The 142,478-nt window shown below is 35.2% G+C and overlaps 13 protein-coding genes, 1 long non-coding RNA gene and 1 pseudogene across 20 annotated transcripts; 7 read left to right on the top strand and 8 right to left on the bottom strand.

Moving 5' to 3' along the window:
• Nucleotides 1–10,756: 10,756 nt before the first annotated feature.
• LOC126730416 (uncharacterized) lies at nucleotides 10,757–16,331 on the top strand. The gene is made up of 5 exons (XM_050434969.1): nucleotides 10,757–10,973; nucleotides 11,804–12,051; nucleotides 13,219–13,301; nucleotides 13,486–15,289; nucleotides 15,516–16,331. The coding sequence occupies exons 2-5, from the start codon at nucleotides 11,895–11,897 to the stop codon at nucleotides 16,199–16,201; spliced, it is 2,730 nt and encodes a 909-aa protein (XP_050290926.1). The 5' UTR covers nucleotides 10,757–10,973; nucleotides 11,804–11,894; the 3' UTR covers nucleotides 16,202–16,331.
• Nucleotides 16,332–16,480: 149 nt separating this feature from the next.
• Nucleotides 16,481–20,881, bottom strand: LOC126730484 (uncharacterized). Its single transcript, XR_007657762.1, has 3 exons — nucleotides 20,538–20,881; nucleotides 18,047–20,347; nucleotides 16,481–17,308 (listed from the first exon to the last, which is right to left on the bottom strand). It is a non-coding gene; the product is annotated as an uncharacterized LOC126730484 (long non-coding RNA).
• Nucleotides 20,882–23,027: 2,146 nt separating this feature from the next.
• Nucleotides 23,028–25,683, bottom strand: LOC126730432 (pentatricopeptide repeat-containing protein At2g33680). Its single transcript, XM_050434971.1, has 2 exons — nucleotides 25,577–25,683; nucleotides 23,028–25,431 (listed from the first exon to the last, which is right to left on the bottom strand). Exon 2 carries the CDS (start codon nucleotides 25,365–25,367, stop codon nucleotides 23,265–23,267), a length of 2,103 nt encoding a protein of 700 aa, XP_050290928.1. The 5' UTR covers nucleotides 25,368–25,431; nucleotides 25,577–25,683; the 3' UTR covers nucleotides 23,028–23,264.
• Nucleotides 25,684–25,712: 29 nt separating this feature from the next.
• LOC126730448 (probable GTP-binding protein OBGM, mitochondrial) lies at nucleotides 25,713–30,143 on the top strand. 3 transcript variants are annotated; one of them, XM_050434972.1, is made up of 6 exons: nucleotides 25,713–25,898; nucleotides 27,600–27,839; nucleotides 28,022–28,130; nucleotides 28,464–28,546; nucleotides 28,641–28,703; nucleotides 28,805–30,143. In XM_050434972.1, the coding sequence occupies exons 2-6, from the start codon at nucleotides 27,705–27,707 to the stop codon at nucleotides 29,978–29,980; spliced, it is 1,566 nt and encodes a 521-aa protein (XP_050290929.1). In that variant the 5' UTR covers nucleotides 25,713–25,898; nucleotides 27,600–27,704; the 3' UTR covers nucleotides 29,981–30,143. The 3 variants fall into 3 exon arrangements, with proteins under 3 accessions (XP_050290929.1, XP_050290930.1, XP_050290931.1); XM_050434973.1 differs by lacking the exon at nucleotides 25,713–25,898 and having other exon boundaries at nucleotides 25,944–27,839; XM_050434974.1 differs by lacking the exons at nucleotides 25,713–25,898; nucleotides 27,600–27,839 and having other exon boundaries at nucleotides 28,114–28,130; nucleotides 28,625–28,703.
• A 7,329-nt stretch (nucleotides 30,144–37,472) lies between these two features.
• LOC126730400 (metallothionein-like protein 2) lies at nucleotides 37,473–38,531 on the top strand. Its single transcript, XM_050434968.1, has 3 exons — nucleotides 37,473–37,634; nucleotides 37,853–37,927; nucleotides 38,290–38,531. The coding sequence occupies exons 1-3, from the start codon at nucleotides 37,570–37,572 to the stop codon at nucleotides 38,381–38,383; spliced, it is 234 nt and encodes a 77-aa protein (XP_050290925.1). The 5' UTR covers nucleotides 37,473–37,569; the 3' UTR covers nucleotides 38,384–38,531.
• Nucleotides 38,532–41,158: 2,627 nt separating this feature from the next.
• On the bottom strand, nucleotides 41,159–43,195 carry LOC126700802 (uncharacterized). The gene is made up of 4 exons (XM_050399009.1): nucleotides 42,886–43,195; nucleotides 42,371–42,765; nucleotides 41,270–42,033; nucleotides 41,159–41,222 (listed from the first exon to the last, which is right to left on the bottom strand). The coding sequence occupies exons 1-4, from the start codon at nucleotides 43,193–43,195 to the stop codon at nucleotides 41,159–41,161; spliced, it is 1,533 nt and encodes a 510-aa protein (XP_050254966.1).
• A 30,220-nt stretch (nucleotides 43,196–73,415) lies between these two features.
• Nucleotides 73,416–75,394, bottom strand: LOC126730384 (metallothionein-like protein 2). The gene is made up of 3 exons (XM_050434967.1): nucleotides 75,226–75,394; nucleotides 74,907–74,981; nucleotides 73,416–73,877 (listed from the first exon to the last, which is right to left on the bottom strand). Exons 1-3 carry the CDS (start codon nucleotides 75,288–75,290, stop codon nucleotides 73,784–73,786), a joined length of 234 nt encoding a protein of 77 aa, XP_050290924.1. The 5' UTR covers nucleotides 75,291–75,394; the 3' UTR covers nucleotides 73,416–73,783.
• A 3,676-nt stretch (nucleotides 75,395–79,070) lies between these two features.
• On the top strand, nucleotides 79,071–79,967 carry LOC126700644 (uncharacterized). The gene is made up of 3 exons (XM_050398878.1): nucleotides 79,071–79,278; nucleotides 79,346–79,488; nucleotides 79,566–79,967. Exons 2-3 carry the CDS (start codon nucleotides 79,360–79,362, stop codon nucleotides 79,965–79,967), a joined length of 531 nt encoding a protein of 176 aa, XP_050254835.1. The 5' UTR covers nucleotides 79,071–79,278; nucleotides 79,346–79,359.
• A 607-nt stretch (nucleotides 79,968–80,574) lies between these two features.
• Nucleotides 80,575–81,293, bottom strand: LOC126714031 (ATP-dependent RNA helicase DHH1-like). The gene is made up of 2 exons (XM_050414022.1): nucleotides 80,974–81,293; nucleotides 80,575–80,893 (listed from the first exon to the last, which is right to left on the bottom strand). The coding sequence occupies exons 1-2, from the start codon at nucleotides 81,193–81,195 to the stop codon at nucleotides 80,756–80,758; spliced, it is 360 nt and encodes a 119-aa protein (XP_050269979.1). The 5' UTR covers nucleotides 81,196–81,293; the 3' UTR covers nucleotides 80,575–80,755.
• Nucleotides 81,294–85,889: 4,596 nt separating this feature from the next.
• LOC126730328 (pentatricopeptide repeat-containing protein At1g07590, mitochondrial) lies at nucleotides 85,890–93,641 on the top strand. Of its 5 annotated transcripts, none has more exons than XM_050434963.1 (4): nucleotides 85,890–86,258; nucleotides 87,030–88,768; nucleotides 92,397–92,529; nucleotides 93,287–93,641. In XM_050434963.1, the coding sequence occupies exons 1-2, from the start codon at nucleotides 85,929–85,931 to the stop codon at nucleotides 88,278–88,280; spliced, it is 1,581 nt and encodes a 526-aa protein (XP_050290920.1). In that variant the 5' UTR covers nucleotides 85,890–85,928; the 3' UTR covers nucleotides 88,281–88,768; nucleotides 92,397–92,529; nucleotides 93,287–93,641. The 5 variants fall into 5 exon arrangements, with proteins under 5 accessions (XP_050290920.1, XP_050290921.1, XP_050290922.1 ...); XM_050434964.1 differs by lacking the exon at nucleotides 93,287–93,641 and adding an exon at nucleotides 92,891–93,249; XM_050434965.1 differs by lacking the exon at nucleotides 92,397–92,529.
• Nucleotides 93,642–94,728: 1,087 nt separating this feature from the next.
• On the bottom strand, nucleotides 94,729–96,855 carry LOC126730312 (outer envelope pore protein 16, chloroplastic). The gene is made up of 6 exons (XM_050434961.1): nucleotides 96,649–96,855; nucleotides 96,486–96,537; nucleotides 96,287–96,318; nucleotides 95,634–95,667; nucleotides 95,464–95,531; nucleotides 94,729–94,992 (listed from the first exon to the last, which is right to left on the bottom strand). The coding sequence occupies exons 1-6, from the start codon at nucleotides 96,760–96,762 to the stop codon at nucleotides 94,852–94,854; spliced, it is 441 nt and encodes a 146-aa protein (XP_050290918.1). The 5' UTR covers nucleotides 96,763–96,855; the 3' UTR covers nucleotides 94,729–94,851.
• A 7,263-nt stretch (nucleotides 96,856–104,118) lies between these two features.
• LOC126730296 (G-type lectin S-receptor-like serine/threonine-protein kinase LECRK3) lies at nucleotides 104,119–106,966 on the bottom strand. The gene is made up of 2 exons (XM_050434960.1): nucleotides 104,555–106,966; nucleotides 104,119–104,436 (listed from the first exon to the last, which is right to left on the bottom strand). Exon 1 carries the CDS (start codon nucleotides 106,962–106,964, stop codon nucleotides 104,565–104,567), a length of 2,400 nt encoding a protein of 799 aa, XP_050290917.1. The 5' UTR covers nucleotides 106,965–106,966; the 3' UTR covers nucleotides 104,119–104,436; nucleotides 104,555–104,564.
• A 10,330-nt stretch (nucleotides 106,967–117,296) lies between these two features.
• LOC126730280 (G-type lectin S-receptor-like serine/threonine-protein kinase LECRK1) lies at nucleotides 117,297–119,803 on the bottom strand. Its single transcript, XM_050434959.1, has one exon. It carries the CDS (start codon nucleotides 119,724–119,726, stop codon nucleotides 117,300–117,302), a length of 2,427 nt encoding a protein of 808 aa, XP_050290916.1. The 5' UTR covers nucleotides 119,727–119,803; the 3' UTR covers nucleotides 117,297–117,299.
• A 4,483-nt stretch (nucleotides 119,804–124,286) lies between these two features.
• Nucleotides 124,287–130,131, top strand: LOC126730264 (mitochondrial import inner membrane translocase subunit Tim9). Its single transcript, XM_050434957.1, has 2 exons — nucleotides 124,287–124,488; nucleotides 129,536–130,131. Exons 1-2 carry the CDS (start codon nucleotides 124,394–124,396, stop codon nucleotides 129,720–129,722), a joined length of 282 nt encoding a protein of 93 aa, XP_050290914.1. The 5' UTR covers nucleotides 124,287–124,393; the 3' UTR covers nucleotides 129,723–130,131.
• LOC126730248 (pentatricopeptide repeat-containing protein At4g11690-like) lies at nucleotides 124,510–128,668 on the top strand (annotated as a pseudogene).
• Nucleotides 130,132–142,478: the final 12,347 nt, after the last annotated feature.

Genomic DNA, 142,478 nt, shown 5'->3' with positions numbered 1-142,478 from the left:
AAGCTGGGATGCACGGACGCGGCTCCGGACCCAGCGCACCCGCGTCCGACGCGGCGGGACGCGGCGACGCGGGAGGGACGCCGCAGACCGCGCGTCCGTGCCGCGTCATGCCGCGTCGTGCCACGTGGATTTCCAGACTCGCGCCGACGCGGCTCAAATCGGCGCCGACTCTCGCCGATTCGGCTCCGACGCACGCCGATTCGCGCCGAACCGGACGGATTTGCGCCGATTCGGGCCAAATCGGATCGTATCGGCGTGTTTCGGCCGGAAAAAAGCAATCGGCCGGTAAGGAAAAAAAAAAAAAAAAAACTTCTGGACTGGACTGACCGGATCTTTGCTTCTTCATGTTCTACCGAGTTGTTCTCTGTTTTCTTTTTCTTTTTTTGAAGTGGTCTGTAACTTCTGTTTCTCTTTTTTTGGTAAGTACAAAAACTCTTTCTTTGGTTTTTTTTGCCTCTCTGATCAAACGTGAGAGCCACATCTTCCTTTCTTTTTTTTTTCTTTTTTTTCTTTTTTAATGGGAAGCTACACGTGACTCCGTGAGAGCCTCCTATTTTTTTGTTTTTTTTGTTTTACTTATTATTATCTATTTATTTTATTATTATTATTTCTATACTATTATTATTAATATTATTATTATTATAATATGAGTTTTCTATTATTATTATATAAAAAAGCATGCTTAGTAATATATTAAAAATATTTTTAATAATTTTTTAATCACCGAGTCCCGCCGCACCCGCACCCACCTTTTTCAAAAATTGCCGAGTCCCGCACCCGTACCCGCACCCGCACCCGAGTCTCGAAACGCACCCGTGCTTCATAGGTTATAAGTTCCTACAGTTGGAACATCAAAATGAACAATTGAGTTAGTCTGATATTGGGCTTTTGAAGCCACTTTGGTAGATGATTTGGAGCTTGAAAGTTTTGAGTAAGGTAAAAAAATTTAGTCTGGAGAGCGACAAAAAATTCTTTACCTAAGAAGACGAGGTCAAAAGAAAAATTATCACCAATGATGTATGTAAGGTCTGCCAGAATCATAAAGAGGATGTTGCCCATGCTTTCCATCCATGCTCGAAACTTGATAATTTTTGGCAAAGGTTCCCATTATGGAATTACAGCAGTTTAAGGCAAGCATCATCGTTCATTGACCTACTGGGATGTTTTTTTTTTTGCAGAAAATAAAGACCCGACCTTGTTCTCTATGATAGTTTGGGCATTGTGGAATCGGTGCAATAATCTTCAGCTTGGAAAAAATAGAGGGACCTTGGAGAAGATGTTTACCTAAGCAAAATAGAGATTGCAGGAGTTCTCCCTATTGAACACGACCTCGGCAACACCTGTGGTCAGACCACTTACACGTTGGAAGCCTCCATAAAGCTCTCAGTACAAGGTGAACTTCGATAGAGCTTTGTTTCAAGCAGAAATCATGGGTAGGTAATGGTCTTCTTCTCCAAAAGGATTCCTCTACCTTTCACGGCAATTGAAGTGGAAGCTTTGGCGGCTAGAAGGGCTCTGGAGTTGGCTAGAGAAATGGGCTTCGCACGAGTTATTTTGGAAGGTGACTCAGAGGTTCTGATCACAGCACTAAATACAAGCTCTTACTCTCTATCTCACTTTGGCCACGTAGCAAACAATATACAGTACCTTGCCTCTTTTTTTTTTTTTTTTTTAGTTTAATTATTCTCATGTATGTAGGCATTTTAATTCTGTAGCTTACTCGCTTGCGAAACGAGTAATTTCTATTCCTCATTTACAAGTCTAGATGGAAGATATACCACCAGATATATCTATTGTTTTACAGGCTGATTCTTATAGTCTCCGTTAAATTAAAATAAAATGTCTTTCTTCTAAAAAAAAAAAAAAGTGAAAAAATGATACTGTACTAATCACAGTTTATCATCTCAACATGCTGTGAAAAAAATATTTTGTAAAATTTATCATGTATGAACATTGTTGTTCTCTTTATCGAGAGAGATTAGATCCTACATTTCTAGTTAGTCAGTGACACAAGCAATTTCCTGGCAGAGAAACAACAAACTGAAGGTAATTTAGCTATGGGATTTGGCATAAGATGATTGGTGAAGTAAAAGTGCACATTGCTACATTTTTTTTTTTAGGGACAAGGCTTCTCTCTTAATTAATTTGGAGAAGAACCCTCTAAACTTATTCTGTATTTTTTTTTAATGTGAATTTTAAAAATCTAACCGTTAGATTACATGTTTTTTGTGTTCTTCACGTGCATGTCAAATTTCGTGCAAATTGGATGTTATTTACTATTCGATCAATAAACTTATTTTTTGTGAATAATTTTTAACCACAAAAATTTGAAATTTAAACATGTTATTGATAGCATAGTTATTGATTTTTTATCTTCTTGAAATTTTGCAATCATGAAGAACATAATAAAAACATACAATTTAACGGTTAGATTTTCAAAATTCACATTTAATAAAAAGATATGAAAAAATTTAAATAATTTCTATCCTAACTAATTTAGAAAGAAACACTTTTTTCTCCTCCCATAAGTGATAGACAGTTCTGCCCCTTCAAAGATGATCCCATAAGTGATAGACAGTTCTGCCCCTTCAAAGATGATGAGGATTGAGAAGTATGCTATAAATTCCATTGGAGAGGCAATGACGTCACTATTAATACATTCTTAATGAATTCCTCAAAAAAAAAAAAAAACGTACCTGGGCCTTGATTTGGTACGAACGGTGTGTAATTCTTGGAGTGTGGGCTACAACATCAATCATAGTGAATCTGGCAACTCTTGAAAGATTGTACGTCTATGGAGATGGCTAAGTCTTACTGATGATCGTATGCACAAAAATACTGTTGGTACTAGTTTGCACGTGAATGCCCCATGACAAACATTGCTGTGGGTTTTTGTGCGTACGTGTCAAGTACGTATATGCATGTGGCTGTACTTAATTCTCTAGTAGGTTTTTGTCCATGTCTCTGCTAGAATCCCCTCAAGATGCAATGGCTTATATATAGCATTCACATAGTCGGGATGAAATGGCATAGTAGCCAAATTTTGGATAATTAACTAAACCCAATAATCATCCCCATCAACTTATATATTAAACCGCAAAATATATACACAATTATTGTTAATAAGCAATTTTTTTTTATTACTATTTTCTTTACTCTTAGAGAGAGAGAGATTAGGACTTAGTTTTTTTTTTTTTTTTTTGGGAGAAGAATTAGGATTTAGTTTGGATAGCATTTTTCAGTGGATGTTGCACGTTTGCGTTTAATTTTTGTGGGTTTGCGTTTAATTTTTGTGGGTCCCGTGCACTGTTCACGGGACCTGCAAGTATGAAATTTAGCAAAATCAATTTTAAAATTGGATCACACGATACTATTCATATATTTAAAAATTATTTTGCTATAGTGTTTTCAGTTTTCATCAATAAGTGGTATCCAAACAGACTCTAAGTTAGGGAGAATAATAAAAAAGTAATAAAGAAATAATACTATAATGAAATGTAATGTAAAATAGATAATCTAATATAGGTTTTTTAAAAAGTGATTATGTAAAAAAAAAAAAAAATTAGGGAGAGATAATTAGGGAGAATAAAAAAAATTGATAAAGAAATAATACTTTAATGAAAGGTAATGTAAAATAGATAATCTAATGTGAGTTTTTTGAAAAATGATTATGTAAAATAGAAAGTTTTGGTTTTTATGTTAAAATAGACAAGAATTTTTGCACAAATTGGTGCAAATTCTCTTAAATCTCAAAAATACAATAAGTTTAGACTTTAGATTCACAAAATTTTTCACAAAAAAAAAAAAAAAAAAAATCAAATGATTTAGTTAGTTGTGAATGGTAGATAATAAAGTAATATTAGTAATAGGTCTAGATAAAAATCAATAAAAACCTACAAACTTAACTGTTAAGAAAAATATTGTAAAAATTGTTATCTTTGCAATATTACACTGCTAAGGTTAAATGATTGGTTTATATTTGTAACATTATTCATTACTTACCTAAATATTAAAACAGTATTAAGTAATATTTATTTAAATGTTGATGATGAATAAAATCGAAATTACTTATCTAATTATAAATTTTGAGATTTAATAACTCTGTGAAGTTATTTTAAAACTTTCTAAGAATCTCAATCCATTATTTTAGAACTCCTAAGAATCTCAATCTGTTATTAAAGAGATTGGAAAAGAATAATTAGTTTACCTCCTCCAAAAGAGAACGAAAGAAAATTTCCAATTAAACAATTATTTAGCAATATTTTGCAAAGAATTTACATTAAAAACAAGCACTGAATGGACCGGTAATCCTTGAGATTTTGCTAATCCTTTAAAATTTTCTCCAAAAAAAAAAAAAAAAAAAAAAAAAACACTAATCCTTGATCATATGTTGGTAGAAGTTCCTTCAAAATAATAATAAGGCAAAATGTCCATGGTAGGCATTTACAGAGCATTTTTTTTTAAACCCTTTTGCCTAATAATTGAGTTTTAATAATAGATTACTCAAACATTCAGACCCAATTGTGAAGACAGTTGTGCCAATTGCATAAACTTTCGTGTAAGAAAACTTCTTTTGGATAAAAAGGGCAAGTGATAATGTTAATAAAGATGGGAATATCCCATCCTTTTGTTGTTGTTGCTGTGTAGTAGTGTCATTTTTTATTTGATAAAAAGAGAAACTGAGTAAGAAAAATAGATAAAGAAAGAGAAAGAAAGAGGATGCTCTGCTTACCTGGTAATATAATTTCTGTTGCTTTCTCTATAAAATATTCCTCTTACAGCAACGACAATAATAAAACACTTTTTTATTGGATCAACTTGCATATGAATGACCCATCAAAAAAAAAAAAAAAAAAAAAACTTGCATATGAATGTTACAGCTGCTAATGCCATTGCCAAAAAAAGACAAAAATTTCTCCACCATCACCAGCCTTTCATTCTCTTCTCATTATTTGAGTGAGGCACACAAAAAGGTGTGTTTAAGGAGCAATGGATTATGGATCAGAGCATAACCTCATTATGATTGATATATATATAAATATATATATATATATATATAAATATATATATATATATATTTATTTATTTATCAAAAGCTTGGGTGCCTGACCCAACATTTTGGCCCATTTTTTAACCGAGCTTTGGATACAACATGACATATAAATAAATGGGCCAACAACGTAGGCATAGGTAACATTTAAGAGAAGACTTTTTACTATTCTCTGGAGCTCACAGGTGGATGTCAGAGTTTCACGTTTTAAGCACTGACCTTTTACGTTTCTGTGGGCCTCATAAATCCTATTCCACAAGTTTGAGGTTGGCCCAGACATTTTTGTCCAAGAAGAAAAGTAAAAGAATTTTAGCCCAGGATGGCCACTAGCGGGTGCACTTTTTGGTTGGTTCTCGTTGTTTAGAGTTTGTTTGAGATTCGCTTATTTTGTTAAAATTAAATTTTTTTTGCTAAAATTACTGTAGATAAAGGTAAAAATTTGTTGAAATAGTACAGTGGAACTTATAAATAGTATTAAAAAGTATAGTGAGACTTATTAATAGTAGGAAAAATAAGCTGAATAGTAAAATAAACTGACAAAAATAATTTTGCCAAACGCACACTAAATATCAAACATTGTTAGGATATCAAACATTGTTAGGATATCTGATGCTTAGTTATGTCTTATCCGGATTACATTCTGAACTAATATTGAAGTGTTATGGTTTTTAATGAAAATTTTTTTAAGGCTTAGTCCATGGAACAATATATAAATAATATTGCTTCAGATCAAGATTTGTTGTGTGGTTTAGAGTGATAAATGCTACAGTTTATATATTTTTCCTGCAAATAAGAAAATTATTACAACTTTATAGATGTAGGCAAATTTTCTAATCACGTAATTTTTTTGTGTGATGTGATTGCTCTTATGTGTATTATTTTCTGCCTCCCACAGATGTGAAAATTCGTGTAATTTCTAACAACCATGGTGTTAAAGTAGCCAATTGTCATTAATATATAGAAAAATCTAATTGTGTTTGTGTGTCCTTTTCGGTAGGTCCCCCAATAGGTAAAAATCAAACATGGTGTTAAAGTAACAGTTCTTCATTAAAAATATTAGAAAATCTAATTGTGTTTGTGTGAACTGCAGTAAAGGCAAAGACTAAAATTGCTGCTTTACAAACTATTCCATGGTTGACACGGTCAAGATAAATTTGGTCCATGGAATACTCTCGGTCCAACGTTGATTAAGACCAAATGCATGCATTGGAAAAGCTGAAAGCTCAGACTCAATTTTGAGGACATGGATGAATACAAAAGCAAAATGAACTCATCCAGTTGTTCAAGTCGAGTCAACAAACCGTCAATATCGCCATTGTCCAAATTCTAATTCAATTCTCAAGGCTCAATTTTGAAGTTTCAGGCATTTATACGAGTCAACTTTTGCATACACTCAAAACTCAAAAGGGATTTCAGCAAAAGAAAAAAAAAAAAACTCAAAAGGGATTGATCGTGAATCATAATGAAATTGACAGGGATTTCTAGAACACCAGCAAATGATATTACACAATCACTTCATCATACTAAATTGAGAACCTACATTAGTCGAGCAGATTATCTATTTGAATCGCCCACTAATTTTCAGATTTTTCATAACCCCTAATTGGATTAATTAAAATATGAATTCATCTAATTAAAATTTTCAATTTACTGCTGCAATAATGAAATATTCCAAAGCATTTGCTTCTAAAAAAATTTGGACTAATTGTGCCACGGTTGAGTGCTTTTGTCCAACCGCTACATAGACGCAATATAATCAAAGGTGGCCTTTGAGATCATTTGCTTTTGGTTTAATATGGTATCAATAGCAATAGCTATTTTTCCAATTTGTTAGTCCCAGATTATAAGCTCTCGTTGACCACAATGCATAGGAACCAGACTATCTACTGTTTTTAACCTTGTTTGCATAGGTTTGTGTACATATTTAAGTTTAATATTCCCAGGGCAGGTAGTCGGGAGTCAATCCCTTGTTTCTGTAGATAAGCTTGAAAGTTCATGGTGAACTATTCTCCCCCATTTACTACAAAAAGTATTGATATTTGTGATGAAACTTTCCCAATGGCTACAAAAAGTTTTCGGAAAAACAAGCTTTTTCGAAGGCAAGTCTCTTTTGTTGGAAATTACTCGTCAGATATTAAAACATTTGTTACGGCAAAAAGAGTATGTCGGAAATGCTTATAATTTTTGTCGAAAATATGATTTTGTTTTGGAGGAAGGTGTTCCTGCCACACTTTTTGTGATGAACTAAAAAAAATTTGTTGCTAATAAAGTATTATTTACGACGATTAAAGAAAAACCGTTGGAACTATTAACACTTGTGATGACTCTTGTCCGTTAGAAATAAATTTATTTATTTATTTTTATATGGTGATATTATTTATTACAAACATTCTTCTGTCGTAAATAAAAAAGAGGGTATTAGCGACAAATATACAACCATCGAAAATGGTCAAATTATTTGGAGGGAGAATTCCCGCCCTTGCTATTCACATTTGTGATGACATTTATCCATTGCAAGTATTTTAATTTTTTTTTCTAATTGAGATTTTAATAGTGATGAACATTTTGACCGTTACAAATAGTTATTTATTTTTAAGAAAAGAAGGTACTAGCGGTAGAATTGGATCTCTCGCAATAAATACAAAATTTTGTACATTAAATATACATAATTTTTAAATTCCATACATTCATGGAACACAATTTTTAAAAAAATGTAAACAATTTCTATACATTCAATGATTGTACATAAGTCTGTACATTCAATGTATAGATTTTAAAAAAAAAGTACACCATTTTGTACATTCAATGTACATAGTTTTTTAAAGAATGTACATAATTCTATATATTCATTGTACACTTTCAATCATGTATATTTAATCTACATAATTTTTCAAAAAATGTACACAATTCTGAATTATCAATGTAATTCTGTATATTCAATGTATACAATCTTTCAATTCTATATATTCATTGAATAAAATTTTTCAAAGAATGTAAAAAAAGTTTGTATATTCAATGTACACAATTTTGCAAAGAATGTTTAGAGTTTTGTACATTCAATGTACATCATTTTTCAATTTAGTACATAATCCTCTATATTTAATGTATACAATTCTTCAATTCTGTACATTTGATGTACACAAATTTTCAAATAATGTACATTATCTTGTATGTTCAACGTACAATATTTATCAATTATGTATATTCAACATATATATAATTTTTCAAAGAATGTACATAATTATGTACATCCAATGTACATAATTTTTTAAACAATATACACATTTTAATAAATATAATATACATAGTTTTCTGAAAAATGTATACAATTGTGTACATTTAGAAGGCGTTTGGATAGGAATTATAATTCCTGAGTTTGCTTTTTAAAAAAAAAAAAAAAAAAACCAGCGCCTCTTGCACTGTTCATGGGACATGAATAGTGCAATTAGGCAAATGCACAATGATTTCATTAATGAACAGTAACCGGAAAATATTTTTTTATTTTTTTCAGTTTTCAGTTTTTAGTTTTCAACAAAATAAGTGGTATCCAAACGCATCTGTAATATACCGATTTTTTTTTTTTTTAAATCTTAACAATTATGTACATTCAAGGTACACAATTTTTCAAAAAAATGTACCAATTCTATAGATTTAACATACACAAATTTTCAATTATGTACATATAATATAGTCAAATTTTCAAAGAATGTACATAATTATGTACATTCAATGTACAAGTTCTCAATTCTGTACATTCAATGTACACAAATTTTCAATTATGTATATTCAACATACACAATTTTTCAATTTTATTTAATATACACAGTCTTTCAAGGAATGTACATAATTCTGTATATTCAACGTACATAAAATTTCAATTATGTACATTAAATGTACACAATTTTGAAAAAATTGTATAAAATTTTGTATATTCAAAGTACACAATTTTTCAAAGAATGTGCATAATTTTGTTAATTTAATGTACACAATTCTTTAATTCTATACATTCAAGGGGCGTTTAGTTCACTTGATGTTACATTACACTTTAGTGTTAGATTCTTGTAATCTTTGATCCATGAAATCACATTAAAGCATTATAAGATTATGACGTTTGATTCATTAATTACATTCCATCATAATCAAAGAATGTAACATTCCTATATACTTGATTCATAAACATTCTTAGGAACAACTAAAATTGATTTAAAATTGTCTTAACATATGAAAATGCCAAAATTATCCTTGAACCACAAAATACCCTTGGAAGATCCAAAATGACCAAATTACTCCTAAAACGTCAAAAATATCCTAAAACCTTTAAAATTACCAAAATATCTCTGAAATCTCGAATATGACCAAATTACTCATAAAACATAAAATATACCCTAAAACCTTTAAAATTACCAAAATATCTCTGAAACCTCTAAAATGACAAAAAATATCTCTAAACCACCAAAATGACCAAAATACTTACAAAACCTCCAAAATGACCAAAATACCCCCCAAAATCTCTAAAATGACTAAACACCATCGAAATGACCGAAATACCCAAAAATTATAAAAATGACCAAGAACCTCTAAATAACAAAAAATACCCCAAAACTTTGAAATTGACTGAAAATACCCAAAACCTATACACACGCACAACTATTGGAAATGACAAATTTGGATCAAAGAAAGTGATACAGTCTTTAGGTATACCCAATTTGTCTTAAAACATTTTGAATGATGACAATTTGAAGGTGTTGTATGATTGATTCCCTAGCTAGTGTCTTTGCATGAAAACATTGTTAAATGACTGATTATCCCCAAAAAAAAACTTTTTTTTTTTTTGGATAAAATCTAAAAAAAAAACTTAAATTTTTAGAAAATTGTGAATTTAATCATTTAACAATATAATTCTAACGCCTTTCCTCATGTGTGGGGTTTAAATGAGAGGTAGAGTGGAGAGTGGAGAGTGGAGATAGAGATGAAATTTAGGACCTCCTGTTCTAATATCATGTTAAATTACAGATTTACCAAAAAGTTTAAAGAAATAGTGAATTTAATTATTTTACCATATAATTGTAACAGACATAATGCCGAAATGTATAGGTGTCTTGCAACTAAAAATTCTCCAACTAATGGACGGCTGGACGCCATAGGTTGATTTTTCATAAAAAAAAAAAAAAAAAATCTCCAACCAATATACTATTGTGAAAATGGAGCCGGTGAAAAATAATTCCAGTAGATCAAACCCATACTACCAATCACTATATAACTAATAATTTTAACATTCTAAGTTAAGAAATAAGTTTAGTAGATAACCAACAATTACCAAGAATTAAATGTTACATTTTAACTACTAATTTGAATCCAGCAGTGTCAAGTGTTAACAACTTGACATCAGCAGCCCAACTTTACTCTTAAATTTTCATATTATTTTTTTTTGGATAAGTTAAATTTTCATATTTTATGGTAGGTAATCTGCACTAAGCTAAGCTGAGCTTGACCTTATTTTATATTGCGTTTGGTCATCTAACGTGGCCCTTGCCTCACTTCAGAGACCTGGTATTTCATAGACTCGACTATTAAGCTTTGAGAGTTTAGACCAAACTCAGTCAGAAACAGTAATTTTGGACCAAGTTTGGCTGCTTGTGGCCACCAAAATAGCTTTGGCGTCTATTTCCTTTTCTGGCTCTTCTGTACTAACTACTATAGTTAACGACCTTCTTGGCTTCTTCTACTACATCTTATCGTGTACGACAAAACATAACAATATACCTACTAATCTCATATACCCCATTAGTTTACTTTACTAATCTTATTATTATCTATACCACTTATTATCTTATATATTGCTATCAGTCTCTTGCTTCACCTTCAAAGCCCGCCATATGACTCTGGAAACTTTTACATGACTCAAGAGGAGCAGCCAAAGAAGGTTACAAATATTTTGCTTTTTCTGTTACTTCTTTTTGTTCCTTGAATTCACGTAATAAATGAGTTGAAGTAGTTAGTTTCTGTTATGGCTATTTTCGTTGCCTCATAGATTTTAGGTTTTTGAAACATTTATTAGCAAGCTGTATTAATTTTTTCTGTTATGTGTTCTGCAAGTCTTTTTTATTTTTTCCTATAGTTCCCTGACTATTCAAGTTGGATTCAATTTCTTGAATTACTATTCGGGTTTGATGCTGTTTTTTTTTTTATAAGACTTCAAGGTTGCAGCCTTAATTGACATACATACTATGTTGATTAGTCTGCTTCTTTTTTTAGTCATCTTCTAGCTTTGGAGTTTATGTTAGACGTTTTTCATCTTCTAGTAGGCACACATGATTACGTTGCCTTTTGGTCAATCTCTTGTAGCTCCTACCAATTTGATTACTTCCAGGTGTCAATTTGTGTTTTATGGAATTTTCGATACAGATTATAAAATGAAAGAAAAATGAAAATTCAGAGGCTATAGCCTTTATAGACGATTGGACATAACTATTTTGGTCTTTGGTTTGGTGGAGCTGGAATTTCATATTTGAAAAAGTCGGAATATTTTTTGAAGTCCTGGATTTCCAACTCATTTACTTGGTTCTTGATCTTTCATGTTAATGAAGGATAAGGATTGAGAATCTTTTGAGGTATAATTTTTAGGTAATTAGTATTCTGTTTCATAGTTTCAAAACTCATGCCTCTGGCAATGAGATATTTAATAAGGTCCCAAGCTTTCAATATTGTTTAAAGACCTTTTTTTTTTTTTTTTTTTTTTTAATGTTATAACAGGTTTGTGCAAGATAGTTTCCCTAGTAGCTGAAACCAATTGTTGCTGAAGTGGGTTTCAGAACTGAAAGGACCACTTTCTTTTGTCTTGAACATGGGAAAGCACTTGGAGGACAACATCTCCGGATTTCAATTTGTGGAAAGTCATCCAAGCTGCATGTGGGGCATACTCCATATTCTTGACTACCACCGTTGGCACAATGTCAAAAAGATACTTCCACACAAAAAGCACCGAGGAAGGCAAACCAGAAGTGAGTAAATCTCAATTTTCTGCAGCAAGCATCTCTTCCACTCTATACCATGTTACTTTTTCCATCAATCTTAGCATCTCCACTAAAGAAACATGGAAGTTGCATAGTGGTGGTGTCTTTACCTACTTTTTACAAAAACTATCAAGAAATAAAGGATTACATGAACCAAATGGAATTTCTAAAATCACTAATAGAAGGTCTACAGGACCATCATAGGTACTATTTTGCATAGTTGTTTTAGCCAACTGATTGGTGCCGAAACCCCATATAAACTAATCTATATATCGATATGTACTTTGAATTAGATACTACATAGAAATATGGCCTTTTTATGAAAAAAGGTATTTGATATAGCTAATTGAGATTGGCTTACGCATAATTCTTGTTACAGCATGCGTTTGCAATCGTTTTTTGATGAACAGCATGTGTTTGCAATCTAGGTGGAGTTGAAGTGTGAGTCCATGATTTAAAATCTTGTTTATGGTTGAACAATTGAACTGTTTAGTATCTATAGTGAAATCAGAAATATGGTAGGTAAATTTTAATATATATAAAATTGAATGCAATAAACAAATATTATTACGAGGCATTAAAGCAGATGGTAGTAAATATGTTGGATTCTCAATGGAATGGATAGTGTGAACCTTGTACCACTGCTAGAGCTTTCTGGCTAGAAGGTTTTGGTTCTGGTACACAAGAAAAATATGTGAAGTATCTGCTGCCATAATTTACTTTGAAGTTGTTTTCAAGCCACCTATGTTTGGAAAACATTTTGCTTTTAGAGTAGTATAACGAATTGCATGTGCTCTATCTGTAGTACCTAGCTTGCTGCTAAAGCAATCCTTTCAGATCCCCTATTTAGCTATGGATTTTCTGGACTTATACATGCTTTCACCTAGATAATTGAAACCATGAGCCATAAACCACTTGATAATTAAATTCTATTCTGAAGAAGCTTGTTGAGGTTCTTCTTACCCCCAAAGACTCTGAAAAGTAGGATGGTAGCTACCATCAGTTTGGTTCAAGAGTGGCGTAAGTAGCCCTCGTTAGGAGTGGATTTTGTCTTTCACTTAGCAATTGTCCCCTTTATCATACATATAATTTTTGGTGTTTGAGTCCATTCCTGTTTTTTTTTCGCGCTTTAAAAGTTTTATTCATTGTTTGTAGGTAAAAAAAGTCCAAGAAAAATAATAAATACGCCCGATATTGAAGTACAGGGATTTGTAGCTTCTGAAGCAGAACCCTTCCCGGTAAGTTCACGCTGTCCATTAACTTACCATAGAATTTGACAGGTGCAAACTGTGATCTGAAATATTGTCAATGATGTGGTCATCAATGTTTTGAGGACTTGTTGATCTTTATTGTATATGCAAAATGTTTCTTTTGAATAAAATGAAACATAAACTGACAGTAACTGTGTGAAACATACATCAGATTGAGCAGCATGGTACAAAAATTAGCCCCACCACCAACAACAAAAGATCAGGGAAAGCTCCTATCAAAGAATTAATTGCTAAAGAGATGTCTAAGGATGATAACCGCAGATACAGGAATTTAAGCTTTGCTGCACGATCATGGTTGCGGCGAATTTTTCCGATCCATCACTTAGAGCCTTCAGACAATTCTCTTGATGAAATACACATTGATGGGAAAAATACAATTGGTCTCCTTCCACAGAGTGCTGACATTTCTGCTACCAGATTCCAGTATTCATCTCCTCCAAAGACCCCAGAGGAGCTAGTTACATGCAATAAAAAGTTCACAGAGCACAGTACCTTAAATGATGTTGACTACTTGGGGCATAAGCAGTCGGCTGTGAGGCATGCACATTTTCCTGAAAAATATGATGAAAGAATGCAAACCTCGGCAAACCAAAAGCTGATGGAATCTAATCAGCCCAGCAGAGACATTTCCAATAACCAGTTTAACGAGTATTTTGATGTTCTGGAGATACTCAAGGTTAACCAGGAATCATTTATCAAGATTCTACAAGAACCAAACATTGGTATGAAGCACTTGAGTCTGCAGACTTCCAATACCAAAGCAAGATTAACCAAGTCTGGATCATTTCCTGTAGCCAATCCATCATCAACAAAAAATATTAGGCCTAGTACACTCAAGCACAAGCAAAATGAAAGTAGGTATTTTCCAAGAGGAGAAAAATTTCTTGCTGCTTCTTTAGAATCACAGTCTGGTGCATCCAAGTCTCAGAAGGAATATCAATTGCAGTCAATACTGTTTATGGCTGACAATAATAGTGCAGTCAGTGCCATAAGACAAGAAACAGACCTTTCTTCTTTAGAATCATCACAGGGCTTAAGTAACCAAGGGTGGAATCAACGGGTTATTAATCGTTTCAAAGAAATTAAGCAGAAAATAATGCATGCACTTAAGGAGAATAGAAAAGAAAGTAACCACACATTTATGGAAGCACTCCTTGAAAGTGCTCCTTCTGGATGTCAGATTTCCAGTGATGGAAAACAAAGTTCAGAGATTTCCATGCACCAAGATGGTATAGACAACCCTAGAAGTTATGAGGCTAATGGTCCTGCTTTTGATCCCAGCAGGGGAAGACTAGACCACATGCGAAGAACATCCTCTCTGAATGAGTCTCTCAATAGATACACTGAGTTGTTTGAGCGTAGTTTTGGCAGAGAGGCCAAGTGGCATCACTCTAAGAGCCTAAAATTGACAAATGAAGTTAAGGTTCCATCAAGCGGGCATCCTCCAAAGTCATTCATAAGGGGGCTTTCTTTGCCTGATCTTGATTCTTTGTGTACCTTTCTAAATGAGGCATCTGGTAATGCTCAAACTTTAGTGATGCCAGGAAGGACTATTGCAGATTGCAGTACAATGGCTGAAAGTAAAAATCATAGTGAACCAAAGTCAGTCAGCACTTCACTTGAAGCACATACATCTAAACCATTACATGATGCCGCAGAGAGTAAATTTCTGAAAGATGTGGTTGGAGTAAGTGACAGCAGTTGGAATATCAAATCTTCGGCTGATTTAATTGCAGGGAAAAATTATGAGGGAATAAATGAGATTGATGATCCTAGCGAGTTAGCAACTGAGGAAAGCAGTCTTCACCAAGATCAGAAGATTGGTTTGACAATGAACCTCAGCAGCGAGCTTGCACATCCTTGTACAGAGCTGAGAGAACCGGGTCTAGTTTCGGATCTAAAAACTATCTTTCCAGATGATAAAAACAGCATTGCAGAGCCTCCAATGTATGAAGGTATTCATACATACCTCTTACCAATGCAATTTTTTGAGGCTTGCAAAACTTCTTGCTTAATATAATGGCATTCAAAATAAGACTATACTAATTATCAAAATCAAAATTAATATTTATATATGTCCCCCAACAACCAGTTTATAGTGCATTGTCTTTTCTCATTGAAATATAATTCATTTTTGATAATCAAATTTACTTTTACTGATTGTTCGGCTGGCTGTTGCAGGTCCAGGATTAAATCCTAGGAGCGCTCAAACAGATGAGACATATACTTCTGTTGACCAAAAAATCAGGCCCATCACAGATTCTTCACCAACCTTCTGCAGCTCAGTAAACCCTGAGGATACTGAAAATGCAAATAACAATGTTGACAATCACTTCCTACACATTGATTTGGATAAAATGGATGAGGCTGACTTCAACTATGTGAGAGACGTTCTTGAGCTGTCAGGCTTCATCAATAATGAGTGCCTTGGAGGATGGTACTCACTAGACCAGCCACTAGATCCTTCTTTGTTCAAGGAATTGGAGAATTGCTTACACCCTGAACTTGAAAGCTATGGAGAGAATGTTAGTGGCAATTGTGATCACCAGCTTCTATATGATTTAATAAATGACACACTTCTTGAGATCTATGAGAGATCATTCACCTACTTCCCAAGATCCTTCTCCTTTAATTGCCACATTCGTTCAATGCCTAAAGGGAACTACCTTCTAGAGGAGGTTTGGGCAAAAGTTAGTTCGCACTTGATCTTGAGGCCAGAGTTGGACCAGTCATTGGATGATGTTGTGGCTCGAGACATGGCAAAGGGTGATGGTTGGATGAACCTCCAATTTGATAATGAATGTGTGGCGCTTGAGCTAGAGGAATTCATTTTCGACGAACTCTTGGAAGAATTTATGTGCTCTTGAGATTGTTGAGGCAATAGCAAGGTCTTTAACTTAGCTGTGGCCTTACACACAATTTTGTTTGCAGTGCATTGTATATACCTAAATTTCTTCCATTAAACCAGTGTTAGTGAATGTGCTTGGTTTATTTTAAGACTTCATTCTATTAGGTGATGCTATAATTTAGTACATGTTATAAAATGTTAAAGGAGACTAACCTAATAGTGATGACTTTAAAGTGAAGTATATAACACTTCCCTTTTTTATGTTTCACTATGAAAAGCCTTAATGTTTAATGGGTGTATATTACAAAAATTTAGAATAACAAAAGCAATCTTTTTGTGTTGTAAATATGTCCCCATTAGAAATTGGGATGCCATCCTTCCATCACGAGTGTAAACAAAAAAGAAAGAAAATTAAATTGTGGCAAATTGGATGCAGCTGACAATCACAGATAAGATAATCCTGAATTGAAGCTAATGTGAAACAAATACAAGTATGCAGATAAAGCATGACAAGGTATAATGTTAAGACAAATAGTAAGGACTCTTGACTTGAGTCTGGATAGCATTTTGAGGAGAAAATTGCAAATCATTCAGAGGTCACTGTCACTTATGCTAGATCTGAAAATAATATAGCATTGATATCAAAAAAGAAATTCCAAGAGTTCTCATCTTCGCATATACATATGCCTAAATTTCTTTCATTCTTTTTTCCAATAACAAAGTTGAGCTAGTTTTCATTAGCTTAAACTTGAATTCAAGAGAAAAACTTTTAAGACATCTTATGTCAATTTGAAAACTCAGTGTCCATTAATAAATTGGCATTCCTATTATCCTAAAAGAGGATGATTACCATTCAAAACCTAGAATAATAAATTCAACTTATGCTAACAACATTTCTTATTTTAATTTAGTTAGTTGCTTCCCTATGTATCTCTTGCACAATCAGTCTCCATTGTGGCAATTTCTCTAAAATTAGGTTAGACTCAATTTTCAATGCTTTTAAACATAAGTGATAAGACAGTATAAATTTTGGTTTTAAAAAACTACAAATTGGGAGTGAGAACATACCTACTCAAGTCATGTATAGCAATTCCAACTCAGATAGCTTGAAGTAATGGCCCATATCCTAAATAATGAAGCAATCAAACAAATTTAATCAAACTTAGTGTCTATAGCTTATATTAAACAATGAGGTAAAACTTGGTTTTTAAAAGCTGTATATAAGATAAATGTGGGTTTTTAAAAATTTGTACTTTAAAAAGTGCATTGTTAAAAATGCCAGACCAAACTTGTTCTTATTATTGTTTGTTATCCAATAGCCAAAAGAATATCTATAAGTTGCTATATTGTGGAGAACATGAAGATTTTCATATCGCATACAGTAAGAGCAAAAATAGGTTATGAAAAAATGGCAAAAATAGTGGTTATTCAACAAACCTTATCTATATATGCAGCCGTAAGAGCATCACAAAGTCAAACTAATGCAATGTATATGTTTTGCAGCTCTTAAGAATCCTTTCCCAAACTTTATTAAAAATAAAAATAAAAATTTCCCTAATATATATATATATATATATATATTCAACTAATTGTAAAAGAATGAAAATTAGTTTAAAACTGATAAAGAAATATTGTAGTTTGCTTATGCTAATTGTATTAATAGTTGTCCTAGCAGGCCACTGTACAATAAAAGTTGACCAAAAAGAATCATACGATTAAAGCTTTACTAAGTATTATATGTCATAGCTCTTTGAAATGAAAATAACAGGAATTGAGTGTCTTCCATAGTCGGTTAGTGAACAAAAAGGTTCAACCTACCAAATTACGTGACCAAACCACAAAGATTTTGAATGTAAAAACTTACCACTCAAAGGTATCTGCCCATATACGACGCTTAGTACCCATAATTGAAGAAAGAACATTTGGTTAACACCATAATTTAAAGAGGACAACTGGACGAGCAAACTTTGCCAAAGATTGCACAAGTACTTCAGCATTTGTATCTGAACATAACAACTCAGCCAGAAAAAAGAAAAGAAAGAAATAAACTGGACATATCATATATAATCAAAAGCGTTGGATCATGCACAGAAGTGAATTCACTAACTTGGAAGAAATTTGAAAAGTACACACACCATGATATACATGTTGTACATTGCGAGAAGTATATATCAAGGGCAGAACAAGAGGAAATTACCATATACACATTATATCAATCATATGCAATAATATAGATCTTTGAGATTTTTTTTGCCACATTACAGCTAGATAATATCTTAAAGAAATAGTAGAGACAAAGAAAATCAAATTAACCATATAAAATATACACAAAACCATTTTTGATAAGATAACCTTTCAGGTTTTTAGTTTCAACCAAGCCAAAGTTACTATTGACATTAAGATCTCAAATTATATTTTTTTAAAAATAATTATTGACTTATTTTTTAGACTTTAAAAAGTATGACATTGCAAACATACATTTGAAACAAATTAGAACCTTCAAAAGCTTATGGCCATAGTTTTAAAAACTGAACTGTTCAAAGAACCGGAAAAGGGAGAGATTCAAGGTTTTTGAGGTTAGATTGGGATTCAACCATAGATCAAACCATGATGATGTCCTAATTAATTAATATACAAATAAAGATATTAAATTTGTAAAAATGAGCAAAGTTGACTATCTAAAGAAATTTAAACAAATTTCAAATGAATTTTCACAATTTTTACTCTAAAATAAGATAATTTTCAAAATGAAATTCATAAATAGCATATTCACTTGTAGTTTATCAATAAATGACACAACAATGGTAGTTGCCTCATTGGTCACAATGCGTGACAAAAATCTAATGGTGTTGGGGGGTCTGAATTTCGATACCCCCGCCTTCCAAAGTTTTACAAAAAAGCACGCCATTGAACCAGCCACATTGAGAATGGTTCAGTTGTTAGCCAGTTCGATCGGTGGAACCAGCCGCATTGAGAATGGTTCAGTTGTTAGCCAGTTCGACCGGTGGTTCATGTGATTCGCTGGCATTATTTAAAATGCATGGTTATCCAAATTAAAAAACTGGATTAACCTTTGGTTCACGGTTAACCCAGTTGGACCAGGCAATCTAGTCCAATTTTGGAAACCATACTTATTGCTCATAATCCATTAACTATATATACCTCAAATCTTTAGAGCACACACAATGGAGGCCAATTCCCTGAAGCTCAATTTGAACACTATCTAGGTACAATTTAGATCTATTCCAAATTTCACCATCCCTCCCAATACACATCCAAAGAAAAAGCATAGAATTATAATATCACCTCCAAGTTTCAATAAAGTAATTTTATATCCCTGAGTAAGATGGAACACATCCTAATTTATAGTAACAAACATGAATAAGAATGTAAAGACAAGCAAGGAAAAGGGTAAATAATACTTTCCGAATGATTGAATAAGCAAAAATACATGGCCCCAACCAAGCCATTCTTATGTAAACTAATCACAAATAGCACCCTAAAATAAAAATAAAAAATTCATATCCAAAGAAGGATTCAATTTTCATTAGATCATCCATGGTAATATATCCTAACCTACAAAATCTATAAAACTCATCTGGTTAACACCAACCACTTCATCCTCTTTTATAAAGGACAATGCAGCCACTGAATCCATATATAAGTAGCTAACTTACCTTTCCACAAATTATTTCAGAGAAAGGGTTTGACATTTTTTTGGAACCTGCATCAAATGAACAAGAGGAAAAAAAAAAAAAAAGGAGAAAGAAGATGACCAAATTATGAAGAAAAAAGCAAGTAGTGCCTTACGGCTTTTCATTACATAACAATAGTAATATGTATTTCCAAAACTACCTTCTTGTTAATATTTGTACAATAAATAGTTCTTGAGCGCATTTCACATTTATCTTCGGGCAAAAAAACATAATAACCATAAAAAGCCATGAAACATAAAAGAAATACAAAATCAGTAGTCCAGAAAAAATAAATTCATTCATCATTTATTTTTTTGATAGGTAAATTCATTTATCGTTCAAAGAGAGCTAAAACAATCCAACATTACTATGGTCCGTACCCTTGGCAAATACATTGGATCAACAATTTTGGATGGCTGCGCCCACCAAACAGATTAAACATAGCTTCTTAACCCTCTGCAAACTTATTCCTACCGATTTGAAAAAAAAAAAAAAAAAACCAATGTTTATGATTTAACAAAATTAGTCAATTATTATGTTGGAATAATTTATCTACTCACATAGTTGTCATATAAAATCAGTTTGTACTGGAAAAAATCATCAACATCCCACAATTCACCAAAATATAAAGAAAAGAAAAGAGACAAAGAACATTGATACCCATATTTGGCCACTTGGAAAGACATCTTCATCCACTTAGTCATCGTCTACATCACTATCATTGCCAACTTTTCAGTCAATTGATTCATTCTCATCATCTACAACTTGGAGATCAACTACATGAATCAAGAAGGGTTGTGTTCTAAGAGAAAAAATTAACTTGATGGAAGAAAAAAGGAGAGAATCCACTGGGGAAAGTAGACAAAATATGCTCTCAATCAAGAAAAAGAACGACAACAACATCAAGATCAGACTTATGCTCTCTCTCTATCCCCAAACTGTCTACAGAAGGAAGATTTTTTTACCTCACCAAAACATTGAGTTTTTGATAACTGACTCTTTCCCCCCCCCCTTCTTCGCTATCACTGAAATACAAGTGTTAATAATACTGATTTCAGGAATTTATAAATTCACCTATTTAAATTAACTAAAAATTTCCCTACATTGAACAAAATAAACTAACATTTAGATAATCTGAATAAACTATTATTATTTTTAGATAATCTCCAAAAAAAAAAAAATAATTTATATACGTCTAACAAAAGAAATATAATAGCAAGTACCAATACAATTGAGGGAAAAAAAAGAAGAAGAGAAAAACAAAAGAATTTCATGTAAACGATATCAATGTACAAGGTCAACTATCTATTTGAGAAAATGAAAACTTTGAAGTTTGAATCCAAACCATGAAGATCAATGCAACAAAAACCCACGAATCTAAAACAGAACCTGAAGCTTCAATAGAGCAACTTTAAGTCTTGATAAAATCAAAACAGACCCCCTAAAATCCAAGATTCAAAAATGAGAACTTCAAATTTGGACTATGAATATCAATGCAGCAAAAAGTGAAATCTCAAATAGAACACAAACTTTAAATCAAGTAGATTTATATCAAGGAAAAATAAAAAAAGACCCACCAAAATAAATTGTGAGAAAATCTGGGCATTTGAGCAACTGTGTTTAGAATCACCTAATAGAAAAGAAAGAAGGAAACAACTATGCTAACCTAAGCTTCTACTCACTTCACTCTTTATGGCCATAACCTAAGCTTTGTTATTAATTTCCTAATGATGGATTTGTATCTTTAATATCTATACAGATCGAAAGTAAAACCACATAACTTCAAAAGCTATCTATCTTGCTTCATAGAATTGCAAATTAATTCATCTCAAGGTTAGTTTTAAACTGAGTTTACCTTACTTGATTTTATCCTGTCAACACTTACCAACCTATAATAACTTCCTAATGGCAGATTCTTATATTGTCATATTGTACATCCCCCTCACTTGTAACTCATGTCAACACAAATTAACAGAGACATTGAATCTTCCATTTTCTTGCCAATGGCACCACCAACCAAGATCTCCTGAATCTGATTGACTCCTTTCACAACCAGAAAATGTAAAAAAATGGCAGATTCATTCACATTAATTGTTATGGGCATTCTTGCATATAACTGATCTCTAGATGCAGGAAATATGCCCGTGAATAATGATTCTCTATTAAGCTTCCCAACAAGCTAGTAGATCAAAGGTACAGCAGCAAATTTGATGAGCTAATTTCTATTAAATCAGAGCCTATCATTCCTTCTTCAGAATGATATGTAGAGTCCAGTGTTTCCCAAGAAACCATAGCTTTTGACTCCAGTGTCAATCATGTTATCTGGAACTCTTTTCCTAGAAAATGATACTTGTGTTTGAACTTTGAACACAAGTACACAGCATACTAACATATATATGTGGTTTGCTTGTGGAACTTTTTTCACCAAAATTGATGACAGCATCTTGTAGGGCTGGTTTTCTAGGTATATTATGTGCCATATTTCAGCATTTGATGCATTAGGATTTGGTATTTAATTGACCTGTTTGGAATGTCTAGGAAGCAAGGACACGGACATGGTATCAGTACGGATACAACACGGTGATATTGCAATTTTTTAAAAATTAGGATATGACACGGCAGAGATACACATATTAATTAATAATTAAATATATTTTAAAATATTGTTAAACATTTATCAATTTAAGAGTAATAATAGATGATAAAGTGAATTCATGACTAATAAATGATGTTTAGAATTTAGCATACAAACCAAGAATAAGATCCAAAAGAGTAAATAAAAGATAACTAGATAAGTGTTTCAAGATTGAAACTAAAAAGAAATAAAGATAAGTGTCCTAGCTGTGTCGTGCAATTTTTATTACTATTAATTAATAAAAAAAAAAAAAAAAAAAAAGGAAACAGCTAGGACACAAGTTTAGAAGTGTCCCAGATGTGTCCCCTGTCCAACACAGTTACACGGGCATTACACCACAAATGAAGTGTATGTGCTTCCTAGGGAGACATCAAGGTGCTTTAATTCACAATGCATTAAATTTAAAAATTCATGGAAAAAAACCTAAAAAATCATTAATCTATTCTCTCGAATGGTTTAGAAAAATCAAAAAGTTCATAACTAATGTAGAAAAATTAGTGCCATATATAAAGAACTTGCACAACTAACCCATTATAGGCAGACAATTATCCTTTGATATGAAATATTTTTAATATTCTATTTACATTTACAAGAAAAAAGAGAAAAAAAGATAACATTACCATTCGCATAATAAAGTTACATGATTTTCTAAAAGAAAAAAAGTGACAAATTTCAATGATATTTTTTTTAGTTTAATTGAGACAATTGTATTATAGGCAAACATCCCAAGTTAACTTTCTTGTTATCCAAATTCAATGTGTTAAAGAAGTTAATTCAAAAGTGGGTTCATAACCTTCATCCTCCGTTAGTTTGGCTAACATCCGTAGCTCTCCACGTATATCTCCAATATGTGGGTGCATCTGGTCTCCAACAACAAATACATGGGTCATATTCTTCAGATCAATCCAGCTACAACCAGGTTCTTTATTCACCCCTCGAAGTTTCATTATCTTCCTAACCCGTTCTACTTCTTCCCGCTTACCCAAAGCAGTATAGATACTCGACAACAAAACATAAGCAGATGATTCTTGTGAGCCTAACTCCATTAGCTTCTCTCCAGCATAGGCTCCTAATTTGTAATTATGATAGTTCTTACAAGCACCTAACAAGATCCGCCATAAACACATACCATGATTGATAGTTGCAGATTCAATAAATGCTTTGGCCTCATTGAGCTTTCCTGCACGGCTCAAGATATCAACCATGCAAGCATAATGTTCTAATCTTGGAACTATGCCAAATTTATCAAACATCATCTTGAAATAAACACTACCTTGCTCCACCAATCCCATGTGGCTACAAGCAGAGAGGATATTCACAAATGTCACATCATCGGGCTTTGTGTTCTCCAATTGCATCTCCTCAAACAGCTTTAAAGCTTCATGACCACGCCCATTTTGAGAAAGGCCTGATATCACTACATTCCACAACACTACATCCCTCGTAGGCATCCTCCTAAACACAACATCCACATCTTCCAGACTCCCACACTTTGCGTACATAGTAGAAAGAGCACTTCCAATTGGAATTTCAAGACTAAATCCATACTTAATGATACGGGCATGAATTTGCCTGCCTTGCTCCAAAGCTGCAAGGCTTGAACATGCTTTCAGGACACTAGCCATGGTAAGCTCATTGGGCATAATCCCCTCCATTTGCATTCTACAATACAAACTCAACGCACTTTCATTATTTCCATTTTGTACATATCCATTAATCATAGAAGTCCATAGAACAATATCAGGTTCTCTTAAATAATCAAATCCTTTTCGAGCATCAGCAACGCTACCACATTTGGCGTACATGTCAACCAAAGCTGTCATCATATATATTTGGGATTCATATCCCATCTTTAAGGAATAGCCATGCACTAGCTTTCCTTCTGTAATAGCACCAATGTCACTACAAGCATTGATGACCCCAACAAAAGTAAACTCACTAGGCTTAATCCCAGAAAAATGCATATGCGAAAACAATTTCAAAGCCTTATGAGAATCCCCACTTTGTGCATAACCCGTAATCATCGCTGACCATGTTATAGAATCCTTACCACCGGACTGCTCAAACGTTCTAAGTGCATCATCTACACTCCCACATTTTGCATACATTGTAACAAGAGCGTTTTCAACAGAAACAAATGATAACAACCCATTTTTACATACATGACAATGGATTTGCTTACCATGATTCACAAATTCAGGACTTGCCAATGCGCTAAGCACACTAGTCAAAGCAAACTCATTCTCATCCTCCTCTTCGCGACGCATGAATTCAAAAACCTCCAAAGCATCCCCGGCCATTCGTTGCATTGCATACCCAGAAATCATAGTCGCCCAAGAAACTGAATTTCTCTCCGGCATTTTGTCAAACACCTTACGAGCATCCAATACAAGACCCACTTTACAATACATATTAAGCAGCGAGCTCCCAACGAAAACATCATAAAAACTCGCGGTTTTGATAGCAAGCGCATGAGCTTGCTGGCCTCCAAAAACGTGGAATACATTGGAAGCGGCAGTGAAAACACCAGCAAAAGTGTGGGCATTTGGGAGAGTGTCCTCTGCCCTCATACGTTGGAAGAGTTTCATGACAAAAGAAGACCCAGTAGGACCATGTTGAGAGTAGCCATTGATGAGACAGTTCCATGAGACCACGTCTTTTTGGGGTATATTCTCGAACACAAGCCTGGCATTATTTAAGTTGCCACACTTGGCGTACAAGTTGACGAGGCTGTTAGCAAGGTATACGCAGGTGGACGCGGACTTGAGGATCTGAGCGTGGAGAGCCTTGCCGTTTCGGAGGTCCTTTTGTTGTGTACAGTGTAAAAGCTCGGTGAAGAAGGAAGCACGATACATATATATGTAAGGTCCTTCTCCTTATTGGCATTTCGAAAAGGGAAGTTGGTCCAAGCTCTGAAAACTGAGAGGAAATAGTAACATATATAAGCTGCTTATAAGCTGCTTATCACTTATCAGTAGCGTATGCTTTCATTATATAATAATGGGAAATCATTATTAGTGAACAACATTGAACAATAAACATATAATAAAAGAGACATCTTTACCAAGGTACTAGTAGAATAGTAGAAAGAAAGAAAGAAAGAAAGAGTGGGTATTATCGAATTGTTGATACCCTTTTTTCCAGAGAGACTAGGGGCGGCGGAAACTGAAAATAAAAAGTGTAGTGTTGGGTTTACTAGGTTTTGGGCGGGCCTTTATTAATGATAATGAAAAATGTTAACATGATAAAAACGTAGTCTTTACTCTTTACCCCTGTCTCTCACTACCGAGTCCCGTGACCATATCTCTCTATTGAGGAGTGACTAGTCTACTGTACTGACTCTCACTGAAGCGCCCATCTTTCAAGTCGATTCTAACTCTCAACAAGTAACTCATCTCTCTCTCTCTCTCTCTTCATTACTTCTGTTTTTAATTTCTCCATAATTGAGAAACTTCCTGAAATCTCTCGCCGTCAAATCTATGTATGTGGGTCTAAGTATGAGATTTTTATCTTCAATTTTATTTTTTCAATCACTTGGAAATGTGTTCTTCTTGACCGTGTACAATCAATGTGCACTGGATGTTCACCAGCACACTGCTCTGTTTGGACTTCAAGAAAATTGCAATTAAAAATTTAATTTTTTTTTCAAGAAAGCAGTTGGCTTGAAGGTTTTTTTGGTGTTGGGTAATATGGTTATGTTGTATTTTGCATTTTGGTTATAGATTTGAGGCACTTTTATAAATTGAAGAGATTAAAAAGGAAGAGGCACTTCCATGTTGTCTGTCAAGTGTTTGTTGCATTTTCCACTGCTCATAGTCCAATCTACGGTATTTATACTGAATCATGCATCCGTGTCTGTTGCTACTAACCAACCTTTGATAGCTTTAGAAAGGAAACTACTAGGAACTAATATAATATGTATAATAGCTGTGACATTTTCTCATTAGTTCCACCTGACTTGATGAATTTCGTAATGTTGTACGCACCCATGAAGACTTCAGTGTGTGAACTATCTTTATGGTTTTACTAATGTTATTATTTTTTTTTCTTTCTAATTCATGGTGTTGATGACTCCTTAGATGTCTGCTTCAAGTGTTGATGATGTAATTAGAAGGAGCCATTAGGGACTTAGAACATTAGTTAAAATGTCAAAATTTGATAGGAGCAAGAACAGGTTGCATCAATGTTTTCGAGGGAACAAATGCGGTTTTCTTGGGTAGTGTATTCCCACCAATTAGTCAGGGAGACTGCATCAGTGGTAGATTTTGGATAGATGTTAAGAGAAATTCATCAAATAAGGGAAGATATTTGTGACCTACATTATGGGTTTCAATCCTTTGTCAGCTATCTTCGTTTATTACGATGTTGGTCATTGGAGGGTTTACACTCATTGGATACCTTATACAATTATAATGGTGAGCAAGTAGAAATAGATAAATAATATATAGATGGTATTTTAATTGCATTTGGCATTCAGTTTTCAATTTAATTTGCTGTTAAGTTCTGATCTGATGAGCTACATATTACTCAGCCTTGGGCTTTTCAGTACATGGTTATAATTTCAAAGCCTGTTTCTGAGTGTTTGTTGTATATTTTTATTTGTTGTTGCTAATTGTTTCCTTTGCTAGATTGTTGCTGCATAAGCATATGACACATACATCTCTTTATCACTTTATGTTCAATGGATTTTAGTTTTTCTTTTGTTTAAAATTACTGTGTGGAATTCCTTTTGCTGGCTATCCATGATTATTTGGAGAAGTGGCAATGATGTAATGAAGGTTCATAGGTAACATAGATACTTACTTTGAGAGTTAATTTTGCGTTCAAGTGAACTGTATTTGTTATTATTATTCATAGTGAAATGCATGACACATTGAAGGCTGGCAGTGATTGTGGATAAAAATTAAAATGAGGGTATGCATTATAGAGTTTGGGTAGCACCTTCTGGTGAATGTTTGATGAAGTTCCCTGAATTGTTGTGCACTTTTTTTAATAACTGTTTTTAGGTGCATTTACATCATGTAGTCGCGCATAGAATGAATATATATTTCTCACCAGTACCATTATATGGGTATTATTCTTTTAAGGTCTCTAACTTAAAGAGAAAGTGAAAGAGTAACTAGTCTGAATTCATGGCCATTACGAATGTGTTGAACTTGAGGAGAGCTTGAGGGACAAGAAAATAGAGACAGATGTGGATGCGCTGTGTAAAACCTCTTTGGCAGTTAGAAGCCTTGAGACAATCCTCTAAATCTCCATGGCTTTTCTCCTTGTTTTCTCTCTACTCAGACACTCCTCACAGGAAGTCAAAGCTTGCTCCTCTACAGGTTGGCACCTTCACCTCTCTCTCTCTCTCTCTCACACACACACACACAAGCATGCACAGTCCCAGGACCTGCTACCAAGCATTATGCATAAAATCTCTTGAATCTTATAATGTGTGTGTGTGTTCTTAAAAAAATTGTGCATCATGTCATGGACTCATGGGACTTTTGGAACATTCTTGCAGGAGAGGAAAATGATAGACAGGTTTAGGCTATATGCTAAAGGAGGCGATGGTGGCAATGGTTGTTCCAGCCTCCGCCGTGGCCGGCAAGATCGTTGTGGCAGACCTGATGGTGGGTTATACTTTAATATCTATAATCGCATTTGATTCTGTAGTATGTTATATTCCTAGTGTCAATATAATGTATATGAGTTTATCTTTTTCAACAGGAGATGTTGACTATTGACAATGTTTTTGTTTTCTGCTTCCTTTAAATATTGATTTCTGTCAGGAGCCTTTGAGACTCAATATTTGTTATTAGTCTTTTAATTGCTTTTGCTACTGTTAAAAAATTAAAAATTTACTTGTACAGTTTACCATTAAGCAGTGGTTGTTGAAGCGACTTTTGTGAACTGCTAATTTATGATATTTCTACTTGTTTTGTCCATCTTTGGAACTAATGTAGGTGGGAATGGTGGAAAAGGTGGTGATGTGATTTTGCAATGTTCCCCCACAGTTTGGGACTTCAGTGGTTTGCAACATCATGTTGTATGTAACTATCCCTTTCCGATCTTCCTGAACAGATTATAAGCTTGATGGTCCAGCTGTGACAAAATTGAGTGATAGTTATGGTGTCCTGCAGGCTGCAAACAAGGGGGGACAAGGAGCCTCAAAGAATATGATTGGAACCAGAGGGGAAGATAAGGTTATTATTCTAAAGCTATTTTGTTTACCTGTAAAAATATCCATACTGACTATTACTAAACTAGAATTCAGTGATTCATTGAGAAAGTATTTTGTTGCTAGGTTCTCTTTGTACCCGTTGGCACTGTGGTACATCTTATGGAGGGTGAAATTCCTTCTGTTGTTGAAAGGCATTATTCGACTGAATTGGATCCATGGGAGATTCCTGGTACACTTGTTGACAACATATCTGAACCTGATCAGGGTTCTTCCTACAGTGACCCAAAAATGGCAGCAGAAGTTGGGACAGTGCCAACTACTGGTTGCTCATCAGCTCGAACTGAAGGAAATGCAGAGATATCAACAGGCATGAAGCAGAACACTCTAGCTGCATCAACTGATACTCTTCCTCAAATTTCTTCTTCCTATAATACGTCCAAAATGTGTACAAAAGAGACAGTGAAGAAAGAAGAGATGGAGGAAAAAGAACAGATGCTATACAATGTTGCGGAATTAACAGAACAAGGTCAACAAATTATAGTTGCTCGAGGAGGGCGGGGCGGTTTGGGTAATATTGCTACTGGCAAAGGTCTAAAGAAGCCCAAGTCTATGAAGCCTGGGGTCAATAAGGATAATAACTTTGATATTGAAGTGTCCAATGATGATCAGGCCTCTCTTAGTACTGGTTTTCCTGGCTCTGAATCTACTCTTGTATTGGAACTCAAGAGCATTGCTGATGTGAGCCTTGTGGGGATGCCTAATGCTGGTAAAAGTACTCTACTGGGTGCTATATCTAGGGCTAAACCCTCAGTAGGGCACTATGCCTTCACAACTCTTAGGCCAAATTTAGGGAATTTAAACTATGACGACTTATCAATTACAGTGGCTGATGTTCCAGGACTAATAAAGGGTGCCCATGAGAATCGTGGTCTTGGACATGCATTCCTGCGCCACATAGAACGTACGAAGGTTCTGGCCTACGTGGTAGACTTAGCTGCTGGATTGGATGGTAGAAAGGGTGTGCCACCATGGGAACAGCTGAGAGATTTAATTTTAGAGCTTGAGTACCATCAAAAGGGTTTATCTGATCGACCTTCCTTAATAGTGGCAAATAAAACTGATGAGAAAGGGGCTGAAGAAGTGTATGAAGTATTAAAAAAGAGGGTGTCAAGTGTTCCTATATTTCCTGTCTGTGCTGTTTTGGAGGAGGGAATAGAAGAGCTAAAAACTGGTCTTAAAGGGCTTATGAATGGTGAAATTTCATGCAGGCTTAGATTAGATGGAATATTGCTTGATTAGATGGTTACTAAACATATCCTTTGTTACTGGTTACTTCTCCCCCCCGCCCCCACCCCCCTCTTCCCCTTTTATTTTCTCTATCTCCTAAAAAAAGAGGGGAGGGTAGAAAATTATGCAGTTGACAGCACTGGGATCATTTCTATATCAGTTTCAATTTTGTGCATTTTCGGATGATTCAGAACCATTTTAATTTGTTAATCATGTTTCCAGTGCTTGATGCTTCTCTTTTTTGGGGGTTCAACGGAAACATGTGATTCTCTATGTATGCTCTTCCAGCTTTCTGCCCTAGTTGAGGCTTTATAAATGATGCAATCATCAGAACTTGTCTTTATTAATTTTACAAGCCCAATAACCGGTTTTTCATTATATTAAATTGGCTTGGCCCTTAAATTAGCTCCTTGTGAAGCGCTTTCAAACCCGCCTCGAACTCTGAATTCCTGTTTATACTCAGCTGACAGAAGTTCAAATTTCGGGGACCATACTACACATGAATGGAGACTGACCAATTGCCCGATGTCTTTAAATTTTTAGCACGCACCACCTACATTGGAAAAAAGAGCCATCGCATTTTGCAATTGGAATCCATCGCTCCATCTCCATCAACTAAGGTGGCGACTTACTGAAAGTCCTTTTCCAATCCCTAGTCTTGTGACTGCTCTTCCCTGGCATCCACACCCATGACAGGAAGTAGTTCTCTCACTTTCCTTTCAAGATCCCTCTTGCAGTATAGGCAAGTAGCCAAGTATAACCAGTTAACCACACAAAAGACTTTGCTAGGAGTTATTCACTTGGAAACACTTTTTAAATTGTGGGATTTGTTCACACTTCACAGATCCCTTGAAAAACCACAAAAGACTTTAATAAAGGGTTATTCAATAGGAAAAAAAATCTTTTTAAAAAAAAAAAAAAAAAAGATAATTGAATAGTTTGGGAGAGGGAATTTGAATTTTGGACGTTTTTATTAGAAACACTATTAAGTGGCAATTAGTTAAACTATAAGGCTTTTAGTTGCTTGTAAAAACTTTGATTCCTAAGAGTTGGCGACTCTTAAGAGTTCAAACTTTTAAACGTTTAAATTCTTAAAAAGTAAACATAAATTTGTTTGGCACCTAAAGCATGAAGCTTGCCCAAATTTCAACTCCATAACCATAACTATAAACTAACTCAAAACCTGAGAAGCCAATGACAACCCACTTCTACACATTATCCTCGCTATAAGCCTTGCCTCTCTCTCTCTCTCTCTCTCTCTCTATATATATATATATATATATATATATATATATATATATATAGATATAGGTGTGTGTGGGGGTTTGATTTAACTCTCCTGCAAGTTACTTGTAATTGTGTTGAGTAGCTTAAACTTGACAAACAACGTTCTCGAGATACATACCTAAAGTTGCAATTTTCTTAGCTCTCTCCAAATTCTCCAATCCTAGGAGATCATAATTCTTTCCTTTTAGGTGAGATATTAAATTAAATACCATATACTGAAGGCCTCATAATCCTGCCCATATTTAAGAGTGAACCTCTTTGCTACTAATCGAGCACCTTTGAGATCTCTTGAGAGTTTTTTTATTCTTACCATTTTAGTCATCTAACAACTAAAATTTTGGGAATTCTTGTTAGTTTTGAAATCATTTATCCATTTCCTATCGATTGAACAAAGCATAATTGACACCAATTAACAACACAAAGTTTTTCTCTAAATTAGTTTCGAAGAATCTTTAGTCTACTATGCATGACAATTCAAATGAATATCCACAAGTAATTAAATGACCTACTTGTTTAGACGGCTTAATAAATCATGCGATTAAAATGAAAAACTATTACTCTTGGAGTATGTTTGCGTGATACTCCAAACCAATAAAAGCCATTAAATATAAAAAAATTAAAAAAAAATCTCACATGACCTTTTTAATTTTATATCATATTTTTATATTAGGCAACTTGTTTTTATTGGTGTAGAGTACCATGTGAGTATGTGATCATTAGAATCATCACCTCATAATAGGTTAAAAGAGCCTCCAAAAAATATAACTTATGTCTTCATGATTCGTGAGTAACTCTTACAACTTGTCTTAAATAGATAAACTATCTTAGTAGATTAGGCATACAAGTTACAATTGAGTAAATTTTTTATCCTCAAAGCATCCAATTCCTAAAGAAATATGGATATCTTGAAATGCATTTAATGGTATCCTAATGAGTTATCCCATTAGATACAATGAAACAAATATATCAAAATATCTAAAATGAAGATCTTAATGGTGCAATTAATTGGTGCTTGGTACCAAGCCCTAACATGGGTTCTTGGCCTCTAGAAGGCTAGAATTGATGATATGAAGATCTAACATGCAATTGGGACCTACTTGTCTATTCTCATGACATTGGAGAATGCTGATGCAGCAACATTATAGATTTATTATTATTTAAAGATAGGTAGATAATGGAGGAATAGAAGCTGAGGTTCGTAATACTAACATAAGTCACTGCAAAGGATGACATTACTAGTTGCTACTTGCTAGTAGTCTCTCACTTGAATACTGGAAATTGAGTAATCCTAAATGTTGAACATACCCTCTTTGACAACAAAAAGATCCTAATGCAGTGGGACTTCCATGAGACACATAACTGGCTGGGATCACATATAAAACTATTAACTAGGTAGCTGATTGTTTTATTTTATCTATTAATTTTTTTGAACATCTCCTTTTGCTCCCTCTTCATGACAAATTTAAAAAAAAAAAAAAAAAAAAAAAAAAAAAAAAAAAAAAAAAAAACGGTTCCTTCACCACATACACCTGGCTCATCACACCCCTGAAAGAACAAACTGTCTTTCAGTACATCCAAACGAATAGCTCTGCCTTGTTTAAATAGGATTTTATTCCGTCCGAACAGTAAAACTTCACTTGCTCCATAGGGACCCCGGGGCATAAAATAAAAAGTTGATTAACTAAAATCCAATGTGAACCTAAGGATTAGCACGAGTGCGCCACAATAATTATGCCTTAAGTGTTCTTGGTCAGCAAAAGTAAGAACTAGCTTTCTACCTTTTTATTAAATAACAAAAAAAACAAAGAATTAGCTTCCATCAAGAAAATAATATCCAAAAACTTTGCCCATTACTATGCTATGTGTATGAACTAATGAAGCATTAAAACTTTGCTACTTGGAAATACATATTTCATCACCAAGATGAGTAGATTTGCCATTGACTCTCCACATGCAAGACCAATATAGCTTTTGTTAATGAGTGCCCAAAGACATGAGTTAATGCGCATTTAAAGCTCTATTAAATGATGTTTTTATTTTTATATTTTTATTTTAAAAAAAATACACATAACTACAATGGCTAGCTCTATCTGTGCAAAGTTGCAAATCAATGAATTATTTTCGAGTGTATTTTTCTTTTATAAAAATATACATCATATATATATTTCATAATTGAATATCTATTATTCCTTAGAGGACTCATAAAAAGATCCAAATTTGACATGGAAGTTGGAACTATCAACTATGGAAGCTTGCTCGTGAATAGATAAACCTTGGAGTCCAGTCCGCTATTTTAGATTAGTTGATGAATAATTATGGGGATACAAAGATATTATCAACATAAATTTCATCAACTTGGCGTCAAAGCACTACTTACTTAAGCCTCGCTGCATGATATAGAAGTGTTGAGGTAATTATAGAATACTCTGAGGCTGCAAATTACTTTGCAGAAAATTAACTCCCTAACCTCAATCTAATTAGAATCTCGCCCTTTGTTTTTAGTATATAACATTCTAGTTAGCTTACGTAATCATATGATATTGCACTATAGCATTCAATATAATATTTCAAAAAACAAAAATTAAAAGTACTTTCGATAGTTAGATAGGTAGAGTAAAGAATCGGACAAAGGAAAACTTTCAAGGCAGGATAGAAAAGCAAGCAAGAGCTGGGCTAAAATGGGCATTTACCCATTTCGTCCAAAAGATATAGCAAAATATTTCTGTTTTGAAACTATCTAACAAAATGCCTATGTTTTGAAATTCGATTTGATGAAAATCGAGTAATGTGAGAAATTTTATATGGAACTTGAGTTCCATTTTTTTATTTTATTTATTTATTTTTTTTAAAGTTTGATTTCATATAACTTGATTTTCTAACGATCGAGTTTTTCATTGAAACTCAATTTTTAGAAAATCGAGTTTATAACAGGGGCATTTTGCTGGAAAGTTTTGTTGAAAGGGGTAAATGTCCATTTTGGCCGCAAGAGGTGTACGTATGAGTTCAAAGAGAATAATCCATCTACTAATTACAAGCAAAGCAAACTCCACAATCAATGAATTGAAGCCATTTGAGGCCCACCATATGCTACAAACACAAATCGGGAGAGCTATAGCTTGCCTTAGCATATTGTGATTTGTGCATCCCCTTTCTCTTAACTAGAGTAAGTTTGCAAGAATGAGAGTTTTTCTAGTCACGGAAATAAATTCATTATTTTTTTTAGGTGAAAAAAGGAAAAGGCAAAAGAGGTTTTCTATAGCCATGGTCTTGTGCTGGTTAAAGATATGACAATGAATGAGCTTCAATAAGCCCATACCACTCTTTTTGCGAATTAAAGTGCACGAAAGAATTTTTATAAATCTTTTTACTAAAGCCCTCCCTTATTTATTCCGCCTAGACCTGATTTCTCCTAATGGGTGATTAGACCAAATAATGTTTCATTTTTGAGAGAGAGAGAGATGAATTGGACAAGTGCGATTGTGATAGGCGAATAGAATAGCGGATCTACTTCGTCCTAGAATCATTAACACCACTATGGTCCCATAACGCTAGTGCTAGAACAAAATTTGGATAGATACAATGGGACTTGAAATATATGGGTCCATTTTATTAGAGAAAATGGGCAAATGCCCCTTTCAAAAAAAAAAAAAAATGTATTCAGTATTTTGTTCCATTTTCCAAACTAATTAGGAAAATGCCTATATTTTGAAATTTGATTTTCACAAAATCGAGTTTAAAAAAAAAAAATTCTGGAGCCCTATAATGGTGTTTTAAGGAGCTTATAGTGATGTTTTAAAAACCTATAGTGGCGTTTTGGAACTTGAGCTTCATGAACTTGAGTTTTATGCAAGTTTTATTTTTTATTTTTATCTATAACTCGAGTTCATGGAGCTTGAGTTTTAAAATGCCACTATAGAGCTTAACTCGATTTTGAGAAGATCGAGTTTCCAAAGAGGGGTATCTCTCTAATTAATTTAGAAAAGATGGCAAAATACTGGATTGTTTGATAAAAAGGGGCCAAGGCCAATTTTGTCCTCATTCTACTACAATAATTATTGTACTTACTACATTATTTAGAACAAAATTTTGATAAATAAGATAAGATTTAGAATTTATGGCATTTGTCTCATAATAATTTCTTTTTATCTTTACGCTAAGAACCTAATTAATTGTTTTTTTTCCTTATTTATTTATTTATTTTTGGTGTTGTTGTAGGTGGGATTTGAATGCATTAGAAATATTGGGTCAAGCCAAACTCAAATAGAGTATGCCCAATAGTGGACTTGGTCCAATCTATTACCAAAGAATTGTGCCTATTATCAAAGAGTTGTATCTTTTGGCTTCATACCCTTTGATTGTTTAAATAAAGAGGGCAAGGGATTATTTTTGTAATTGATAGAATTTTTCACTTATATATGATGTTATAGAGAGCAACACACAGAGAAAACATCTATCTCTCTTTCTCATCAATTTCATTAAAGCATTTAGGTTGTGAATGATGTGTGTTTTGTTCCCATAACAAACACTTCCGTTGAATCTCAATAATATAAATCCTAAGGGACTTTGATTTTTAACAAAATGCATATTCCTTATTTGGTGACACGAAACTTCACAAGTTAGACTAATTGGAAGCATGAAACCCACTATAACACTGCACTTGATTAGAATTAAGTGTATTAGTTTGATAGTCTAGCTCAGGAGAAAATTGGCCTTTGTCCCTTTCGCGCAAAAAATCCAGTATTTTGTCTCATTTCCAAATTAATTAGGGAAATGTCCCGTTTTGAAACTCGATTTTCTCAAATTCGAGTTTTAACGTCACTATAAGGCTCCTTAAAACGCTACTATAGGTATGGGGTGATCAAACTTATAATTTAAAAAAAAAAAAACTTGCATGGAACTCGAGTTCATGGACCTTGAGTTCCAAAACGTCACTATAGGGTCCTTAAAACGCTACTATAAGGCTTCCAATTTTATTTATTTTTTTAAATTTTCAATTTGTTATAACTCGATTGTCCAAAAATCGAGTTTTAAAACATGGGCAATTCCCTAATTAGTTTGAAAATGAGGTAAAATGGTGGATTTTGTTAAAAAAAGGGCAAAAGCCCATTTTTCCGTCTAGCTTGTTACTAGACTAGTACATTGCTAATCATGATTGGATTTGCAGCCACTCATTAGCATTTGAATCCTTTACTAACGTAGAAAGATGCTATCTTTCACTAAGAACGGTGGTGGGGTTTGGGAAAAAAATACCATTCCACTTCCATTTTTTTAAAACTTTTCCTGGAGTATTATGAACTACAAAAATCTCTAGCATGGGACCCATGATAGGAGCGTCCTTTATATCTTGGACCATTTAATGATTATGTTAAGCTAAAGGAAACCACAATCTTTAACAATTGAATGTGTAATCACTTTGTCGTAAGCACATCGATATATATGTTCAAAGCAGCATGATTCATGCCTCTTTGTAGTCAACTAATCTAAGTACGTACGTATATCATTGTCCAAACTAATCTGAGAAATCATTTTCTATTGAGACTTTTTTGACAACCTTTTCTACTGAGACGTAGCGACAAGGTTTATCGATATTTCCATGGCGTTTTCCCTTGAAAGATTGGAGCTGATAATGACCTCATGTGTCCACTTCTTCATTTTCTTTTGTACTCTTGATTTTTACAAGAAATTGAAGAAAGAGACAGACAAACAGACAGACAGACCTACAGTTACAATAAAAAATAACCCATTATTTGTCTAATAGTAGTTAATTATCTAATTCAGAAGTTCTTGCATGTCTTCTAGCGAAATGGTGAGTAAGGAATCCTCAAAATCCAAGCTACAAGCACCTTAGAATGATAGAAGCTCTTAGATATATTCTAAGCCATTGGCTGAATAAAATCACTGATAGTTTATAATTATAACTACACTTGAAAGGTCTACCTAAACCTCTTTATCTTCAATATATATAGTATAATTAGGTGTTATTTACATTTTAATAACTAATTAGGAGTCCTTTTCACACGTATTTTCGATAATAATTTACTTGTACAAGAAATTAAAATATAAATTCCCCAATAGAGGCAAAATTGAAAGATTCAATTGCGCATGAACTGAATGATGCTTCACTAAGAGGAAGTCATAGACGCAATTGGCCTACGATTCACCCACGTGTATGGTGGATAGCCACCCCTGTACCCTCACCTTCACTATAAAAAGAAGGCCAGTTCTCTACTTCAAAACACGTCCAAGAGCGAGTGAATTCAATCCTCAGTAAAATATTTTCCAATCCTTCTTTACAGTAATCTAAAAAAATTAAAATGTCTTCCTGTGGAGGAAACTGTGGTTGTGGCTCCAGCTGTAAGTGCGGCAGTGGCTGCAACTGGTACATACTATACTTTCCTAACAAAAGCAATCATTGTGAAATTTGTTTTCCTTGAAAATGAACTTCATTATGACACGATATACATGTTATTGATTTACTTATAACGTTTGATAGTGTTAAGAGTTAGACTCGTTTCATTTTCCCTTTCTCTTTCTTTTCATTGTCAAATTCTTACTTGTTTCTTGAGCTAAAAGTAAAATTTTGTCATGTTTTCGCAGCAACAGCATGTACCCCGGCCTCTCAGAGAAGACCAGCACTGAGACCATCATCACTGGGGTTGCACCTGCAAAGATGTACGCATATTTTATATTTACACTGTGAATGATACCAGAGATATTATAACTTTTATTACATTAATCTAACAAACTGATCTTTTGTCAACCTTTAAATATAAGATAGTTCCCAATAAAAAAAGAAGAAGAAAAAAACAAGATAAAAAAGTAATTAAGAAATTTATTTATTATATTGTTCATGTGATATCAATCACAATTATTTACACGTTTGTTTGAAAATATTTTGTGATAAAATTGGTAGTAATTTTAGTATTTTTTGTACGGTTGTACCAAATATATGTATGGCATCAATATGCATATATATAATGAAATGGGATTAATGAGATATGGAAATGAATTAAATTTTTTCACTGTCATTGCAGCCAGTCTGAGGGGTCTGAGATGAGCTTTGGAGCAGAGGACGGCGGCTGCAAGTGTGGATCAAACTGCACCTGCGACCCATGCAACTGCAAATGAGCAAAGATGGACAAAGAAACATTTGTGGCTGTTAAATTATAGTACTAATAAAAAGGAACTAGAAGCCGGAATGTGTTGTCGGGTCTAGATAACTATATATATTATTGCAAATAAAACAGCCACGGGTTTTGCATATCCTTTTCGTTTCCTTCAAATTGTGGACTGTTACAATACGCCACTTTGGTTTGTCTTTAATTTTCTGTGCCACTGCTTTACTTTTTATTTTTATTTTTTTTTAGTTTTTATGGGTATTGGAGTACGTACTATGAAACACATCCTTCCTCTGGGGACTAACCATAAAGGAGGACCTTTTAATCCACTCTGTTGTGCCCTAAACATCAAGAGCCGCGGGTTGTTAGCTCAGCGTACACCTCCGGCTCTCCCAACTTGAAAAGTCCAAGTTCGATCTGCAGGCTTTATCTTGTAAAAAAAAAAAAAAAAAAAAAAAAAAAAAAGGGGAGTAAAATGCAAGAGCTACTACTGATACTAACTTATGCCGCTGCATTTTGTGGTTTAGTCTCGTTTGACTTGAAGCCATTAAAGCATCCTATAAGCATATACTGTAGTTAATTCATATGATAAACATTCATCTTAAAAAAGAAAAACTAAGCGAATTTCCATCTGAATTTTTAGCAAAGTTGTAAAAAATTGAATTTCCTTTCAAATGCCCTTGGTTTCAACTCAATTGGATGTCTTTTTTTTTTTTTTTTTTTTTGAGAAAAAGGTAAGCTCTTATAAATTAAGGTAATTAGTTTGGAATACATTCTCCAACTCAATGGGTGGTTCTTCTACCCAAACATCTAAACCTGTAGATGAAACTACTCTTTTAGCGAAGGCATGAGCTAACTGATTCCCACCCCGAAGCACATGAGAAAAACTACAAAAATGAAACTTGCAAATTTGACGACAAGTTTCCTCTACCACATTCCCATACAATGTGTTGCAGTTGACCGAAGAGTCCAAGGCCGAAATTACCCTAAGACAATCACCTTCTATCATCACCTTATAGAGATTCAGTTCTTGTGCAAAAAGAAGTGCTTGACAAGCAGCCATGGCTTTTGCCATTTCCACAAAAAAAGGAAGCGGAATCCTTTGAGATAACATTGCAATGATCTCACCATCTGAATCTCTAATCGCCACTCCAATGCCTACACTACCAATATTCTTAAATAAGGCAGCGTCGAAATTCACCTTAAAGACCCCCATTGGAGGACGAGACCAGCCCACCTGAACACTAGAACCTCTTGATAGCGCATCTGGTTTGCACAGGTTCAGGAATTCCCCAACCAACGAGACAGCCCTCCCACCCACTTCCAACAATGGCCAAGTGGGTTGATTCTCCCTCAACCTGTTTCGCCTCTGCCATAGACACCAAGAAATTGTCGAGAACAGAGCAACTTGGTATACCGATGCATTATCCAATACTTCCTCCAAAAGATCAAGAAAACTTCTATACTGCTTTCTATAAAACCGAACAAAATTAATGTTGGACTTCCACACAACTTGGGCATGCTCACACAACCACAAACAATGAATTAAAGACTTCGAGTGCTCATCACATGTAGGATATGAAGCTTCCACAGGTACATGATGATATCGAAGATTTTGCTTGGTTGGTAAAGAATCATGAGCAGCTCTCCAAATGAAATGCCGAATCTGATTTGGAGTTTTGATCTTCCATATCTTCTTCCAGACCTTGCTCTGCCCATCTGCTGAAGATGACCCCGGATTGACACTCCTTGCAATTGATTCCAACATACGATAGGCACTCCGTACACTATAGTCCCCAGTAGGAGTAAGAGGCCAAATCAACAAGTCAGCTACAGACTCCTCACTCACTGGAATTCTTCGGATCAATTCAGCCTCCCAAGGTAGAAAAAGCCGCTGCACAAGACCTAGATCCCACACCTTTCTACCTACCACAAACAGGTCCTTCACAAAACTAACATCAGTATCAATTCTTGGAGAGACAACTTTGCTGGTTGAAGGCTCTGGCAACCATTTATGCTCCCAAATTTTGATAGATTCCCCATTCCCCACTCTCCACACCGCACCTTTATTGACGACATCCCTCGCCTGTAAAATACTCCTCCAAGCAAAAGAACAACGTGGATGAACCAGCGCTTCCAAAATACTACTATTGGGGAAATATTTTGCACCAAAGACCTTATGAAGTAAAGAATCTTTATGATGTATTAACCGCCAAACATGTTCTGCAAGAAGAGCATTATTAAAATTCTGAATATCTCTAAAACCCATTCCGCCCACAGACTTAGACGAACAAAGAGCACTCCACTTCACCCACTGGGTTTTATTTTTCTCCCCTCGCCCCCACCAAAACTTTTGGATCATTGTTTCAATATCTTTACATAGACCAATCGGTAATTTGAACACACTCATGGAATAGGTAGGTATAGATTGAACTACTGCTTTGATCATAACTTCCTTTCCAGCCTGAGATAGCAGCTTCTCTTTCTACCCTTGCATTTTTGCCCAAATTCGCTCCTTTATTTGAGTAAAGCAAGCTTTTTTTCCTCTACCAACAAAGGAAAGCAGCCCCAAATACTTCTCGTAATACTGAATGGCAGGGACACGCAAGGACAACTTTATTTCCTCCATAGTCTGTGCATCAGTGTTCTTACTAAAAAAGTTTGTTCCGAAGCTTCTTCATAGAAGCCCAACAATTCTTGAATTTTATCACACTTAGACAATGATGCTCTGTAAAACAAAAGGCAATCGTCTGCAAAAAAGAGACGGGTGAGTTTCGGACCGTTCCTACAAATAGAAAAACCATGAATTTCTCCCTTTGAGGCTGCCTCTTTCAGGGTTGCGTTTAAGCCTTCAGCACAAAAAAGAAATAAATAAGACAAAAGAGGATCCCCTTGCCTTAAACCCCTTGAAGGCCTAAACAGCCCCTTTGGCTCTCCATTAACAAGAATAGAATAGGACACTGTTGTAATACACTCCATTAACAAAGCAACCCAATCTTCATGGAAACCCAATTTCAGAAGGATTTGTTCCAAAAAAGCCCACTCCACCCTATCATACGCTTTGCTCATATCCAGCTTAAGAGCCATGTACCCTTGCTTACCTGAACAATTATTCTTCATATGATGCAAGGATTCAAAAACAATTAAGATATTATCTGTGATAAGCCTATTTGCAACAAAGGCGCTCTGAGTTTCAGAGACAATAGAATCCAGTAAAGGTTTAAGACGATTAGCAATAACCTTACTGACAATCTTATAAATCACACTACACAGGTTAATGGGCCTAAAATCAGACACCCTTTTAGGATTTTGGACTTTTGGAATTAAAGTGATAAAAGTATGGTCAATAGATTTTAGGATGGATCTAGAATTTAAACAAGAAAGAACAGCCTGAGAGACATCCATACCTATATCAATCCAATAAGTTTGATAAAATAGGGGTGGCATCCCATCCGGACCCGGGGCCTTTAACGGAGCCATATCCTTTATAGCACATTCCACCTCCTCCACATTGAATGGTCTAGCCAAGGTGGCCCTCATCTCTTCAGTCACCACCGGTTGAACCCCATCCAAAATCCGCTCTAGGTTGCAAGGATTGGAAGTAGTAAACAAGTTAGCATAGTACACTATCAACAAACCTGAAACCACGTCCTCATTTTCCTGCCAAGTTCCATTCTCATCACGCAGCCCCTTTATAAAGTTCCTTCTCTTTCGTTGGGTAGAGACATCAAGGAAAAATTTAGTATTCTGGTCACCACTTTGTAGCCACTGAACTCGACACCGTTAGTGCCACATTTTCTCCTCTTAAGCACATAATTCATTAAGTTCCTTCTTCAACCAATTCACCCAATCAACATCCCCAAATCTAACTGAATCAGCCTTAGCCCTCCAAAGCCACTCTAGATTTTTTATTTTTTATTTTTTTCAACACATTACCAAAGTGGTCACGGTTCCACGTCATAAGCATCTTCTTACATTTGTTTAACTTTTTTGATACCACGTGCATGGGAGTGCCTTCTTGATTAACCGCCCAAGCTCTTGAAATAATACCGTTATACTCCAAACTAGTTAACCACATAGCCTCAAAACGGAAAGGCTTTCGTCTCCACCTTTGGTGCTCCTCATTCAAATTCAAAGATAAAAGAATTGGGTGATGGTATGAAGTAAAACTATTCAAGTGCCTAATCCTTCCTGCGGGGAATCGAGCAAGCCACTCATAGTTGGCAACCTCTCGATCCAACCTTTCCCATATCAACTCCCCCCTATGTCGCCCATGCCAAGTGTAGTCCGGACCAGAATAGACTAAATCCGCAAACCCACAATGATCAAGAACATCCCTAAAAGCCTTCATGAAATTATGAGCTCGTGGTGCACCACCCTTTTTATCTTCCACTTGTAATAATTCATTAAAATCCCCAAAACAACACCATGGAAGTTTTGTCTTTGACCCTAACATACGCAGCATATTCCAACCTTCATTTCAACTACTCGTCTCCGGCTCTCCATAAAAACCTGTTAATCTCCATGCATCCTCCGTACCCCCTTTAATAATGGCATCAATATGATAGGAAGAAAAACTATCAACCCAGGCATCACTACTATTTTTCCACATTAAAGCCAACCCACCACCCCTAACTTTATTAGTCACCATAAACAGACCATCAAAATTTAACTTCAATTTAATGTGCTCCATGTGTTCCTTAGTGGACCATGTTTTAGATAAAAACACAATCTCGAGATCTTTTGTTTGGATAATATCCCCAAGTTCATCAACTGCACGGCGGTTCCTAAGCCCTCGGCAGTTCCACGCTAACAGATTCATTGCTATCGGCGGGGCTGTGACCCAGCCTCCACTGTTAAAACATCAAATTTCACCCCTCTTTGCTTTTTGTTAAAATTTGTCTCCTTACCCTCCCCTTCTAAATCTTGAAAAGTTCTCTTTAAAGAAGTCACCCTCCTGCCTTCCTTAGGACGACCAGAGGAGAGACCACCCTTCCCTTTTGCTTGGTTTCTAATAGTTGACCATGTGTACCCACTTTTGATTTGTCTTTTCCCTTCTTTCAATATACCTTGCTGCTCTACCAATGAATCACCCAAACCCTCTTCTGCACCAAGCCGAGTTGGATGCCCACCCCTATTAATATTTACTCTTTCTTCACCTTCCTTGGACCCACCCTCACTTGAGTCAAATCTTGCAATTTCCTTGTCAATTTCCTGTACTTGAGTATCAAAATCCAGCCTTGAAGGTTCTTTGTCACTAAAGCCAACACCCCCGGTGGTTGCTCCACCTAGAGCTGGAGCAGTCCGTAGAGTATCATCACATTCATCCTCCACTTCTTGCGTATTGAGACTTCCCCTAGCCCCCATCCGCTCCACCTCAATGTCATGGGAAAAGACCATAGGTTCATGGTTGCCATCACTGCCCTCTTGCACAACTTCATTGTCCTACCCACTATCCTCTGTTTCACTATCATTCTTATCAAAACCAGCCACCTTAACCACCGATTTCCTAGCTAGATTTGGTGTTGCAGCCCTCATCCATGACCCAAATTGTTGTTCAGCTTCCTTTAATGTATGCTTGCCCTTTAACTAGATTAGACATTCCCTATCCATGTGAGTAAGCTTGCCGCACCAATGACATATATTGGGCATTCTCTCATACTTAAAACATACCCAGCTGTCTTGTCCATCCCTTAGAGCTAATTTTCTTCCTCGACACAAAGGTTTAGTAATATCAATACCCACTCTGACATGGACAAAGTTGCTACCTTCATACACCTCCTTATCTGGATTATTCTCAAACACCTTACCTGCTGCAAAAACAATACTCTTTGTAGCACTAGAAGAAATCCCTATAGGTAAGTTATGCACTTGAACCCACATACAAGTAGTCTCAAACTTTAGCTGACTCAAATTTGTATGTTTTTTAATCCTTTTCAAAGCCACAAGGTGTTTGTCGAAAGTCCAAGGTTCCCCTTTCATGATATGCTCCACATCCCCTTCATCCCTGAAAATAAACAACACCCTGTGGTCTCCCATGTCCCTAACTTCAAAACCCCTTCTGGTTCTCCATATGCCCTTTAGAGTTTTAGCTATTGCCTCCATACTCAGCATCCGCCCTGTATAAAACCTTGCTACCAAGAAGAACTTGCTTTCCCCAACACTCTCCTCCACAACAAAATGACTCCCCTAAGATTCTGACAACGAAAATTTCTCCCACAGACCCGGTAGAGACTCCATCTTCTTACTCTCACTTCGAAGGTCCTAAGAGCAGCTGCCTTATCGCCTCACTCACAAGGAGTAGACACAGTATTCTCCTGGTGGCTAGGGCTGCGTGAGTTGCCTCCCTAGGTCAGAGAAACACAAGCCATTCCCTTAAATTGCAACCTAGTTTTTATTTTTCACCTTTTTGCTATCTTAATTGGATGTCTAAGCCTAAAGTTATGATCAAAATATTTATTTATACGTGCACAGAAAAATCCTAATTCTAAAACTGGACCAAATTTATTTATTTTTCCCTCCAATTGCCTTATTTGGTTTGATTGATTCAAACCATAATTATTAAATCCGTGCCAAACAATCAGTTATAAATCTTGAAATCCATGAATCAAAGCATTATTAAGAATGTTTTGGTATAAAATACCAGATATTTAATGACCCGTAACCCATTATCAAACCGTATAAACCGATAGATAAGAGAAAAAAAAAATACCATGTGTATTTGTGAAAAAACTCAAAAAGACTAAACTAAATTATTGAAGTCTTTGAACTTTGAATTCATCAGTTGTATTTGGGGATTTAAATAATTTTGTTATGCTCTAGGGTTTAATGATTAATTTAAAAAAAAAAAAAATTCTATGAGATATGTTGTTTCAAGACTTTTGAACTATATAACTTGGTTATTGGATGATTTATGTTAATGATGTGGTTTTTTTTTTCTCCAACTTCATGTCATATGATGTAATTTTTTATTATTATAATTTATTAATTTACCTAAATGGAGTATTTTTACATTATTTTATTTGCTTTAATAATTATAAAATATATTATTTAATGAACTAATAAACCTACAATTCAACCAATGAACCACGGGTTGAACCAATGAATCAGTGACCAATTTTTCAGTCAGGTTAACCTTCGATACAATTTTGATTACTATGATTTAGACATCTTGTTGGTCTTTGAGTTTGAGTTGGTTTAGCCTACTTGAATTAGAGTCAATCCTTATGTTTTAGATAAAACCTATTAGCATGTAAAGCTTCCATTGCTTGTAAAATATAGACAATTCATAATTAGTCATGAAATAACATAAAACTATTTCTAAAAAAAAAAAAAAAAACATAAAACTAAATATGAGAGTACTTCTTTCTTTTTCTTTTTTGAGAAATAATTACAACATGCTGCTAATCTCGCAGCTCGAACCCTTTCCCCCTAAACCCTCAAGCACTTTGTACATGGGGAGGTGTCAATTCAACTACAAGGCCTTTGGCAACTATGAGAGTACTTTAATCGATATATTTCATGCACATTAAAATCATATTATAAATTCTTATAAAAATTACATTTTAATCTTATAGTGTATAAGGATAAAAAAAATTAACTCTACAATTTAAAAGTAACAAATAAAACCCTAAGGTTTGAAAAATAACCAATTAAACTTAAACTTATTTAATTGGAATGATTTTGTATTTGAGGTTTAATATAGACTAAGGTTTAAAATTGTTACCTTAATTTTTGTGCCCTTAAACCATTATTATTATTATTATTATTATTATTATTATTATTATATCTTAAGTGAGGGAAGGGGATTCGAATCCTAAGCCTCCGTAAGAGACCAACAAAAAAAGGGGGGGGGGGGGGGGGGGGTGTTAGATCTTGGCTTATTATTTTCATTTCATTATTTCTCACACACACCTCTAATTGGATTTTAAATATGCAATGTCCTAGACAGGTGTCTCTGTTTTTTTTTTTTTTTTTTTTTTTAAAGGAAGGGCATGGGCTCTGCGCACAGCATTATCAATTTGCCCTTTCCATCCAATATTTTTTTAGTCTCCAATTGCCCAACAATCACACTATTCGGCACTATTGGACCGGAGTTCACTAAAGGATTGTGGGTATTTCTTGGGCTTGAAAGGATTGATAGTCTCCCTCCTTTCTAAATAAGCTAGTTGTTAGTATGCACATTGTTGCGTACAATACATACAAATTATTTTTGAATTGAAAACGTGAATTCAGTATAAAAAGTTTGAAACTGAAATTGTTACTTAAAGATACTATTTTAATTCAAAAATTAAATTGTATGTACTTTGTGTGTAATAGGGCAGTGTGTAATATACATTGCTCTTCTAAATATATATATAGAATAGACGGTTGATTCTGTTTCTGGGATCACATCTCACATGTTCCAAGCCTAAAGAATTCATAAATTAATTGCTTTCCTTTTAATTTAATATTATATACACAATTTTTCTTACAACATTTTTATAAATTGTTAATATGACAAATTCTTATTACTTCTCATTTAGGCCTACTATTGACATAATTTTTATACATATCAATAACTACTAACCACATTAATAATTTGTAAAAAAATTTGTTAAAAAGTTTTAACTCTAGCATTTCCCTTTTTTATAATAGGTTCAATACTATTTTAACCTATGACATTCATTCAATGATGATTATTCTTTATTATCATCAAACTAAACATTAATTGGTTTTGGTTTAAGCAGGATTCAAAATCCAAATTTTTTAACCTACAACAAAAGACTTTTTAGTTGAGCTAACTATAACCCATTAGTAAATTAATTGTTAATTGCCTAATTCAATTCCCACAATTTTTTTTTCTAGTTTTATATTACATTGGTTGATTTTTATCAAAGGGATAGTTGCCACTTTATAGTAAGAGAAATATATAGAGTAATAATAAAATGAAGATATAGGATGAGCAAAGACCGGTGACCATCTTTTTATGAAAAATCTTATGTTTTACGAAGCTTATAAAGTGATTTATTTTTTTATTTTTTTTATCATGAGCTGATACTTTGCTCTCTCTCTCTCTCTCTCTCTCTCTCTCTCTCTCTCTCTCTCTCTCTCTCTCTCTCTCTCTCTCTCTCTCTCTCTCTTTAATGCAAAAGGGCCCACCAAAATTATCGCATACTTATCTCAACCTTCCATCTAGTTAATAGGGTTTAGATGTTCTTCATCATCTAGTGAAGGCAAAAAGATAAGATTTTGACTGTCATGTAGGCCAGGCTTCTATGTTCTTTCAACAAAGATAAATCATACGATATATGAAGAATTTTTATTGGACGATTTAATATTTCTCTTATGATTTTCAGTGGCTTAAACTCAAACTACTACAAACTTGAGAACTACCAATGTCCAAATCTATGAGGCTTGGGATTTGTTTAAAGACAATCTTCGCCCAACAACTGAGTATGGTATTTCTATGGAGAACCTAGAGGTAAGTGAAGTTCAAAGGGAGAGAGAGGATGAGCAAAGTTATGCATGTCATGAGTTTTGGTCTTTGTTAGGTATATAATGGGTTGATAATCTCTTAAGGTTTCATCAAGCTAAATGGGAAAGCTTTCGTGAGTTTTAGTCGTGATGCCATGGATTATCTAGGCCTCCCTTTTTATAGGCGAGATTAGGGATTCTTTTCCCTGTAATACCTGATATAAGAACAAAATTCCATGGGTCATAGGTCCTTGATTGGTCTTTATAAGTGTAGGCTTTATTACTAATTAAAGTGGGTATTTGAGAAGAGAAAGTACTTCATGGTTTTAGTCGTGGATAGGAGAGATTCCTCATGTGGAAGAATAGAGGATGGGCAATGGCTAAATGCACAGACATTCTTGACTTTAGTAGGGAAAAACATGGTGGTTGAGAGCAATAATGGTGATAGATGCCAAATTAGTAGGTGACTAGTTCAATAATGTAAAATGGACTTCACATTCTTATGGAAGACTTGCCTTCATACTTTTGGTGTGTATTTGTTTCTTTGCAAACGTTACACCCAAAAGGGCCGTAGAGAATGTGACGAACTCATACTTTCCTCCCCCTCCCTCCAAACCTTACAACCTATGAGTTTGAATTGTAATTGGTTGAGTCTTGTTGCAAGCTTGGGTTACTGATTGAGTCCTCTAAACTATGGATTTTGCTAATCAACTTAAGTAACTTGGGCAGCGGCAAACTTGGTGGCTATTAGATCCATTTACGTTAGCCATTCTTGCCTTGTTTCGAAAATTGGTGCCTAATTTTTATTATCGTGTAGGAATTCGCCTTTAACTTTCTCATGGGCCGCTTTGATTTGGGCTTGCCAATCTTGATATATCCTGATAAGAAAAAATGGGATCGGAGTAGGAATTAACCATTCTATCTTCGTATAATTTTTATTCTTCTATTGTTGCTATATATAAGGTGAATTTAGTTTCCTTACTAAATAAGAGAATAATATTTTAATCATGGCAAGGAAATACCACAATCGAACGGGGCATGACCACAAAATGCAGTGGTATAAGTTTTTTAGTTTTATTTTTGAGAAATGCAGCGGCATAAGGGTTTTATTTTTTTATTTTTTTTATTTTTTTTTTTGTTTCTTCTACAGTATAAAGCCTATGAATTGAAGCTGGACTCAACAAGTTGAGAGAGCCATGAGCTAAGATCCATGAGCTAAAAGCCCGTGGCTCATGATGTTTACAGCACAGATAATACTTGATACACACAATTTTACATGTACCTCATTTTTTAACTAAAATTGTGACTTGGAAGTCATGATTTTTAAGTTCAAAATTGTGATTTGAAGTCACAGTTTTTATTCAAAAATAGGATGTATATAAAATTATATGTAATATTTGTGTATAATAAACACAACCTTTAGCGCACAATAGAGTCGATTAAGGTCTTTTTTCATAGCCCATTAAAAATAAAGTCCTTTATCGTTAGTTCCTAAAGGAAGGGTATGTTTCATGGTTAGTCCCTTAAAAAAGTCCTTCATGGTTAGCCCCTTAAAAAAGTCCTTCATGGTTAGCCCCTTAAAAAAGTCCTTCATGGTTAGCCCTTACAGCAATATAATGCTAAAGAGAAAATTCTACACTAGAACTTCAAACCATAGTTTAAATTAGAAGTAAATTTTCGCTCCAAACAAATCAACCTTCCCTTTTGAGATTCAAGCTTATATTTAACGCCAATACCATAAAAAAGTAACAGTGGCACAGAAAATTTAAGGCAAATTAACCAAAACAACCATTATTCCACACTTTGACGGAAGTGGATATGCAAAACCCGTGTTTCGGCCCTTCCTGTTTTGAGCTTATCATTAAGGAAGAGACTATTGTTTCCTCTTTGTAGTTCTGTTTGTTTTGTAAATAAAATTTCTTGTTCATCCAAAAAAAAAAAAAAAAAAATACAATATGAGAATAACTTTTTTCAAAAATAATATAGCTAAACCTAAACCCAACAATACATTCCAGCTTCTTGTTCCTTTTTATTGATACTATAATTTAACAGCCACAAATGCCTCTTTTGAGCCTTTGTCCATTTTTGCTCATTCGCAGCTGCATAGGTTGCAGGTGCAGTTTGATTCACACTTGCAGCCGTTCTCCGCTCCAAAACTTATCTCAGATCCCTCTAAATGGCTGCAATGACAGTGAAAAAACTTAATTAATTGTCCAAACCAATCTGTAAAATAAAAATCATTTTCTACTGAGACTTAGCAACAAGGTTTATCGATATTTCCATAGCTAGCATTTTCCCTTGAAAGATTGGAGCTGATAATGACCTCATGTGTCCACTTCTTCATTTTGTTTTGTACTCTTGATTTCTACAAGAAACTGGAGAGAGAATCTGAGACAGACCTTCAGTTACGACAAGGAATACTCATAAATCCATGTCACAAGCACCTTAGAATGATAGAATTAATCTCTTAGATATATTCTAAGCTATTGACTGAATATATTACTGATCGTTTATAAAACTTGAAAGGTCTACCTAGTAATCAAGACCTCTTTATCTTCAATATACATAGTATAATTAGGTGCTATTTCATTGTGACATTTTATTAACTAATTAAGGAGTCCTTTTCATACGTATTTTCGATAATAATTTACCTGCACAAGAAATTAAAATACAATTTCCCCATAGAGGCAAATTGAAAAGATTCAATTGCACACCTGAATCTGAATAATGCTTCACTAAGAAGAAGTCATAGACGTAATTGGCCTACGGTTCTCCCACGTGTACGGTGGATAGCCACCCTCTATGCCCTTACCTGCACTATAAAAGGAAGCTGAGGTCTTTACTTCAAAACTCGTCCAAGAGTGAGTGAATTCAATCCCCGGTAAAATATTTTCCAATCCTTCTTTACGGTAGTCTGAAGAAAATGTCTTCCACTGGCCGGAGGAAACTGTGATTGTGGCTCTAGCTGTAACTGCGGCAGTGGCTGAAACTGGTATATACTCTACTTTCATAACCTTTGCAATCATTGTAAAATTTGTTTTCCTTGGAAATGAACTTCTCATTATGGCACAATACATATGTTATTGATTTACTATTTGTTCTACCGTTTGATAGTGATAGGGTTAGGCTAGTTTCATTTTCCCTCTCTTTCTTTTCATTATCAAATTCTTAGTTCTTGTTTCTTGGACTAATTTTTTTTTTTTTTTGGTCATGTTCTTGCAGCAAAAGCATGTACCCTGGTCTCTCAGAGAAGACCAGCACTGAGACCATCATCATTGGGGTTGCACCTGCAAAGATGTACGCGTATTTTACATTTACATGATGAGTGATACTAGACATATTATAACTGTATATAAAGGCACTTATGTATATTCTATTACTTGAGAAATACAATACAATCATTCAGTATTTCTAACATGGTATCAGAGCAGTGTAACAATGATAATCAAGTAAATGTGTAGGAATAAATCTTACCCGAGTTGAGTAACGAGGTGGAATGTCTTGTGCAAGATCTTCAGGCGGATCAAGAGCAGGGGACCCAAGCTCAGGGTTGGGTAGCTCGTCTTCAACCTGTGCATCTTCCACCTGTTCATTAAAAGGTGAACTAGGAAAGGGATCAAAGGTATTTGGTGGTTGGACAGAAAAGTCTATAGGAGGATCCGGAGCAACTATAGGAGGATCAGGAGCAGTTACAGAAGGAATATGTGCCTTATCTGGAAAAAGATCTAAAATAGAGGAGGAAGATAGGGAGGCACGGAAGTGAGAGAGCTCGACAAAGGAGCGATGTCCCAAAAGACAACATTGCGGGAGATTTGAAGACGATGAGAGATAGGATCATAACATCGATACCCCTTTTGAGTTTCGCCATAGCCAAGAAAACAACAAAACCTTGACCGAGGCTCAAGTTTGTTATACTCATGTGGCTGAAGAAGAACGAAAAAAGCAGAACCGAAGGAGCGAAGGTGGTGATAGTCTGGAGGTGACCCAAAAAGGCGCTTATATGGAGTTTGATTTTGAATAACAGGACTTGGAATGCGATTAATAGCATGAACAGCATGAAGGACAGCTTCACCCCAAAAAGGAGCAGGAACTTTGGCAGAGAGAAGAAGAGCACGAACAGTGTCAAGAATATGACGAAGTTTTCGTTCGGCTCTACCATTTTGCTGAGAGGTACCTGGACAAGTTAGTTGATGAACAGTGCCATAGGAATGCAAAACAGCTTGGAAAGCATATTGAGTGTACTCAAGAGCATTATCAGATCGAAAAATTTTGATACGTTTGGAAAATTGAGTTTCAACCATTTTTGCAAAATTAGAATATACTTGCAATAACTCAGAACGATGTTTCATATTAAAAATCCAGCTATAGCGAGAGCAATCATCAACAAAGACAACAAAATATCGAGATCCACCAATACTAGAGACAGAGGAAGGCCCCCAAACATCAGAATGAATAAGGTCAAAGATATCAGTGGATATTGATTCACTAGTATTGAAAGGTAAAGTTGGTTGTTTTCCTAACTGACATGAAACACAATCAAAATTTTCTATAGACACTTAACCTAACAAACCTCTAGAAGCCAATTGTTGTATTCGAGAGGAAGATACATGACCAAGTTGAGCATGCCAAAGTGCAAGGGAAGGAGTAGAAGAAACTGCAGTAGCTGCAACAACAGAAACATGAGCAATAAGTGGAAGACGAAGGTTGTCCACGGGAAACATACGCCCAACTCTAGGACCGGTCCCAAGCTCCTGTCCCGTCCTTGGATCCTGCACAATACACCCAGAATAATCAAAGATAATGCGATAATCTAACTCAGCTAATTGTCCCACAGAAAATAAATTGTAAGAAAGGTCAGGAACATTAAAGACACCAGGAACCGAGAGATTGGAGGTCGAAACGGAACCTATATTATGACCAAACATAGTAGAACCATTTGCTGTGTGAATATTAAGAGGGTGTGGTGCAGGTTTAAGTTCATAAAATAAGGACTAGTGAGGAGTTATGTGATTACAACAAGCAGAATCCATAAGCCAAGAGGAAAGAGACATACCAAATAAAGCTGAGAGAAAAGAGGAATAAGATGCATTACCAACCATACGAATGACATTGGCGATGATATTTTTAAGGTCATCTGTGGACATGGTGAAAGTGCGTCCTGAAGACTTAGACTGTGCAGAGATGGGAGCTATTGGTTGGACACTCTTAGTGTTAGCAACAGTAGCAGCGGAAATTGACACAGCTGATTTGTTGCGATGATAGCAAGTCTCAATATTGTGGCCAAAACGTTTACTAGATTGTCGGCGATGATTATTGCAACAAGAAGAAGACCTGTCCTTATTTTTCATTTAGAAGCAAAATATGCAGAAATGGACTGCAAAAATGAAATCTACGCGAAAAACTTGGTAAGGAGCACCTGGAATGCAAAAAGTCAACCCTGAGAAAAGTCAACGGTCAACGGTCAACCACTATGATGACGCCAGCAGGATGACGTAAGCTGAAAACCTTCGCTAGGGCTGACGTGGATGATGACGACAGCGATGACGTCAGTAGGTGCACAGCGGCGCGTGGAGCGCGTGAGGTGCGTGAGTCAATCTCACTGGAAATTTGGTCGGCGCGTGAGAGCGCATGGAGATTCCGATCAGGCCGATTTTTCTCCAGTTATGTAGATCGGAGAAAGACGATTCCGATGAAGGCGGCAGTGAGTTGATCGGAGCAACACTGGTGGCGCGTGAGGAGCGTGGATAAGCTTCGGAATCTTTGACCGGCGCGTGGAAGCGCGTGAATAGTCAGTTGGTGGTGATTCCGGCGGCTTTGTGTAGATCGGTTGAAGATCTACCCGATGATAGGTCTTATGTCTTAATCGGAGATCTGGTGTGGAAGATCCGACGAAAGCAATGATCTTGGTGGCGGTGATCGAGCTTCTGGCGGTGAAGATTCAACCTTTGCACCTCTGACGACGATGGAACAGTCAGGAGAGGGCACGGGAAAAGGTTTACTGACCGATGAAGTCGAGGCAGCGGAAAATACCAACGAAGACAGGACTGTAAGACACAAGAAAATTAGAGCAATGGCTCTGATACCATGTTAGAAATACTGAATGATTGTATTGTATTTCTCAAGTAATAAAATATACATAAGTGTCTTTATATAGGAGGCAGAGTGTGTAGTACAAGTAAGTGTGCTATACAAGTAAACAAGGTGGGCCTAAAGCCCACATACCCTAATACACGTTAACAATAACTTTTATTACATTAACCTTGTAAACTGATTTGTTGTCATTGACATGTTTTTGTTTTGTGATAAAATTGATAATAATTTTAGTATTCTCTGTACCAAATATGTGTATCGCATGGTGTATATATATAATGAAATGGGATTAATGGTATATGGAAATGAATTAAATTTTTCACTATCATTGCAGCCAATCTGAGGGGTCTGAGATGAGCTTTGGAGCAGAGAATGGCGGCTGCAAGTGTGGATCAAACTGCACCTGCGACCCATGCAGCTGCAAATGAGCAAAGATGGACAAAGGCTCAAAAGAACCATCTGTGGCTGTTAAATTATAGTACTAATAAAAAGGAGGAAGAAGCCGGAATGTATTGTTGGGTTTAGCTGTATATATTATTGTAAATAAAACAACCACCGCTTTTGCATGTCCGTTTCGTTTCCTTCAAATTGTTGACTGTTGCAATGGCCACTGTGGTTTGTCTTTAATTTTCTGTGACACTTCTATACTTTTTTATGGGTATTGGAGTTAAATATAAGATAGATTCTCAAAAGGAAAGTTGATTTGTGGGGAGCTAGCGAAACTTTAGTACTAATTTTGATTATGGTTTTTAAGTTTTAGTGTAGAATTTTCTCTTTAACAAAATATTGTTGTAGTTTTGTAATACTATGAAACACACCCTTCCTTTAGGGAATAACCATGCATGCAGAAGGACATTTTTAGTTTTAATCCACTCTATTGTGCCCTATTAACATCAAGAGCTGCGGGATTTTAGCTCAGCGTAAGTCTCTGTCTTTTCCAACTTGTCGAAGAAACAAAAGAAGAAAAAATGAAACAAAAATATAAGAGCTACTATTGATATTAACATATGCCGCTGCATTTCTGCTTACACCAAAAACTGATTGGTATCTTGGTTTAATGATAAAAAGTTATCATTAAAAGCGGACGTCATAAGTTGAAACTCTCTAAAAAAAAAAAAAAAAAAACTTATGCCACTACATTTTGTGGTCATGTCTCGTTTGACTCAAAGCCATTTTAGAGTTAATTTAAACTTTAAAGCATCCTATAATTAGCATATAGTTAATTCATATAAGAAAAATTCAACTTAAAAAAGAACCAAGCGAATTTCCATATGAATTTTTAGCAAATGTTTTAAAAACATTGAATTTTCTTTCAAATGCTGTTAGTTTCAACTCAATTGGATGTCTAAGTTGAAAGTTATGATCAAAATACTTAGACGCATGTAGAAAAATCCTGATTCTGAAATTTGACCAAATTTTATTTGATTTTTTTCCCTCTCCATTTGCCTTCTTTCCTTGATTGATTAGGTTTACCCACATTTTTTAGGTCTTTGAGTTTTATTTGGGTTCCGCCTAATTGAGTTAGAGTTCATCCTTATGTCTGAAATAAAGCAATTGTAAAAACTACATTTTAAATCTTATGATTTATGAGCGGTAACGAATTAATTCTATAATTTAAAAAGTAACAAATTAAAACCTAAGGTTTCAAAAATAACAAATTAAACTTAAACTTATTTAAGTGAAATAACATTGTATTTGAATTTTAATAAGGACTAAGGTTTTAATTGCTAAATTAATTTTTATTTTCCTAGACTTAATATTATTATTATTATTATTATTTATATATTGTAAGTGAGGGAAAGTTAGATCATTGGGTTACTAATTTCATTTTAAATGATTTCTCACATGGGCTCCCCGCCCAGCTGGCCCAACAATCACACCATTCGGCCCTATTGGACCTGAGTTCGCCAAAAGATTGTGGGTATTTCTGGGGCCTGAAAGGATTGGTGGTTTCCTCTTTCTTTTTTTTCTTTTTTTCTTTTTTTATATAAATTTATTTAAGAAAAGGTTTCCCTTTCTTATTCTTTTTATTTATTAGGTAATATTACAGACACAAACTATTTTACAACATTTTTACAAATTGCTGATGTGGCTTAGCATTTACCAAATAATTATTGGTAAATAAAAATGTTATATTAATGATGGCCAAGATTAGAACTAGTAAGAATTTGCCACATCAATAATTTGTAAAAATATTATAAAATAGTTTGTGTCTGTAGCATTACTTTTATTTATTTATTTATATTTTTAGAATCGTTTCCCTTCCTTCTAAATATACATAGAACTAGTATCTAACCCGTGCTATGCACGGGAACCTATTTATTTGTGAGGTAGACTAAAATAATTTTATAAAAAATTTAATAAACTACACTATTGCATGATTTACTCTTGTATAACTTCAATTTGTATTACAATTTGATGAAGAAGTCATTACTTGAACGTACAATAACTTACAAAAAAATTGTCAAACAATTTAAGATATTGCAAAAAAAAAAAAAAAAAACTTAAAATACATATATTAAAACTTTTGAAAGGCCAAAAAATATTAAAAAATCATATGATTCACTGCTTAAAAATTATTGAAAAAAAAATATGACTAAACAATAGAGAAATATAAGAGAAAGTTGAGTTACATTCGAAAGAATAATTTCAATTATTGCAAGCATTTTATCTTGTAAAAAATAGCTAAAGAAAGTTTGGTGGTTCATGTACGAAAATTAGTTTTTAAAAAATACATGAAAAATCATAAAATAAATCTTTTTTTAACAAAGTAAAGGAGAAGAAAATAACATAAGAAGAGCTCATACCTATATAGATGATTAGAATAGACGGTTGACTTCGTATAAAAAAAAAAAAAAAAAAAGAATAGGCTGTTGACTCCGCTTCTAGACTGGAATCATGTACACCTCACGTTTTCGGAGCATAAAGAATTCATAAATTAATAGAGTTTCAATTGCTTGTTAAGTTTAAACTAAACAAAAATAATTTTATTTAAATATTGTGCTGACATGGAAAATTGTAAGAGTTTCAGAGGTTTCGGTTATATATATATATATATATATATATTGTAAGGACTCAATTTGTAACGATCCCAATCTGATATTGGGTTCGAACGTTAAATGCCCAAACAATAAAATTTGTAGAGCGTGGGTTGAAAAGCCAGGCCTTGGTCACCGGACAGTGGTTAGTTAAGGCATTCATGGTGGACGCATAAAGGTGAGCCATGTTTACCTAGAAAGTCTTTCTCCTCGGCACGGCCTGGGAGGCTCTGGTTCTTGGCCTTTTTTCCCAGCCCCTTTTTCTGGAATGCTTACTTCTCTTTTTATACTAGCCTTTACCCTCCCTCCAACGTCCACGTGTAGGTCCAGCTTTCTAAGACTGATACTTGTCCAATCAGCCCATACCCAAAGTGGTTGGGGGTGGTTGTAAAAGTTGAAAAGCATTGCTCTGTTAGGCGCAGAGTATTTAATTGCAGTAATGGCAACCTTTCCCTGGTCCTTTGTCGTCATACTGTTCAGGGGTCTTTTCTCTATCAATGCGGAGGTGTTCAACTTTTCCTCAAACTGTTCTTATACCGTACTTGCCCTTTCTTTCAGGAGCGCTTTGGGATGCTGAGGACAGAATCGTCCTTGGCTATATCTCTAGGCCATTTGGACTTTCATTATATGTTTTCGACCATGTTCCTCCTCGGCTTGGGCCTTGAGCCCTAACATAAGTAGGCCGGGATCACAAGTTCTCTGGCCCCACATATATATATATATATATATAGATGATTAGAATAGACGGTTGACTTCTTATAAAAAAAAAGCAGTTGACTTTTGATTTTAAAAAAAGAAAAGAAAAAAAAAAAGAATAGGTCGTTGACTCCGCCTCTGGACTGGAATCATGTACATCTCACGTTTTTGGAGCATAAAGAATTCATAAATTAATAGTTTTCCATATTTTTTTTAATGAAAAATGTTAAAGTCACGAACTATTTTTAAAACTTTTTTATAAGCTGCTAATATAGTAGGTGGTTATTAATAAATAAAAGGTGATGTGGGTCCAAATAAGAATCTATAAGAACATTAATAGTTTGAAAAAATGTTGTAAAATAGTTTGTGCATGTAAGTTGTAGAATTATATATATATATATATATATATTAATAGTAATATTATAGACAATTTTTTTTTTTAAATATTTTTACAAACTGTTGATATGACAAATTTTTATAGTTCTCATTTGGGCCCATTACTAAAATAATTTTTTTTACTTACTAATAACTACTCACTACATCAACGATTTTGTAAAAAAAGTTATAGCTCTAACATTTTCCCTTTTTTTTTTAAATTATTGGGCCAAGATATCAATTACCAATAACTACTCACTATATCAACAATTTTGTAAAAAAAGTTATAACTCTAACATTTTTTTTTTTAATCATTAGGCCAAGATATCAATTGATTTTTGGTAAATTAATTGCTAATTGCCTCGTTCCCACAAATTTTTTTTTTTTTAGTACAGTGGTTGATTTTCATCAAAGGGATAGTTTCCACTTTATAGTAACTACAGAAGAGAAAGATAAAAAGAAAATTTTAAAAAGAAAGAAAGAAAAACAAGATAAAGGATGAGCAACGACTAGTGACCATCTTTTTATGCAGTAGCTTATGTTTTACAAAGCTCATAAAGTGATTTTTTTTTCAATGAGTTGATACTTTGCGGGGTTTTTTTTTTTTTTTTTTTTTTTTTTTTTTTGAGTAAAAGGGTCCTTCAAACTTATCTCATCCTTCTATCTAGTTGATAGGGTTGAGATATTCTTCATCTAGTGGAGGCAAAAAGATAAGATTTTGACTGTTTTCAATATGATGTAGGACTTTTATGTCCTTTCAATAAAAATAAATCATAGGACATATGAAGAATCTTTATTGTATTTGGTTTATACACGTACAAGAAAAATTTGGGTGCTTTCATATTTCTCTTATGGTTTCCAATGGCTTAAACCCAAACTCCCACAAACTCGAGAACTGCTAGTAATAAGGTCCAAATCTATGAAGTTTAGGATTTGGTTAAAGACAACCATCGCCCCACAATTGATTGTGGTATTTTTATGCAGAACCCGAAGGTAAGTGAAGTTCAAAAGGAGAGAGAGGATGAGCAGAGTTGTGCATGTCATGAGTTTTTGTCTATGTTAGGGTTTTTTTTTGTTTTGTTTTTTTTTGTTTTTTTTTTTTTATACCAGGCAAAGAGTTTATATTACAAAATTAGGAGTCTGTCTTGCTATTATATCAGCAAGTTTCCTACTTTCAGCTAATACAATATCTGAAGTTCTCAAAATTGCAACTAACATAGTGTTGCTTAGTAATATTATATATGTCTTCTAATAAAGTTTCAATCCACCAAGGCTAATGGGTCTTAGTTCTCCAAAAGAGTTGGATTTCCTTTCAATTAGTTAGTGAAAGCTTGGATTTGTGTATAAACACGAGCTTGTTTAGACCCCCAAATTAAAATTACGGCTAAATTGCTTTTACTCTAACTTATCTAAATGCTGAGCAAGAGTAAATGAAGCACAATAAACTGATAACAACTCTAGTGCATAAACATGAATAACCAACAATAAAAGTAAAGCACAAGAGTAAGGGAAGAGAGATGCAACCACAAGATAACACTAAGACATGTTATCGAAGAGGAAACCGAAAAACTCTGCAAAACACCTCTCCACCGCCCTCCAAACGATAATCGATCCACTAGAGAATAAAGTTAGAGTACAAAAATCGAAGAACTCAGCGAAAAACCTCTCTGCCGCCCTCCAAGCGATAATTGATACACTAGAAAATAAAGTTGGAGCACACGAATAACAAAAGGCACTCCAAGCCTAGTCTACCCAATGTACTTGAGCCCTCTAAGCTCCTGCTATCAACGAACTTCTCGGAATCATGTCTTCTCTAGCTTTCTGGATCCCACAATACGCCCAATTGCATCCGCCAAGCCTTACCGGCTTCTTTTGGCAAATCCCCAAAACTTCCCAAGTTCCAAAACATTCTCTACACTCTAAAAATGTATAGATTATGTTTGGGTACAAATCTCTTCTCAAGGTATGACAATGGGAGAGGGCATGAGAAGATGCTAGAATGATTTCTCACTAAATATGAGTAGCTCTCTCTTTAAAAGATGGGTGTGTGTGTTGTAGAAAACCTATTTAGGGTTTTTCTCTCTGAATGGCCTCCTTCCAATTTGTGGGTAATGAGGGTATATTTATAGTATGGGTGAAGGGTAAGAAAGTTATACTTAAAAAATCCTCCAAGTAGAATGTTTCGCGAGTATTTTGTGGGAAGGTCTTACCCACGAGACACTTGCGAAAACGACAGCCTAACATGACTCTTCAGCTTCCAACATGTGCTTCTCAAATGGTTATTTTGCAAGTAAGCTTCTAGCGAGACACTCACGAAATCCATTGATTCTTCATTTTATGCTTGATTCTTCACCAACTTAATATTAAACCCAATACAATAAAATCCCACAAAATGCAAGGAAATAAATTAATGCAATTACAATACTTTTTGTCATGGAATAAAGCCAATATAAAACATAGTTGTAAATTACAACTTTACAGTTAAGATCACCACTCTTAGGAGCCCTAAATGTGCTATGTGTAGTAGAGCCTCACGGATTGCAGCAAACTTTGCTTTCTTAGAGTCTTAGAATGCTGTAAGAAAGGCTTTTCTGACAAGCTGGATTCCTTCTTTTGTTGTACCTATCTAGGCAGCACCTCTTTTTCCCCTGACTAGCTTTCTGGAAACTTCAACTTGACACAACAGTTGCCAATCTTCTTGGTAAGACCAGGCAGGAAGAAGATGTTGGTTACCTCCCTTTGTTGTTTGATCTTGACCTGTAAATTTTCAATAAAAGCAGCATTGTACCTATGACTCTGTGAGTTAAAGCACTTGAGGTTAGCATAACCTCATTTATATTTGGAACTTTCCCTTCGAAAACGATGTCATTTCTATGATTCCATATGCACCAAAGAGTGACAAGTAATGTAGGAATGTAATTCTTAATTCATTGTTCCTTATTGCTTCCTTGGATCTAGCAACTAATCCAATCAGTTATGGTGTGGTAAGGGAGATTGTCTATTCTAATGATTAATTCATAACCTAACTAGACAGCTTTAGTGAAGGGGCACTGAAAAACAGGTGGTCTAAGATTTTCCTATCTTCTTGACAAAAAGGGCAGGTATCAAAGCAATTTATGCCTCTAAGGATAAGTGTATTTCTTACAAGGAGGGCAGAATGTAAGATTTTCCAAATAAAATGCTGAATTTTTTGTGGGAGTGGAAGTTTCCATATAGTTTTCCAAACTTCCTGGGGGAAAGGAGTTGGGGTTGGTTAAGGTGGAAGGTTTTCATTAAGGAGGATAGAGTAAGCTTTTTTCACTTGGAATTGCCATTGGCGGAATAAGGCCAAATAATTTTATCTTGGAATTCTGATGGAACAGTCTTTGTTAGGGTTATAATGGGTTAATAATCTCTTAAGGATTTCATCAAGCTAAAAAGGAAAGCTTTCGTGAGTTTTAGTTGTGATGCCATGGATTATCTAGGCCTTCCTTTTTATAGGTGAAGTTAGGTGTTAGGACATATGTGATTTACTTCACTATTTTATGTAATTGACTAATCTTTTGACAAAACACACTTTACTTGTATTTAGGTAGAACTAGGATGTGTTTAATATTTCAAAAAACTTTGTTTCAAGATCAAGTGTTGAAGCCATACAAGTTTGTCCAAGATTCAAGTCTGAAAAGTGCCTGTCATTAAAGCTCAACAGCTAGCTCGACAGCTAGCCATCTATCGAGCTTGAAAAGTTGTTCAGACCCTTGGCTCGACAACAGCTCGACAGATAGGGTATCTGTCGAGGTTTATGAAAAACAGAATTTCAAATCTATTTTAACTCTAATCCGTGATTGTATGTTTAGGTTTTCTTTCTCACAACCCTAGACATATAAAATGATTATTTTAAGGGCCGTCAACGAGGACACAAGTTGCACAAGTGTTGAGCAAAGTTTGTTCAAGCAAATTGTGACTGAAGACAGAGTTTTGCCCTAGTTCATCTTTCTTGTGAAGAAGTTGCTGTGTTTGTACATCGTAGGGTTTTATGAACAAACATCTTCTAGATCTTCATCGTGTGATGAACTGAAAAACTTTGCAGCCAACAACTTTCTCTAGTTGGTGATTGAAGTCACGTACTAGGATCCGCGCAATTAGTTAGTCACGTACTGGCAGCCGTGCATTATAAGGAGAGATTGTCACTACAGAACAAGTTCAATTGAGTATTGGAGTAAGGGTTCAACTGTAAGTTGGTATAAGGTACTGGGATTCCTTTACTTGTAATCGCTTGTTGTGATAATAGTGGATTCTCGGGAGTGGTGACCTTAAAATCACCCGGTGGGGTTTTTGCCGTGTTGGTTTTCCCCATTCGTAAACAAATCACCGTGTCAATTTATTTTCCGCTGTATACTTGGTTTAATTGGTGATTTGTTTGTGCTACCATGCGTTTGCATGTTAATTTGATTAATTAATAAACTTGGCTAATTAATCAATTAATTCATCACAAGGGTTCAATACGTTTTTGGCTTATCAAGTGGTATCAGAGCAGGCTCACTCTGATTAGGTTTTAATCTTTGCTATGTTGATCCATTGACCCTTGTTGTCATGGCTGTAACCGGCTTGATGAGATCTTTGTTTTCAAATACATCTTGTTTTTCTAATCACTATTTGTTTGAGTGTCTCAAAAAATACAAGTCTAAAAGTTATTTGAATTCTCTTATGATGACTATTGGAAAAGATCTCAGTTTGACTAAGAAGAAACTAGACTGTCTCAAAATGAAAATGTGCAAAGGAGTTGGTCTGAAAAGAGTAAAAATTAAAGGCTTAGCTTGTAAAAGGCAGATGAAAGAAAGCACCATTCCCACTGATCTGTCATCTAAACACGAAATGTGTTTTATGATGAAGTCTGCATTTAAAGTTATGGACACATGTTTGTGGTACCTTGATAGCGGTTGCTCAAGACACATGAATAGAGACCGATCTCTCTCAAGGTTTTCGAGTCTAAGAAAGGTGGTAATGTCACTTTTGGTGATGGAAGCAAATCACAGATTAAAGGGAAAGGAGTCATCTCTCTACCTGGACTGCCAGACATTGCAAATGTTCTATATGTAGAAGGTCTAAGGGTGAACCTATTGAGCATAAGTCAGATATGTGATCAAAACTTCATGGTACTATTCTCGAAGAGAAGGTGTCTTGTCATGGATGAGTCTGGAAAGAAACTCATAAGTGGTGTTCGCACTTTAGACAACTGTTATGGATTGGTTCCTAATGCTGATATTGTGTGCAATGGCATTCGTTTGCCAAATGAAGATCTATGGCATCAACGGATGGGACATGCTAGTTACAAACATCTTTCTATTGTATCTAAGCACGAATTAGTCTTGGGGATACCAAAGCTTAATAGAATGAGCAATGTGGTGTATGGACCATGTCAGCTTGGGAAACAGACAAAAGCTAAGCATCCTAGCACTCAGACATTAGCTACATCTAGGCCATTAGAGCTTCTACATCTGGATCTTATGAGTCCAACTAGAACCGAGTCTCTTGGTGGTAAGAGATACATCATGGTTGTGGTAGACGACTTCACTAGGTACACTTGGGTCATTCCCCTACGATCCAAGTCTGATGCTCCTGAGCACATTGAAGCTTTGTGTGCAAGACTACAGAATGAAAAGAGCTTAAAGATTGATTGAATTCGAAGTAACCATGGTAAAGAATTCAAGAACTCATATATGGAGTCCTTTTACACAAGATTAGGTATATCTCAAGAATTCTCTACTCCTATTACTCCTCAGCAAAATGGTTTAGTAGAAAGAAAGAACATGGTTATTCAGGAGATGGCCAGAGCCATGTTGCATAACAAAGATATGGCTAGAAACTTGTGGGGAGAAGCCGTTAACACTGCATGTCATACGGTTAATATGATGTACTTCAGACCCGGTACCAAAAAGACTCAATATGAGTTATGGAAAGGAAGGAAGCCGAATATGAAGTATTTCAAAATCTTTGGAAGTACTTGTTTCATCCTCAAGGATAGAGAGAATGTGGGAAAGTTTGACTCCCGGAGCGATGAAGGTATATTTTTGGGCTACTCCTCCACAAGCAAGGCTTATCAGGTATACAACAAAAGAACTATGAAGGTAATGGAGACAGTGAATGTTATTATTGATGAGTCTTTAGATTCCGGTTCTGAGAAAAGTATTGAGGAATTCTCCAAAGAAATTCTTCCTCCTGAGCTTAAGGAAGTTCAAGAAATTGTTGAACAAGAACCTGCATCTCCAAGTACTCCCGGTACTCCCAGTGTTGTGGAAGAGTCTGCAAATATACCCACTTCACTAGATTCTGAATCTCATGAAGAGAAATGACCTTCCTCCAGGATTAAATTAAATCGTCCTCCAGAAGTTATTGTGGGAAACATGAATGAACTCACATTAAGGAAACGTACAGTTGATAAATGTGTTGCTAACTTTGTGTCTTATTCTTGTTATTTGTCACAGGTTGAACTCACAAAAGTTGAGGAAGCTCTTCAGGATGAAAGTTGGGTCGAAGCAATGCGTGATGAACTGCTTTAGTTTCAAAGGAATGATGTCTGGACTTTAGTACCTAGACCGGAGGGTGAGCACATCTTTGGCACAAAGTGGATATTCCGCAATAAGACTGATGAGGAGGGTGATGTGATCCGCAACAAGGCTCGGCTTGTAGCTCAAGGATACTCACAAATGCAAGGAGTAGACTATGATGAAACATTTGCCTCAGTTGCCCGTATGAAGTCCATCAGAATTCTCCTTATCCTAGCATTTCATTTGAAGTTCAAACTTTATCAGATGGATGTAAAGACTACTTTCTTGAATAAGATACTTAAAGAAGATGTCTATGTGACTCAACCAAAAGGATTCATTGATCCACACTTTCCAGATCATGTGTTGTATCTCAAGAAGACACTTTATGGCTTAAAGCAAGCTCCTAGAGCTTGGTATGATTGGCTCACACAATACTTGGTGTCACATGGGTTCACAAGAGGAAAAGCTAATCAGACTCTCTTCATCAAAAAGGAAGATGACAAGTTGATAGTTGCTCAAGTTTATATTAATGATATCATCTTTGGGTCGACTAAGGATGAACTTGCTCATGGATTCTCAAAACTCATGCAAGTCGAGTTCGAGATAAGCATGATTGGAGAGCTGACTCACTTCCTTGGATTGCAGATTTGTCAACAAGATTCAGGTATATTCCTATCTCAATCTAAAAATGCTAAGGATCCTGTGAAAAAGTTTGGTTTGGAATCTGCTAGTTCTGTTAGAACCCCTATGAGCCCAAATGTTAAACTCACTATGGACTTGTTAGGCAAAAGTGTAGATTCATCTCTATATAAAAGCATGATAGGTAGTCTGCTTTACCTTACTACTAGTAGACCTGACATTAGTTACAGTATTGGAGTGTGTGCTAGATATCAGGTTAATCCCAAAGAATCTCATATGACTTCTTTAAAAAGAATTATAAAGTATGTCAAAACCACTGCTGAGTTTGGTGTGTGGTACAGCAGGGACACAAATGATGTCTTAGCTGGGTATTCTGATGCTGATTGGGCTAGGAATGCTAATGATAGAAAGAGTACATCGGGGGGTTGTTTTTGTGTGGGTAACAATCTTGTCTCCTGGATGAGCAAAAAACAGAATTCCATCTCTTTATTCACTGCAAAAGCTGAGTACATCGTTGCCGGTAACTGTTGCACCCAACTCCTATGGATGCAAAAACTCCTCCATGATTATGGTATTTATCAAGAGCATCTCACCACATATTGTGATAATACCAGTGCCATCAACATCTCTAAGAATCCAGTTCAACATTCTCGAACTAAACACATAGAGATTCGACATCACTTCATTAGGGAGTTTGTCAAAGATGGTATTCTCACTCTTAAGTTTATTCACACCGATGATCAGAAGGTTGACTTATTTACCAAACCTCTTGACAGCAAACATTTTGAATTCCTTTGTCAAAACATTGGTGTTATCTCCATGAATTGATCTCTTTCTCTCCTCTTTCTTCCTCATGCATTTGTATCTAGGTTTTATGCTTTGCTTTGATTAACATGTTTTTGTTTGTTTTAAGTTTTGTTTATTTTGATTTTCATATAAAAAAATTTAAAAAAAAATTGAAAAATCAGAAAAATACAAAAACAGTGTGTGTTTTGTGTACATTGGTACTTATGTATCTTGGATGGTCATTGAAATAAAGTTTTCTAAACTTTGTATCTCTTGTAACTTAGATGAGCATCTCTATGCACAACTAAGCAAGTGAGCTTTGTGGCTCATGTTTGTGATGAATAAGATTAAGTCATCTCTTGTACTTAACACTCGTATCACTCTTTTTGACGGGAAGAACTATAAAATCCTAAGAGCAAGGCATAAATAACCATCTCACCACTGTTGCCCACCAATCATGAAATGACATCTGTATGCTTTGACATAGCAAAAGTGCAATGTTAATGACATTTGTGTGCTTCGGCATAGCAAAATTGGGATGTCAAATGCTTAACATCATTGGGTATTTCTTTTCTCTCTCTTATATGCCTATGCATGATTTACTTAAAATGAATTATATGCAAAGAAAAATAAAAAAGCAAAAAGAACAAAATGCTTTATATATGATTGCAGCATGTATTCTATAAGATGTGGGAGTTATAGGATGTACCTCGAAAGTGATCGTCCCCATCAAATAGTTATGATTCTGTGTGAGTTAAAATGATTTTCTTATATCTCAAATCATCATAACATGTATACACTTATGCAATCTTGCGATTTTTTTCACACACAACACGCAATATTCTTTGCTACTCTTAATACATGTGCAAGTATAATGCGATTTGGCCATCACGAGGTTTTACATGTGTTAATGTATGCTCACTAAACTGTCTTAAATTGTTTTTGAAATATAAAATTGGTTAGACTTGTTTAGTGTGTATGTGTGTGTTTTGGGATCTATGTGCTTAAAATTGTTGTTAAGAGATGTTTTTAAGAGGTTAAAATATTGTTTGGATCCTTGGTTGTGTTGCATGTTTGATTGCATTCATATCTGTGTTTTTCCCTTTTTGAAAAACTGTTTTTAAGCAATCTTGACACCTCCTCGATACCTCTCGTTACCTAGCCCATCTGTCAAGATCTTTAGTTGATTGTTATCGCAATCTCGACACCTCTCGATAGCTAGGTGGATCGATCGAGAAATCTCCTGTCTCCTTGATAGCTCCTCGATACCTCTTCAATCTATCGAGCTTTGGTTGTTGTGGACACCTGCTTGGACACCTCTCGATAGCGGAATTTGTCGAAGCTTTTAAAGCTCGACACCTTCCTCGATACCTCTCGACATCTCAATCTGTCGAGAATTACTAAACACCTATAAATAGGTTTCAACATGATCTGATCCTCATTTTCTCGATCTCTCTCGATATATCCACGCCTATTCACCTCCCAAACACTCTCTTCTCTCTCAAAACCTACAACCCACGTGATTTTCAACCTTTCCTTGCTTCAAATCACTTGGTATGATCTTTTTTTCTCTCATTATTCATGCATTTCATGCATTTAGACCTATGTTTTGGGATTTTTGAAAAATTTTGGGTTTTTCAAAATTATTGAGTGTTTATTGAAATTTTGGGATGGGTTTTTGTTTAAATGATCTTTGAACCTCATACATTGCATCCCACATGCATTATAACTATATTTTCATGCATTTAGATGTGTGTTATATATGTTAAACTGATTGTGTGCTTGTAGATTTAGATTGGGTTGAGCCCATGATGCTTTTTACTTTGCATGTCACAGGCTCATGCATTTTCATGCATACGTACCTTACATTCAATATATATTCTTGTATATTTGAACTGTTTGGAGCTTTTCTGATTGTCTCTTTCTTTCCCCTTCTCTCTCTCTTGTTTACATTAGTGCGTCAATGGCACCGAAACGTAAATCTGCTCCGTCTTGAAACCCTCTTCGTTTCGGGGCATCGTCTTCTTTTAATCCTACCCCATCTTCTATTTGGTTCCGTGATGAGGATGCTTGAAAGGACTTCTCGAAGAACTTTTCTCGACGAGGTGTTCATTTGGAACGTTGAGTCATTTTGGTGGACTTCGCTGACATTGACCTACCCGATGTCATTCACAATCAGGGTTGGGAGTCACTGTGTGACGTCCCGGTCACATGTCCTTCCATGCTGATCCAAGAGTTTTACTCCAACATACATGGAATTGATTCTTCAGTACCTCTCTTTCATACTCGCGTTCGAGGTACATGCATAGTTGTCACACCGGAATTGGTGTCCGATGTGCTCTGTGTCTCGAGGGTAGAGCATCCTGACTACCCTGGTTGTGAGCATTTGAGGACTGTATCCAAAGACGAGATGATATCAGCTTTTTGTGAGCATCTCGCTAATTGGGGTGATCGTCAGTTTACACCATGTAAGGCCTTTGCTAAAGGTCCTAGATTTATGAAGATGGTGATGACTTTTGTTTTGCACCCACTATCTCACTATAACTCTATTACAGAGCCTCGTGCTCGATTTTTGCTTTCTTTGTTAGAGCACCTCACTATAAATTTTCCTTCACATTTTATTCTTTCTATTATAGATGTATATAGGGATACGGCTACCCGTGATAAGCTCATTTTCCCTTTGGCTATCACGCAGATTTTATGCCATTTTTCTGTTCCTTTTCCCTCTTTCGACCACTTCCTCGTTATGTGTGTCATTAACTATGCTACCGTTAAATAGAGCGAGGCGCAGTTTCAATCGAGTCGGTTCAGTATCGCAACTCCTCCCACTCCTTCTACTCCATTCATATCAGCTCCCTCCTCTTCTACAAGAAAAGTGACACTCAAGGACATCATGACACAGCTTCAGCGCATAGATGCTCTTTTCGACACTCTTAGTGATGAGTTGTGTCAGGTGAACACCCGTGTTGGTCGCATTGCTTGACACCATGCTGAGATGGGTGGTTATACCATGCCTTCCATTCCTACGGTCCCTGCGGTTAAGAGTGATGCTGATGATGATGATGCTACTACTTCTGATGATGAGGATGATGGCGATGCTAGCTCACCTAGCGATGACGAGATGTCTACTTGACACTCTTACCCTTTGTCACTCGTGATAAAAAGGAGAAGTAGTTTTGGTTATGAGAGTAGTCATACTTAGGGGGAGGGTTAGCATATGAGATTTTTGTTAGGGGGAGTGTTGATATTTTGAGGGATGTAGTGAGGATTACATATATCTTTTTTTTTTCTTTCTATTTGGGATACATTCATCTTGTATATGGGTCTTGTGACTATTATTGACATACATTGTACTTATCTTCTTTATATGTTGATGTATGTTTCTTTCACCTATCCTTGCATGTGTTGTTTCTTTTCCTTCTTTATACACATGGTTCTCATTACTTGTATGTAATCTTATATTTCTGTTTCACACAAAGATGTCTTGATGAGTTTTGTTTAAAGTGTTTTAGAAATACAGGTTGTCAAAGTCTACTTGCCATAAACTCTCTTCTTGCAAAGTTTTTCAAGAGTTTGTGTTAGGATAGATTTTATTATATTCAACAAGTGAATATGAGTTGAGTGATTTATGAGTTCTCTCATATCTCATTTGTTTGTTGTGGTTTTGTCACGGATTGCCAAAGGGGGAGATTGTTAGGACATATGTGATTCACTTGTTAAGAACATATGTCACTATCTTATGTAATTGGCTAATCTTTTAATAAAACGCACTTTACTTGTATTTGGGTAGAACTAGGATGTGTTTAATACTTCAATAAACTTTGTTTCAAGATCAAGTGTTGAAACTATGCAAGTCTGTCCAAGATTCAAGTCTGAAAAGTGTCTGTCATTAAAACTCGACAACTAGCTAGATAGCTAGCCAGCTATCGAGCTTGAAGAGCTGTATAGCCCCGTGGCTTGACAGCAGCTCGACAAATAGGGTATTTGTTGAGGTTTATGAAAAACAGAATTTCAGATCTGTTTTAACTCTAATCTGTGATTGTATGTTTGAGCTTTCTTTTCTCACAACCCTAGACATATGAAAAGATTATTTTAAGGGCCGTTAACGAGGACACAAGTTGCACAAGTGTTGAGCAAAGTTTGTTCAAGCAAATTGTGATTGGAGACAGAGTTTTGCCCTAATTCATCTTTCTTATGAAGAAGTTGCTGTGTTTGTGCACCGTAGGGTTTTGTGACCAAGCATCTTTTAGATCTTCATCGTGTGATGAACTGAAGAACTTTGCAGCCAACAACTTTCTTTAGTTGGTAATTGAAGTCGCGTACTAGGATCTGTGCAATTGATTAGTCAAGTACTGGGAGCTGTGCATTACAAGGAGAGATTGTCACTACAGAACAAGTCCAATTGGATATTGAGGTAAGAGTTTAACTGTAGGTTGGTATAAGGTACTGGAATTCTTTTACTTGTAACCGCTTGTTGTAATAATAGTGGATTTTCGGAAGTGGTTACCTTAAAATCACCCGATGGGGTTTTTGTCGTGTTAGTTTTTCCCATTCGTAAACAAATTACCATGTCAATTTATTTTCCACTACATACTTAGTTTAATTGGTGATTTGTTTGTGCTACCACGTGTTTGCATGTTAATTTAATTAATTAATAAACTTGGCTAATTAATCAATTAATTCATCAGAAGGGATCAATACATTTTTGGCCTATCATTAGGGATTGTCTTCCCTTTAATAACCGATCTAGGAACAACATTCCTTGGGTGATGGGTACTTGATTGGTCTTTATAAGTGTAGGATTTATTACTAAAGTGGGTATTGGAGAAGAGAAAGCACTTCTTGGTTTTAGTCGTGGATAGAAGATTCCTTATCTGGCATATTAGAGGATAGGCAATGGCTAAATGCATAGACATGTTTGACTTTAGTAGGGAAAAATTGTTAAGGGCTTGTGCTCTAAAATCCAATTTATTGGCATGTTACAAATAATTAAATTGTTTAATTACATGAGACTATTTGTATATAAACTAATTGGACATTATTATATAGTCCTTGAGATGCATTGTATGTGATTTAGATATAAATCACAAGCTTCTTGTAAACTCAAAAATGTAGTTTATAGTCGGTGATGAAATTAGGCATTTCATTTACTAAGACTATAACATGTCATTTATGATGATTTGTCTTGATCTTGGAAGTAGAGAATTCTAGTTGATGTGTTAGTGTCTTATGTGTGTAAGACACATTGAACTGGATCGTTGTGAGATTAGTTATTCAATTAACAACTGTCACTTGAATAATAAATCTTACGACTTCTATTTTCATAGACTCTTAGTCCTGAGATGATTGTGAACCTGATCATGAAATGTAGGTTGTTTTGATATATCAGGAGTGAGATCTAATTTAAAGGTCAAAACCTCAATATATTGGGTAACCTCATGTAGCGTTAAGGGAACATATTCTCAAGATGAAATCCATAATCTCTTTTTATAGAGACACAAAATATCCCATTGAGATAAGTTTAATAGGATATGGTTATTCAAGGTGCTGGATCTAGCCACTTTAGTAAAGAGTTACTAAAGTTTATATTTAATGAAATTAGATTTCATAAAATATATGAATAATTAAAAGACTAAACCGAGGATTCAAGGAATAAAATAGTAATATACAAAGTGATAGTTTATTATGACTTTGTTCACTATGGATGTTTCATGGAGGGGTCAAATGATATTATATTAGATTTTTGGGATAAAATTTATTAATAAAGCCTAGAGTGCAATTATATTTTCATAGTGGTACTTGTTATATAATTGATGATAACTTTGGATTTGTCATGAGTTGATGGAAGCCCAAAGTCCATTGGAGCTAAAGTCTTATTTGTTCCTTTGGTCCCATCCCAAGACACACACTAAAGCCTAATTGAGCTGGCCCAAAAGGTTAGCCCAATTAGACAATCAGTTGTTTATTTAATAATAGTTATTAAATAAAGTAATTGTCTAGACAGTTAAAACGTATGTACAATTAAAAGAAGAGAAAACAATTTTCTCTTTAATCTCTCTTGAACATAGTTTTTAAAATGAAATAGTATATATGTAAGATTTGATTAAGAGACCATACACCTTAGGCATTATATGGAATTGGGATGAAGATTAAAGGTCTTCTCAGGATACAATTTTCTTCTTGTTTTTTATTTTCATTACATCAAGTTACGCTTTTTATTCTTTTTTCTAGATTCAAAGTTGTATATAATCTCTCATGAATGAAGTAGATTCTTGTTTTGCTTCCGCTACTTGTTTTGTATGAGATGCAAAACCATGTTTTCCAACAAAACATGGTGGTTGAGACTTGAGAGCATTAAGTGGTGATAAGAGGCCAACTCTTCGAAAATGTAAAATGGACTTCACATGGACCTTATGGAAGACTTGCCTTCACCCTTTTGGTATGTATTTGTTTCCTTGCAAACGTAACACCCAAAAGGGCTGTGGAGAATGCCACAAACTCATACTTTTCTCCTCCTTCCAAACCTTACTTCCTATGGGTTTGAATTGTAATGAGTTGGGTCTCGTTGCAAGCTTGGGCTACTAATTGAGTCCTCTAAACTACGGGTTTTGCTAATCAACTTAAGAAACTCGTGCCGCAACAGACTTGGTAGCTATTAGATCCTTTTTACGGTAGTCGTTCTTGCTTTGTTTCGAACATTGGTGCTTAATTTGTATTATTGTGTAGACATTCGCCTTTAATTTTTTTCATTGGCCGCTTTGATTTGGGCTTGCCAATCTTGATACATCCTAATAGAAAAAAAATGGGGTTGGAATAGGAATTTAACCATTCTATCTTTGGAGAATTCTTATTCTTCTATTGTTGTTAAGAACAAAATCTAATATGATTGGAATAATTTTTCTCTAATTGTCCATCTTCTTGTTATATAGAAGGTGAATTGAGGTTCCTTTCTAAATATATAAGAGAATAATATTTTAATTTTAATCATGGCAAGGAAATGCCACAATCAAAAGAGACATAACTACAAAATGCAACGGTATGAAGTTTTTTATTTTTATTTTTGAGAAATGCAGCGGCATAAGTTAGTATACAGATACAATATTAGCTCTTGTTTGTTTGTTTGTTTTTTTTTTTTTTTCCAATGTCCAAAGTCTACGGATCAAACCTGGACTCAACAAGTTGGGAGAGCCAAAGTTGTACGCAGAGCTAAAAGCCAATGGCTCTCGATGTTTAGGGCACAATAGAGTGTATTAAGGCCCTTTTTCATGGCCCATTAAAAAAAGAAAGGTCCTTCATAATTAGTCCCTAAAGGAAGGGATATGTTTCATAGTACTATGAAACTACAACAATATTATGTTAAAGAGAAAATAATACACTATAACTTAAAAACCATAATTTAAATTAGTATTAAAGTTTTGCTCCACACAAATCGACATTTCCTTTTGAGAATCACACTTATATTTAAATCCAATAACAATTATACCATAACAAAGTAGCCGTGGCACATTGGTACAGAAAATTCGACATTTTCTTTTGAGAATCACACTTATATTTAAATCCAATAACAATTATACCATAACAAAGTGGCACATTGGTACAGAAAATTTTAGACAAACCAAAGCGACCATTGTAACAGTCCACACTTAATTTGAAAGAGGAAGCGGATATGCAAAATCCGGGCTGTTTTACCAACAATAATACAATAGCTGAACCCAACAAAACATTCCGGCTTCTTGTTCCATTTTATTAGTAATATATTTTAACAGACACAAATGCTTTTTTTAGGCCTTTGTCCATCTTTGCTCATTTGCAGTTGCATGGGTCGCAGGTGCAGTTTGATCCACACTTGCAGCCTCCGTTCTCTGCTCCAAAGCTCATCTCAGACCCCTCAGAGTAGCTGCAATGACAGTGAAAAAAACTTAATTCATTTTCATCTCATTAATCCCATTTCATTATGCATAAATATGCTAACGTGTCAATGATCGTAATCAGTGGCCCAGATTTCAGTCGAGGGGGGACAAGATTAAAATAGTATTGGAAGGACATTAAGTATTTTTTTCTAATAATTATGTTACTTGTGAGGACCACTAATTGAATTGCCATGAAAAAAAATGGGATAAGCAAGATTTTCACAATGCTTTCATAATAAATCATAAGTGATAAATTGTTATTGGTTCAAATTCAACCCACTACTAAAATTACTTTTTTGCTCACCAATAACCACCAATAATAGCCTGTTACTTAAGATTTGTTGTTAAAATGTTTTGAACATAGAATTTCTCAAAGCTAAAACGACTATAAATTCTACTGTAAAATGCTCACAAATTGATGTGACAAAAATATATAACACTTAAACAATATAATACATATATGTTTGAATGTACTTTTTTTTTATGATGGATAACACGTCAATTTGTAAAATTTATAGTATTCATATCATTGCTCCACAAGAAAAGTGTTGTGAATAGTAAATTGAAAACAATGATTGAGAAAAAAAGGAGCAATAAAATGGGTGAAGACGTATCTGGTGAGATAAAACTAATAAGAATAGTATATTTGGTGAAAAAGTGATATGATTTGGTAGGTGGGAGAAGAATTTTTTTCCTCTTTCTTGGTGTTAAAGGCTCTGTACATGTATTAAAGTGGAAGCTTTTTTTTTTTTTTTTTTGGGTCAAAGTATGAAAGAATAGTTCATAATATACCTACTACAAGGATTTATTTCAAGGAGCAGAGGGCAACTACCCCCTCGACCCCCTGGCTCCGCCTTTGGTTGTAATTGATATCATATCATTATATATCAAAAACATAATGAATAACTTTCTTAATTAACTACTTTTCAATCTTATATCTAACAAATCAGTTAGTAAAATTAATGTAATAAAAGTTATAATATCTCTAGTATCACGTATCATGTAAATATGCATACATCTTTGCAGGAGCAACCCCAGTAATGATGGTCTCAGTGCTGGTCTTCTCTGAGAGACCAGGGTTCATGCTGTTGCTGAAAAAACATGACAAAATTTTACTTTTAGCCCAAGAAACAAGATGAACTAAGAATTTGACAATGAAAAAATAGAGAAAGGGAAAATGAAACGAGTCTAACTCTAACACTATCAAACTTTAGAACCAATAATATTAAATCAATATATAACATATATGTTAATTGTGACATAATGAAGTTGATTTTCAAGGAAAACAAACTTCACGAGAATTGCAATGGTTAGTAGGAAAAGTAGAGTATTTACCAGTTGCAGCCACTGCCGCACTTGCAGTCGGAGCCACAACCACAGTTTCCTCCGAAGGAAGACATTTTCTTCAGATTACTGTAAAGAAGGATTGGAAAATATTTTACTCGGGATATGATTGAATTCACTCACTCTTGGACGAGTTTTGTACTAAACACCTGAACTGCTATTTATAGTGTGCAGGTAAGGGTATAAGGGGTGGCTATCCACCGTACACGTGGGTGAATCGTAGGTCAATTGCGTCTATGACTTCTTACTCTTAAGTGTGTGTTTGTATTCACGTCCACGTTTCTTTGCTGCGTTTTTTTTTTTTTTTTTTTTTTTTCACGCGTTTTGAGTATTCACCGCAAAAGTGGACTTTCTGCCGTGAACAGTGCAAATATGCACTGTTCACGGACCCACAAATTTTATTTTTTATCAATTTTTTCATTAAAAATGGGTCTCACAGTACTATTCACACATTTAAAAATTAGTTTGCTACAGTGTTTTCAGTTTTCAGTTTTTAATTTCAGCAAAATTAGTGCAGCGTCATTCAGATTCAGGTGTGCCGTGTGCAATTGAATATTTTGAATTTTGCTTCTATGGTGGGGGAATTTAATAGATTAATTTCTTTTACTGGTATATATTATTATCGAAAAGTACGTGTGAGAAAAGGACTTTATTATTAGTTAATAAATAATCTAGGTAGATCTTTCGAGTTTCAAGTTTTATAATGATTTCTTACAAAAAAAAAAAAGTTTTATAATGATCGGCTGTTTCTTCAGCTATTAGCTTAATTGGAGTATATATGTTTAGAGATTCTAGCGCTTGTGAATTGGAATAAATTTGAGGAGGAATTGGCTTGTTGCTGAGTCACGCTCTGCTTTTTGGAACTGTTGCCTAATATTTCAAGGATGAGGAATGTGACAGCAATCAGGAGATTGAATTTTAGGCATTTTCATATAAAATATTTAAAAAGCCTATATTGGGGGAAATATATTATTATTATTATTTTTTTTTTGAGGAAAAGGTAAGAGAATTTTATTAAAGAAGAAAATCAGTTAGGAATACATCTTTCAAGTTAGGTGGTAGCTCGCTTTCAAAACAAAAAAAAAAAAAGTTAGGTGGTAGCTCCTTCTCAAAAAAAAGTTAGGTGGTAGCTCTTCTATTTATTTTTGCATATTGGTGGGTCTTACTTTGTATTATAGATTTATAGTGACAACTATACATGATTTTGAACAAAACTTACCTATGCTTCCCTAATTAAATTCAACTATATATTTTGTTACATTGAGCAATACATGATACAAACAAGATTTTGATAAGCAAGATTATCTTTTACAAGAACAGTCAAATTTAACCATGTGACTTATTGTTAACACAATCACACAATTGAATTCAATTGAAAAACTTAAGATATAAGACTTAGAAAATAGTATCTAAATTTTTTAGGTAATCTTTTTGAACTTAATAGGAATATAATGCATCTTTCACTTGATCCTGATTCCTATGGTAATTTTTGTTATTTTATAAATGATGTAGAGATCTAAAAATGCAAAGCAGCATGCTTCATGCCTCTTGGGGCTGCCGTTTACTTACCCACGTGCTCATAGCAGATGAATATTAGATAAAATTGAAAGATTTCCGACCGATGATACTTTTTCAGCATTCACTTTCCTCAATTTCTTTCTCTATTATTTTTTCTGCATATTGAAGGGGCACCTACAATTAGATGATCTTTTTGTCTACATTAATTAATTATTAAAACATATATATATTTTTTGATGGGTTCTTTTTGTCTAACATTAATTAATTATTAAAAAATATATTTTTGATGAATTTTTGTTAGCTTAGCTGGTATTTATTTATTTATTGGGTTATGAAATTGGGGAATAAGTTTGAATTCTACCTACACTAAAAATAAATTCATAAATGTCTTAACTTGATAATAAATAGTAATTATCATAAAGTGTCAAATCCTATTATATCCTTAAAAGAACATATAATAAAAAGTAGATGAGGGTTTTATTTTATAACTAAACTCTAACTCGGCCACACACGTCTGAGGAAAAAAAAAAAAAAATCTTTAATAGAAGTGGAACAATTCCCTAGGGATAAAAAATAAATTAGAAAAAAGGAAATGAGTGAGATGAGTTTGATATTTTGTTTATTAGAAGGAAAAATGATTCGGCAAAATAGATATATAAATAAGAAAAAATAGACGAGATATAAGTGTCCTAGCTCTATATTTACTGTATTAGGCACTATTACACCCACTTAATAACTTTTTTTATTATTAAAATTTTAAATATTTCATTATTAGATTACATGTTTTTTATGTTTTTAATATGCATATTTGTCTTTACTTATCTGTTATGTGATTGGGGCTAAATATATGTCTGAAATACAAAAGAATTTAATCTGTCCGGAAAGAATTTAATTTGTCTGGAACGAAACTCTACTTAATCCTTCTAATCAGTCTTTCAATTTTGATGCATTATTCACGTTAGCATTTTGTAACACGGCTCTATGAAATGAGTTACTAACTAAAATACTATTAGAGTTTTGCCTCAACTCACGTCACCTCGACAAATCTTATACAGATTTTTTGAGGAAAAATTGATATGATAAGAATTAACGTGATTTTGAGACATGATGAAAACACTTTCTTTAAGTGATAATTACCCTCATTTGAAAGAGTTTGCTATCAAGTTAAGAGTGATTCATCTTAGAATACATCACCATTTGATCTTAGTCACATGCATATAGGAATCCAAGTGGTAAGTGCACCAAGTGCCACTCACCCTTGTTGTAGAGCCACGTGTGTGTGTATATATATTCTCTCAATCATTTCATATTGTTTGTGTTTGTGTTCCTTTAACACATTGAAGCAATTAACATATTTTCTCTAAGTAAAATTGTATTGCTAATGTTTCAGGAAAAAAAAAAAAAAAAAAAAAAAAACTGCTCCAATAAGATTCTATAGCAAAGAGTTTTTAGAAACTATAGGTTTCAAGATTTAATTTCTATTATTATTATTCTTATAATCTTCCATAATATTTTTTGTTTTAATGATAAAAGTCATACACGCCATGCTTATATTGTGTAACTAAATGTTCATATAAACAAGTGGTATATATAATATAATTTTGTCAAATGACTTATTATAATTTTATAAGTACATTGAAATTGTCTACAATTTTATAATTCAACTGAAGCCTACTAGTATTTCTAACAGAGATGTTTAGAGTACAAATCATCTCTCCCATGTTATAACTATCAATTATTAAAAAAAAGTGTATTAAAATTATTATCATAGTTTACTTGTGGAACTTCATACTTTAAAAAAATAAATAAATAACCACTGTTTTAATTAAAACTCAATTAGCTGAAATTTTCAACATATTTGATTTAAATTAATTTATTTTGAATTATTTTCAAATCTATAATTTTTTTATTATTAAAAACTTGGATTTACATGATGAACATTTATCATGCAACTTACCGCAAATTTTGCTTTCTTATTTTTTCTATCCGGTTTTTCTTTTATTTAATTATATTATTGACATATTTTTTTAATTTATAGGAGTATATAATTATTGATTAAGTTGTACATGACATGTGCAAATATATATATAAGGTCACCCTTTTTCTATGAATAAATAACACCATAAATTGAAAATTGAAAAATAAAAATTTCTGAAAAAAAAAAAAAAAAAAGGATAATTACAGTAAACCCACCTGAGGTATGGCCCGATTACACTTTACCTACCCGTGGTTTAAAACTTATCACTTTGCCCACCTGTACATCAATCCGTTACCCCCCCCCCCCCCCCCCCCCCGGTTACCCACCTCACCCTCAAACGTTAGAAAAACACCATTTTCCCCAAATTAGAACATTACACGGATCAAACAACACGAACTCACTCTCTTTTCCCCACGAGCCCTACAAACGCGAAAAATCCATTCTGCATCTGAGGTGTTGATTTTTCTGAACGTGCTTTCGTGTGAGGGTGAGGTTCTGACTTTGGGTTGTCTGGAGTCGTTGAATATTCGAAAATAGATCATCACCAGGTATGACATTTCTGCTTTATGGTTCTGAGCTGGGGTTTCAAGTTTTGATGATAGTGTTGATTCACAGGGAGTTGATAATCGATGTCTTCTTCGAGTGGAAATTACTCAGGTTCATGTGGGCATTTGTGTACATATGAGACTTGTGTGCTGAGAACAAGTCTGACAGTGGATAATTTTGGGAGAAGGTTTCTGGGTTGTAGCCGATATAAGGTAAGTATACTTTTTACTTATTCTAGCTGATTCACATGAGATTGGAATGTGATGTGTTCAATTCAATTTATGAACAGATTGGTCCCAAGTGCCCTTTCTTTAGATGGATTGATAATCCCACTTGTGTGCGTGGGAATGAAGCTGCCCATTTGGTGCAACAAAAGCTGGATTTACTGCGGAGTGAGCTGCAACTTGCATGTGAAAGGGAAAGAGAAGCTACCCAGGCAGCAGCAGAAGCTACCCAAATGGCAGAAATTACTCAAGGCAGGGCAGCAAAAGCCATTGAGAGGGAGAGAAAGTTTCGAGTTTCCTCTGTTCAAGCCAAGGAGATAGCAGTGAGAGCTTTAAAGCAAGAGAGAAAGTGCAGAATTGCACTAATTCTGTCATGGTTTTTTTTTGTTTTGGTTATGTTGTTTTCATGTTTTAGCTCAAGTGAAAATGTTGAAATGATGAGATTGAGTCTGCCTGATGGGTTGTAATATAAGTTGGTCCTCAATTGTATTGTAATAGAACTATGAAAGAATATTTTGAGAATGAGAACTATGTAATATAAGCTTGAAGCCACTTAATAATATAAGCCTTTTTAAGATAAAGTGTTATTTATGTTAGATGTTGTTGGTATTTTTGTTTAAAGTGAATTGGCTACTTGTGAGTTGTGAGCTGTTGGTGTTGGTGTTTTGTTGGATGTTGTGAGCTGTGCTGGTTTGTGCATAAAGTGCATTGTGTGAAGACAATTGTGTTGAAAGTGAATTTAAAGTGCATTGTGTGAAGACAATCGTGTTGAAAGTGAATTTAAAGTGCATGACAATCTGTCAACTTGCAAGAAAAGACAACAAATTCAACACATACACCTGCTATTCAACACATACACCTGCTATTCAACACATACACCCTGCACACATAAACAAACTCATATAATAATAACGCATATGAAAAACTGCAATAATCAGAACAATAATTCTGAACACCTGTCATTAAGTTGGGTAATTGTACATATATTTGAAGGTGGCATTGAATAGTCTTTCATCAACCACCAGTAAATATAAGGCATTTGGTACAACAACCAAAACAGTTGCAGCTGCCCAATGTTTACAAAACTTACAAAAATACAAAAAGTGTTTGCACCTGTCATTGTCTGCCCTGCCTAACCCTAACACTACATAACCCTAATACATAGCAACAAAAGTGACTTGCCATTGTCTGCCCTGCCTAACCCTAACACTATATAACCCTAATATATATCAACAAAAGTGTCTTGACTTAGTCTTCATTTACTGCCCCTGCCCCTGCCCCTGCCTCTCACACCACAGCTGGCCTTTCCACCTCTTGTTCTACATTTCTGAGGTCTAGCTGCATCACCCCTTCCTCTCAAAGCAGCTCCTCTGGTAGCAGGTGGTCTTGTAGGCTACAAAGTACAAGGATTCACATGTTAGCTACCAGCTTCACAGTTTTATGAATAAAACATCAAACCTAACACTACAGTACCTGTGATGATTGTGGTCTACTGTCCCATGTTTCTCCAGGAGTGTGTGGTGTTGGCTGGCTTGAAGAGAACCAAGAAGCTCCTCTAACTGTGTACCTAAAGTCTGAAGAGTACCATTGACTTGGGTTCTGTGACCATGGAGCTTGTGGCTGTGGAGCTGGAGCATGTGGCTGTGGAGCTGGAGCTTGTGGCTGTGACCCTACTGCCTGGTTGGATGAGGCCATAGTGTAAGGCTGATGTGTTGGTGGGGGCTGAGCTGAGGATTGGGTCTGTGATGAAGATGGGGCCTGGGATCCTTGCCTCTGTGTAGAAGGCCTTCCACTTTCCTGCAACCAAATATGAGCATGTTTTTATAGTGTCAGTTATTGGAATTTTGCATTTGAATAAAATTTTTTTGTAAAAACATACAGATTTCCCTTTCTGCAATCTCTGCCTCCTCTCCCATGCTGTCTCACCAGTGACATTGGCCTTGCATCCCCTTGCATTGTGCCCTTCCTGTTGACACCTTCCACACCTCACTGGCTTGTTTCCTCTAGACACCTTATAAGGGTTTGGCTCATCAGCATCTCTTTTCCTCTTCATGGGTGGCCTGCCTGGTGGCTTATAGACAGTAGGTGCAACAGGCTTGGGTTGGCCACTTGACATCCACTCAGACTGGCCAGGCATGGGAGGTATGGGTGTCTTGTATGTCTCCACATAAGCATCCTTGTAGTAGCATGGATGGGTGTAGTCTTTTGGTCTCTCACGATTCACAAAAATGGCTGCAACTCCATGCTTGCAAGGGATTCCTGTCAAGTCCCATACTCTACAACTACATGTCCTATTTACCAAGTCCACCACATGCCTTTCCCTCCCATTGTCAACCTCATACACAAACCTCCCAGAAGGAACTGCACTGAAACTCTTACACTCTAATTTTAACTGCTCCAACTTCTTTTGTATGCTTGGACACAAATTGCCATCATACTTTTCTATGCCAGCCTTCTTTATATACAGCCTGCTCATAAGCCTAACTCTGATCCACTCCAGCATTGATAAGATGGGCTTGTCTCCAGCCTTCAGAATCATAGAGTTAAAACTCTCACTCAGATTGTTTACCATACAATCTGTCAAAGCTCTTGAAGAAAAGTGGGATCTGGTCCACTGTGCAGGCTCTATATCAGCCAGGTACTGCCAAGCTTCTTCATTCAAACTCTTAAGATGGTCCATCCCTCTCTCAAATTCCCTGGCTGATGTTGTGCCAGCACACCTCCACAGTACACTCTTCAACTCCATGCCCTTGTGGTTAACCTTGAAGTTGTTGTATATGTGCTTCACACAATACATGTGCTCCACAGTTGGGAATAGAGTCTCCATTGCAGGTAAAAGGCCCTGCAATTAAGTAAGCATTCAATGTTAGCAATATAAACTAGTAAAAAGGTAAGCATGTAATGAAGTCATGAACATGAGCTAGATGATAATACCTTCTGCCTGTCACTGATGAACACCAGATTGAACTCATCTGGCCTGCCAATGTCATCAGCAAACTGCTCCAAGAACCAGGTCCAACTATCCTTGTTCTCTTGCTCAACCACAGCCATTGCCACTGGGAATATATTGTCATTTCCATCCTTGGCAATGGCAGACAATAATTGCCCACCAAACCTACCCTTCAAGTGGCAGCCATCCAGCCCAACAAAGGGTCTACAACCACCTAGAAAGCCAACCTTCTGAGCATTGTACCTAATGTACATCCTTTTAAACTTGGGCTCTGCATTCTCATTTTCCATTTCTGTTTGCAGAATTACCCTACTTCCTACATCTGTCCTTAATATCATTTCTGCATAATCTCTAAGTAGGCCATACTGAGCCTCTTCATCCCCAGTAATCAGCCCCCTAGTTGCCTTCCTTGATCTATACACCTGACTAAGACTTAAATCAACTGAAATCTTCTGCATCACATGGTGCTTAATACCTAAGGCCTCCCAATTAGGATTCTTACCAAAATCCTCCAAATACCTCTTTGCCACATAGGCTGATGTAACTTGCCCATTTTTAAATGATAGGGGGCAGGTACACTCAGGATAAAGTGTCTTGATCTCAAATGTGCACTCTCCAGTCACCATTGAGGCATAACACCTCCATCCACAATTGTTCTTGCAATGTACAGAAATCTTCTTCTTCTCATTCAACTTCCACTTGACATCAATGTGATTCTGAATCACATACTCCCTCAAAGCCTTCCTAAACACCTGGGAGTTTAGGAACTTCATCCCTTTTGCCAACCTAACATTTTCCATATCAGTCCTCTCATTGAACTCCAAATTGCCAGGCCCCTGCTCATCATCAGAACTATCCACACTTGCCATATCATCCTCTAAAGCTGGTTCAACCCACTCTTCATCTAAATCTATGTTTGGAGGAGGAACATTGCTTGGGCCAGGTGCATCTGTGTTTGGCTGAGGTGTATCAGTGTTTGGATGAGGTGTATCAGTGGTTGGAACAGTGTTAGGCTCATCTGGCACTGTGTGAGGTGGAGAAGACTCACCAAAAATGTCATCAGCAAAGTCTTCTCCTTCCAGGCCCTCATTCAACCAATCAAACTCCTCCTCCACACCATCACCCCCTGTAGCAGCTCCTACACCACCCCCTACACTAGCCCCTGCATCAACCCCTGCATCAGCCCTTGCACCCCCTATAGCAGCCCCTGCACCAGCTCCTACACCAACCCCTGCACCATCAGGAACTTCAACTGCAAGTGGAGCATTACCACTCTCCACATACAGTATGATGGTGTCTCTTGGCCCTCCCTCACTAGGGTTCCACAAGGGTTCCACATCTTGATCATCTTCTATGAGCCTTAAGTCTTGCTCCAAGTTGCCCCCAAGACCTAAATAATGAACCCTCCACGGTTCATCAATCCCCAATTCCTCACATATACTTTTTATTTCAAAATAACCAAGCAAATCAGCATCCCTATACACTATTTCTACTTTCCCACCAAAGTACTCTAAACTAGGGTTCCACACAAAAGCACCCCCATAATGTACCTCCAATTTCACTTCAACATCCATCTGTAATAACAAATTACAAGTTGACACGTATACAATCAACAATTAAAGAATTGTAAACAACAAAAGAGACAAAAGAGAAAACAGTTACATGTTTCAGTTTTGCTTTTGGGATGCAACGCACACAGAGGGACCACATTTTCTGCTTTTCTTTTGATTTTGATTCTGTTTTACTAAATAGCACATGCAAACACTAAAAATTTCAACCCAATGGAAACTTGGGTTCACTGTGAGACACAATGACCACGACAGACAAAGTGCCCACAGACAAAAATGCCCATAAACAAACACAAATCCAAAGAACAGGTGGTCACAATTTTCATAAATATCAACAAACACAACCAATATTCTCATTCCATTACATGTAAAATTGACCATTCATTGATTACTCACAAAAAAATAAAACAACCGCAAGCCCAAAGTAAAAACCCAAAAAGTGACTGATTTCTTACCAGGATTTTAGTCACTCGAACAACCCGTTGCTCGTCTAGGTTTTACACTGGCAGAAAAATCAACACCTCAGATGCAGAATGGATTTTTCGCGTTTGTAGGGCTCGTGGGGAAAAGAGAGTGAGTTCGTGTTGTTTGATCCGTGTAATGTTCTAATTTGGGGAAAAGGGTGTTTTTCTAACGTCTGAGGGTGAGGTGGGTAACGGGGGGGTAACGGATTGATGTACAGGTGGGCAAAGTGATAAATTTTAAACTACGGGTAGGTAAAGTGTAATCGGGCCATACCTCAGGTGGGTTTACTGTAATTATCCCAAAAAAAAAAAGAATTTATATGAGTAAATGGTGCTACACCTATAAGGTCCTGACGTGAGGCACAAATTTGTGCCACAACTTGTCATGTGGCGAGTTGTGATTGATAAAAGTGTGATGGTGGGTCACGTGGGGGCACAACTTTATAAACCACAATGCACCATATGACAAGTTGTGGCACAAGTAGTTGTGCCAAATTATGTGTCCCTAGCATTACTCAATTTCAAAACTCTCCCTAGTGTCTAACTCAGCAAATGAGTTGAATTGGGTTGGGTTCGAGTTAGGTTAAGGAATTGGGTCAAAAAAAGTTTGTCCTAAATGGGTTACCGGCTAGGTTGAACAGGGTTATGGGTCGAACCCTTTTTTTGTTTTTACATGCAATAATAATAATAATAATAATATGATTATATTGTATGTCCTTTGAATACAGATAAGAAACAAATAACAAATTGCTCAAGAATAAAATTTAAATAATAAACAAATTTTTAAGTTTTTACAATTTATGGTTCACTACCACCATAAAAGAATGAGGAAAAAAAAAAAAACTAAATGTTGTGGACCATAATTTTTATTTATTTATTCTCATCGCTATAAACACTAAATATCCCATTTGAATTTGATATGTGAGAAAAATTTTTACTTAAAAAAGGGGAATGGATTGGATAAGGCTAGACCTGACTCATGGTTAAGCGAGTTAGGTATGGATCGGTTTTTGTTTTACTATAAGTAGAGTTAGGCATTTTTCTTCGGGATCGGATCAAGTTAATCTAGGTATTTCCAAAGTCTATGTTATAGATTTTTCATATGAGAATTTTTTTTTTCATTAGTTAATTGCATACTTAATAACAAAATTTTAACGAAATTGGACGAAAATGCTTGAATTTAATAAATTTGAAACTTAGATGACTTGATTTAACGAAAGTAAAGTTAGACAATTGAATTTCAATCAAACTTAGAGGGTGTAATTTTTATTTTAGCCTACAAATTAAAAAAATTAAATTAAATTAAAAATTTATTTAAAAAAAAAAAAAAAAAAAACCTCCAACGGGCCCAGTTGAGATTGATGGGTTTTTCAATACAAGGGCTGGGCTCATCGACTGAGTATTTAGTTCTGAACCTATCAGCCCCCTCTCTTCTCTAAACTAAGCATGCTAACGGTAATCCTTGTGATTCAACGTGGGGTCACTCAGGCAATACGTCGAACACTTACAATTCCATTCTCACCGCTCAATCAAATCCTTTTTAATTTCAACTTTCTGTGCACCCAAGCACCTTTAAATTTTCCCGAGAAAATTATGGAGTCAAAAGAAGGAAAACCCAGTTGCTTGTCTTATAGGATTGAGAAGTTGCCGAAGGGTGAGTCTGTTGGGTTAGCATTTCAAAGCTGGATGGGTGATGGGTTTCCCATTCACAGAGGTGACATTTTCCACGCCATTAACCGTCTCAGGAAGCTCAAGATGAACAAACGCGCACTTGAGGTGACTCTCTCTCTTCAAAAGCTATGGCTGTGGATTTCGGTTTGATAAACCAAGCTTATGGACTTGTTTATTTTTCCTATGTTTTTAAGGATGGTGTTAGAATGATGATTAAAAAGCTCTCACTTATGTGGGGTTTAGGAGATATGATTGTTAGATAACCTTACCTTTAAGTTTTTTTTTTTTTTTTTTTTTGAAGAGACTGATCCCCAGACTCGAACCCATGACATGCCGCTTCGGAAAAGTGGTAATTTAATAAATTATTGTAGTATAGCATATTTCGGACAAGTGATAAATAAAGGAATCACCTCAATATGTTCAAATAGTTTAATTAGAGGAATTATTGTTTTCTTAGCTTTCAAATGGTGAGAAATACTGGATTAGTGATTATGATTTCTGTTCTTTCCTCAAATTTTTCTTGGCAATTGATCAATATGCTAATGCAATATCAATTATGAGCAAAGCACATTACTGATGAGGATCGCTTAGAAAGAAAAGATGATACAAATTCGTTACAAATTTATGGTTAGTTATTGCCTCTGTGTCATCTCAAAAGTAAATTTACCAAAGACATGGTAATCACATCTACAGTAGAACCACTGGATTAGCTCTGGCATTTACTGATTTTCAAATTGAATGCACCTTCATCATTTCCCCCCCCCCCCCCCCCCCCCCCGCGCATATGTGCTCCCCTTCTAAACTGAATTGAGTTATACTGACAAGCATAACCACTGTGAGATTTGATAACCCTGAGCTGTTTGTTTGCTTTGACAGGTAATGGAATGGGTGATCAGGGAAAAGCCTTACAGGCCCAAGGAATTAGACTACTCTTATCTTTTGGAATTTACAACTAAATTTCATGGGATTTTGCAGGGTGAAAAACTCTTCTCTTGTGTCCCTCCTGAGTTCCAGAATGATTTGCTCTACAATAATCTTGTGATTGCATGCTTGGATAAGGGGTCAATAAGGCTTTCACTTGCATACATGAAGAAGATGAGGGATTTGGGTCACCCCATCTCACACTTGATCTTCAACCGCCTCATAATCCTCCATTCCTCCCCAAGCCGTAAGAAAATCATCCCCAAAATCCTCACTCAAATGAAGGCTGATAAGGTGACTCCACATGTCTCCACCTATAACATTCTTATGAAAATGGAGGCTAATGAACACAATATTGAAGGGCTCATGAAGGTATATGGTGACATGAAACGTGCAAAAGTTGAGCCTAATGAAGTATCTTATTGCATAATAGCTACTGCACATGCAGTGGCAAGGTTGTACACTGTGGCTGAAGCCTATGTTGAAGCAGTGGAAAAGTCTGTTACAGGGGATAACTGGTCAACTCTAGATGTTCTAATCATATTGTATGGGTATTTAGGGAAAGGAAAGGAGCTAGAGAGAACATTGGGCATTGTGCAAGAACTCCCCCATGTTAGGTCTAAAAGTTACGTACTTGCAATTGAAGCATTTGGTAGAATTGGACAGCTGAGTCAGGCTGAAGAGCTTTGGTTATATATGAAGTCAGTAAAAGGGTTAAGATCAAGTGACCAGTTCAACTCTATGATATCTGTATACTGCAAACACGGGTTGATTGATAGAGCATCTAGGCTTTTCAAGGAAATGGAGATGATTGAGTGCAAGCCAAATGCCATAACTTATCGACATCTTGCTTTGGGTTGCTTGAAAGCAGACTTGGTGGAAGAAGCCTTGAGAACTCTAGAATTGGGGATGGATCTAACAGCGAGCAAAAGAGTCAGGCATTCTACACCATGGTTGGAGACCACTCTTTCAATAGTTGAGATTTTTGCAGAAAAGGGTGATTTGGTGAATGTGGAGAAGTTGTTTGAAGAACTTACAAAAGCTAGGTATACCAGGTATACATTTGTGTACAATACTTTGCTCAAGGCATATGTGAAGGCCAAGAAATATGATCCAAATTTTTTGAGAAGGATGATTCTAGGAGGTGCTAGGCCAGATGCTGAGACCTATAGCCTGATGAAACTTGCTGAGCAGTTTCAGAGCTGATGTTAATCTGTTGTATGCTTAGTTTATTTATTCATGTTTCTTGATTCTTCTTAGCACAAAGAGCAAATCAAATTTCTAAGTGGAAGATAGGAAGAAGAGAGGTAGGAAATTAGGGAGGATCATCTGGTACATTCTGATTACAGCTATGATTAATGTGAAGATTCTGAGAGAATAATATGCTCAATATTACTTCCTGCTTCAGCTTCACCCCTTGGTTGAATTAGGTGAATTATGGGAAAATGAGTCTCGTTCGCAACCCCCCTACCCAATTTGACACAGCCTTTCCGTCAGCCCTATTTGACACAGACTCTCACCCAACGTTCTCCATTGCAGGCAACCTCATCTCCCCCCTCCTAATATTCATCCCCTCTCTCCCTTCCCCCAACACCTCACTGTCTGGTTTTTCTTCCTCCACTTCCTTCCCATGCCAAGCTGCATTTTTGCTTTCAGCTTTCTCAGCTGGCTCTCTCTGTTCCAAGCACTGACAGGTAAGTAATTTTCTTTGCTTATTTATTTATTTTCCTATGGTCTGTTCTGATCTTTGCATTTTGTATCAACTTTTCTCAAATGGCAATTCGTAGTTAAGTTGGTTATTAAATGTTGCTCTTGCTTTTGAGCAATGTAAAATCCCAGTTGTATGCTGTTGTGGATTTTTACTATTGCCTACAATCTGTTCGTTGAATAGCTTTCTTGGGTCTCAAATAGGTTCTTGAAAATAGGTATACAAAAACTCTCTGTTGTGGAGCATTTAGCTTATTTGGATTTGTAAAGCTTTCTTTAAGAAGCGATTGGAGCATCCTTGCCCCTTGGTTTTTTCAAGTGAACAAACCGGATTTTCTCAACCTTTGTGTATGTTCCTCTTCATAAAACTAATCAATGTAGGGGAGTTTGGAATAGAAACATGGAACTACTAGTGACATTAAAATTAGTGGAAACTTTCTTGGGTGATTTTAAGTTGAAAATAAAGGGAATGGATAATGATTTTGTGACATTTGTAGTAAGACTGGTGGTGTATTATTAAAATTTTTGGTTTTAATTTTATTTAAACAGCTGTGCAAAATGTAGTGATTCTGGTAATTTCTATTTAACAAAGGGGTGTGAATGTTGATTGTATATTATGTTGAGGTGGGAATTTTCAAATTCTTGTGTAGAATACTTCGCTCTTGCTCGAAGTTTTGAGAACTGTGGACAGACTATTCCTGATCTGAACTTTTTCTCTTTAAAACTTTGTTTGATTGGATGTTAGCTTTGGGTTCTTTTTTATTGTGTTCATTATTAGATATTTGGTCTTTAAGGCCTCTCCCTTGTGTGGTTTCAGATCATTGTCCTATTATTGGGGAGGTAGGTGGTTGGTCGAGGGGGAAGAGTTCCTTTAAATTGGAAAATATGTGGCTTAAAGCGGAGGGTTTTGTGGACCGAGTTAGGTGTTGGTGGAACGGTTATCATTTTGTGGGACCCCTAGATATGTTTTTATATGCACTAGATAGAGGGGGTAGGAGTTGGAACTTAGTTTTCAGTCGTGAATTTAATGACTGGGAAATGGGGAGATTTTACTCTTTCTTTGAGCATGTTTCTGCCAGAATTCCAAGGGGGAGGGTGATGATGTTCTAATTTGGCAGTTGAATCATAGTGGTATTTTTGATGTGCACTCCTTTTATAATTCTTTGTTGAAAGCCCCTTCTGTCTCCTTCCCTTGGCAAAGCATTTGGTGTATTAAGGTACCTAAAAGGGTGTCTTTCTTTTTATGGACTGCTGCTAAGGGTGGTATTCTTACAATAGATAACCTTGTTAAGAAGAACTTGCCTCTTGTTAATTGATGTTTCCTATTTTGGTGTGATGAGGAAACTGTAGATCACCTTTTACTCTATTGTAAGTTTGCTCATGCTTTGTGGAGTGAGGTTTTATGTTTGGGGTTTAGTAGGTGATGCCGAGTACAATTGTCTCTCTTCTTTTTGCTTGGAGGAATTGGTTGGAGAAATTTTCTTCAAATATTTGGAATATGGTACTAACGTGTCTTATGTGGTTAGTATAGAAGGAACACAATGCCCAAACATTTGAGGACATTGAGGGACCTATTGATCTATTGAAGACTTTTCTAGCTAGGACTTTGTTTGAGTGGTCTCGTATTTGGGGTCTTACACATTTTAGTTTCTTGTCTGATTTCATTATCCCTGTTAGATTTTCCTTTTGATTTGACTGTATTCTTTTCATTGCTGTGTGTTTGCAATCGTCAACACATTGCACTTTTGCTATAAATAAAACTTTTATTTACCTATCAAAAAATGATATTTGGTCTTTAAACTTTGAGAGGCTGATGTAAGTTTCTTGGCTCTTGGCCCCTATTGTAGGGATGCTAGAGGTGGGGTTTTGGCCTTTCACATTCTATGCCTTGAACATATATTATTCTTATATATGTTTGTATGTCTGAAGTATGATGCATGGAAGGTTGGAAGAGAATGTATTTATCTAAAGGGGGTAAGGTGACACTCATTAAAAGCTCACTATCGTCTTTACCTACATATTTTCTTTCCCTTTTTCCTTTACCGGGTAAGGTGGCTAAGCGTATGGAGAAATTACAGAGAGATTTTTTGTGGAATGGGATTGATGGTGAACCTAAAATTCATTTAGTTAATTGGGCCAAGGTTTGTAGGCCTTTGCAGGTTGGGGGGTTGGGTATAAGACGATTGGGTAACTTTAATTCTGCCTTATTAGGTAAATGGTTGTGGAGGTATGGTTCGGAGACTGATGCTTTATGGAGGAGGGTTATAGAGGCAAAATATGGGAACAATTAGGGTGGTTGGTGTACGAAGAAGGTGACAAGTCCTTATGGGGTTAGTTTGTGGAGATACATTAGAAGTGGCTGGTTGAACTTCTCTAAACTCCTTGTTTATGATGTGGGGGATGGTACTAGAGTGAAATTTTGGAAGCATGTGTGGTGTGGGGATTGTACTCTCCAAGAGGCTTTTCCAGAGCTGTACTGTCTTAGTAGGTCAACAGATTCCTCGGTGGCTGAAGTTATGGGTTGGTCTGCTGGGAGGTTTCACTGGAATGTGCACTTTCGTCGTCCACCTCAAGATTGGGAAGAAGAAGCCTTTGACCGGTTTATGGAATTGGTCTATTCTTCGTCAGTGAGGGGGTTTGGCCCAGATAAGGTTTGTTGGAAGCCTGCAAGAAATAGAGGTTTTGAGGTTAGAGGTTATTATAGCTCTTTCTATCCTCCTAATCTTGTTTCCTTTCCATGGAAAATGATATGGCAATCGAAGGTTCCTCCAAGGGTAGCTTTCTTTTCTTGGTCTGCCTCCTTAGGTAAGATCTTAACAACAGACAACCTTCGTAAAAGACGAGTGATAGTGCTTGATTGGTGCTATATGTGTAAGAGATGTGGGGAGTCGGTGGATCATCTTCTACTTCATTGCTCTGTAGCTTGGGAGTTGTGGTCGTTGGTTTTCTGCTTGTTTGGCATTCAATGGGTTATGCCTCATTCTGTTCTTGAGTTGTTTGAGGCTTGGCAAGGAAAGTTTGCACGACATCGTCATATTGATGTTTGGAAGTTAGTGCCTCACTGCTTGATTTGGTGCATTTGGCGTGAAAGGAATGCTAGAAGTTTTGAGGGATGCGAACGCTCTTTGCTGGAGATTAAGTCTTTTTTCTTACACACTCTCTTTGAATGGAGTGTGGTTTTTTCTCATTTTTCTTGACCGTTGTTCTTTTGTTTCTTAATTTGTGCCCCCATAGTACATCCCCAATGTACTCAGCTTGGCAATTTTTTAATAATAATATTCTTACGTTATTTATCAAAAAAAAAGGAAGGTATTGTTTGTGTATGGTGCCTGTTCATTATAAGCAGCTTGCTCTGATTAGCCTGCTTGTGGTTATCTCATTTAGAGTGTACTTGCAACAGCTTGGACTGTCACAGTTTGGGCATGGGTACATAAATTTTTTATGATGATATGCTAATGCTAATGCTTCATAAGTCCACATTCCTAAGTGATTATATGCAAAATATATTCTGTCCACTATAACGTAATCTGTTTGGTAATTGTTGTGCACTCATTCTTTGTGCTGGCATGTAAACCAGTTAAAAGTAATTTTTGATATACGTGCATGTTTGTTAAGGTTGTTGGAGGCAGAGCAATCGACCACTTTTTTCAGTCCTATATTCCTAACGCTGTGATATCAAGTTCAACTTTTCACTTTACCATGCTTGGACCCATCTATTAAGTGGAAATCTAGGAGCAACCTGTATGAGGTGAATTAATCCCATTATTTTATTTCCACTGTATATTTTTTTTGCGGATAGATCTAATTGCGGTAATAAGTTTGTATGTGTATTGGACTGGTTCTTCCCAAATTCCTAAAGATAAATAAATCAAAAGATTGCTTGGTCGTTTGATAAAAGTATTAAATGCTCCAAATTTGTGTACATTATTTTGTCGAAGGTTGTAACTTGTAAGACAAAGTTGATTCCCTTTCCTGCTGATATTGAGTAATGTTGTTCTTCTTTTAGGCTTAACCTATTCTTTTGTTGCAAAAGCACTTCAATTTTTTTGGTTAGATTAAAATATAGTATTTCTTATCCATAACCATAAGAATTCTATTTCCTTTTGCAGTAGGTCGTGTGCTACACAGTCAGTTCAATACTTTTCCTAGATCTCCCCATGTCTTCAAATTACTATGCTATTTTGAAACTTCTTATCAAAAGATATGTGTGCGCTTTTATCCTTATCGCTGCACTGATTTAACCTGGGCATTTCATTAGAAATTAAAAGACATTAGCACATCACACTAGCTTATTTAAGTTAGTTCTTTGGTTGGCCAAACCTTTAAGCACTCAAAATCCTCGGATTTTGTGCTAGGACAAACTTGATTTTCATGCTTTTGATATGAGTTTGTTCATGCTTATTAAAGAAACTTACTTGCATCATTATATTATGTTTTAAATTATTCATTAAAATGTCTTCATACTCATCATATTAGTGTTTTTTTTCTTTCTCTTCTTAACACAGGCACACCCCAACCACGAACAATATTTAAACAAAAAAATTGAAATGTTTGAAAAAATGACTGTGGTTGTGGGTAAGGACATGGCTACAGGGGGCTTTTCAAAGAGCTTTATTGATGTAGATGCACAAGAAATGAGCAGAGGAGAGAGTATTGTGTGTGAGGGTGCGAGTCGGAATAAGAAAGAAAGAAAGAAGAGGGGGGAGGGGTAGATGGGATAAGGAAATTTGTGGTGGGGGAGTGGCTATGTAAACGGTTTAAGTTGTTGAATTTGGGTTTTAACTATTTCAAAATTTTGGCATCTTGAACTATTTTGGATTGTTCAATAGATGATGATAATTTCAACTACTTTGGTGATTATGTAGGTGATTCTTGAACTATTTTGGGTTACTGCCCTTTTTCTTTTTTTTGGTGACCAGATGGGTTAATGCCTGTGTGATTTGGATTATGATTGGTTTGCTTATGGTCGTGCTATCATTTAAAAAAAAAAAACACTTTCTTGAATCATTTTCGTGCTTATCTTCTTTTATAACTTTTACTTTCGTTGTTTTCCTAGGTGCTAAACTGTGACAGATAGGTAGGATTCAAATACACATATTTATTGGAGTTTGGCATCGCAGGAATTCAATCAAACATTTTGGTTTAAAAACATTTTCTTTGGATGATTGAGTTTTGTTTTGTTTTTTTTTTTTTTTTTTTTTTTTAAGGATTTGTTAATTATTAGGTTGATTATGTTCTTGGTCCGTATTTTAATGACACATTGCATATACCCATACCTCCTTGTTCGTAGCCTGGCTTCATTTCTAGGCTCCACTTTATTTTTCTTCTTCTTTTTAGATGCATACAATTTTTCTAGCAAAACCTCTGTTCTAGCACTACGCTTTGCAAACCATCTGATTTGCATAACATAACATGTTTGGAAGAGTAATAATTATTTTATGCATCTAGCATTTGCAGCAGATACCTTCTACTGGAGAGGCACATCGCATCAATAACTCTATCAACCTGAAAGCCAATAACTGTGGTCTACAATTTTCAATTTTTTTTTCCTCTCACAAATAAAAAATTCAATTTAAAGGAGCTCAATAAAAAACAGTGGAAAATTAGTGGAAATTAGATCAATGTCAGATGCAAGAATCATGGTTTCTTCCTTGGCAGGGAGATCACTTCAAAATTCCAACAATATTTTTAGTACTTTACAAAAATCAATAGAAGAAACATGCATATGCTCAAAGATTTCTTGTGACACAATTTTTTGTTTTTTATTTTGTTTTTTTTGTTTTTTGTTTTTTGTTTTTTTGTTTTTTGTTTTATTGTTTTTTTTTTTAACCTAGATAGCCTGATGGCCCTAAAAAGTAAAAACAAAAATATTTAGCAGGAAGTAAACTAATTATAACGAAGAAAGAAAATCTTTTCTTTGGCTAGGAAAAGAAAATAGAAACGCCTGTTTTGCACCAAGTAGTAAGATTATTGAAATTCAGTTTTTATTCTGACAAGCTTACATATTCAAAGGAAAGAACGACAAAAGGAACAGATCACATAGTTTCGTACAAAGAAGAGAACCATCTGTTCAGGTGAGATAGTTGATGAACTCTGCAGCAGTTGCAATGGCACCACCTGCAATGGCATCTGTCACAATCTTGTCTCTGCCATTGTTGGTGACTGCAGATATCAATGCACCCGTCACTGCACCACCAATCATGGCATTCTTCTGCAATACATCCAACACAAGAAAATATGTCAAGAAAAAAAATTTCAGTTCAAAGTCATAACTGCAAATGGATTTCTTGATTGTATAAGAAGACAGGTAATTGTTGCTGCTTGAAACGTGAAAAAAAAAAAAAAAAAAAAAAAAAAAAAAAAAAAAAAAAAATCAAATCAATACAGTTGAGGCTCCTTTACAAGAAACACCTCTTGACTGTTGTTGAAAAAAAAAAGAGTAGCAATCTTATTGTGCAGCTAACACAAAACTTTTGAGGGTTATCTGGTTTTCTTTCAGAGGCCCAATTTCAGAAGCCTCATAAACACTAAACAGGTTAAATATAGGCAAAATCGTTTGGAAACTATGAAACATAGTTGAGATTAAAAGTTATAGAATCAGTGGCCACATTCAGAACCCCTATAGCAATTTGCTCGTATATGAACAAGAGGAAATTCAGCTTGCACTTTATAGCAAACATACCCAGTCACTAGTGCCACGAACCCTCTCTGCTCCAAACTCCATTCCCACATACAATCCAGCCACAGTTCCTGTTAGTTATATAATAAGGATTCTTAGTTTGGCTTCTCATTACAAAGAATAAACTCGGATTATCTCATGGATAACAAAATATCCAAATGTCTTGCACTTACCCCAATATGCCCCTTCTTTACACATCTTCTTCAGCTGCAATAACACTAGGTTCCATTAGTAGGGCAAGATTGACATGTAATACTCATCTATTAATACAGAGCAATGCTAGAGATACAATTTTTCACAACTTACTGAATTAGCAAGCTGTGTTGGAGCAACATCACTTTAACATGACCACCATCACTAATACTAATTTTATAGTTTTACTAGGCATCAATCACTACCATTCATGTGAAATTATTTCTCTAGATTATTGATTGCCGCAACACTTGTCAAATTTGTAAATTTATCATATTCTAATAGCTTAGTCTTTGAAAATTTTGGAATTCATGTATATTTCCACCAATTGCAGTTACAATTCACCACCGACCACCTTAGTGGAAAAAAAAAAAAAAAAAAAAAAATTGTGCCTCGCATTTGTTAGAAGTATGGGTAAAATGATTAAATTTACCATATCCCAATAACTTAAGCTTTTGGAATAATCGGTAATTTAACGTAGAATCAAAGCATGAGATCTGAGTTCAATCATTCTCTCCTCCGCTCTGATATAAACCAATCTGTATGTTTCTTTCAATGTCTAAAAATATAACCATGCAACTAAAATAAACCAGTCATAGTAGAAAAATCTGATATAAGCCAAAGACATACTCACCGTGTGCTCAAAATTGTGACTGGAAATATTCCCTGCAAATAGCAACTCTTGCTGAGAAAATTATAGTTGATGACAAAAAAAAAATTAAAACGAAGTGGATCTTATATAATGTTTTTTATTACCGTAGAAGATTCACAATTTACTGTTTCCATTTTCCTCAATTGGGAGAAAGAAATAAATAAACAAATAAAAGTAATACCTTTTTTAATCATGTGATAAGCCTCCTCTGTAGCTACTCTGGCAGCTGCGACCTGAGCCAAGTGAAGCAAAAAACGAAGTTGTTTTAAAATTTAATTTTAACGTTGTAATCTCAAAAGTAAAAGACAATCAAAGAAGAAGAAGAAGAAGAAGAAGAAACGAACAGTGCCGATCTTTAAGAAACCATCAACGGTGAGATTAAGGAAAGGGTTGCCCATGTCAATTGCCACGTCAACCTTCGGAGTTGACACAGAACCAGAAAACCTGCTATGAGGCATCCTTCTCTTCTTTCTACTTTCTTCTTCACAGACTCTGTTTCTCTCACTCACTCTCTCTCACTCTCTCAGTCTCACTCTCTTCTCAAGCTTGTCCTGTGCCTAATATCTATATGATATTTTAGATTTTTTTTTTTTATATAAAAAAAAGAAATTTAAAATTGTTTTTTGTTTTGTTTGATTCCATGAAGTTGAAGGTGACGTGTAGTTGTTATTAGCCGTTGCTTAGGCGATGTTATGTCGGTTTCTTTCTTTAAGACGTGACTTTTTTCTTATAAATAAAACTGTATTTTATAAATAGTAGAATTTTAAGAAAAGGTGACGTGGGGGAGTTTACCAAAAAGTAAGAGTTAGGTATATTATTTAACTGTTGTTATTTAGGTTCATTTTTTAAAATTTTGTCAATTTTTTTTTTAATGGATGGAAATGTATTTTACAAGTTAACCAAATAGTAGAATTAAAAAAAAAAAAAAATCTAATGAACCGTAGTTAAAGATCACTGTATATCAATTTTGTTCTTACCAAAATGCCAATAGAAGTTGCCAAGATCTTTGCATGCGCCGGTCCTTAGGGGCCTGGGTTGGTAAATAAGGAAAGGTGGATGGGCATGTGATTTAATTATTTTTATAAGACATACTTTCTTTTATAAAGCATGGGCCCCTCTCTCACTCCAGCTATGTTTGAAGAAATATTTTTGTGTTCTAATACTTGGGCCTTCCTGTAGTTAAATTGAGACCATATGAAAATGATGATCGGTTTGAAATTTGGATACTAAATGTGACAGGTACTTCCCTTCCTTGTTTTAGTTTGTCAGTTTTTCTTATGGGCTATTCTACCGACACAAGAAAGTATTTAATGAAACTGTCTCATACATGAACTTTTCTTATAAACAGACCACTAAAATTCGTTAGTGGTGTGGTATAAGCTCGGATTTCTCGTTATAAACATTTTGATTCGAGTCTTACTAATAGGTAGGGTGGATAGGCTTAAGCCTGTGTTAATACCTTTGTGTTTGGCCTATGCGTGGGGATGACCACACATGATAACACTATAAAAGTTGCCATCCTCTCTTTTTCGACGTTTGATAACTCAACAATTTTTGAAATTGTATGTAACAGTATGCATCCCTAAATATTTTGTTTTCCTTTTTAGTTATAAGAATTGAGAAAGAATTACAAACTAGAAACAAGATAGTCACTCGTGACGGAGTAGTTAGGGTGCTTGACGCTGGTTTAACTCTCTCTCATTTTTTTTTTTTTTTTTTTTCTACTAAGTAATACTTTCATTTAAGTCAAAGGAAACAAAAAAACATCAAGATAGCAATTGTGGAGAGTTATATCCATCTCTTTCTTAGGGAACAAAACCAAGGGCCAAGGATCATTGTTATATTCGTTCAAATGCTCGTTACTAATAAATTGATATAAAAAAAAAAAAAAAAAAAAAAAGGGAGGCACGTGACATTGAGATTCAAAACCACGGGCAAACCATTCATTCAACATAATCATGCAAACATCATACTCCAAGGTTCACAGTCAAGCATGTTGCTTGGTCCAAATGACTTTTCACATCTGACTATACACTTGCCCACCATCTAAGTGTAAAAGCCATGCATTAAGGATATCATATGTAGGTGTTGAAATAACCATAGGTGCATGTGAAGAGAAGGACACGTAGAGGCTTGCATGTGCACTATCCAAACTTGAAAAACCATGTTCATAGCTTATTGGTTATTAGGCGTGGCGCCGTTGAAATTCAAGGCTACAAGGAAGCCATGTGTCCGCGTGGTGGCATTGAAGCTTTAGGTGTGTATTTAGTGTGCACCTTGGTTGTCACGTGAAGACAACGACAGCGTGAGGGGGGGGGGGGGGGGAGATATGATATGTCTCTCGAGTTTGGAATGACCTCTTCGTAAAATGAGCCGTACACGAGAAGCCCACCGATCGAATGTAGTCCCATAAATTAATGGAGACCTCTCCTACAGACGTGTGCAATGTGTTCATAGCCGCACACCAACACTCTAGGAAGGCTTGCAAGACATGGCTGTTCCGATCATATGTGAATAACGATGCAAGTAGCGGCTCATAAAGATTGGCATCACTTAAGAATTTAGTATTGTGGCTCAATATGTCTTCTAGCCACTCCCAAGGAGGTAGGAAAACTCACCCTTATATTGGAGTGGAGGAGTCTTGAAAGAAGGTAGGGTCCATTGCACTTCTCCCGCACTTATCCGACAACCAAGGAGAGGAAATGGATTGATGTGGTCCGCAGTTGAGTGAAGGTTGGAGGCCAAAGTAAACGTTCTTGAAACGACATGCAAATCCTTTCTAGTTGGGTCATGTAGTTCGTGAGATGATTCGACCCACCATCGTGATAGACTCGGAGGACAAGGAATGGCAGTAGATGAGGGTGAAGGGACACTGCTACCAGGTGGATGGACTTTCAAGATGACGCCTTCCTCCATGGGTTCTTTTGTAGAGCGCAAGAGAGTGATGGATTGATCATTGAGAGTCCTCGATGAGTCGTGAAAAATGACCATGATGGGGCACACTTGATTGCAACCACTTGGAGGAGACAAAGCTTGTAGAGGTCACAACTTGAGAAAATATAAGAGAATCACAAGTTGAGCGAAGGGTTGACAGGCATGAGTCACCTAACACACCTGGCAGCAAACCAAAGAAAAGGAGGAATAACTTAGTAGTTCAAATGCTCTATACTAATAAATTTTTAAAAAAGGGGGGCACGTGCAGTATTGGCTTATTACAAAGAAGAGCATATGACATTGAGATTCAAAACTACAAGCAAGCTATTCATTCAATAGCAACATTCAAGTGCTTGAACATCTTAGGTACGTGTTGCAATTATTATATATGCATGTAAAGACAAAGACAAGTGGAAGCTTGCATGTTGCCTATTGAGTGCAAAGATCATGTGTGTACAAAGATGCCACCATGCTCCTCATGAAATTAAGGCTTGGGACGTGTCAATAATATGGCATAAACTGTTACATGCAAAACAATAGGAATCGTGAAAGTGGGGCACTCACCCTTATAGAAGCGGGATCAATGGACAAGCCAATATTTCGTAGTGACCAAGTGCGACACAAAGAACTAATATATAATATTCGTCGCTTTTGGGAGTGTGAAAGACATCGCGCCAATTGTTTAAGCCTAGAAAATACAAGCGTCATGGCCATAAGCAACTGCTAAGGATGGAGTTGGAGTACCCAAAGTGCGTTGAAGGCCGCAAGATGAGGGCAGTGAGAAGGGCGTGCTGATGGAACTCCCGTACAGTCGCCATCCTCTCTTTTTCGACGTTTGATAACTCTAACAAGTTTTAAAATTGTAGGTAACAGTATGCATCCCTAAATATTTTGTTTTCCTTTTTAGTTATAAGAATTGAGAAAGAATTACAAACTAGAAACAAGATAGTCACTCATGACGGAATAGTTAGGGTGCTTAACGCTAGTTTAATTTTTTTTTTCTTTTCTTTCTACTAAGTAATACTGTCATTTAAATCAAAGGAAAACAAAAAAACATCAAGATAGCAATTGTGGAGAGTTATATCCATCTCTTTCTTAGGGAACAAAACCAAGGGCCAAGGTTCATTGTGATGGGAATCATTTCTACAAAATTTCACAAAAAGCCCTCATCTTGTAACATTATGGGTTACAAAATTAGTTTCTCTAAGATTTGGTTGGCGCCATGATTGTGCAGGGCAAATGTGTGTTTTTAGACAAAAATGCAAAAACGCGTGATTTGGCCTTCCATTTTGTTTTTAAAAATTCAAAAATTCACATTTTAAAATCGAAGGTACATGCCTTTTTTTTTTTTTTTTTTTTTTAAAAAAAATTTTAAAACATAATAAAATTTTCGCAATGCACAATTTTTAGGGTCTCAATACCTGAGATACTCTCGAATATTTGCTTAATGACAAAATTTTCATTTTTAAAACATAATAAAATTTTCACAATGCACAATTTTTAGGGTCTCAATACCTAAGATACTCTCAAATATTTGCTTAATGACAATATATCAACTTGAGGAAATGCACAAAAACTCTCACATCCCCTCAAATTTTTATCTATTTGCTCCTTAATAACCATTTGTGCATCATTCACAAGTGGCTACCCCTTCTTAGGGCTGGCTTTAGTACAGAATCGAGTGAGCTAGCGGTCGCCTAAAGCCCCCAAGTAGAAAAAGGACCCCAAATTTTAACCAATAAAGTAATTTTTTATTATAAAATTATTCATTAAGCCCAAATATTAGCTAATAAGTAAAATAACATTTTTTTTATCAAATGAAAAACAAGAAAAAATAGAAAAAAAATGTTACGTCCATAACATTTTTCACAACAAGTCTAAGTGATAGCTATTTTTATAGGTTGTTACTAATTGTTATTGGTGGGAAAAAAAAAAAAAGTAATTCTAGTAGTGGGTTCAAATTAGAACCAGTAACAATTTAATACTTAAAATTTGTTATGAAAATATTGTGAATATAACACTTTTAACAAAATAAAAAAAGTAATACACAAAGAATTTTACAACATTTTTCACAACAGTTGAGTTGACAAACTTTTACTAATTTTCATTAAAGTCTACCATTAATATCACATTTTTACTTACCACTATCAATCAGTCACATCAAAAACTGTGAAAAGTTTTGTCAACTAGTAATTTTACATCTAAAACAAGATAGTAGAATTTAAGTAATATTAATTTTTTTTCTCAAAAAAAGTCATATTTAAATGTATGAAAAGTTTCAATTAGTTTTCGCCTAAGGCCCCTAAATGCATTAAGTTGCCCCACTTTTTAGCGTAAGTAGTGGCGAAGTGGAGAATGTCCTCGCAACAAAGAGTCCGATGGCGGTTGACACACGTTGGACATTGAAGGCATCTAAGCTTGGTGTACTCAAAATGTAGCATCACTTTCTTTTGGAAGTGGGAAACACGCTTAGCAAAGGCTCTCTCTCTCTCTAAGGAAGTTGTTGTATTGTTAAGATCTTTTTATTATGTTCCAGAAATAATAATTTTAGACGTTCAATCGACAAAAACAACACTTTTTCACTAGTTTGATCAATCAGTTAATGTGATTCTTAAAATTATTTTTTCAATACGAACACTTTTATGTTTAAATTTAAAAGAAATGCACTTCTTTCAAACTGTTAATTCTAACGGACGCTAAAAGTGATTTTCAAACCAAACTCAATGGACCAATAATGTAGGGTGGAGGAATTTTATAGGGGAAGTATAACGTTATGAAAAAAAAAAAAAAAAAGCATAACTTTTAAAAGCATCTCCTTGTCAAATGAAGAATTTGTATTCCATTTCCGTTGTCTTTGTCATTGCTAGTTGTGTTGTGTATGCTTCGACTCTAAAAAAATTTTGTTCTTCGATCAGTTAGATCGATCCAGATAAAAATGACCTCACTTTTATGGTTTCTTTCTACAACAATTATGCACATTTTTTCCTCTTTGACCACAACATCAAAATTAACCTTCACAAAAGGAGGAGATTAGGGAGGGAAGGGGGAGTTCCCATCCACTGTTTAGCTTTAGTTTCATCTACGAATTCCCAAGAAAATAAATGGTTTAACTTTGTAGGGGAATCTAAAGTCTTTATTTCAACTCTTTTTTTTTTCTTTTTTGAGAATCTCTTTATTTCAACTCAGTTTCTCAAAACTATTTTTCCATTAAAAAAAAAAAAACCAGAAGCAGTCACAATCTTGATGGAGCCTGAAAAACTTTGTAGGGTCCTTGCCTACTAACTTAGTAAAGGTTTGAGTCGTTTGACTTAGGTGGACGACAGCAATACAATAGCTATGGAGATTGGAGATTGCCCATTGAGTGATTAATTGCTAGCTCGTCAAGGTAGACTAGACCATTTATCTCCAGAGTCCAGACAAATGGAGGGTAAAATTATTATAGAGATGCACATTAGCCAGTGGACTTTCTTGCATGATTGCATGTGCGAGATAAAGAGCTGCCAATGGGTCCGGCTCCATGGAATTATATACTAATTGCTAACCCCACACATGAAAAAGTTTAAGGAAATTTACTTAGGATTCAGATTTAAGTGAGTTTTTGTTAGTTTAACTAGTAAAGTTTTTATGATTGAATAAAAAATTTGAGTTCAATCTCTGTTTATACTAAAAATTGATTGGTGTTTTAGTTTGATGATAATAAACATGACTGTTTGACCAAAACAAAGATCACAAATTTTAATTAGTAAAAATAATAAAAGTTACCTAAAGTAAAATAAATAATAAAAGTAAAAATAATAAGTTACCTCAAGTTAAATGACAAAAGACTTTTTTTTATTATATATAAATAATGTAAAATTAATTTTTAGTGTGTGTTTGTATAGAGCGTTGCGCGTCTACGTTTCACGTTTTCTGCGTTTTTTTTTTTTTTTTTTTTTATTATCCCCAGCAGCAATTGTTGACCCGGTCCTCTGTGAATAGTGCACTTGTGCACTGTTCACGGGTCCCACAAACTCCACTTTTTATCAACTTTTTCATTAAAAATGGGTCCCACAGCACTATTCACACATTTAAAAATTATTTTGCTACAGTGTTTTCAGTTTTAAGTTTTCAGTTTCAGCAAAATAAGTTCTATCCAAACAGACCCTTAGTTTGCTAAAAATTATGGTAAATGATTTATAAAATAAGGTAAAATAAATAATGAAATAGAATTTATTTAAAAAAAAATTCAAAATGTTAATAATAAATTTTAATCGAAATAGTAATTTAAATTTATTAAAATTTTGGTAATATAGATTCATCAATGGAGAATTACTTTATAACTTTGATGTATCTATAGTGCAATAAGGATGCTCATGAGTTTTTATTTTGAGGAAAATAATTAATTTATTTTGGACTAGCAATGTAAAATTTACATTATAGATTAAATAAATGTGTACAACATTGAATAAATATGTTTAGTCTATAGTATAAATTTTACTAGCATGTTTAAATTATTTTCCTATAATTACCCTTGTTTAATTTTTTTTTATTAAAGTAAAGAGTTTTTTAGTTCAATTAACACAATATTGTATTTCTAATAGAGATGTCATGGTTCAAATCTAACTCCACCGACTATTGAATTATATTTTAAAAATCATTTATTAAAATTCTATTAATTAAACTCATTAAGAAAACTTTGGAATCCTACTAGAAAATAAAAAAATTCTCAAAGAAAGTTTGTTAAGGAATATTAAACATTCTTTTCATGTTAGACCACAGGGCCAATTCAGCAAAATATTGCCTAAAAGATTCTAATTAATTAACCAACTAAAAATATGCCTGATTTGATTACAACTCTAAGAAAATACTCAAAAAAAGGAAATAAATCCCTTATCTAGAATTCAATAAATCCTCCAATAATGATTGACCCATATCGTACATGTTGATATATCACTTCATTGTTTTATTTCTTGACCAAATATCTTCTTAGAGAAATATAACACATCACAAACTGTTATGCAATAAATTTCTCTGAAGCAAATGACTATCAAATTGATAAACTTTCTTTATAATCTTATTGATAAAAAATAGTTACATGCATGATTAGAATTCTAAATACCACAACGCGGTTGCCTCCACCGAAATTCTCTGTAGTCTCCACCTCTAAAGAAAACAATTAACCCCTGACTACTGAGGATCCATGAGTACCTGCATACGCCCTGACATGAAACAGAAAGGAAAAAAAGGTCAAAACCAAAAACTGAAAAAAAAAAACAAAAAACAAAAAACAAAAAAACAATATGAAAGCTACTTGAAAATAGAAATAAATTTCCTTACCGGCAAAAGTTTACATGGAGACATTAGTTGGACATGGAGGAATAGATATATCAGTAATCCCTTCTAACATCAATACAACACTCTTCATCGAAGGACGAAGAATTGGTTCATCTTGAATGCACCATAATCCCACTTTAACCATATTCTCCAAGGTTCTCTTATCTACTTCTTCACCACCCATAATCTTATCCAACCCTTTAGCAACAAAGCATTTATATACCCAAGTAGAAAGAACAATTTCTTCAGGTGCGGATACATTAATCTCCATATTCTTTCTGCAACATACAATTTCTAAAAGCACTATTCCATAGCTATAAACATCTGCCTTCACTGATATTGGGATATTCTTCTGCCACTCAGGTGCTATATACCCTCTAGTCCCTCTAACCAATGTGAAGGTCCTTGTTTGATCTGGCATTAATAATTTTGCCATGCCAAAGTCAGAAATTTTAGCTGTCCAAAAATTATCCATCAAAATATTTTGAGGCTTTATATCACAATGAATAATAGGGGCCTTACACTCTTCATGTAAATAGAGAATTCCTCTTGCAACATCCAATGCTATTTTTAATCTTTCATCCCAGTCTGGACGCCTTATACCTTTAAAAAGAAGATCGGCAAGGGAGCCATTGCTCATATATTCATAGACAAGCAACCTCTTAGAGCCCTCAACACAATAACCCAACAATTGAACCAAATTTTTGTGGCGAGTTCTCCCTATTGCTCGCATCTCTGCACGAAACTCTCTTTCACCATCTTCCACCAATTTCTCTAGTCTCTTCACAGCAACAAGTTTCTTACTTTTGTACAAAGCCCCTTTGTACACCGTTCCAAAAGAACCCTTACCCAACTCATGTTTGAATCCATTTGTAGCTCTTTTGAGCTCATCATATGAAAACAAATTTAAAGTAAGCCCCTTAGTCAAGACCAGTGTTTCACTCTCTTTCAGTCTTTTATACCTTAGAGCTCGAATTTTGAACGTGTAAAGGCCAGAAATTCCAAGGGCGAGACAGGAGAATATTGTAAAAGCTAAAATTAAAACAATAATGTGCACTTTAGCCTTATTGGTTGTCACATGATGAAGAGGAGGCTTCTTTGGGGTGGAAGAAGTTTTATTCCAGCTTTCAGTGCTCCTTATGCCCACCTTGAAAAAAGCTACGCTACTCTTTGTATCCCTTCTAACATATCTCAGTGGAAGCTTCTGTCTCTGGCAATATGAATCCTTGAACAATGCTGCATCACAATTGCAATCCTTCAAGCAAGAATTGCTGCATTCTTCCTCTGTTGACATGAGTGCATATGCGTAAGGATTATCTTCCCAGAACATATTCTCCGTATGCATGGAATAATTTGCAATATGATCTTTGTGGCCACCTCCGCACCCTACTTCCGAATAGTTTCTCTCACAGCCGAGAGATTTGAGATTCGGATCAACAAAATGTGTTCCAGGAAGACAAAGACAGTACGGCTGGCCATCATTGAGTGTGCAAAAGCTGTTGAAGCCGCAAAAACCTTTCACTTCACAAAGATGCTCGCCCTTCAATGCTGACCACAAAAGTACTGGTGATGATGAGTTTTGTTTGTCTGCTTTGTCAAAGGAATGGGAGTACAGCTGGAAAATTCCATCAACAACAAGAGTTGCACGATAAATGTTGTTGGTATTATTGTCGGTCGATGATGATTTCAAAACTTTATAACTTTCCATACTAGTGCTATTGATGATTTCTAGAGCACCTGAATAATTGAGATAAAGGCGAAGCTTGAAGCTTTTGGAACTAGTGTCAGAGCTCCAATAAGCTTCACTTTCATCGTCGACAGTGTTTACCGGGTATAGAACCAAGTTTCCATCATCCTGCATCTTCAGACGATACCGTCCAGTTGAGTGATTGGTCTCTGATGAACTAGAGAACAATTGAGCACCAGAGGACAAAATCTGCCCTCCCAAAATAGTATCAGTGGGATAGCTGAAACTCTCCCAAATGATTGAATCATTTTTGTTGTAGAGAACAAAATTGCCATTGTCAAGCATACAGGCAGAAGAAGCTGACTCTGTTGCATCACTACTGATAAGCTTCTCTACTCCTTGCTCATCAGCTCTCAAAAGAAGCTTACCATCCTTTGTCAAATCTAGTGTCGAGTTTGAGGTGACCGGAGAATCATCGCGGTTTGCTGTCCACACAACCGTTTTATTATTGTCTGTGAACCAGATTCCAACCATAAAACCATTGCCTTGTGGATAGAATCCAAATGCAAATTGGCCAGAAAAGGAAAGCCAAAAGGTGGGGGAAATTGTGGGATTAAGAGAAGAGCCCAGGCTTATTTTTTGGTTACATTGCATTTGTTGAGGTTGAGCTCCTCCAAATGTAAGGGACGTAGATAGTAGAAAGAAAACAGTAAATATGGAAGCCATGAGAGAAGGATGAGAAAGGTATTAGGAACTTCACAACATGCATATACTTTTTATTTTGAGAACTGATGAGCAACTAGCTGGCAATTGCTGGCGCTATTACTAGATTTTAGGAGCGAATTTAGGGAGATTTTCAGAAAAGGAAAAAAAATCGTGTATCGCGGGCAACTGGTCAACAAAATCGGTTCTTTGTCAACAAATAAAATTAGTCATGGCAGCTTCAACACGTTAACGTACGGTAAAGTTGGAAGTAACGTAACTCACGTTCATGCAAACCACAATGTTTTACTTTTTTTTTTTTTTTTGAAAACGAAGTTTTACTCATTTTTTTTAGGATAGTTATATATGCTTGCATTGTCCTAGTAACCTAAATTGTAGATTAAATATATAAATACTAGTCTCATTATATGATGAGAGTTTTTTTTTTCTTAGTATAGTGTTATAATTTTCGGCTTATCTAAAATTTTGGATTATAAAACTAAACCCAAAAAAAAAAAAAAAAAAAAAAAATATAACTGGTGTATTTTTTTTTTTTTTTTTTTTTTTTTCGTTCTTGCTGCTAGTGCAAAATGAGCAAGATGTTTGAGACTCTTGGCCCTCTTAGCTTGAAATGGTGTTTCAGCAAAATCACATATTCAAGAAAAACTAATATACAAATTAAAAAAGCAAACGTGAGAGAGCACCAATTTGCTTTGTGCGGGCGGAATTCTTTTCAGAATTGAATAGTACTAAAAGAAAAGGAGTGTGTGTGTACTGGTGTATTTCTAAATTTAGTAAATTTGTGTTGAAATTTTTTTTATTTGAATTTCAATTGAAACGTGAGGTGTTTAAATTAGGATATGTAGTATAGTAATGATTTTATAGTATGAGTTTTTTATTTTTTTTTTTCAATTTCAAAATAAAGAAAATGAGAACTGAGAAGGTAAATCAAAAACAAAAACATGAGATTAAGGATTAAGAAAATTGGAAATTCAAAAAAACAACACACACACAAATGAGATTAGGAATTAAAGAAACCGGAAATTCAAAAAAAAAAAAAAAAAAAAAACAGAAAAGTTAAATAACAGAAACTAGTTAGTCTTGATAAAGTAAAGAAAAGGAGGAAAAGAAAAAAAAAAAAGGTGGAACATGGTCTTGAAGGAAATATACAAAGTAGACTAGGAAGTTTTTTATTTTAATTTTTTTTAGATAAGTTTGTTTTGAAAACATGAGTTAGTAGGAGAGTGTCCTATTTTGTAAACAATATTTTACGGGGAGTTAGAGATGTAAGGACCAGATTTACAATCCAAGCCCAAGATGTATGGGATCTTGACCCAATAAGTCAGTACAATAAAATTTGTAGAGAGTGGGTCAAAGAACTAGACTCTAACGAGTTGGACAACGGCTATTACTAAATTAAATGACAAGCAAACACAAATAAAAGATTTTGAGATCAATCAACTTTCAATCCGAGGAGGTAACCTAGTATAAATTGATCACAACTGGATATGAAGACAATTTAGATTGCAATAGTGTTCTCTCTTCTAATTTCCGATTCTCCTCTCATGGAGGGTTTATCACATTATATATCTCCATTTGGATCATCTTGATCCTACACTTGTTGATCGTTTAAGCCCTTACTTGAGTACCTATCTCATCCGACATCCTCTTTGACTCTCTGTGAGTTGTGATAGCCAAGGCAACATTGTTCTGAGGTCTCCACATAAATACAGCCAAAAAAGTAACTACAGTACTTTTAATGCGGTAGTAGCAGTTTTTCCTTAGATATTTTTGGGTGTCCTTCTTTCTCGTATGTTCACAAGGCACATCCCTATCATTAGAGCTTTCTGAAGGATCACTCTAATTGCTGGAATAGATAATTGAGCTGCATTCATCATATTCGAGGAGGAGTTCCTCCTCGGACTATCCTCAATTCGTTCCTTACTTATGAGACATTAAATTGGAACCCCTAATAACTATTTGTCCATTCTCAGACCATTAAACGTCCTCGGACTAAGCCCAAGGCCCAACATATGATCCTGGGCCTCTATCCCTACAAGAGATATATTTTTACTGGCTTGTTTCCAAATTTTGTCCCTATTAAACCTAGGGTTTAAGGTTATTTTTGAACCACATAAAATATTGTACATATTTGTTTAGGTTATGATATAAATATTATATTGCTAATACAATGTAATGTAAGAATTTTATTCTTCTTTAAAAAAAAAATTGCTAATTTTTTTTTTAAATAATTGCATTTTTTTCATTCTTTCCTCTCAATAGATTAGGGAAAAAAAAGATAAAAGATAAAAGATAAAATAAATAATGATAATAATTTAAGGGCTACTATAATTTTCATAATCTTTTTGTTACATGGCAAATTGTAATATAAGTCAACAACTAACACCACATTTATTAGTATTAATCAAACATTCTCACTTTACCAATTTTAAAATTTGTTGTTTAGATAAATTTATTGACAAAAATATATATGAGAGAGAGAGAGAGAGAGAGAGAGAGAGTTCATTCCCGGTGCGATCCATGGTTTATAAAGTAAAACACAAATAAAATAAGCTGTATTGACCCTCAAAGCTCCATATTTATGTCTTTACCCCTTACTTTGTCCCCAATATTTTTTTTTAATATATAAATAACAAAAAATTTATTAATAAATTAAAGGAGAAAACTCTTAGGTTTATTTTAGAGAATTTCAACTTATGACGTTCGCTCCTTATAATAGTTTTTTATCATCAGACCAAAATATCAATTGGTTTTTTGTGTAGGTAGGGATTCAACCCTATATCTCTTATTCAACTATTAGAAACTTTACCAATTGAGCTAACTGGAACCCCAAACAACCCTTACTTTGTCCCAAATGTAAAACACTAAACAAAAAATATGTTAGATAGTCCGCAAAACACTTAAGCATTTATTGGAAACTCACAATTAGTAAAGAAAGAGAATGTAAATTTTCATTAATATTATAATTAAGAATATTATATGAACTTATTTTTAAGCGAAAATTAAAATTTTAATTATTTTTAATAATTTAAGCCCACAATTAATTTTTTTAAATATTCTTGATTGCATGTTTTTTCTTAAATATATTTTTCTTATTTTCTTTGATGTTATTTTAATTGTTGTCAAAGTAACTAAACTCAAACAAGAATAACATATTCCTAAACTCATATAAAATTTAGAAAATTTACTATAATTTTTTTTATATAAATAATTAGTATACCTTTAAACTCTTCTTAATGACATAATACAAATTTAGTCTACTAGAACCTTGCATCTTACTTTATATTACATATATGTAAATTGTTGATCATAGATCATATTGTCTCTTTAAATTTAAGTTTTTTTTTTTAATTTATTTTAAAATTATAAAAAATTATGTTTATCAATCAAATAGTAAATAATATCCAATTAACATGAAATTTGACATGTATGTTATAAAACAATGAAAATGTATATATAATTGAATGCCACATTTTGAATATTTCAAAGCAATTTAAAGTTATTAAGTGGTGTAAAATTAATAAACATGTACACCTCTTTATCATGTTACACACACACACATGCGCAAAAGTTTCTTGATTGCATGTGTTATTAAATTTTCTTGTACCTCTTGATGATTTTTGTTTCAATTGTTTCCAAAGCAACTTATTGAGAAAGAATGTCATATTATTATATTATTTGGTTAATAAGTATTCCTTGTGATTCTAAAGGGGGGATAATAAGTGTAGGGATTGGATTTGGAGCCCAACTCCGGATTTTCTAGAGTCTTGGCCCAACACACACATGCGCAAAAGTTTCTTGATTGCATGTGTTATTAAATTTTCTTGTACCTCTTGATGATTTTTGTTTCAATTGTTTCCAAAGCAACTTATTGAGAAAGAATGTCATATTATTATATTATTTGGTTAATAAGTATTCCTTTTGATTCTAAAGGGGGGATAATAAGTGTAGGGACTGGATTGGGGCCTAACTTCGGATTTTCTAGAGTCTTGGCCCAAAGATAGGTGGTGGGAACCAATGAAACCTAGAAATTTCATTGACGGTGGGTTACATGAATCTTTAGGTGTTGTTGATATTCCTAACATCAAACTCTTTAAGAAAAAGGTTAAGAAGTTTCATAAGGATTTGAGCAAGTTATTTTGTGAAAATGATGATTTGATTGCTAAATTCAATGAATCCATTAAATTGGTTGAAAGATATAAGAAACTTGTTGAAAATTCTCTTGAAAAGTTGAAAAAGTTTGAATATTTGAATATAGACTTGGATGCAAAACTTGTTTTGTCTAACAAACTTGTTGATGAGCTAAAATGTGAGAATGAATCTTTGAAAGTGCATGCAAAGTTTTTGATTGTTGAACCTATTGCTAAAAAGAATGAAAATATATGTTGCAATCATATTGTGGTTCCAGATTTTGTGTCTAATGTGTGTTCTACCTTAAATGACAAATCGGTGTACATTCCTCCACATAAAAGAAATCAAAAGGTGGAGAGAAAGGCTATTAAGTCAAAGCCTCTGTTTAGGTCTCAAACTAAGGTTTTGGATGGATCTAAATTTGTTTCAACTTGCCACCATTGTGGTGTGATTGGTCATATAAGACCTCAATGTCGTAAGTTGAAAAGAGAACAAAATCATATGACTAGATCCCTTCCCAAAAAGCCTAGTGGACCTAAACACATTATTTGTCACCATTGTGGTGCTTTTGGTCATCTAAGACCTCATTGCTCTAAGTTTCATGCTTTTAAAAGAATCAAAAGAAAAGAGAAACTTGAACTTCTTGGAAGGTATGCTAAAAAGGGTAAACCGGTTGAGTGAAGATAGCATGTTGTTAAAGAAAGGGTTTAATGCCCTTAACTCCTTGACTATGTGCATCTCCGGTTCTCATTTTTCCAACCATCGTCTCACTTTTCATGAGACACTCATTTCAAACAATCGTTCCGTTTGGATGAGGAAGGGTTTCTATGGTTAAGTTTTTGCTCTTTTGGTTCTTGATCTAATTCTTTCGATCTTTGTAAGACCTTTCATGCATTAGATGCTTCATTGTCATGCATTTGTGCATCATGCATTTCTTTATATGCATTGTTTTGATTGTTTTTGCATTTAATCTTACTTTTATGCTTTTGTTTTTGTGTGTAAAAATCCAAAAACACATAAAAAGTGAAAAATTCAAAAAGTTTGATCGTATATGTTTGAGCACATTTCACATGCGAGTTTGGCCTAGTACCTTCGTACTTATGGCGTAGTACATTTACGAGCTTAGCTTGTTATGTATGCACATCTATCTTTGTGGGAAAAATCTTGACATCTTTGTGTGATTGTTGTAAATCGATCTTCAAGCTTGTCATGAATGATTAATCAATTGTCATGTTGGTTTTGATACATGCGTAGACATGTGTCCATATATCTTCCCACATTTTTTTTGTTTTTGCTTAAAAAGCTCAACTAATGTAAATCTCAAAATGAAAAGAAATAATGAGCTGCAAAAGCTGTCGCACATACTAGTATTCGACTAGAAAAAATTGAAAGCGACTTTTATGAAAATGTATGATGCCCCAAAAAGCTAAAGGCTTGTTCATCAAATTGAAATATCAAAAATTTTAGGCATCGATCTCTAAAATGAGATGTATTGATTCAAAATGATCAAATGATATGAATTGTAAAGAAGCCAAATGAAAAGTTTCAAAAATATGTAATCATTTTTTTGTGGGAGGTCGTATATATTCGTTTCTATTATTGAGATAGACCACTTGACTTAGTACTAGTTGTGTATGACTTGATTGAATTAATCATTGAAGTTTCACTCTAGACTAAGGACTATTCCACATTTAATACACACATACAACACACATGCCTAATATTCAATGAATGCCTTATTCATTTGTTTGATTGTACTTGTTTAAATGTGATGTGTGTGTACTCATCTATATATGGATCAATCCAAAAAGATTTTTGATCATTTTATATGTATTTGGAAGTGATTTTTATAACTCTTTGTGTTCATATTTTGTGCTTACATTGTTTTTCATAGTTTAAACATGTTCTGTGCTAATTTCGCAACTCACCTCGCAACTTGCCAATCGCGAAACCCCAGTAGCGAGTTCATCCAGAAGCTTTCGCGACTCACCCAGTCGCGAAATGCCCAGAAACAGCTTTTTGAAGAGCTTTTTATGAGAAACCTATTTTAAACCTCTTTCATCCTCTCTAAAACCTCTTTTTCAATATTTTTTACATCAAAACCCAATCAGCTTGAATGGTTTTTCATTCTATTAACATCTCTAAGATAATTTTAAACTCGTTTCATTGATTTGAATCCTTAGATTATGTTTTGGTGAGTTTTGTGCTCTTGGCTGGGATTTTTATCATAGGGGTTGAAAAAACTTATTTTTTTGTCAAATTTTGTATGAGATTGGTTTCTTTTGATGATTTTCTTTGGATGTTGGCCCCTTGTGGAAAAAAGAAAATGTATTAAGGATGGATTTCATGATGTTCATGCATTGTTTTATATTGTTGTTCAAAGTGTGTATGTTAGGTGTTTGATAAAATGCCTCTTAGGCATTTTCTCACTTGTTTGGACTCTGATGAGTACCAAACTTTGGGGTTTTTCATGTTTCCTTATTAGGAACATGTTTGGTTCATTGGTTGTGTATTTAACACACCTTACCCCACATGTGCACCTTCCATGCTTTGGTCATGCATTGCATATAGCCACCTCTTGCACACACCTTTGCTATCCTTGTCATGCATTGGTCTAGACCTTGTTTCTTCATCCTAACATGTCATGTTTACTTTATACTTTATTGCATTTTGTTTTTGTTTGAGCTTTATTTTCTCATTCATCTCGCACCCCTCATACATCATTATCATTATTCGTACCTTCATCTCTTGCCCTCGTTTCTCTTTGACCCTTTGTCTATTCCTAACAAAAAGGGGGAGAGTATACTCTAGAGAGTATACCGGAGATTTTTTGTCATTTCTATATGACTCTTGTGTACATTTGTAGGGAGAGAGATATTCCATAGGGGAGATGCGTATACCAAGGGGGAGAAGACATTGAATTAATAAGAAAACTTTGTTTTGTTTGTTTCTCTTTATGTTTGTTTTCTTGTTTGATTTATGGTGCTTTGAGTTATGTTTTGTTGTTCTCATTGCATCGTGTTTGTATGTTGAACATGCATACATCCTTATGCTATTGTGCTTCATTGAATGCATGTTCGGATGATCATTTGCTTTGCTATATGATCATTGTATCATTTCTATCACAGCTCACAAGTCTAGCTCACATACTTGAGCTATAATAGTAACCGCTCCACAAATCTCTCCCTCAAATCTCTCTTCAATTCAAATTTGAATTTGAATATGTAATTACTGTTATAATCTCTCTCCCTAAAATCTCTCTATTCTGTAATTAACCACTCCTATAATTCCTCTTCTTGTATAGCTATATATTGATGTAAATTCTCTTGTAAAGATGCAAAAAATATAATACAAGTATTCTATTTTTATATGGTATCAAAGCCTTGTATACCCAATGGTACAATGGCCACTTCTTCCAACAATCCCTTCTCAACAAATTCTTCCACTCCTATCAATAGCAATCATTTTGTCTCTTTAAAACTTGACCGACAAAATTTTCTTCTTTGGCAGGCCCAATTTCTTCCACTTCTCAGAGGCTATGAATTGGAAGGATATGTAAGTAGTGCACTCCCTTGCCCTCCAAAATTCCTTTCATCAATGGATACCACCATCAATCCCAACTACATTACTTGGCAAAAACAAGACAACATTCTTCTTGGATGGATCCTTTCATCCCTCACTAAACCAGCACTTACTTAAGTTACTGGTCTCTCAACCTCAGCCTCTGTATGGCAAGCTTTAGACCGTATGTTTGCCTCAAAATCTTGAGCTCGCATAATGCAACTCAAGCTTGAATTACAAACGACCAAGAAAGGTAATCTATCCATGACAGACTATCTTCAAAAAATCAAATCCTTATTTGATAGTTTAGCTGCCGCTACTTAGCCAATACTAGAACCTGATCTCATTCTTCACATTCTTGGTGGTCTATCTCCCGAGTATGAGTTGTTTGTCACCTCAGTGACAACCAGATCAGATGATTTGTCCTTGGAAGATCTTAATGCCACGCTTCTCAACCAAGAGATGCGCATTAACAATGCACAAATCTCCTTTTCTCCTGAGCCTCAAGCTAACATTGCCAAATCCTCTTCCCGTTTTAATGGATGTGGTAAGGGACATGGCCGTGGACATGGATGTGGATGAGGACGTGCTGGGTTCACAAGGAGCCCAAATCAACCTATTGCAAATCAATCAGGTGCACATTCATCAGTCATATGTCAGCTTTGTATGAGATGCAAAACCAGATTTTCCAATATACCTTTGCTTTTACAGAATTGCAAACTTGTAGTGCTACTGTCGAACTCCTTTATGTTCAACTGTAAGTTAGGTTTTCCTTTCTTCTTCTTCTTTTTCTTTTTTTTTTTGAATGGCTTAGAAATCCCCTTCTTTTTAGTTTTTTTCCTTTTATTATATGTGAGTCTTGAGGTAAGTTGGGTGTTTCCTACTCCTAGGCTAGTTAGATATCTAGTTAGAATCAGCTTTGATTTTTTTTTTTTTTTGGTGTTTGTTTTGAGGTGTTGTTTGGGCTTAATTTTTGTTGTTGGGCTAATATTTTTTTTATAGCTTTTAAAAATATCAATAATATTGTTGAGAAGGGCAAAGTGCAATTTTATTGAAACAAATTGCTAAAAATTATATTATATATATATACTAAAAAAAATTTAAAAAAAATATGGGGGGGCCACTACCCCCCCAGGTCCAACAATAGCTCCATCCTTGCCTCATAGGGAATGTGATGAAGTTGACCCAGATCTGAAATTTTTCACTTGGTTTGTGTTCTTGGCGGTTCAATACTGGAGGAGGTGATGAAGTAGAAGCCAACCTAACCCATGCTCTACACATGGTGTGTGAGCTCGTCAGAGACGCCAAGTCCATGGTCATGTTGCTGTTTGCACCGTCGAGATAATCCACACCATGTCTTTCATCCACAACAATCTTACTTTTATGGACGATGACAAAGAGGATGTCAGTGGCAATGTAGTAGAGCTTGGAAAGGTTGTTAGCAAAGGAGGAGAAAGGGTGACGTTTGAGGTTTGAGAGGAACAATCGCTGGCTAGGTTTGGGTTTCTAATAGATCCAAAAAAAAAAAAAAAAAAAAAAGGGACTGATAAGGTTAAAAACGAGTTAACACTATTTATTTTGATGTAAATAAATAGACTACATGTAGTGATTTAAGTGAGGAACTTAAGGAATAATACCTAAAATATTGTACATACGTTTAGTCAATAGTATAATAGATATTAATATTGATTATATTAATATGGAGGAACAATCATAATCAAAATTAGTTTTGTAGTGCCAATTTTATTTTCTTAATTTTGATTCCAAGTGATTCATTCATAGTACTCCGTGTGAAAGTTGAGACAACCACCTCACACACCTAAGTTCGACCACTTCCTCATCATTGATGTTAAATGTTTTCATGCATAAGCACAAGTTACAACCTAGTATTATTAATAGCAAAACTTATATGTTGATTTATCACGAAACTCAATAGGGGCATCATTTTGGCTTAAGTTTGGGAGGGGAGTGATTCTGCATATCCCCAGGAGTAGTTTGTGTAATGTAATTACCTTAGAACTATTATATTATTGAAAATGATTTCTAAAATGCAATATTCTCACAAAAATCACCATCTAAATTTAAATAAGGGTTTGGTTGTTTTACAAGTAATAGTGTCCACACTTTTTAAGTCATATGTAAAAAGTGGACATTCTTAAAATAAAATATTAAAAGAAAATAAATAATAAATAAAAACCCTAACTTTGAAAATAGGAACATTCTATGAAGTTATGTAAATTAGGGAGTGTAAAACAATTACACACATTTACACACATGTGAAAAAACAATTAACATCGTGATTTTAAGTCATGATTTTAGTTGTTTTATTGCGTGTATATAAATATGTGTATAACAGAGTATGTGTAATAAATATTACTCTTAAATAACTGTGCAACTAATATAAACACCATTATAATAAAAGAAATAAGATACTTTATTTAAAAAGATCCATACACAAAAAAACACAATAATTAAAACAAACACACAAGAGAAAAGTATACAACTATTCACTTGTCAAAAGTCTTATAACTACATCTTTGAATGTTTCCAACAAAGATGTCCAATGTTGGAAAAAAAAAATATATATATATATATATATATATACACACACGTGTGTGTATTTATTACAAGTTTAAGGTAGACGTTTCAAGAATGAGAAATAGCTGGAGATGGAGGGACCTCTATATCCATTGTCCCCTCCAACATCAGGATTATATCCTTCATTGGAGGACGCAGAGCCGGATCTTCTTGAACGCACCACAAGCCCACCTTCACCATCCTTTCTAGTGTCTTTATGTCTACATTTTCATCTTCCACAAGCTTATTCAACTCTCCAGCCACAAGGCAATTATATACCCAGTTAGATAGAAGAATCTCATCTGCTGTTGAAACATTCACTTCTATGTTGCTTCTGCAACATACAATCTCCAAAAGCATCATCCCGTAACTGAAAATGTCCACTTTTATTGATATCAGGGCATTTTTCTCCCATTCAGGTGCTGAGTACCCACTTGACCCTTCAATATCCGTGGTGATATTTCTCTTTTGATTTGGCACTAATAGCCTCGCCAATCCAAAGTCTGAGATCTTTGGAGTCCGATTTTCATCCATGAGTATATTTTGGGGTTTTAGATTACCATGGATGATATTGACTTCACACTCTTGATGTAGATAGAAGACCCCTCTAGCCACTTCTAGTGCAATTCTCACTCTTTCCCTCCAAAGTGGGCGCTCTTTAGTCTTGAAGAGAAGATATGCAAGTGAACCATTGCTCATGTATTCATAAACAAGAAGCTTTCTAGATCCCTCAATACAGAAACCAAGCAACTGAACTAAGTTTCTGTGATGAGTTCGTCCAATGGCAGTCATTTCAGCTCGAAACTCCCTTTCCCCTTCTTCCACAAATTTCTCTAACCTCTTAACAGCAATACTGTTGTTAGCTTCAGATAAATACCCTTTATAAACCGATCCAAATGAACCCTTACCTAACGCTTCCTTGAATCCATCTGTTGCATGCTCAAGCTCATTGTAAGAAAATGAACGCAAGGTAAAATTTTCTGCAAATTCCAGATTCACATTTTCCAACGACAGCTTTCTGTACCTATGAACTTGATGTCTATATATGAAGAAACAAGATATTGCAATTGCAGAACACAACAATGCATTGGAACCCAAAGTTAGTGAAAGAATCAAAATCATCTTTTTTTTGCTATCCATCAATATTCCCGGAAATGGAGGGGGATGGTCTGGACCATTTTTCCCAATCACCTTAAAGAAAGCTATAGCTGACGAATTTTGACTTCTACCATATCTAAGTGGAAGCTTATATTTTGTGCAAGTGCCATTCATGTAAAATAATGCAGCCCCACAAATAGAATCTCCAAGGCAAGACTTTTTACAATTTTCCTGCTCTGTACGTACCATTGAATAAGGAAAATCGCCCCAGGATATATTCGGCTGAGCAATAATGTCGTATGGTATCATTGAATCATTACTGCTGCTACAACCATCTTTGCAGCCCATTTTATAGCAGCCCAAACACTTATTCCCGCTGTTCATGAACTCAAATCCAGGAAAACATCGACATTCAGCTATGGAGCCCACGCCTTTGCAGTAACTGTTGAAGCCACAAAAACCTTTCACTTCACATTGATCTTGCAAAGCAGACCACACCAAGGACACCCTTGAGCTAGTATTGCCGAAAAAGTGGTGTGAATACAACTTGAAAATTCCGTCAGAATCAAGTATGGCACGATAGATAACAGTTTCTTTCATGCCAAGGTAAGAATTATTGGCCAAAGTGTATATGTGGGAACTGCTATTGGCTAAGCTTAGTAGACCCCTTTGGTCAAGACTGAGCTTGATAGAATTGCCAAAAGTCCCATCATTCTTAAAACATCGGTTATTGTAGCTGCAGATATGATCATAATCATATGATATTTTCCAATAAGCATTTTCTGAAATATATGTATTGTTAACAGGATAGGAAACAAGGTTTCCATCGTCCAGCATCCTGAGACAATAACTTCCATTTGAGTGGTCTGATCTAGATACACTAGACACCAAATCCTTGCCATTAGACAGATTCTGACCTCCTAATATGGTGTCTGTTGGGAAATGAAAACTTTCCCAAACAACACGAGGAGTGTCGTCGTAGAGCACAAAATTACCAGAATCAAGCATAGATGCTGAACCCGCAAATAAATAGAACTTATCTTGTGAAGAGTTCACTATGAGAATTTCTTCACCTTGCTCAGTGCGAAGCAGAAGCCCATCACTTGTTAAGTTCAATGTAGCATTTGAGGAGACAGGCGGGTAATCACGATTTGCAGTCCAGACAATTGTGCTCTCTGTTTGATTAACCAGCCATATTCCTATGGCGAAACCATTGCCTTGTGGATAGAAACCGAAGGCAAAAAGGCCAGAAGGTGAGAGCCATGAAGTACGGTTAGCAATAGGGTAAAGAGAAGAGCCTAAGGGTATCACATTGGAATGGTTTTGCTGGGCTTTTACATCAACGGCAAGTAAGGACATTGTTAGTAAGAAGAGAACAGAAAAAGATATAGAACCCATGAGACTGAGTAAGCAAGAGAGAAAAAAAGAGTAGGGAAATGATTTGAAATTAGAAAGGGCCCTTTAAGTAGAATGAAAGAAAGTTCTGAGCAAGTTTATGAAAGGACATTTCTGCATCAATTATGTAATGTGAAAGGATATTATCCCTTTATGAAATTAATTGCAGCCCAAGTAGACTTGACTTACTTTCAAGTTTGCTGTTTAGGGCCAAGCTCCCACATTGGCATCTGATATTCTGTTTATCAAAAATAGACTTAAACCGCAAGATGCGCCGTGTACTAATTCTACAGCAATTGTTATGCCATTAGAATTCCACAAAAAAGAACAAGCTAGTGGACCCAACTTTATAATTATGCCTACAGTATTTACGTACAGACTAATCCACAAGGCTGTCAAGGCATCTATCTACATCTACAAGTCTTTTAGTTGCAGAAAAAATAAGCGTGGCTTTAAGGTAACTGATATGAAATCGAAAGGTCTCTTTAAGTAGAATGAAAGTAATTTCTAAGCAATTAAGCTCATGAAATTAGTTGCAGCCCTAGTATACTTGACTGGCTTTCAAACTTTGCTGTTTAGTACCAAGCTCCCACATTAGAATCTGATTTTTTGTGTCAAAGAGACTAAACCGCAAGATACGCTGTCCTCTTATTCTAAAGCAATTCTTAATTTCTTATCATCATTGACTTGCCATTAGAATTCCGCCAAAAGTGAAAAAGACCAAGCTAGTGGACCCAACTTTTTGAATCTGCCTACAATTCCGATAGGCATCTATCCAAAAGTCTTTTTTTAGTTACAACCTGAAATTACGCAGCAATTGAATCAAAATCTCAATCATGGTTGTTTCCATTTCCACGTGTTTGATAAAATTGCTCATGAGAAAGATTCAATTTATTATAGCTCAAATAGGAAGAAGATCCAGCTCCTCACATTTGTCTAAGTTTGCCATCACCACCACGCAACTCAGCGTGATAGTCATTCCATAAGTACAAAAGTTCTTGTGAGGTGTGATGGATAAGGACCAGGATTCAAGTCTTCAAGAGAGAGCTTTACACATATATATACTTAGATTAGACTAGGGTTGGTTTCTCAAAAAAAAAAAAAAAAGATTAGACTAGGGTTGAATTTCTATCTTATATTAAAACAAATATTGCCATCTAATAATTCTAGGAAGACACTCAATCTCATACCCAATTTCATAACATGTTGATGTGTGAAACTATGTGATGGACACTTTCTGTCGATTCTAATTTACGTGGACCATCTTTTTTATATATATAAAAATTAAAAAATTAAAATAAAAACACTCACAATCGCACAAATCAATAAGGTGTGAAATTGGGTATGAAAATGGGTGCATGTAGTATTGTTGTTTTCCATCTCCTTTGATTCTTTTAAATGAAAGGGTCTTATGATTTGGGTTTGTGGTATTTTGTTATTGTTATGGTGCATCTTTTCCCATGTTTCTAGTAGCTTTCTACACATAATAAGACTAGACATATCACCTAGAGTCTTGTAACTCAATTATCACATTCAAATCCCATTTTCCCAACCATAGAATTAGCAAGAAAAAAAAATCAAATCAAATCAAATCAAATAAATGTCACATTTTCCCTAGAAACTATAACAATTAATTTTTTTATTAAAAAAATGATAATAATAATAATAATAATAATAATAATAATAATAATAATAATAAATTTTAGATTTTAAAATTTAAAATTAAAGAAAAAAAATAAAGAAAGAAAGAGGTTTGGTATTTGTCATTTTGGGTTCACCTTAGGAGGCTTGCATAGGTCTTAATAATCTTTATTCTATACTTGCATCCTTTTTTTTTATAGGTAAAAGAGTAATATTATTAATAAAAGAGAAAGAGAGAAGAAAACTAATAAAAATATAGAAAAAAAAATTATTAGTATATTAGGTATATTCTATACCTGTAGCTTTACGATACTGATGCATGGCCAAGATGAAAATTGATAAAAATATAGAGAAAAGAAACCTATTTGTATATTAGTTTTTAAAAAATTACTAATCATGATTTGGACAATTGACAAAACTTAGCAAACTTCCTTTGTGGGTGTGGGGGTCCGAGGACCGAGAAGGATAAGTAGCGATATGTCCTTCATCAATTCATTTGTAGAGCACTTTTGACTTGAGAAGTTGGTTTACCCGAGAAGAGGATGGGAAGGTGCACAATGCCATGTGAGCACCCAAGTGGGCAAAGTAGCCTTCTGGATGAAGGCCAAAGCAGCTGGAAGAGGTTTCCTGTAAAAGCTTACCTACTACCTCTGCATTGAATGAATAGCAACAACTTTATCAACTGCATTAATGAGGAAATGACACATGAATAGTAGATTCACAGCTAAGCAGCATTTTCTACCACCTTTAGCATAACTTTTATGGGACAAGTGTCCTTAAGAAAGCCTTGAAGTATACAAGTGGAGGGATAGGATGTAAAGAAAAAAGAGTATATAAGGGACAGGAACTCCCCAATTAAAAGGGGAGAGGATTTTTCTAAGAGATCAAGATTAAAAATATAAGAACTGAAACAGTGGTGAGGGATATAGCTTAAGACTTGCGTAGATCTTTATATAAGAACTCATCCTCGAATTGACCCGAGGAAAGCATTAATATCAATTACTCTTCGAATCAATCTCTTCCCTTCTTACTTGGATATTCGGCCTTAGACCTAAACTTTATTGAACCTACACCAAAATTATTTTCCCATTCTCTACACAAATTCTATTGTTTTGGGCTTTATTTGAAGGTACGGGCATCACTATTCTTAGTGGGTTTGGTCCATCAATTTTCGAGTTCTTATAGTGGGTATCCATTCTTTAATTTTTTTTTTTTTAATAATAACTCCAATATTTTATTTTATTTAGAAACAAACATACTTACATTTTTTTAAATACATTACAGAAATCATGGTAACATTTTTTTTTTTAATTCAAAAATTTTTTTTTGATAGGATTATAATTCGATAGTTACAATGAAGATGAGGGATTTGAATTCTAAATGTCTTGGAGGTGTTAGGAGATACCAATCAATTGAACTACTTGGCTCTTTGATAACTTTTTCTTCTTTTTTTGTGAGAAGAAAAAAAAAATAACTTGCATTCTTTAGCATTTTCTTTCTTTAATACAATTTTTTTTCTTTTTTAATTACATTGGATAGTAACAAGACACACGTTGCAGAAAATTATGTACTGTTTAATGGTCCTCCCGTCCAATTTAAAAATGCAGTGTGTATTACTTTAATAGATATTACATTATAGTCACACAACTAATTGAGATTAAAAACCAAAATATCCTCCGTTGAACCATAATCCAACCAGAAAACACAAACACCTCCACTTCGCTGGAGAAGTGATTGCAGATTTTGACCACTCCGCACAATTACATATATATGGTAGCCACTCTCTAACATGTTTAGGCACTCACTTGTATTGTGTGGTACAATTTTACGTGAAAATTATATAGGGACGCGTCATCATAAGTGCAACTCATCATTTTTTTTTTTTTTTGGGTAATAAAAATGGGTAAAGGGGGCAACTAGTGTGACTTCCCTAGCTAGGCATGACCATAATAGCGCCTTACCCACTCTTGTGCGAGACCCCATGCTTTCGGTCTATGTGGAGAACTCATTTATTTTTTTAGATTGACCGTTTGAGATGGAGATGGAATATAAGAAGCACCATAGGCTTTTTTTTTTTTTTTTTTTTTGAGAAACCCCTAGGAACAGGGAATATTATTGAGCATTATGCCAAAGATCAAGGTTGTAAACATCTAAAGTGTCGGGAGGAACAGACTCCATCCAAATTGTAAAAGGATTAGAAATAGCTTTTCTAGCTAATCTTTAAGCCATATAATTACCTTGCCTTTTAACATGGCAAAAAAAAACCAAAAGTAAATAAGGAACTAAGATAAATAATGTCTTGCAAAATATGCCCAAACTCGGAGTGGAGCATAATGTCACTCTTGATCGCATTGATAATGACTTCCGAATCTCCTTCAACTATCAAATTCTCGAAACCCAACTCCTTAGCGAACCATAGAACTCGGCGTGATGCCATCACTTTCACCATCTCTACCGAAGTAGGTAGTGGAATTATTGGCCTGGTATCTTACCAACTAGGCTACCCAAATATTGATCAACTCATCCTGGGACTTATGAAGCTAATAAAGTTAATAAAGTTTTGAAGCTAGGCTACCCAAATAGCCTAGTTGGTAAGATGCTGAAACTTTTGAAGCTAATAAAGTTTTATTTGAAACTACCCTTATGACATATGATTTAAAATATAATTTACCCAAATAAAAAAAAAAAAAAAATCTTTGACTAAAACATTTAAAATTTTTCTATACACTTATAATCAACAAATTATCAGTGGACAAAATCAATAGGCCCACCATCATTCGGGCAAGACACAAACTTTCATATGAATGATGAATCTAACTAACGGACCAGGCCCAAAAAAGACTCCACATATTTACACAGAGAGAGGGAGAGAGAAGTCGACTAAACGACGTCGTGGTTTGTTGCTATAAAAGTAATAGTGAATCAGAGCTATTGAAGAGAGCTTGTTCATAAACCCTAACAAAAACTTAGTTGTGTTGGGAAGTTGAAAAACCTGAGAGACTCTGAGAGTGAGATAGATAGGATCAAGTATGGACAAGAGCATGCTAGCAGATCTGGACACTCTTCCTGAGGAAGATAAGATCAGAATGTCCACAATGATCGACCAGCTCCAGATCCGTGACAGGTCCCATTTCTTCTCTTCCTCTTTTGTCCCTCTCAATTCCATCCCATATCATGTTTATCAATTTATCAATCAATTCCTAATTTTGTTTAATATTTGTGAATTGTGACTATAAATTAGATTTCTATATATATATTCAAGTGCTTTTACTACTTAAGCTGATAGGAAATAGTGAATTCAAAGTGTTAGTTTGGATAATTTTAGCTATAAAAAATTGAGGTTTTAAAATGTTGTACTTAGGCTAATCCAAACGGTTATTCGAACATCATGGGACTTATGTTTTTTTGTGGCTTCACAGTTGGCCTCTGTGCTATATAGCTCGCATTGTCGGTTTAATGTTTGCAATGCTCTTCATGTGAAGCCAGAATAATGTTCTCCTTAAAACCGGTGCAGCTTATATTGTTGTGTCTGGACGTTTTGGGAACTACATGTTGTGCATTAATGGTGTATTATCATGTGTTTTTCACAGAAATATCTTTGGAGTTTGCTTTTTGTTTTGTTTGCTCAACGGTCCTCCTAGGTATAAAAAGCTTGCTAACCAATTGAACTGAACCAAAATATTAGTCTCTTAATATGCAATTTAGTTTTGTATGGAACCTATATTCCAGGAAATGTTTAGATAATATTATCAGCTGTTAATGTATCCTCATTGTGTTGTGTGGACCATTTGGAGGGAGAGAAACCTTCGTGCTTTTGATGGGGTTGAGGGTTTGCCTATGGCTTTTAGTGGCTATGTTTGAAACCATGTTTGATTGGTTGGCTGCTTTGAGTGGCTATTCCTTTTCTTCCTTTGAGGAATTTTCTTGATTTATGTAATTTTGGATGAAACTTTGTTGCATCCTTTGTGCATTTCCTGTGTACTTGGGGATCATTTTCTTTTCATTTTCAATAAACCATTATTATTCATCCAAAAAATAAAAACTATCCATTTAATTATAGATTTTTTTAAAATGATTTTTAGATATTTGTATATGGGCCAAAATTTATTGAAAATTGACTTTTCAGTGGTAGCCTTTAGACAAGCTCCACTCTTGTTGAAACTTTTTGTGTGTTTCTCCCTGTTTCATAGTGAACAGTGGAATAAAAAAGGGATGGCGGGTGGTTGCAATGGTCGGCTGGAAATTTTTTCTTGAAGATACTATTTCCACATGGACATATTTTTTTGAATTAAAAATGTCCTTGTTAGCTTCGCCACATTAGCGGAAAATAAGAGGATTTCAAGATTCAAAATTGTGCCTTCAAAACATGATTTCAAAAGTGCTATAGATTCCTAAATAATTTGAAAACTGCTGCATTTTACAATTAATTTTAAATGTGCATTTTTCACAAAAGCCCGCATGATGTTCCCATTTAGAGGACTTCTACCATCTATCATTTATAAACCTAGTGATGGTGTGGCTTTAATACTTTCCAGTACCTATCTATCAGTGTTTCCACGAAGGACAATAGAGAGCCAGGGACACCCACAGGTGTAAAAGTTTAGTGCATGCACCATAAGCAACGACAGGAAAATGTCACAAATGCACCATGTTCTTGTCCTCATCCAAAAAATAGTGAAAGCCTGCCATTGAATGCTTTCTCACTCTTCAACTCCTCAACTGTCCTAGCCCCCAACACACCCACCAATCTGTTTCCTTCATCACTTCTATCCTCCAAAATGATACCACGCATGCATTCTCTCATTCTACAAATACTATGGTTGGATCTCCTCCCCTACCTTTACTTCATTATCTGATCTTCTCTACTATTTGACACACAGCAATTTGAATTTAGATTCAACCCATTTTTATCTTATGAAGCAATCATCAATGCCTATGTCCAAGCTCAATTACTAAAGCACTGGCTATTCTATTTCAGTAAGATGATTAATAAGGGCCTCACGCCTGGACCAAACACTTATATAATCTTTTGGGTTTTCTTATCAAATCAAATTGTTTTGAGAAAGCTTTGTGTGTTTTCAATGAAACAAAGGGGAATTTTCAAATGGATGTATGTAGTTTTGGGATTATGATTAAAGGTTGTTGTGAGGCTTTGATTTGTATAAAGGGTTTAAGCATTTGGTCAGTTGGAGGAGATGAGTTTGTCTGCTAATGTTGTCAAATACTCTACTCTGAATCTCTGATTGATGGGTGTTGGAAGAATGGAGACCCTAGGTGTTGTTTTGTAAAATAGGAGAGCTTGTTTTGGTTGCTAATCAGTACACTTACACGGTGTTGATCAATGGTTTTTCAAGAAAGGCCTAAAGAAGCATGGGTTTTAGCCGTATGAGAAAAAGAAGCACAATGGGGTGTTTCCTAATTTATATACTTACAATTTTATGATAATGAATATTGTAATAATGGAATTTAAAGTAAAGGTTTAGAACTGCTTGATGAAATGTGTGGGAGATGGGTGGTTTGTAATGTTTTTACGTACAACACATTGGTTGGTGGGTTGTGTCAAGAGAGTTTGGGAGGCTGAGAAGTTGGCGGATCCAATGAAAAGCATTTGATTCTATCCAAATTTAATTACTTAAACACCCTGATAGATGGGTTTGTATCGTTGGAAAGTTGGAGAAGGCTGCATGTTTATTCGATCAGTTGCAGTCAATTGGTCAATCTCCAACTCTGGTGACTTCCAATGTTCTAATTGCAGGTTTCTGTCGAGTTGAAAATTTAGTGTGAATTGCTGATTTGGTTAGGGAGATGGAGGAGAGCGGAATTTCTTTTTCTAAAGTGAGATTTACAATTCTTATTTATGCCTTTGTAGATCAGATGACATGGAAGAAGCATTTTAGATATAATCTTCTATGGAAATACTGGTTTGTTCCAGATGTCTATACATGTGGTATCTTAATACATGGGTCGTGCATGAAACTTAATATGAAAGCAGCCTTAAAGCTGTTTAAATGAATGAGTGAGATGCCTTAAAGCTGTTTCTTGGGTACTGCATAGGGTAGCTCTTATAGGGCATTGATGTTGCTTAAAGAAATGGGAGAGTTGGCCGGTTCCAAATGTGGCTACTTACAGTTCAAACTTCAAACTGTTGGAGTATTTTACGAGGATGGGAAGTGGATTAAGGCTGAAGTCCTACATAAAGTGATGATAGAGTCAGGTTTAAAACCATCAAATTCTATCTACAATATAATTTCTGAAGTAAAAAATGATACATTATTCAAGATTTCTTTTACTCCTGTTCAGAATTTTCATCATCTGAGTCCTCAAAGGTAACACACGTGCGTGCATACATAAGACAGAATTTTCTCAATTTACTTATACTAAACAAATTAATAGTCTATAAATTAATATTTCATTTATAAAAATCCAATATAAATAACTGATTAATAAAAGACTCAAAACTTTATTCTGGTCGGAATCATCCTTTTATTTTCTACACTTCTAGAAAAGGGATTAGGTATTATCGTTTTGCAACAGATCCAGATATATCCCTTTAATAATTTTAGAGCAAAATAGGCTCACTCTCATCTTTCAGCTGATGGGCGAGGGATAGGATCTAGAATGCACAAGAGCATGCTAGGAAGTCTGAAAAATCTTCCATAGTAAGATAAGCTTAAAATACCTGCCAAGATCAGCCAGCTTCAGATCCATGACGTATCCATCCATTGTTTCCTCAATATCTTTCTCTTCCTCTTTTATCTCTTTGAATTTGTGTGTTCCCTTTTTGTGAGCTTTTTATGAACTCATCTTTATTAATTGAAATGTGTTAATCATTTCAGGAATTTTTACCTTTTCTTTTCAAAGAGATCCCCTGATCTTTTTATGGATTATTTATTTGAAGTTTTTTAATGTGAAAAAATAGGCTTACAATCCTAGAATTAGGAATACTTCGTAATTTTTTTTTATTAAGTATATTGTATTTATTATCACAATCTTAATAAAAATAACGATAAAAAAATTATTTTCTAAAGGAGCTGAGCAAAGTACTGCTTTGAGATACTTCTGAGATTAGTGCCTTTTTAAGGAGAATGACAGGTTCATTTTAAAGTGCTTCAAGGCATTGTTTTGGTTTAAAATTTGAGTATTGGTTCAATTTTTGTGGCTTCACATTTGCCACTGTGCAATACAGCTCACACTGAAGTTAATTTAATTTTTGTGATGCTCATTATGTGAAGCCAGAATAATGTTCTCCTTAAAACCAGTGCAGCTTATATGTTGTGTCTGGACGTTTTGGGAACAACATTTTATGCATTACTAGTGCATTATCATGTGCATTGCACAAAACAAATTTGGAGTCAATTTTTCGTTTTGTTTGTTTGACAGTCTTCCTAGGTTTAATAGGTTCCCTGTCCGTATGAACCCAAATATTATTCATAGTATGTAGATTAGGGCGTAAGGGACCTGTAACCTAGGAAGGTTTGGATCTCTCTAGTCTGGATGCCAACTACCATTAAGCTCCTTCCTTATAAGCAATATGAAGTTATAGGTCAATTTAGTTATCAATTTTTTAATTTTATTTTTATATATGTTATATGTGTCTGCATTTATTAGTGCTGGTATGATTTCACCCCTTTCTGTGAACCCCTATCAATGAAAAGATAAGAAAGGGTCACTTGATATGGTTTGGTCATGTGTAAAGGAGAATAATTTATGCACCACTGAGAAATAGTGAGTCGAGTGGAAATGAAAAAGGAATTTCAATGGCATGCGTGTGTTACCAATAAAAAAGATAATGTTATATAACTTATTCTGAAGAGGTTACTAGGATATAAGTTTTCAGTATTTGACAGCTTTTTTTCAGTATTTCCTTATTTTATATATATATATATATATATATATATATTACTTATCAAAAAAAATTATATATATATATATAAGTTGTCCTTTGCCCTTATTATAGTATATGATGGGAACAATCCCATTTCTTTATTTTCTTGGATGTCACTAGATGAATAAAAGTCCATCTAATTTTAGTCATATGGTATTGTTAAATTTATTCGTAGGGGCAGTTGAGTAGTATAGCCTTGCTATGCTAGATCATGCTGCATTATTTTTTACTAATATAATCATTTTTTTCCCAAAATATCCCCTCTGATTGTATGTTTTACTTGCAGCTTGAGGATGTACAATTCACTTGTGGAGAGATGCTTTAATGACTGCGTGGACACCTTTAAGCACAAATCCTTGCAAAAGCAAGAGGAAACCTGTGTGCGTCGATGTGCTGAGAAGTTTCTAAAACATTCAATGCGTGTTGGCCTGAGGTTTGCAGAACTCAACCAAGGAGCAGCCACACAAGATTGAAGATTTTCACAATCAAGGGTGGAAACCCAGGATTTTTTTTTTCTTTAATCGATTTGCTGTGTCTTTCAAGTTTCTGATTAGCTGTGCCTTGTTCCTATATTTGCATATCTGCGATTTCAAGTTTCTGTAGAGGAGACTGCAGTGCTTGTTCTTCCAATGGAATGCTACAGGGAATCCATGATTGCTGTCTGCAGGAGAACCTGTTATTAATTGAATGTATTTGTTCTATGGTGTTGTGTACTAGTTTTTTCAAACAGTACCATTAACAAATGCACGCCAAGGGCTGTAGCCTACTTTTTTTTGTTTTTTAATGTATCAAGATTCACATGATAATCATCCTCCATCTCTATTGTTGTGATGAAATAAGTATGGCTAGTAAGAAATAAGTATGAGCTGTTGTGTTAACTAATTAGGGCATGTTTGGTAGACTGTAATAGTCATTGTAATGTAATAGTTTTTTTTTTTTTTTTGATAAGCTGCAATATCATTGAAAGAAACGAAATTAACAAAAACAAGCATCTTCCTTACAAGCACTGGCCACACTAGCTGGAGGATTGTCCTGAGACCAAACTGAAAGACACTAAAGCAAACCTTGCTACCTCATGGGCAGCAGAATTACAGATTCTACTAATCCAAAAAAACTGACAAGAACCAAATGATCCAGCAAGGAAACAAATGTCCGAAACCAGGGAGGAGATAGACCAAAGGGGACAAGACGTGCAGTCCATGATTGCATCAATGCTATTCTTTGAGTCACTTTCCAGAAAGATCTCACTCCAAGCCTCACTTTTAGCAAGCTGCAGGGCCCACAAAATGGCTTCGGTTTCAGCAGAGAGCGGGGATCTCTTTGGCAGAATCTTAGACCAGGCCTTCAACACACAACCATGAGCATCTCTAGCAATGACCGCTAAGGCTGAGTTGTTCTGAGAAATGGCCGCATCCACATTGAGTTTGATATATCCCAAAGGAGGGGGAGACCAGTGCACCACTGGTTGTTCAGCTAAAGGCGCTTGAGGAATGAAGAAAACCTTAGCACATTCATTCAGTTTTTTCCTAATCCTGCTTATGGAAGCCTGGAGGTCAACAGTACCGTTTAGGTGTATAACAGCATTGCGGATGCACCAAATTTCCTCCATAGTAAGAGCCATATTAAGGGATACTAGCCACATATCTTGCACTTGACAGAGAGCCGGAGGAGGTTCCAAAATTACCTTAATGATGTCACTAGGAAGAGCTAAGTGAGCTTCATCTGATTTGAAACCCCAGCATGCAGAGAACCAAAGCGCCTTGGCTGCAGGGCATTTAAGGAAAAGATGAGAAGTAGATTCCACCTCCTGGTTACAGAGTACACACCATGGCTCAGAAATATCCATGCGGCTCATTAAGTTTTCTCTCGTGGGGAGAGCATTTACTGCAATTCTCCAGAGGAACATTTTGATTCTTTCCGGACCTCTCAATTTCCAAAGCTTTGACCATTTAACTACGGTGGCAGCTTGGGAAGGGGGATTAGCCAACAGCTCCTTATAAGCAGATTTAACCGAGAAAAGACCTTTGGAATCTAGAATCCACAATAGCTTATCTGGCCTCAGCCTTATAGGGATGGGAATGGATAGGATTGCTTGAGCTGAAATGGAGTTAAAGATATCCTGAACCATGGTAGTCTTCCAAGTGTGAAGCTCAAAGTCAATAAGCTCAGCTACTTTCATGGGCAACAGACAATTTGACTCAACTTTTGGGGCTGGGATGAAGCCTTCAATCCATGGAACCCAAGGGTCTACCCAAACATCAATTGATTCACCATCTCCAATGAGGAAGCAAGCTCCCCTTCTGACTATTTCCCTTGCTTTCTCAATTGCTTTCCAAGTGGGGGATGCATACTTAGACGCTTCCGCCCTAAGCCAATCATCTTTTACCTTATATTTTGCTCTGAGAATCCTCATACAGAGGCTATCTCTCTTGGATGCTATCATCCATGCCAACTTTGCCAGTAATGCAGAGTTTATGTTTTTGGCTTTTTTGAACCCCAAACCACCACTCTTTCTTGGACAACACAAGCTGTCCCAAGCTTTCCAAGCCAGAAATCTTCCCTCCTTTTGTATAGGCTTCCACCAGAACCTTCTAGTTAGGGCATCCAAGTTGTTGCACACTTTGTTGGGAATATTGAATGAGGACATGGTGTATATCGGCATTGATTGAGCCACAGAGTTAATTAAAGTCCTTCTCCCTGCCCATGACAGACAATTGCTTCTCCATCCCGACAGTTTCGCTTCAAGCTTATCTTCAAGGAATGCAAAATCCTTAGAAGGGGCCCTTGAAAGAAACAATGGTGCACCCAGGTATACCGCATCCTTTTTTAGGCTTTTCACCTGGAGGATTCCTTTTATGGATCTTCGGACTTGGCTTTGTGTATGCTTTGAAAAGAAAACCCCCGATTTGCTTCTGTTAAAGGATTGGCCAGACCAGCTACAGTACTTCTCCAGCGTTTTCACTAAACTTTCTGCATCTTTTTTAGAGGCCTTTATGAATAAAATGATGTCGTCGGCATATATAACATGGGAGATCGTAGGCCCACTGATGCTAGATTTTATTCCGGCGATATTTTTCAGCCTGAGTTCATGCTCTATAAGTCTTGATAGCACTTCTTGTCCCAAGATAAATAGGTATGGGGATAGTGGATCCCCTTGCCTCAGCCCCCTACTCGACTTGAAACACTCTGATTTGCCCCCATTAACAACCACTTCAAAAGAAACCGAGGATACACAAGCAATGATCCACCTTGTGAAGGTTTCATTGAACCCAAAATGAAGAAGGACTGCTTCCAAGAACTTCCAATTTACTCTATCGTACGCCTTTTGGAGATCAAGTTTGATTGCCATAAGGCCTGGCTTTGTTTTGCGAGTCTTAAAGCTATGTAGAATTTCTTGGACAATAATTTGGTTCTCTGCTATCCACCTATTTGGAATGAAGGCTGATTGGGTAGGCGATATCAATTTATCAAGAAGAGGTCGAAGCTTTTCCACCAAGAGCTTTGAAATGATCTTATATACCACGTTACAAAGGCTGATTGGTCTGAAATGATTAACAGTGGTGGGGTTAGATAACTTAGGGATGAGAACAATTAGAGAGCTATTTACCTCTTTTGGCATTGAACCCCTGGCAAAGAAGGAAGAGACTGCCTTAATGACATCATTTCCTACTGTAGGCCACAGTTGCTTATAGAAAAGCACCGGGAAGCCATCTGGGCCTGGTGCCTTTAAGTCCGGCATCTGAAACAGGGCAGCTTTGATCTCATCTGGAGATGGGATGTTTTGTAAGCTCTCATTTTCTTCCTCAGTGATGCAAGGCAACACCAAATATTCAAGAGTCTCAGGAAAACATATATCACCTTCTGTGAATAGATTTATGAAATTATCTCGGAATTGATTCCTGATTTGGCTAGACTCATGGATCCATGACCCATCTTCATTTTTTATAGCATCTATATTGTTGCTTCTTCTTCGAATGATGGTAGACAAGTGAAAAAACTTTGAGTTTTTATCCCCAAGTTTGAGCCACAATTCTCTAGACTTTTGTCTCCATATCACTTCACTTCTAAGAAGCCATTCCGAGAGTTCAGATTGAAGACCACTTTCCACTGAACCATTTTCATGTGAAGGCTGTCTATCTTGCACTTCCCTGATTTTTTTGAGTAGGGAATTAATTTTGTCCTGGCATCGGCCAAACACCTCCTTATTCCATTTGCGGAGAGCATCTCTGGTTGCAGCTTGCTTTTTGTACAATTTGATGAATTCTGATCCTGAAACCTTTACATTCCAGGCATTTTCAATAACAGCACTGCAATTTTCATCTCTAAGCCAAACTGCTTCAAACCTGAAAGGCCTATGAGCAAAGCTATCACATGGGTTTGTGTCCAGAAGTATCGGGGCATGGTCTGACTTGATAGCACCCAGATGGGTGATGGTTGCTTTTGGGTAAGCCAGCCGCCATGAAATGTTTGCCACCCCCCTATCTAGCCTCCTTTTGATTGCAGAATTGCCCCACTTACCTCTAGCCCACGTGAATTTGTTCCCTGAGTACCCCAAATCCACAGCATTTAGCTTAAACAATAATTCTTTAAGGTAGTTTGTAGAAGATGGTCCTCCTTTCTTGCCTCCAAATTGTTCCTCATCATTGATTATAAAGTTGAAATCCCCAATGCAAGCCCACGGTCCCTAGTGGGATTCTAGAACAGCAAACAAATTCCCCCATGCTTTTTTCTTCTTTGCTTTATATGGTGGACCATAGAAACCAACTAACAACCATTCTACATTTTGGTCTACTACCTTGACAGCAATTAAATTTTTATCATACTCCACCTCTTTTATGGCTAGGCCATTTTTCCACATAACACATAATCCTCTTGCATATCCCTTAGCCTCAACAACACAAAAATTTTCAAACTTAACAAACTTCTTAACATAATCCATCCTATTTTTGTTAGCTTTTGTTTCAGATAGAAAGACCACATCCGGTCTTGCCCCTTTTATTTGAGCCCCAAGGGCTCGAACTGTCGCGGCGTGGCAAATGCCTCGACAGTTCCAACCTAGAATCCTCATGGCGAGGTTGGGGGCTTGATAAGGCCCGCATCCTCAACCGTAGAAACAAAATTTGAACATAAGTAATCAGAAACCATGAGGGTGGAAAGGGGGGAAGGGTCAGGATGGAGCTCACCATGATTTTCAGCTTTCCTACTCTCTTCCAACATAAAATCTTCCAACCTTGATCGCAGAATGAGTGTTGCCGTACCCGGGTCAAAGTACACCGGTTCTGGAGCTGTGGCTGCATTCCTTAGCCTCTTTGAAAGGAGATCAAAACTTGGTCTAGGTAGTTTCCTCTTAAGATTTATGCTCAAATTTTCTGATGGTGGAGGGGAAAGGGTTGGGGATGGGGATGGTGATGGCACTTGGGTGCTCTGGGATTGTGTCTGTTATGTCTTTTTCACTGGGGTGGGTAAGGGATTTATGGATTAGAGGATTTTGAGCCATCTGGTCAGAATGATCAACATAAGATACTTTACACGAGTTGGAAGGTGTTTTTGGGCCGGCTGTGGATAGGCCTTGTACCTTTTGGTCCACACTTAAGGGTGGGTTTGACAGGTGACTGCTAGCTGGGTCCTCAAATGGGCCATGTTGGTGTGTAAGGTTTGGTTTAGTGGGAGTGTGGCTTTTTTGAAGCCCAATCTTCACAGGAGTCAAGAGAAATAAATTTCAAGCCTCATAGATATCGGGGTTAACCACGTTTTGGGGAGGTAAGGATTGCGTGTCACTCACCAGCTGTGATTGTACCATCCCTAGCTTTCCGGTGTCATTCCTTGTGCTGTCCTTGCTAACAGAATGCAAGTTGTCCACTAGCATACACGTGTCGTCTCTCTGGGCAGGACCACTTTCATGGTTACTCTTGGCGTTTTGCCACGCATTGCTGCCGGCGACTTGGTGTAGTTTTGAAACCGAAGCGCTAGTGGGGATAGAGGTCGAAGTATTGGTGGCTATTCCATCTGGGACTTCGTCGTTTTCTGCTCTGAGCCATGGTCCAGCGGCCTTAAAACTTTTTCCAGATGGGTTTCGGAGTTTGAACACCTCCGCTGAGCAATTCTTCTGATCATGCCCAATGATACCACAACAATAACAAATATCAGCAATTTTCTCGTATTTTAATCCAATCCATAACTCATTTTTACCTGGCTGGGGCAAGAAAACACCTGGGATTAAAGGGTTGGATATATCCATTTCAACTCTGAGTCTGATAAATTTTCTCCACATTCCACCCAGTTCACCTATCAAGTCAACTTCCAAGACAGCACCCACTCTAGACCCAATCGTTCTTAAGTTTTCCTCTGTTCTCCACAGAGTAGGTAGACCGTGAACTTGGACCCAGATTGAGGATGTGGAGAAATCTACTTCCTGCCACGTAAGTTCTGGGCTCCACCTCTTAAGAACCATATGGCCCCCTCTAATGGACCATGGTCTCCTCGTGAAGACTCTGTGAAGGTCCACCTCATGGTGAAAAGTGAACATGAAGACCTCCTTGCTGAGTCTATTGATTTCCATTGGGAAAACTGGCTTCCAAGCCTTGACAATGATGTCCTTTACGATGTTGTAGTTCATATTTTTGGAGGAAATGATTTTGGCAAGTAGGATATTGTCTGGTGGTAGGTTGTTATCTTGGTTTGGAGGGAGCTCTATTCTAATGTCCTGACAAGAACATTTTTCAGTTTTTGTCACAAGATCAGAAACCTCCATGGCGGAGGTTCTGTATCAGTTATGGGATAGGTTTTGTTGGATTGAAGCAGAGCAACAAAAGCTGGAAGGGTAGCAGCAGCTCAGTGAAAGAGAAACGGGGTAGATGAGATGGAGATTAGGGGGAAAAGGAGAGTAGCTCCGATGGAGAGAGATGAGACGGAGATTCTGAGAAAGGGAGACGGGAGAGATGAGACGGAGATTAGGGGGTGAAGGAGACTAGCTCCGGTGGAGAGAGATGAGATGGAGATTAGGGGGGAAAAGAAGATCTGTTGATGGGTTGGGGGTGGGGATGGAGAGATGAGACGGAGATTTTGGGGTAATAAGGAGACTAGCTCCGGTGAAAGGGAAAAGGGAAAAAAAATTTGGGGATAAATGGAGATTGGCTCCGGTGAAAGGGAAACGGGAAGAAGTACTATAACAGTACGGAGAGAAAAGGAGACTTGTCCTTAGTGGGTTTTTTCCATTTTAGTATAACATAAAGACATCACTTGATCAAAAAAATTTGTAATGTAATAGTTATTCCTATGGTTTAGTTATTCTTTAGTTTGGCTATGTTTTTATTACAAAGAATAGTCATTCCTTATGAATAGCTATTCTTTAAAATGAAGAATAATTATTCCTCTTTAAAAGGTTGTATTAGCTATTCCTTAGTAAGTGCAATAATTTCAAAACTTAATATATTTCTAAACAAACAAAATTTTCATATACATCTAACAATTATAAAAATAAAAAATCATAAAAAATAACACATATCTCTCTTAAATTTAAAAATGACAATTTTTAAGGAGATATAATTGTATAAGTAAGATATTTCCTAAAATAAATGTTAAGTTTCATTTTAATATTATAATTCACAACCAAATTAATGAATAAGTTTAGTTATTATATTACAACAAACTTTATTACTAGTAATAAAGATTACAATTCCTATTATAATCTCTATTCAATGTACCAAACGTACCCTTAATAAAACATATAGGGTTTTTGCGAATTACTTGTGAGAAGCCCACAAATATCTTGAAAACTGCTATCAAAAATAGTAAAAATAGAAACGGACAATTGAAGCGAAACCTTTGGAAGAGCAAGAATGAGATGAAGCTAAAGCAATATGAGAGTGAGAGGAATTTAACTTTGTTCAAAGAATTAAAAAATATGGGGTAAAAGAATGGAGCAGACACAACTTTCCAAAAATGAAGTGGCAATTCATTTCCTACCATTCTCCCAACTAATTATACTGACCACAAACTCTCATCAATTGAGGTATCCCAATGTTACATATGAATCAAAATTAGCTTTGATGGGCGGAACTACGAATAACGCAATCATGTAAATCTACATCATTTCCATTTTTAACAACCATTGTACCAGTTCATAGCTTAACACATTTGTTCCAAAAACTCAATTTATTTGTACAACACAAAATTATGCATTTTGAAAATGCACTAAGAGTAATGCAATTAACATGTACGTTCAAAAACTTAAATATAAGGAATTTAATAAGTACAACTCCTTGACAAATTATTAAGATTCTCCAATCAAAATAAGCCACAGAAAACTATTTCTAGTTTCTACACCCATGATGTAATAATAAATCGAGTAAGGTCAATTTTTTTCCCTTTTATGACCAAGACAATACTACTGGATCAACTCAATTGTGATACTCCCTAACAGAGATTACAGAACAAATAATTGAGTGCCAACCCAAAACCCTAAATTGGAGATAAATACATCAACAATGGAGACAAATTCAACAAAACCCATGAAGCTGTAGGAGCTGAAACTCTGAAACTCCATACTCTAAATAAAAAAAAAATAAATAAAAAATAAGAAGAATAATTATTTGTATCATTTGGACATTGTTGTCAGTGGTGGAGCTAGAGGGGGGCGAGGGGGACTCCCACCTAAAACTTCCTGTATTCGCCATCTGTATTGACACAAGAAAAAGCGAGTCTGACACAAGAAAAAGCAAAAATAAAAAATTTCTCAAACATCAAATCATATGTCCTTTACACCTATTCTACTGTTTTTGTAAGCTTTTGTTTTGTACCACGTTTGACACCTATTTCCCAATTTTTTTTTTTTTTTTTATAATTTCTATCATTATTTTTACTATTGATGATATTTTTTACAGTATTTTATTGTTATGTGATGGTAAAAATATCATAAATTTTACTATTTATATTTTACAAATTGGTATATTATCAATCATAAAAAAAAATTTACAAACATTTATTTATTATATTATTTAAATAACACTAATCACATTTTTACCACATTAGTTTGTAAGCTTTTTATTGTATATTTTATAGTAACTGTAAATTGGTTATTTTTGTTTATTTTTTTTAATGATACGAAACATATTTATTTTCTTATAATTGTTTATTTATTTTGTTACTATTATCCATTAATATTTTTTAGATTAAATTCACTTTAAATGTTGTCTTTTAATTTTTGCCATCTGAACTCCGCACTGATTGTTGTCTTGTGCTCTCTCAGAAAAATTAAGAAAACAACTATGTTTTCCCCACCTCCGCATCCCCTTCTTTCATCGCCATCGCCACCATCACCTCCTGCTTCTGCTTATGATTATTCCCTTTCCCTCCCAGTTATAGTGACAGAATTTACACTCGCCACTCTTGCAATTTTGGCAATAAGCTTTTGCTTTAGACACAGTAATAATACTATTACAAACGAAACTGAGGCTCAAACCCAACAAAACCACCACGGTATCGAACTCGGAATCTTGTCCAACGTTGTGGAATACAGAGGACATGACGAACATGGAAACCAGACTGAGTGTGTTATCTGCTTGGAGGGCTTTGAAGATGGAGACATGTGTAGGGAACTTTGCACGTGCAAACATACGTTCCATAAGCAATGCCTGGACAAGTGGCTAACTATAAAATGGCACTGCCTTTGCCGTAGCTCTGTTAACGTTGTCACGGGTTCAACAAATCAGAATTAGCATGCGTTTGATGATTTTTTTTTTTTTTTTTTTTTTTTGCAACGATGAAACAATCTGTTGATTAATTTTCTTTTTCTTTTTCCTTTTTTACTGTTATTTTTGCTCTTTAATATTTCCCAGGGAAGGAAGAAATTTCCCGTTTTCTTATCTGATGTGAACATAATTCTATAGGTTTTTTTTTTTGAAACCTAACTCTATTGGTTTAACTCCAAGCAAATCAAACTAATTAATTTCACAACAAACCAAAATCTAAATCCAAATCTAACCCATCACTAATTGAAATTCCAAACCCTAAAATTAATTTGAATCCAAACTGTGCGTTAAATCCAAAGTTAACATGTGAATCAAAGTTGCTTTGATAAGCGGGACGACTAGGAGAGTCTATCTTTTTTTTTTTGGGTGAAAACTAGGAGAGTCTATCAATCTATGTCATTCCCATTATTAACCTCCACCAATGTACAAATTCATAGCTTAACCCATTTGTTCCAAAAACTCATATTATTTGTTTTTTTTTTTTTTTTTTTTTCTTTTGCTTATTTTTTAGTTTGTCACTCTAAAAGCATTAGCATTGGTCTTTGTAAGTTTTTCTATTTATTTTAGCATTAAAACTTATTTTTTCTATTTTACACAACCACATCTCGAAAACACCCACATCAATTAATCTATTTTATAATATATTTTATTTAAATAATAATATTTCTTTAATTTTTTATTATTATATTATCTTTTTTCTTTTATCCTTATTTTTCTATCTCTTTACTTTTATTTTATCCTCTCAACTCTTAGGTCAATCTCTCTCTCTCTCTCTCTCTCTCTAGAGCCTTCCACACACACTCTCTCTCATGGTCAGATTACCCCTCCACCACAAGCACCAATCTCCACCACAAGCACTAGTCCACAAGCATCAATCTCCATTGACCCATAAGCATTGATCTTCGCCACCAACACTGATCCACAAGCATCAAAACTCATTCCCCTCAACCCACAAGCACTAATCTCTACTACCAGCTCCAATCCACAAGTGTATCAAGTTCACAACAATGCTTTCTCTCTCTCTCTTTTGGTTTGTCTATGTGGGTGTGTTTATGTCCCTGTGTTGGTTTATCTATGTGGGTGTGTTTATGTGTATTAGAGGAAGAAGAAGATGAGGGAAAGCAGAAGTCTAAGTTGGTTTTGCAGACGGATAAGAGAGAAAAAAAAGGAGCAAAATTGTGAAATTAATAAAATATTAAGATGCAAAGCTACAACACGGTTACTATAACAAAAATGTAAATTTATAGTGATTTAGGATTGATATGGGATGTTTTTGAAGAAAAATGTGGAAAATTGACTACTTTTTGTATTTTGCAAAGCCTGGTGTAATTGCTCTAAGAATGTTGTTGGTTATATAGCTTGGATCAGTGGCGACTTCAGGAATTTTTCCCAAGGTGTTCCTTAAGAAGTATAATTTTTCCCAAATGTATTGTTGTTTAGTTGTTTCATTAATTTTTTTGTTTTTTATAAACTATAATTTGTTATATTGTTGTTTCATTAATTATAAAATTATTAATTTTTGTTTAGCCTAACATAATTTAATTTGTTTGTCTTTTATAATATATTGGTTAATTAAATTATTAATTATTGTTTATTAGTTGATTTCCTTAATTAATTATTGGTTAATTAATATCCCAAACAAACAAAATTAATTAGTTCAACTAATTACTATGGTTGTTTGATACTTGGAATATCACACTATTACTTAACAAAAAAAAAGTCAATAAATTGTGCAACACAAAAATATATAGGCCCTATAGCTTAAGTCTAAGTCTAAAAAGAGTGATTTATTACAAGCCTCATGCCTGATGCCCCCAATCACAAGAGCCAGCTGCCAATCAGAAAATTTCACAATCACAAATCACAATACACATTACACTAAAAGACAATTAATATCTCACCAACACTAACACCAACACCAACACCAACACACACCAACGATAAGATAAAGCCAAATTCAAAAAGTCAAAAAACAGGCAAAAAAAATTATTAATAAAGCTAAAGATTCGGCCAGCCAATGAGCCAATCACAGACTCACAATTCAAAAGAGAGAGAGTTAAACTCTTAAAGAATAAAGAGAGTTAGACTCTCATTCATTAATTTCATTTCATATTTTCATAGTTTTCACTTTTCATTTCAATGAGAGATTGAGAGAGAGTCAAAGAGAAAAAGAGAGAGAAATACCTTGAAGGAGGGAGCATCGAGCACCGGAGTGATTTGCGATCTGTGATGAGGGGCGAGCGACGCAGCGACAATGTGCTCTGGACTGGACTGATCTCCGACGATGTGTGAGCAATCTCCGATGAGCGACGATGTGCTTTGGATTGTGACCAAACCGATCTTCGATGAAGGGCGACGATATGCTCTAGAGTCTGGACTGCAACTACGACTGGACCGATCTAACTTCTAAGGGGAGGCGTTGCTCTATTGCTCTGATTTTAGGTTTGCTTTAGCTTTAGTGATTTCTAATGTACTGATTTACTGATTTAAGGTTTCTGATTTAGTGATTTGCTCTGTATTGGGGTTTGGTTTTTTTTTTTTTTTTTTTTTTTTTTTTAAGAATCCGTGGGTTTGCTTCCTCTGTAATCTATTGGGCTTGATGTTGGGCTTGCCGTCCGTTGTTTTGCTCAGTTACAATTTTTTTTTTTTTTTTTTTTCAGATTTTAGTTGAATTTTTTTTTTGGCTTTTTTTTTTTTTTTTTTTTTGCTTGAAAGTAAAACAAGCAATTTTTTTTTTTTAATTTGAGAGTGTTCCTATTTTTTTTAAGGGTAAACAAATAAAAAAAATTTAATTATTATATATAAAAAAAAAAATTTCAAGTCAGGGTGTTGCTGGGAACACCCTGAACATAACGTGGCATTGCCACTAGCTTGGATAGAGGAAAACTATATTATAATTGAGTCGGCTTTGATTTAAAATGTAATATTTTTATCTTTTTCTTAATAAAGGTACGATCTTTTTTTCAAAAAAAAAAAAAGAACTCAATTGTGATATTCTCTAACAAAGGTTACATGTAACAAATAATCGAAGAGGCTCTTTGCACAATCAATCATAACAACAAGAGAGAGTACCAACCCAAAACCCTAAATCTCAAACAAATTCTCGAAAACCCATGAAATATATAGTATTAGCTGAAATCCAACATAATGAAATAAAAAGAGAGGAAAAAGAAGATTAAAATAAAACAACAAACTCTTGACAAAATATGAGATATTCTTTTGGTACAAACCCAAAACCCTAAATTCACTTACAAATCTACGATCATACCACTCACATAGAACAACAAACTCAACATAAAAGAAACACGCAAGAGAGAGAACCGGAGAGAGGTAGAATTTTTTTCTTTTCTTTTCTTTTATGGGCTCGTGGCCTATTTGGCCCACTTCTGATTTCAATTAAGTTATAGGAAACAATTTTTTGGACTGGGCCCAAGCATGCACGTACGTTCATACGTAGTGCCTTCGTAGTTCCTACAACAC

The sequence above is a fragment of the Quercus robur genome, chromosome 1, assembly GCF_932294415.1.
Source record: "Quercus robur chromosome 1, dhQueRobu3.1, whole genome shotgun sequence".
NCBI classification, from domain to species: domain Eukaryota; kingdom Viridiplantae; phylum Streptophyta; class Magnoliopsida; order Fagales; family Fagaceae; genus Quercus; species Quercus robur.
The sequence above is the reverse complement of the archived record's forward strand: the minus strand, read 5'-3'. Positions and strand labels throughout refer to the sequence as shown.

Excerpts from the sequence above, each read along its gene's own strand:
- LOC126714031 (XM_050414022.1), bottom strand. The coding sequence starts at position 81,195 with ATGGCCTCATCCAACCAGGCAGTAGGGTCACAGCCACAAGCTCCAGCT. Across the intron at positions 80,894-80,973 it reads GTAGACCACAATCATCACAG|CCTACAAGACCACCTGCTAC; the intron begins GTACTGTAGTGT and ends TGTACTTTGTAG.
- LOC126730296 (XM_050434960.1), bottom strand. The coding sequence starts at position 106,964 with ATGGCTTCCATATTTACTGTTTTCTTTCTACTATCTACGTCCCTTACA.
- LOC126730384 (XM_050434967.1), bottom strand. The coding sequence starts at position 75,290 with ATGTCTTCCTTCGGAGGAAACTGTGGTTGTGGCTCCGACTGCAAGTGC. Across the intron at positions 74,982-75,225 it reads TGCGGCAGTGGCTGCAACTG|CAACAGCATGAACCCTGGTC; the intron begins GTAAATACTCTA and ends ATGTTTTTTCAG. Across the intron at positions 73,878-74,906 it reads GGGGTTGCTCCTGCAAAGAT|CTACTCTGAGGGGTCTGAGA; the intron begins GTATGCATATTT and ends CTGTCATTGCAG.
- LOC126730400 (XM_050434968.1), top strand. The coding sequence starts at position 37,570 with ATGTCTTCCTGTGGAGGAAACTGTGGTTGTGGCTCCAGCTGTAAGTGC. Across the intron at positions 37,635-37,852 it reads TGCGGCAGTGGCTGCAACTG|CAACAGCATGTACCCCGGCC; the intron begins GTACATACTATA and ends ATGTTTTCGCAG. Across the intron at positions 37,928-38,289 it reads GGGGTTGCACCTGCAAAGAT|CCAGTCTGAGGGGTCTGAGA; the intron begins GTACGCATATTT and ends CTGTCATTGCAG.
- LOC126730416 (XM_050434969.1), top strand. The coding sequence starts at position 11,895 with ATGGGAAAGCACTTGGAGGACAACATCTCCGGATTTCAATTTGTGGAA. Across the intron at positions 13,302-13,485 it reads CTGAAGCAGAACCCTTCCCG|ATTGAGCAGCATGGTACAAA; the intron begins GTAAGTTCACGC and ends AACATACATCAG. Across the intron at positions 15,290-15,515 it reads AGAGCCTCCAATGTATGAAG|GTCCAGGATTAAATCCTAGG; the intron begins GTATTCATACAT and ends TGGCTGTTGCAG.
- LOC126730264 (XM_050434957.1), top strand. The coding sequence starts at position 124,394 with ATGGACAAGAGCATGCTAGCAGATCTGGACACTCTTCCTGAGGAAGAT. Across the intron at positions 124,489-129,535 it reads CAGCTCCAGATCCGTGACAG|CTTGAGGATGTACAATTCAC; the intron begins GTCCCATTTCTT and ends TTTTACTTGCAG.
- LOC126700802 (XM_050399009.1), bottom strand. The coding sequence starts at position 43,195 with ATGAATCTGTTAGCGTGGAACTGCCGAGGGCTTAGGAACCGCCGTGCA. Across the intron at positions 42,034-42,370 it reads AAGGCACTCCCATGCACGTG|GAAAATGAGGACGTGGTTTC; the intron begins GTATCAAAAAAG and ends GGAACTTGGCAG. Across the intron at positions 41,223-41,269 it reads AGGCCTTCAAGGGGTTTAAG|GCTTAAACGCAACCCTGAAA; the intron begins GCAAGGGGATCC and ends TTTGTGCTGAAG.
- LOC126730448 (XM_050434972.1), top strand. The coding sequence starts at position 27,705 with ATGTGGATGCGCTGTGTAAAACCTCTTTGGCAGTTAGAAGCCTTGAGA. Across the intron at positions 28,131-28,463 it reads TCGTTGTGGCAGACCTGATG|GTGGGAATGGTGGAAAAGGT; the intron begins GTGGGTTATACT and ends GAACTAATGTAG. Across the intron at positions 28,704-28,804 it reads GAACCAGAGGGGAAGATAAG|GTTCTCTTTGTACCCGTTGG; the intron begins GTTATTATTCTA and ends TTTTGTTGCTAG.
- LOC126730280 (XM_050434959.1), bottom strand. The coding sequence starts at position 119,726 with ATGGGTTCTATATCTTTTTCTGTTCTCTTCTTACTAACAATGTCCTTA.
- LOC126730328 (XM_050434965.1), top strand. The coding sequence starts at position 85,929 with ATGCTAACGGTAATCCTTGTGATTCAACGTGGGGTCACTCAGGCAATA. Across the intron at positions 86,259-87,029 it reads TGAACAAACGCGCACTTGAG|GTAATGGAATGGGTGATCAG; the intron begins GTGACTCTCTCT and ends TTGCTTTGACAG.
- LOC126730432 (XM_050434971.1), bottom strand. The coding sequence starts at position 25,367 with ATGTATCGTGCTTCCTTCTTCACCGAGCTTTTACACTGTACACAACAA.
- LOC126730312 (XM_050434961.1), bottom strand. The coding sequence starts at position 96,762 with ATGCCTCATAGCAGGTTTTCTGGTTCTGTGTCAACTCCGAAGGTTGAC. Across the intron at positions 96,319-96,485 it reads TTATCACATGATTAAAAAAG|GGAATATTTCCAGTCACAAT; the intron begins GTATTACTTTTA and ends TGCTATTTGCAG. Across the intron at positions 95,668-96,286 it reads GTCACAATTTTGAGCACACG|CTGAAGAAGATGTGTAAAGA; the intron begins GTGAGTATGTCT and ends GTGTTATTGCAG.
- LOC126700644 (XM_050398878.1), top strand. The coding sequence starts at position 79,360 with ATGTCTTCTTCGAGTGGAAATTACTCAGGTTCATGTGGGCATTTGTGT. Across the intron at positions 79,489-79,565 it reads TGGGTTGTAGCCGATATAAG|ATTGGTCCCAAGTGCCCTTT; the intron begins GTAAGTATACTT and ends ATTTATGAACAG.